At 44.0% G+C, this 138,300-nt stretch overlaps 6 protein-coding genes and 1 long non-coding RNA gene across 8 annotated transcripts in view; 1 reads left to right on the top strand and 6 right to left on the bottom strand.

Annotated features, from left to right (window-relative positions):
- LOC144247226 (myosin heavy chain, skeletal muscle, adult-like) overlaps window positions 1-13,221 on the bottom strand; it is a 15,170-nt gene extending 1,949 nt beyond the window's left edge. Inside the window, exons 1-33 of the mRNA XM_077787329.1 lie at window positions 13,018-13,221; window positions 12,789-12,932; window positions 12,541-12,697; window positions 12,204-12,231; window positions 11,991-12,105; window positions 11,805-11,897; window positions 10,886-10,949; window positions 10,624-10,722; window positions 10,418-10,521; window positions 10,204-10,342; window positions 9,473-9,591; window positions 9,224-9,373; window positions 8,343-8,513; window positions 7,328-7,637; window positions 7,125-7,207; window positions 6,566-6,653; window positions 6,355-6,472; window positions 6,076-6,199; window positions 5,857-5,993; window positions 5,498-5,753; window positions 4,571-4,813; window positions 4,288-4,464; window positions 4,061-4,206; window positions 3,883-3,973; window positions 3,405-3,794; window positions 3,040-3,166; window positions 2,822-2,940; window positions 2,351-2,547; window positions 1,809-1,992; window positions 1,568-1,733; window positions 1,284-1,408; window positions 825-1,133; window positions 1-108 (exon numbers count right to left, since the gene is read on the bottom strand). The exon at window positions 1-108 is cut by the window's left edge and continues 96 nt beyond it. Coding sequence (XP_077643455.1) covers window positions 1-108; window positions 825-1,133; window positions 1,284-1,408; window positions 1,568-1,733; window positions 1,809-1,992; window positions 2,351-2,547; window positions 2,822-2,940; window positions 3,040-3,166; window positions 3,405-3,794; window positions 3,883-3,973; window positions 4,061-4,206; window positions 4,288-4,464; window positions 4,571-4,813; window positions 5,498-5,753; window positions 5,857-5,993; window positions 6,076-6,199; window positions 6,355-6,472; window positions 6,566-6,653; window positions 7,125-7,207; window positions 7,328-7,637; window positions 8,343-8,513; window positions 9,224-9,373; window positions 9,473-9,591; window positions 10,204-10,342; window positions 10,418-10,521; window positions 10,624-10,722; window positions 10,886-10,949; window positions 11,805-11,897; window positions 11,991-12,105; window positions 12,204-12,231; window positions 12,541-12,697; window positions 12,789-12,932; window positions 13,018-13,221 — 5,085 coding nt within the window. The remainder of the gene's footprint in view (window positions 109-824; window positions 1,134-1,283; window positions 1,409-1,567; window positions 1,734-1,808; window positions 1,993-2,350; window positions 2,548-2,821; window positions 2,941-3,039; window positions 3,167-3,404; window positions 3,795-3,882; window positions 3,974-4,060; window positions 4,207-4,287; window positions 4,465-4,570; window positions 4,814-5,497; window positions 5,754-5,856; window positions 5,994-6,075; window positions 6,200-6,354; window positions 6,473-6,565; window positions 6,654-7,124; window positions 7,208-7,327; window positions 7,638-8,342; window positions 8,514-9,223; window positions 9,374-9,472; window positions 9,592-10,203; window positions 10,343-10,417; window positions 10,522-10,623; window positions 10,723-10,885; window positions 10,950-11,804; window positions 11,898-11,990; window positions 12,106-12,203; window positions 12,232-12,540; window positions 12,698-12,788; window positions 12,933-13,017) is intronic.
- A 19,800-nt stretch (window positions 13,222-33,021) lies between these two features.
- Window positions 33,022-50,034, bottom strand: LOC144247223 (myosin heavy chain, skeletal muscle, adult). The gene is made up of 39 exons (XM_077787323.1): window positions 49,963-50,034; window positions 48,974-49,225; window positions 48,745-48,888; window positions 48,497-48,653; window positions 46,804-46,831; window positions 46,591-46,705; window positions 46,413-46,505; window positions 46,221-46,284; window positions 46,026-46,124; window positions 45,819-45,922; window positions 45,581-45,719; window positions 44,842-44,960; window positions 44,594-44,743; window positions 43,870-44,040; window positions 43,020-43,329; window positions 42,793-42,866; window positions 41,851-41,938; window positions 41,639-41,756; window positions 41,205-41,328; window positions 40,664-40,800; window positions 40,306-40,561; window positions 39,222-39,464; window positions 38,939-39,115; window positions 38,712-38,857; window positions 38,534-38,624; window positions 38,056-38,445; window positions 37,774-37,900; window positions 37,478-37,596; window positions 36,817-37,013; window positions 36,267-36,450; window positions 36,015-36,180; window positions 35,725-35,849; window positions 35,268-35,576; window positions 34,963-35,166; window positions 34,571-34,696; window positions 34,306-34,476; window positions 34,114-34,218; window positions 33,879-33,974; window positions 33,022-33,308 (listed from the first exon to the last, which is right to left on the bottom strand). The coding sequence occupies exons 2-39, from the start codon at window positions 49,178-49,180 to the stop codon at window positions 33,153-33,155; spliced, it is 5,829 nt and encodes a 1,942-aa protein (XP_077643449.1). The 5' UTR covers window positions 49,181-49,225; window positions 49,963-50,034; the 3' UTR covers window positions 33,022-33,152.
- Window positions 50,035-53,777: 3,743 nt separating this feature from the next.
- Window positions 53,778-69,167, bottom strand: LOC110474897 (myosin heavy chain, skeletal muscle, adult). The gene is made up of 38 exons (XM_077787324.1): window positions 68,961-69,167; window positions 68,728-68,871; window positions 68,480-68,636; window positions 66,544-66,571; window positions 66,331-66,445; window positions 66,153-66,245; window positions 65,960-66,023; window positions 65,765-65,863; window positions 65,555-65,658; window positions 65,317-65,455; window positions 64,577-64,695; window positions 64,329-64,478; window positions 63,606-63,776; window positions 62,761-63,070; window positions 62,574-62,653; window positions 62,234-62,321; window positions 62,022-62,139; window positions 61,582-61,705; window positions 61,359-61,495; window positions 60,999-61,254; window positions 59,963-60,205; window positions 59,680-59,856; window positions 59,453-59,598; window positions 59,275-59,365; window positions 58,797-59,186; window positions 58,515-58,641; window positions 58,218-58,336; window positions 57,561-57,757; window positions 57,012-57,195; window positions 56,760-56,925; window positions 56,470-56,594; window positions 56,014-56,322; window positions 55,709-55,912; window positions 55,328-55,453; window positions 55,063-55,233; window positions 54,871-54,975; window positions 54,637-54,732; window positions 53,778-54,066 (listed from the first exon to the last, which is right to left on the bottom strand). The coding sequence occupies exons 1-38, from the start codon at window positions 69,165-69,167 to the stop codon at window positions 53,911-53,913; spliced, it is 5,835 nt and encodes a 1,944-aa protein (XP_077643450.1). The 3' UTR covers window positions 53,778-53,910.
- Window positions 69,168-74,604: 5,437 nt separating this feature from the next.
- LOC110474916 (uncharacterized) lies at window positions 74,605-77,076 on the top strand. Of its 2 annotated transcripts, XR_002466185.1 has the most exons (4): window positions 74,605-74,737; window positions 75,543-75,741; window positions 76,426-76,536; window positions 77,008-77,076. It is a non-coding gene; the product is annotated as an uncharacterized LOC110474916 (long non-coding RNA). The 2 variants fall into 2 exon arrangements; XR_002466184.2 differs by lacking the exon at window positions 77,008-77,076 and having other exon boundaries at window positions 76,426-76,736.
- A 2,828-nt stretch (window positions 77,077-79,904) lies between these two features.
- LOC110474898 (myosin heavy chain, skeletal muscle, adult) lies at window positions 79,905-94,785 on the bottom strand. Its single transcript, XM_077787327.1, has 38 exons — window positions 94,579-94,785; window positions 94,347-94,490; window positions 94,099-94,255; window positions 92,775-92,802; window positions 92,562-92,676; window positions 92,385-92,477; window positions 92,223-92,286; window positions 92,047-92,145; window positions 91,829-91,932; window positions 91,618-91,756; window positions 90,792-90,910; window positions 90,545-90,694; window positions 90,032-90,202; window positions 89,240-89,549; window positions 89,055-89,125; window positions 88,295-88,382; window positions 88,084-88,201; window positions 87,805-87,928; window positions 87,586-87,722; window positions 87,227-87,482; window positions 86,492-86,734; window positions 86,215-86,391; window positions 85,988-86,133; window positions 85,810-85,900; window positions 85,332-85,721; window positions 85,037-85,163; window positions 84,744-84,862; window positions 83,998-84,194; window positions 83,518-83,701; window positions 83,266-83,431; window positions 82,976-83,100; window positions 82,488-82,796; window positions 82,187-82,390; window positions 81,776-81,901; window positions 81,511-81,681; window positions 81,319-81,423; window positions 81,084-81,179; window positions 79,905-80,198 (listed from the first exon to the last, which is right to left on the bottom strand). Exons 1-38 carry the CDS (start codon window positions 94,783-94,785, stop codon window positions 80,046-80,048), a joined length of 5,823 nt encoding a protein of 1,940 aa, XP_077643453.1. The 3' UTR covers window positions 79,905-80,045.
- A 7,905-nt stretch (window positions 94,786-102,690) lies between these two features.
- LOC110474910 (myosin heavy chain, skeletal muscle, adult-like) lies at window positions 102,691-117,088 on the bottom strand. The gene is made up of 38 exons (XM_077787432.1): window positions 116,882-117,088; window positions 116,651-116,794; window positions 116,403-116,559; window positions 115,811-115,838; window positions 115,598-115,712; window positions 115,420-115,512; window positions 115,227-115,290; window positions 115,032-115,130; window positions 114,827-114,930; window positions 114,602-114,740; window positions 113,498-113,616; window positions 113,246-113,395; window positions 112,561-112,731; window positions 111,715-112,028; window positions 111,518-111,587; window positions 110,769-110,856; window positions 110,553-110,670; window positions 110,164-110,287; window positions 109,570-109,706; window positions 109,224-109,479; window positions 108,433-108,675; window positions 108,161-108,337; window positions 107,934-108,079; window positions 107,756-107,846; window positions 107,278-107,667; window positions 106,914-107,040; window positions 106,701-106,819; window positions 106,250-106,446; window positions 105,707-105,890; window positions 105,455-105,620; window positions 105,165-105,289; window positions 104,677-104,985; window positions 104,369-104,572; window positions 103,960-104,085; window positions 103,695-103,865; window positions 103,503-103,607; window positions 103,269-103,364; window positions 102,691-102,981 (listed from the first exon to the last, which is right to left on the bottom strand). Exons 1-38 carry the CDS (start codon window positions 117,086-117,088, stop codon window positions 102,829-102,831), a joined length of 5,826 nt encoding a protein of 1,941 aa, XP_077643558.1. The 3' UTR covers window positions 102,691-102,828.
- Window positions 117,089-128,212: 11,124 nt separating this feature from the next.
- The window catches only part of LOC110474913 (myosin-3), a 20,777-nt gene continuing 10,689 nt past the window's right edge, over window positions 128,213-138,300 (bottom strand). Inside the window, exons 21-40 of the mRNA XM_077787325.1 lie at window positions 138,178-138,300; window positions 137,764-138,006; window positions 137,223-137,399; window positions 136,998-137,143; window positions 136,822-136,912; window positions 136,024-136,413; window positions 135,796-135,922; window positions 134,891-135,009; window positions 134,234-134,430; window positions 133,872-134,055; window positions 133,057-133,222; window positions 132,323-132,447; window positions 131,819-132,127; window positions 131,530-131,733; window positions 131,285-131,410; window positions 129,415-129,585; window positions 129,218-129,322; window positions 129,049-129,144; window positions 128,791-128,928; window positions 128,213-128,373 (exon numbers count right to left, since the gene is read on the bottom strand). The exon at window positions 138,178-138,300 is cut by the window's right edge and continues 133 nt beyond it. Coding sequence (XP_077643451.1) covers window positions 128,350-128,373; window positions 128,791-128,928; window positions 129,049-129,144; window positions 129,218-129,322; window positions 129,415-129,585; window positions 131,285-131,410; window positions 131,530-131,733; window positions 131,819-132,127; window positions 132,323-132,447; window positions 133,057-133,222; window positions 133,872-134,055; window positions 134,234-134,430; window positions 134,891-135,009; window positions 135,796-135,922; window positions 136,024-136,413; window positions 136,822-136,912; window positions 136,998-137,143; window positions 137,223-137,399; window positions 137,764-138,006; window positions 138,178-138,300 — 3,261 coding nt within the window. The 3' untranslated portion in view covers window positions 128,213-128,349. The remainder of the gene's footprint in view (window positions 128,374-128,790; window positions 128,929-129,048; window positions 129,145-129,217; window positions 129,323-129,414; window positions 129,586-131,284; window positions 131,411-131,529; window positions 131,734-131,818; window positions 132,128-132,322; window positions 132,448-133,056; window positions 133,223-133,871; window positions 134,056-134,233; window positions 134,431-134,890; window positions 135,010-135,795; window positions 135,923-136,023; window positions 136,414-136,821; window positions 136,913-136,997; window positions 137,144-137,222; window positions 137,400-137,763; window positions 138,007-138,177) is intronic.

The raw sequence follows: 138,300 nt of genomic DNA, 5'->3' as shown, positions 1-138,300 counted from the left end.
CTCCTCAATTTCAGCCTGCAGCAGGTTTGCTCTGCGCTCCACCATGGCCACCTGCTCCTTCAGGTCCTCTTGTGTCCTGAGAGCATCATCCAGATGGATCTGGGTGTCCTTTAGAGAATAAAGAGAAATTATAAGGCAAAGAATCAAGAGAAATTATAAGACGATACAGCACTGTTGCATACTGGCAATTGCCACCAGTCCCATAATTATTATGGTAGTATAATATATATCATTATAGGAATACATTTATATTTGGACTTATTGTTCATCTATGCACAGCATCTTAGAAAAGTCAGTTGGAGGTTGATTCATGAGAATCTGAGACAGCTGAAGAGTAAGGTCAAGTCCCTGAATTTTAGGAGAGTCATTTGTATTTTTCAAGGAATTCCTGGATGGAACTCCCTTGAGAAACTCCTCTCAAGAATAAAGATGCAAAAAAAAAAAATATATAAGAATGTTTTTCATGGAGTGCAGAAGCTCTCAGTTCACATATGTAAGTAGTCAGGCAGGCAAGGCAGGAGATAGCATGGCTGGCAAGGACTTTCAGGTCAAACTGAAGTGTAAAAAGGAAATGCATAGCTGGTAGAACAAGCAACAAATGTCTTCAGAAGAATACAGAGATGCTGCCAGGGTATGTGGGGATAGGATTATGAAAGCCAAGGCAGAGCTGGAGCTGAATTCCTGTTTTGTCTGGCCTCACATTGAGTATTGCATCCAATTCTGGGCTCTTCAATAAAGAAGAGTTATTTAGGAACTAGAGGACTGCAGCAAAGCCAGTATTGGACAAAGAAAAAAACAAAGTGCACATTCTTAGTGTAACATACCTTGAGCACAGCCTGAGTGTTCCTCAGGTTCTTCTGTGCCTCTGCAGCCACACGGTTGGCATGGCTCAGCTGGATCTCCATTTCATTCAGGTCTCCCTCCATCTTCTTCTTCAGCCTCAGGGCTTCATTCCTGCTCCTGATCTCAGCATCCAGGGTGCTCTGCATGGAGTCCACAATTCTGAGGTGGTTCCTCTTCATCTGATCAATCTCTTCATCCTTCTCTGCTATCTTCCTGTCAATCTCAGACTTCACTTGGTTGAGCTCCAACTGCAGGCGCAGGATCTTCCCCTCCTCATGTTCCAGGGAGGCCTGGAGAAGTGGTCATAAATATTGATAAAATAAAAAATATTTTCAGAAAGCTCAGCTGCATTCCCCAGCCAGAGCAGAGGGGAACCAAGGCCTTTTCAGCACTATTTCCTCATTTATTTACTGCAGATACCAGTGGTTGGGGTCACGTACCTCAGCTTCCTCAAGTGCAGCCTGTATTTCAGATTTCTCTTGCTCAATCTGCTTCTTGACTTTCTCCAGCTCATGAATTGCCTTTCCTCCCTCCGCAATCTGCTCCGTGAGGTCGGAAATCTCCTCTGCAAGGAAGGGTGGAAAGCACCATGGTCATGCAGAGAGCTGAATGGAGAAAGGCTCTGGTGCATCAAGGTGACAGGCAAGATTTTAACCCTGCAGGGCCAGAGAGTGGAAGATAGACAAGCTTGTGAGAAAGGCCAGGAAGGAGCAGAGGGACTTACGCTGCAAGTTCTTGTTCTCCCGCTTCATTGTTTCCAGGTGGTCCAAGGACTCCTCATAGGCATTCTTCATCTTGAACAGCTCCGTGCTGAGAGAGCGCGACTCCTTCTGCGAGGCCTCCAGCTCAGCCTGCGTTTCCTCATACTTCTGCTTCCATTCTGCCAGGATCTGAAGAGAAACGGGGTGTGAGTAGGGCTGTGGGCATCACGGGGCCAGGAATGCTGGTGCTGGAAGCCAGAAGACCTTGTCAAAGTTCTTCTGCTTCTTATCCAGAGCAGCACAGGCAGCATTGGATCTCTCCACATCAATCATCAGATCCTCCACTTCATTCTGCAGCCTCTGCTTTGTCTTTTCCAGGGAGGCACATTTGGCATTGACAGCCTCAACATGTTCCTCTGCATCCTGCAGGCGCTGGGCCAGTTTCTTCCTGGGAGGAGAGAAGCAGAGTTGCACGTTAGAGCTTGGAATGGCGTCAGTTCTATTCTGTCATGAGAGGGTAGTTGATGACTTTAAGGGTTTTGAACTGAGCACTATTCACAGCTATATAAGGATTTATACTTTGCTGTGTCCTGTCACCTATTCGGCCTGTCTTAGCACTTCTAGTCCTAAAGCCTATATTTTCCCTTTTTCTCTACACTTTTTCTCTGCCTCCCTCTCTCTCCTTTTTTACAAATCTCTATCCTTGCCTTCATCCCATTCTTGTCTAAGCCCACTCTCAGAGATTCCAAATTTGTTGACCATCCTCCATTTTCTCCAGTCATTTGCCATCCTGCTTCCCCACGTACTTGGCCTCCTCGAGCTCCTCCGTGCGCTGAATCGCGTCCGTCTCGTATTTGGTTCTCCACTGGGCCACTTCACTGTTGGCCTTGGACAGGGCTCGCTGCAGCTCCCCCTTGGCCTCCTGCTCCTCCTCATATTGTTCCCGGAGCAAGTCACAGTCGTGGCGAGAGGACTGCAGGGCGTGGGCCAGGGCGTTCTTGGCCTAGATAGAGAGTGTGGTTGTGTCAAGGAGTGGTAATATCCCAGGAAATCTCTTCCAATGAATTAATTTCACACTACAAACATGACTGCTGGAGGAGTGTTTGCAATGAAGGACAGATGTAAGCCTGGAGGTCAAAATCCATTTATCAAACTTATTGCAGAAACAAAAGCCATCCCCCAGGATGGCTTGTGCTAAGCAGCACAAGCCTGTCCCTACTAGACAGTGTGAAACTACAAGTGTTGTCAGTGGCCAGTGGTAAGAAATTAGGAATAACCTTAATTTCTTCCTCTAGATGCCTCTTGAGTTCCTCAATCTGTTGGGTGAAAGCTTGTTTGCCTCTTGACAGTTGAGAAATCAGAGCATCTTTCTCATCGACCTGGCGTGAAAATTCACCTGGGAAAGCCCACAAATAAGAAGATATTCTAATTGTCATTTATGACCCAAACAAGCTGCTTTAGTAGTCATGCTAAAACATATTCGAGTCTCTCTAACCTGCTTCTGTCTGAAGACGAGCTCTTTGAGCATTGAGGTCATTGATCATGCGCTGATGCTCTTCTTCCTTGGTCTTAATCTCACTCAGCTGATCTTCCAGTGTGCGGCACATCTTCTCCAGGTTGGCCTGTGGAGTTCACAGAGAATGAAAGAGGATTAGTATCTAGATTCCTTCTTGTTATGAGCAGCAGAATTCCAACCAGAAAAAAGTGAACAGATGTGCAAATTATAGACTGTTCCTTGGAGTTAGACGTTTAGAAAAAAACTTCCATGCAGAGATAGGAGCCAGATGGTAATCTGGCCATAATTTAAAAGGATACACTTCCACATTATTTATTTTCATGTATTTTCATATTTTTCCATACCTTGGCTTTGGAGACAGACTCCATGTTGCTGGCCAAGTCGTCAATCTCCATCTTCAGCTCACTCTTCTCCTTCTCCAGCTTCTGCTTCACGCGTTGCAGGTTGTCGATCTGCTCGCCCAGCTCAGCTGTGCTGTCCGCGTGCTTCTTGCGCAGGGCGGAAGCCGTGGCTTCGTGCTGCAGCGTGGCCTCTTCCAGGTCACGGCGCATCTTCTGGAATTCTGCCTCACGCTTCTTGTTCATCTCCACCTGAGCTGCTGTGGCCCCTCCAGCTTCTTCCAGGCGCTCGCTGATCTCCTCCAGCTCCCTGGACAGGTCAGCGCGATGCTTCTCTGCTTTGGCACGAGAGGTTCGCTCTGCCTCAATTTCCTCCTCCAGCTCCTCAATACGGGCCTGCAGAACACCAGGGACCCTTCACACCCGTGCCCTCCTCCTGCCTGAGCTGAGCCTGAGCAAGGCAGGGGAAGGAACAGAGACTTGCCTGCAGCTCCTTGATCTTCTTCTGAAATTGCATGCCCAGGGCTTGTTCATCCTCAATCTTGCTTTGGATCTGGCTGATTTCAAAGTCTTTCCTTTGGGCCAAGTGAACCATGTTAGATCTCAAAGCAAAGAGACAAGTGCTCCAGCCCAGCACTCAGGTGCCCCAGAGCTACACTTACTTCTTCAGTTTCTCATCCAGCTGCTGCTTATCATTCTCCAAATCCATGATGCTGTCCTGGGCCAGCTTCAGGTCTCCTTCCAGCTTCCTCTTAGCTCTCTCCAGGTCCATGCGCAGTTTCTTCTCTTGCTCCAGAGACCCTTCCAGCTAAACACAACAAGACCATCAGGGCTCTGCCAGCCAGGTCAGGCTCCATACCTGTCCTGTTCCTGCTCTGTGTGTGCTTACATCATCCACTTGCTGTTCCAGCTTGGTCTTGGCTTTGGTCAGAGTATTGACTTTGTCTTCCTCTGCCTGCAGGTCATCCAGGGTCTGCTGATGGGCCTCTTGGAGGGCTTTCTTCTCTTTTGTCAGCTTGGCAATGGTCTCGTCCAAGGCTGCCATCTCCTCAGTCAGGTTTTTCACCTTTGAGAACAAGGGAGCAAATGTAAATAAAGGGAGTATCTATAGAAGTCCTGTCATAGCACACAGCCCATTTTCTGGAATGCAACTGACTGGTTCTACCTCATACCTTGTTTTCGGTGGCATGTTTTTCCTTCTCCACCTTGGCCAGTGTTAGCTCAAGGTCATCAATATCTTTCTTCAGCTCGGAACATTCATCCTCCAGCTTCCTCTTCTTGGCTGTCAGCTCAGCATTAATTTCCTCTTCATCCTCAGCCCTTTCAGTCACCTCCTTGACTTTGGCTTCCAGCTGGATTTTTGTTTTGATGAGCTGGTCACACCTTTCCTCAGCATCAGCCAAAGCATCAGCTTCCTGGTGGGAAAGTGCAGGAAATATTATTTAGTGCTGAAGGAACCTAAGTGAATTGGCAAGATTTTCAGAATTACTTTTGGGGAAAAAACACACTGTGCAGTTACATTGCAAACTAAAAATCTAAAAAAAGTTTTTGTTAGTTTTCTTGTTGATCCTTTTACATCTTTAATTCAGCTCTGTTTAGCTACATTTCATTTCACTCTATATTTTTTGGGTATATTGGAAAGTCAGTTAGATTTTTTTTATATTTTCCTTTTCTCCTTTCGAATATGATTTTGTCTTATTATGTACTAAATTCAAATTTATGTGGAAGTGTTTAGAAATGTAAATATTCATGTTGACAACTGATTTACAGAGTAGTAGGTCAGTCAAGCTACTGTCTCTGCTCCACTAGATACACTACAGTGACTGCAATAAGGCTTTTTGTTTCACAGAATGCCTTTCTTATTGCTTTATGAAGTCACACGGACACGTGTAGGTATGAAGTCTAAAAATTCGCACTTTTTAAACTCCAGCTCACAATAGTAATAATGAGGGGAGAATTTGACCTTTATTTTACCTTTAGTAACATGGCATTAGGCTTAAAGTATTTTAGAAAGCTAAGTATGTAATTTCAGAGTCTTGTATTAGGAAAGAAGAGTTAGATCTTATTTACTTATAAAACTATAGAAAAATGTTACTTACAGCCTGCACTTGGAGTTGCAGGTCATTTTTCTCTTTCATTAGAGATGCCATTTTCTCCTCAAGCTCCTTCCGCTTTGCCTCAGACTTTGCAAGCTCTTCCTTGGTTTTCTCAAATTCTTCCTTCATGTTGGCCATCTCCTTCTCAGACTCTGCACTCTTCAGCAAGGGCTTGATCTTGAAGAACAGCTTCATCCATGGCCAGTGTTTGACATTCATGAAAGCACGAATGTTGTACTGGATGCAGAAGATGGATTCCCTGAGGCGTAATTAAAAAGTACAATGAATATTCTCAGTCTGACAAGTGTCTTCACTTTCCCATGAGCAAAATGAGTCTGTAACAGAAGAAGAGGAAGGTGTACCTCCGCTCCACCATTCTCTGGTACTCCACCCTCATCAGGAAGCCTCTGCACCTGGCCTGGGTGCGGGTGATGAGCTGTGCCAGCTTCTCATCCCTCATCTCCTCCAGGATCCCTATCAGCCCAGCTTTGAAGAACACCTTGAGAGAGGCAATGTTGCAGCACATCACTGTCAGGTAGAGAGAGCAAAGCCCAGGCAGGCAGTGAATGGGGGGTTTGTACCTTGGTGTGTCCAAATTTGTACTGGGTGTGGTCCACATCGATTGACCCAAGGAGCTTCTCAGAAGCCTTCTTGCTATCGATGAACTGTCCCTCAGGGATGGCACTGGCATTAAGCACCTTGTATCTGTAGAATCAGAAGAAGATGAGGCTAATTTTTTCCAACCAACACACAGTAGCCACTAAGCCCCATCAACTGTTTTTGAAAACAGAGCAGTCTAAATGGAGCCATGAATGAACCAACATTGCTTCCAATGATGCTGACAAGCGCAGAGCTCTCACCTCTGTTTGAAGTCAGCATAGAGGACTCTGCTGGGGAACCCTTTCCTGCAAATCCTGATCCCTTCCAGCACGCCGTTACAGCGCAGCTGGTGCAGCACCAGCTCGTGCTCCATGGCACCTGGCAATGCAGAGCACAAATGAGTGGCCCAGAGTGCAGTGCAGAGGGGAATGGATGTATCAGAGCAAGGATCTTTCTGCTTGGGGCTCTTACCAGGTGTTTTAGTCTCATTGGGGATGATACAGCGCACAAAATGGGGGTGAGTGCTCCGCAGATTGGTCATCAGCTTGTTGAGATTCTCCTGTGGGATCATGCAGAGTAGTTTAGAAAGAAATTTAATTTTGCATATTTTGTACCTATATGTCAAGGAAATAATACAATAAATATTAGAAGAAGCTTTCAAATTCAAAATTTATTTTTAATGAAAACTTCTGTATACTTTTTTATTGAAAAGTATTCTACACCTTTTTTCAGAGGAAGTAAAACATTATAAATATTTTAACAAATGCCTTTTTGGGATAAATATTTATATTTATATTACGAAAGATTCTGAAAAATATTTTTTAAAAAAATAGGAATGAATTTTATAAGAAATTCAGAGAGCCAAATGAAGATCAAATCCTGAATTTGAACAGAAAATCAATATGAAATGCACTTCATACTTAGTATCGCTTCTTTTGAAAATCAGTGCCAGAATACAAACCTTAGTGTATTTAGCTCAGTTTTCACATTATGTTCATGTCACTTTATAGAAACAAAATCCATACATTACCCTGAAAAGAGCTGAGACTGTCTGGAAAGAAGAACCCTTCTTCTTGCCTCCCTTCTTGCCACCACCACCACCACCACTAGCCTCTTAAAATAAAATTAAAAAAAAAAAAAAAAAAAAGAAGTTTTTCAATATAAACATATAACCTTTTTTTGTTTTATCTTTACATATCCCAAATGTTCAAAAAGAAAATTTAGAAAAATAACCTGCTTCTGCTCCGCCATAAGAAGCAAAAAGTAAAGCGAGGGTCTTCACAGATGATTTCTGGTACAGCCCAATGACAGTTTCATTCAGAGGGTCCTTGTTCTTCTCCAGCCACCCAGTGATGTTGTAGTCCACTGTGCCAGCATAGTGCACCAGGGAGAAGTGAGCCTCAGCCTTGCCTTTGGCAGGCTTGGGCTTCTGGAAGTTGTTGGACTTGCCCAGGTGCTGGTCATAGAGCTTGTTCTTGAAAGAGGTGTCAGTTGCCTTGGGGAACATGCACTCCTCTTCCAGGATGGAGAAGATGCCCATGGGCTGGAAGATAGTTCAATAAACAAGAGAGAATGCATGTAGAATATATTAGTATGGCTTGATCTCAAAGGGAATGTGGTAAAAGACTGGAAGATGAAATACAATGCCATGTAGAAAATTTATTTCTAAAAAGTGAGTTTAAGAGATTCACCACCTTGATTTACACTTTGACATTGTGATTCAGGAATGTTTTCAATGCCAAAGACCATGCTAAAGTTCATGAGGAGAAAGAATACATTTTAAAGTATTTTTCACAAATTTGTCCTTTGCATCTTTACTTGATTATAAAGAGCTACAAGAAATCTGTTTCTTCCTCTCAAAGGTCAGGCACTGTATTTGCTTTGCTGTAAACCATACAGAACCATTACAGATAACTGTATGGATAACCATATGGTTATCCATTTCCAGATAATGTTATTCCAGAACTCTAGGAAGATGTTTTCATTTTACTTTAGGAACTGCCCTGTGTTTTTGAAGATAATATCCTTTAGCCAAGCAAATGGAGATACCTTCCATGCAGAAAACATGTGAAAATTACTTCTATAACTTTTGGTGGACTTTGTAATATCTATAATCCATAATTCGCAATAGTACAGGTCAAGAAATATTTAATACACTTGTATTAAAACCGACTACAAGAATCCAACCATTGGAAATTTAAAACAATGGGTTTTTGAAAATGGAAGACATCTTGAATCACAAACATACCTTCTCAATAAGCTCAATGCAGGCAGCCAGGTCCATCCCAAAATCAATGAATGTCCATTCAATTCCCTCCTTCTTGTACTCCTCCTGCTCCAGCACGAACATGTGGTGATTGAAGAACTGTTGCAGTTTCTCATTGGTGAAGTTGATGCACAGCTGCTCCAGGCTGTTGAACTGCTCAGTGGAAAAAAACCACAACAACCAGCTCTCATCAATATTCCCAGTTCTTCATCATTCTCCTCCACCTTTTATAAATTTCCCCAGTTAGAACACAACTGTATTATCAGGACCACACCATAAGAGAACCTTTATGCAGCTCCAGAAAAAAAAACCTACATAATGAATATGAGGGATTTTTTCCAGAGGAGATGTTTTTAATGAATCTCCTAAAATTATTAAAATACTTTGGCATTTTCTTATTCTGCAAACAAGATGAGTACATGCTCTTGTCTCCAAATTGAAAACCCTTAATACTTCTGATCATACATATAATTATTAATTTCTTGGTTCTTTAAACATTTTAAACATCTTTAACTCACTATATATTTCCTAATGCATCTCCTAGCTCTGCTCCAGATGCTCTTTTATAAATTTGTTGGACATATTTTGGGTTATTTAATATGTAACATTAAGATCAAACAGTTGTAATATTGCAACATATAAAATTCTATTTGCTGCTTCTGGACAAACAACACAACTCTATGCTTCTACTGATGGAGCTTTTGAAAAAATTGTTTTCTGATAGAAAAGAAAATTACTAGCTATTTTTCTGCATAAAATCGCAAATGACTAGCATGTTAAACCTGCAGAGGAATATTACTTGCAAGTCCTCTGATACAACAATCCTTCCCTTCAAGAGCAGCCCTCAAACCTGATATCCTTACATCAAAGATCTCGAAGCCAGCAATGTCCAGGACACCAATGAAGTACTGCCTGGGCTGCTTCGTGTCCAGCTGCTCGTTGATGCGAACAACCATCCACAGGAACATCTTCTCATAGACAGCCTTTGCCAGGGCACCCACTGAATTGTACACCTAAACCAAAGGAGAATGGATCAGAAAAAATGCAATGTCCAGAGCAGATAGTAAGGGATTCAAGTGAGAGGTTCCCAGTCACCAAGTTGTTGTTGTTACCTGCTGCACAGTTTGGCCTTTGGTCACGTATTCATTCCCCACCTTGACACGGGGGTAGCAGAGGGCCTTGAGCAGGTCTGCTGAGTTCAGACCCATCAGGTAGGCAGCCTTGTCAGCAACTAAGGACAAGGAGATAGAAAAATTAGGGCTACCAAGACATGCAGCACTTTGAGTGACGAACCGTTCCCAAAACAGATGGAATATTTAATGTTCTTGTGATCAGATATTGCTTTCTGGCTCTCAGAAGAACCATGATATAATTATTTAATTGAAATTATCTTTGCATTGAATGTTTTACAGAGCAGTACATCTAAAGGCTATATGTGTCTTTAAAAATCTTCAGAGAAACATCTAGAAAAAATGTATTTATTAAAAATTATTCCTGGAATCTATAAGTAATTTTGCCCTAAATAGTGATTTATGAAGTAGGAGTCCTATAATTGAATATAATGCCTTTAATTTCTTTTAAGTATCAAGCAGAAACAAATTTTTTAAAAACATCTTTTCTTTCTCATTTGGTCTAAGCACACTGAGAAAGTTATGCTGATTCAGAATGGTAGCTCAGGAGAGGTTTTTAGACATATATGCACTTGGTAGTGCAGATAATGATGAGCAGTAATTGAAGAAAGATTGCATTTTGGTTGGCAGTTTCATATCATCTCACCTAAACACATTTCTACTCCATCTTCCAAATACTGAGTTATTACTACCACTTCTATTTTTTCTGATACCTTCGGTGCCATCAGGCTCTGCCTGCTCCTCTCGTTGTTTCTGCTTGAACTTCAGGTTCCCGTAGTGCATGACAGCTCCTGTCAGCTTGTAGATGGCTGTTTTCTCATCAGCACTGAAGCCCAGGATGTCAATGGCACTCTGCAATATGAACAGCAAAGTAAAAGCTTTGCCTGGGAGATTCCAACAGTTACAATAATCTGAATTGCTACTTACATCTGTGGCCATCAGCTCCTCCTGGTCATTAATGCTGGCGACGGTGATCTCGCCTTGACTCACAAATTGGTAGTCATATGGGTTGGTGGTGATGAGGAGCATGTCTGAAAATAAGAAGATGGGTAATGTAGGCTTAGTTTAGTCAAGCAAGTAATATTGTGAGCAGATATTCAGCTATCTTCCTCCAAGTTAGTAATTCTTCCTACCAATTAGCTCTGGCTTCTTGTTGGACATGATCTGATAAAAGATGTGGTAGCTCCTTTCCGCCTTGAGCTGGAAAGTGACTCTGGACTTCTCCAGCAGATCTGGAGGGAAAATTTAATTAGAAACAAGAAGAAACAGCAAAAGAAAAAAGAAAATACATGATGAGAGGAAAACAGGGCGGGCAGTATAGATGGTGGGGTGAAAATGTGTTGTATGGATAGATAGAGGAATGGATGGATTGTGAACTGCTGTGAAGTGTCTTACATGTTTCAATATCCGCAGAAGCCAGTTTGCCTGTGGCACCAAAATGGATTCTGATGAATTTGCCCTTTAAAGGAATAAAAGTGTTTTAAGATTTACAAGATAGAAAGTATATCCGAACTTAAGAAGTTGGCGCAAGTTTTCTACTTAGAGACGTTTTCTTAAAATCTCTGTATTTGTACCACTAACATAAAGTTATCTTCTTCATTTTTGACCATGAAAATAATCAGCAGTGGCAAAACTGTATTTTAAATATGGTGAGTGTACAAATGAGAAGGAATATGTGAAATTCATTCCATAAATTATGCTAACTATATCCTGCACACAGAGAGCAGTTACCTTAATGATACAGAATCAATTTAAGTAGTAGTTAAGCAGTTAAGAATCAATTTAAGAGCTGCTTAAATCTGAATTGTGACCTAACTTCAGTTCTTATTAACTTAATCTGAAATACAGCAAATATATTATTCAATTAGAAAATATATCTTTCTTTTCTCTTCTCTTTCTTTCTTTCTTTCTTTCTTTCTTTTTCTTTCTTTCTTTCTTTCTTTCTTTCTTTCTTTCTTTCTTTCTTTCTTTCTTTCTTTCTTTCCCATCTCTCCTAACCTCATTCCCTTTTTTCCTGCAATTCTGTCTGTCTATTAGAAAATTAATGAAAATAAACAGAGCTATTTTTTAACATTACAATATGTTCTAGGAGAAACACCACATGACATAGTATTTTTACTTGAATTTTAATGTAAAACAGAATTAATTTTTTGTGTTGTGAAATCTGGAGAATGATCTTTAGGATAAGTGGCAAAGCCATGATAAGAAAATACAGTTTTACTCTTAAAAACATGATGGCTGAACAACAGAAAAGAATGACTGACATAAATTCCTGTTTACTATGTTACAGGAATTATTTTGTTAAGCAACTCACAAAGCGTGAGGAGTTGTCATTCCTCACGGTCTTGGCGTTTCCAAAGGCCTCCAGCAGTGGGTTGGCGCTGATGATTTGATCCTCAAGCGTTCCCTGCAGGGTGATAATTATTGCTAGTTATCCTTTCCAAAAATCATGTCAAGAACCAAGGAAAGCATTGATCCCAACATGTATCTACTAATTTACCTGCATTTTGCCTGATGTCTGTTCTTCCTTCTTCTTCTCTCCACTGGCTGCAATTGTTGCAAAGTACTGGATGACACGCTTGGTGTTCACAGTCTTCCCGGCCCCGGATTCTCCGCTGCCCAAGCCAAGAGAGAAGCAGAGGGTGCGTGGTGAGGCAGGAGGGGCCCTGGCACCGGGCAGCCCCGCAGGGACCCGCGCAGGGGGTGTACATACGTGATCAGGATGGACTGGTTCTCCCGATCTGTGAACAAGGCAGAAACACGGTACTTAAAATTCATGAGCAACAGAGAAAGAATGAAACATACATAATTTAATGTTTTGCATGATGTCAGCTTGACTTGAACAAGCAAACCTTTCCAAAGCACATCACTTAATGTAGAGGTGTCTTTAATTTAACACAGTGGAAAAAATGCTATGAAGATAGCAAACTCCAACAGATGTGTGTGTCAGAGACAAGAAAGGAATGAAAAAGTCTTCACTTTGCTGAGACAGAGTATCCCTTCAGAGAATTTCATGGTCCAATGCCCCTGAGGCAGACAGAGCCACTCACCAGTGAGCATGAACTGATAGGCGTTGTCAGAGATGGAGAAGATGTGTGGAGGGGCCTCCTGGCGCTTCTTGCCTCGGTAGGCCAACACCACCTCGGGGTTGTACACCGGCAGCCACTTGTAGGGGTTGACGGTGACGCAGAAGAGACCCGAGTAGGTCTGTGAGGAAGGGACACAGCACTCAGGCTTCCCCTGAGCCTGGCCCAGCAGCTCCTGAGGCTGCCCAGAGGAAGCTGCTGCTGCCACTTACGTAGATCATCCAGGCTGCGTAACGCTCTTTGAGGTTGTACAGCACGGCGGGTTCGTGGAGGTGGGTCATCATGGCCATGTCCTCGATTTTGTCATACTTGGGAGGGTTCATGGAGAAGATCTGATCATCCTTTACAGTCAGGGTCTGTCAGAGAAAGAAGGATACACGTGTCAGCTAAGAATCCAGAGTGGGGATCAAATGTTTTCCTTCAGCCTTGTTTTTGACTCACCTCTCCACCTTCAGTCTTGACAGTGACTTTGCCCGATTCCCTGCTCGTGATTGTCCCTTTCACAAAGGATTCCTTTGCATGTACCACGAAGACAGATGACTTGGCATCGAAAGGTTTGTTCTGGGCCTCAATTCTCTCCTTCTCTGACTTTCGGAGGTAAGGAGCAGCCTCCCCAAAAATGGCCATCTCAGCGTCCGAAGACATGGCTGCACTTTGTGGAGAGGCTTGTCAGCAGACAGCACTGTGGAAGGGAAGATATGTTGTTCAAATTTGCCAAAAAATAAGGTCTTGTTAGGAGAAGAAATGAGAAGTTGTAGAGAATGAAGAGATTATATTAATACTGCTTGTAGCCTTTTGGAAGGAATTGCAAATTTTTGCATCAGTGCAATTCTGTATTTAAGTAAAAAGTCAAAATTATATTTTGAGAGTGTATTTGGTTTATACTGAAATCAGATTTAAATAAGCTATAGACACTTAGAATTTAACTATCCGGGCACTGTACTGTGGAACTAAGAACCTCAAAAATCCTTCCAACTGATTAAGCACTCTTAAAATTCATTTGGAATTATTATAATACTCTTTTCTCACATTGATAGTTTTTCACAAAGATCAGAATGCTCATACTCCGCTGTCTGAACTGCATACTGAAAATTCTAGCTTCTTAATGACTCAGTTTCAGTATTTAGAATTTTTTTATAATTGTATTAATAATATAATTTTCTCTAATTTTAACTCCTTGAATCTAGGCAAAAATTGCAATATGACTGTTAAAAGAAGATTAAAGCTGTTCAAAACGCACTGAGATAGCTCCTTTTCCAGTACTTTCTTTTGCTTTTTAAAAATTAGCGGAATTTTAGAGAAAAACAAAGTCCAAAGATTTAAAGCTCTAATGAAGTATTTAAAAATAAGGAATTTTAAAGCCTGAATTAATTTATCTGAAATATATTTTTCTTCCTCCTGCCATGAGGAAAAAAAAGCCAAAACAGTGAGCAGCTTGGGAAAACATTTGAATATCTCTTTCTGTATAGAGTTAGGTATCTGATATTTACACAACATTTAATCTTGTGTTTATTGTACTAAAATGAGAAAACATAACATGGTATTTCTTTGTTTGTCTTTGGAGGAATAGGTAGTGGATTCCAGAGGAGGGGGGCTTTATCTTCCATTTCTTGTGAGGTAAAGAACAAGCACAGCAGGGAACAAAGGGCAGCATTGCCTTTTACAGAGGTGACAATCAGAGCTTGGTTTCTTATATTACAGCTCTTACTGCTTCAATGATTCCATGGCAAACTTCAGACAAAATATCACACTACATATTCTACGACAAAATGCTGAATTTTGCAGTTTTCCTGCTGTGTCCCTAGTTACACAGCAACAACAGCAGTGATGGGAAGGTGGTACACTCACTCCCTGTTAGGTGAGTTAAGCAGAAGTGAAGAATGTCCCCATGGGGATTTTCTGGCCTGCCATGAGGAGTCAGAGACTTCAAACACAGCTCCTTAAAGAGTGCACCGATGATCTTATGAGACCCCTTACAACCTGCACTGTTTTATGATTCAATAATTCACTTGAAAACCTTACCAACCTTCAGCACCTCACCACCTTATACTGTGACTACAGTGGATTTAAGAATATACAGTGAAACAGTGACCATTCTACAGTGAAACAGTGACCATTCACTCAGCCATACACACACCCCACCCAAAAGGATCTGTCTCTGCCCCTAAGAATTAGTAAATCAGCTTCTTACCTCCTGTGACACCAGATGTGTGGCTTCTGGGCTGGCAGCTGGTCAGTGCTGTAAAACACAAATGGCAATTCCCAAATTGCTGCTGCACAAAAATCAAGAGTGAAAACAGGCAGGTGCTTTGAAAACAGATCCGTAATGGAGTCCCCTCCTGCACAGGAGCACTGGAGGCAGCAGCAATGTGGTGGCACATTAGGCTGCCATCCCCTTCCTGGCAGCCTGCAGACCCCATCTCTTACCTTGGAGCTTTCTGTGGAGCCAGGGCAGACGTGTTGCAGGGACATTTTATACGATCTCGCCTGCAGATGCTACAGATGCCTACTCTTTCTTCGGTCAAAAATATTTTGGCAAACCCTCTCTGGCTAAGCATTGTCTGGCAAACTGAACTAAGGGCATAATTGTCATTTGACATGACTAGATATAATTAGAAAATTTTGATGTCCTAGTGGCTATATGAATACATCTCCTATAAATAATGTGACAGGGGTGTTAAGGAGGGAATGTGGACTAGTCAAAGCACTTAAAGAACTTGGATTCAGGACTTATGGATTCTATTGCTGGCTTTCCCAGCGACTCGCTGCACGACCTGGGATGGATTGCTTGGTATGTCTGTGCTGCAGCCATCGCAGCTGTACAATGGGAATGTCAGCTTTTATCTTGCCCTTGTGATGGTGTGAATCTTGTAAGAAATGCCTAAGAGGAAAACATTAGGCAAGACACTAAGGGGGAAGTAAGTATTACAAAAAGCATTTGGCGGATGTGGTGGTAAGATTCTGAAAGCAGAGGAGCAATCTCTGTGATAGTGTGATAGTGCTGGTACCTGAGAGTCATAGACAGGGCAAGATAGTATAAGGGACAAAGATTTTGTCACAGAAATAAGAGTCTGGGTGTAGCTGAACTATTGGAATAGGTCTCAGAGAGAAATGTGAGGTCACTTCTGATACATGAAGAGGACCATACCTACATTAGTGCAGATTTACCAATTTGTACACTTGCAAAAGAAGTGGGAGATTCTCCAAGAAAGAATAATGAGCACATGGATTTGTGCTAAGGAGAGTATAATAAGATGTGCTGTGATTTATGCTTAAAAATAGATGTTTCTTTCTTTTCTTGATGATGTTTTAATTAATCAGAAAATACCAATATACAGGACATGACTCAGTTGTTTCTTAGGTCTTGCTGGCTAACAAAGAGACAAAAACACCTTTGAGTACCTCAGCTTTCTCTTGATCCCAGGTAATGAGGTGACCTGATTTCTTCCAGAGAGAGCCCAAATTCTCCTATCTTCTTTTGATCACCAACATTCCTACAGAAGCTTTTCTTGTTGCTTTTGATGTCCCTGGCCAAATTTGATTTTATCACAGCCTTAGCTTTCCTCTGCTCCTTGTCTGCTTGGACAATTTCTCTAAATTCTTCCCAAGCTACCTGTTTCTGCTCCCACCCTCTGTAGGTTTTCTTTTGAGTTCATCCAGGAGCTCCTTGCTCATCCATGCACATGTCCTGGCATTTTTGACTGACTTCCTCTTTGCTGAGATGCATCACTCCTGAGTTATCCTTCAAAAGCCCAAAGTCTGGAGTCCACGGCAGTGAGCTTGTTGTGTCCTCTCCTCCTGCCCCAAGGATCTCTAACTCCACCATTTCATGGTCTCTGCATTCAAAGCTGACCTTGGGCTTCACATTCCCCATCAGCTCCTCCTTGTTGGTCATAACAAGATCCAACACAACCCTCCTCCATATTGGCTCCTCTATCACTTGAAAAAGAACTTACCATCACAAGAAAGTCCTGGACCAGTTAGAGTGGTTCCAAAGGAGGGCTAAGAACTGGAACACCCCTCCTATGAAACAAACCTGATGATGTTTATATACACTCATGCATAATGACAAATTCAGGTAATTTTCAGTGTACAGAGAAGAATAGAATTATCTGTGCTCTACCAGGGAAGCTGGGGAAAATGCATATGCACTGAGTTTCTCTAAAATATGATAAAATATATGTCATAAAAGAAACTGTCCTGCTGCCTTTTCCATAAGACACACATCTAGTGCAGCACTGACCCATCTTCTCCATGTGACCTTCAAGGGAGCCTTTCAGGGCCCTTTTAAGTTTAGAGCAACAGCTGAGAAAAGAAGTCGCTGATTCCCATTGCTGCCAGGAAACTTAATGGAAACTCAGCAGGGGATGGCTGAAGAAATTAATTTCTTCTTGTGTGTTCTTTCTGATATTAATGTCTGCTGCTCCTTGCCCACCTTTTGCAGGGTGATATATACCTGAACCCTTTTCCTTGTCCCTCTCAAGTCTCTTTCCATGTACAAGCACAGAGGGAAATAAGATCATGCTGAGCTAGCACAGCAAAAGTTTGCAATGCTGCAGTATTTGGTTCACAAGATCTAGGATCAAGGTAGTGGATATGATCTCAAAAGATGCGTTAATAAAGCTTATATTCTTCAGTATATTTATTCCTGGTCTAGCTCTGGTTCTACTCAACAGCAGGTAACTTTTGACAAGCATAGTTGGGGCAGTACTACATTTATTGAAGAATGTAGTCTTACATTTGAGTTAATTCAGAAAACTCAGAGTTCAGTGGAGAATTAGAAGTATCTTAATGGTGTTCTGGCATGCTCTGTCCACCTGAGTAGCAAGGAAAGTCATGGCTCCCAAAGACGTATCATATGACAGAAGCCGTGCCGTCTCAGTGGCCGTGCTGTAAACATGCTCCTGCAATGCCAACATCTCGCCAGGAATGGGAAGTTCTATTTCTTTCAAAAGCAGGTGATAATTTAGAGACAGCTTAACTAATAGCTTGGGAGGACTTCAGCCTTGTGTCTTGTAGGAAATATTCAATATCTGATGAACTCAAGGACCAATTAAACTTGAACAACCTATAACTAGATTTATTTCAGTATGGAATGAGATTTAAATAATTATGGTTTCAATATCAGGACAAAGTAACAGCATAATTAAATAGCTGGAATGAAAAGCTGAATTAATGTATCCAGATTCATCTTGTTTGACACTGTGTGACTGAGAGATGCTAAAGTCATCATCAATTCCCTATAAGCTTCAACAGAGCAGGAAGACAAAAGGTATGGGCAGGCAGCATAAATATCTGTTCACTCTAAGCATGATAGAGGGAAATGGCATTACTCTGAGTGTTTCTAACTACTACATAATTGCATTGCAAACTACTAGAAAAACTTTCAATATAAAAAGACATTTCAGCGTCTTAGTTGTTTTAGTGAACTATCATTAGTCTTCACAAATCTGGTTATCTTGGTCTAACAAATCCCAGCTGACAATGCCTGGTGACATCTCAGAGCATGTTTTCTGTTCCAGAAGAAGTCCCTTGCTTACATTAAATGTGGTATGCTGTAAACATAAAAATGAATATTTAAAAATATTTATTTCTTTAAAAATTTCACTCTTGTCTTCTACCTTCACTTAAATAAGAATATACAAAAGGGACAATTCTTTTGTTGATATTTTAGTACACTGCTGTAAAACACCTTGTTCATTGGAAGAGAGAGCTACAGGCCAACTGAAAAATGTTGACAGCTTTTGACATTTTGACTAAAAAAATCAACAAGTATTAAGAAAAAGAATTTATATGAAAAATGTAGGTGATTTACACATCTTGCTTGAAAATGCATTGATAAAATCATTCCAAAATAGCATGGTGCCATGAATGACTTGGATACATGTCAGAAGTTTGGCAGATTATACAACCAATGATATTAGCACAGATTTGCACAAGTCTTCCAAGAGAAGATTTATATATTAGCAAAGGCTTTGCAGGGACTTAATCAATATTGCCAGTAGTGCTTTGAACTAGGAAAACACACAAAGACAAAGGAAGCACACGTAATAAATACTGAAGAGGAATTTAGCTTAAAAAGTTAAACTAAAACATGTGGAAACAATAAGCTGAAAACCTCTTAAGTAATATTTGAGAGAATACTGGTGTGTTTGTTTTGGGTTTTTTTCCATCTTGGCTCCTTGTTCACAGGCTAGGAATTTCAGAAGTAACCTCAATTAATAATATCAAGGCACATAAACTAAACATTACATTGAAGTTTCAAGGCAAAGTGGGAAAGAAAAAGTAATTTGGACTATGTCTATAGAGGTCAAAGATGGAGATAAATGTGAGAAGAACATCACAGAAAATCAGTGGATATCCAAAGTTTTTCTGTCATTGAAACTACCACTACTGATAGCACTTATTTAATTTCCTGCAGTGAAATTAGAGAATCAATTCTAAAATGGATTCATTTGGAAAGAGCCTGAAAGAGCCATGGGACAACTTCTACTATCCCAGGCTGCTCCAAGCCTCCTCCAGCCTAGCCTGGGACACTTCCAGGGATCCAGGGGCAGCCACAACTTCTCTGAGCAACATGTGCCAGGGCCTGCCCACCCTCATAGGGAAGAATTTCTCTCTAATGTCTAATATATAACTATTTTTCAATTCAAAACTGTTACCCCTTGTCCTACTGGAGAAAAGTCCATTTCATGCTGCCTTTCCTAGAACGCTGCCTCATGCCAGGGAACGTTTGCAGACAGGGGCAGCCAATCACTTATACTGATAAATCATTACCACATTTCTTGTCAAGCTTTTGACCTGTGCCAACAACACATCTCCGAAACAGATTTAAAGTCATAAGTGGACAGCTGGCATTTTCTGGGACCCTTCCCAATACAGTCTGCATCCAGCCTCTCCATGCTTGATACGGAAATAATTTACTTCTATAAGCACAAACAGTTCCATGCCAATTGGCCTAAGTTCCTGGACATGCTGAATTTCCTAGTGGAGCTGCAGTGTTACTCTGGGAAGGTTTGGAGGAGCAACAGCAGTATCTATCCTTGGGAAAGGAAGAACCTGCTGGAAGAAGCAACAACATCTTGATGAAAAAAGGGAATTAAGATTGATTGTGACTCTATTAACTTTCTGCCAATGCTTCCATCTCTGCAGGGCTGGGCTCCACTACCGCTGAATGCAAACACAGGGGAGTCCAAAGAGAAGAGGCAGACTGAGGGTAGACTCCAGCTACAAGCTGGAGTTCAGACTCCAGCTACTGCACAGTAGTGAGGAGAGGACAAGGATCTGCAGTGCTGACATTCCCATGGAAGAGGGAGGATTTTATTGTGCTGAAAATAGATCCTTCTTGAGATGAAGATGGGGCAGCTGCCTCACCCTTTGCCAACTCTTAATCATGACTTCTCCTGCCCCTGTGTTCTGTGACTGGCTGTGAATTCAGGAGCATGGATTACAGCAAGGCAGCAGAATCAAGTGGGAAAGTGGAGACACCTCAACATTACTAGTCTGTGTCCCTTTAGGACATTATCCTGAGCCCCCATCCATGTTTTTATCATGGTACCATTCAGCTCACAAACTAGAAACTTGACTTTAGTGTGTGCATGAGGAGATAGAGGTGGAAATAACACATTATATGAAATACCTTGCATAAGGTATTGAAACCCCTGAGGCTGTGTAAAGTGTTTTCACAGTGTATCTTGCAGGCATCTCATTTGGAAGCTGAGGATGCCCTGGACAAATGGGTGGTTGTAACCTTTGAAAAAATTGTCTGAACTGTCTCAGCTGTTCAATCAGCAGCTAATTAGTAGCTGGCTGGCAGTTGTTAATGAGAGCAATACCTCTGTGGCTCACAGGAGTCTTATCTTTCAAAATCTCCATCAAAGCCCTTGGAGTGAGTCACAGGTTGCACCTTTGCAAATTTGCCAATAAGGTTAAGGGATTGGAGTGACAGAGATTTAATCTGCCTGCAACTTTGAATGAATAGGGCTGGTCAGATAAAGCTTATTGCAGTTAACTGAGTTTTTCTCCTTCCTAAGGCCAGTTTTAGAGATTCAGATGCATTCAGACTCTTCCCAGCTATTGCAAATGCAATCTTTTGTGCACATCCAGGGATGTGTAACTCCTAGTTCATTCACATCTCCTTTTTGTTGCCCTTGCATTCAGATTTCTTCTGCTTGTAGTTGTGGTAGCAACCCTCTGCCTCAGTGAACATGGAGAGTCCTGGTGTTCAACATGCCAGTGACACTCTTACCTATCTAATGGAAGTTGGAGCCAGGAGATAAGAACACAAACTCCATGGATAGCCATGCCCAATACTGTTCTTGAGCTACTGTAGTCCCAGCTAGACAAGGCAGGGATTATTCGTGGTGGCAAGCAAGCTCAAAGTCTTTCCCAGTTGGGAATTCAAGCTCTAACAAGTAGAGAGCAAAAACCTGTCTTTACATATGTCACTATTTCCTATAAGTATTAATAAAATGAAGCCTTTAAAGAGAGGCACAGTATGAAAACAGATGTTTCACAGACAAGAAATCTCTCAGCTGTGCTCCTGTATCCTGTAGCCAAAAAAATGGGATAGGAGATACTGCGAATATTTAGGGAAAATTGTCTCAGCATAAGGGAATCATGCACCTCCATCATCCAGAGGGCATTAAAAAGCTAAGTAATAGATGCATTTTGGCTTGAAAATGAGGGCCTGCTGGAGCCTTTCCTGTCAGCTGCTGGCTGCTTGTTACCTTAAGCAAATGAAAATCACACTCGGAAGGATAGAGTTTGTGATGAAGCCATCAGTAGGGCAGGTGGATTGCAGGCCAGAGCTACAAACCACAGACTTACCTCATGGGGATGGCAGGAAAAGGTCAGCAGGGATGTCAGGACCCAAGAAGAAGCACATTTTTCCCCACGTCATGGGCTGACCCTCTCTTCACATCCATGAGCACGGGGCTTCCATAACCACCAGAGTTATCAGGGTGCTGACCTTACCCAGCTGCTGCTCACCCGAGGGAGACAAGTCACTTTGAGGAAGGGCAGGCAGAGTTTGCAAACTCTCTGCAGGTGGATAAAGGGTCCCTGAGGGATGCCCCAGCACGTGGGTGTGAGTGGCACTGCTGCCCATCGCTGGCTCAGCTGCTTGTCTGGATTATAGGTGGTGAAGGTTTGTTGTAGGTGTAGTCCTGTCCTGCTGAGAAAATTTCAGGTCACGATATCTTTCCTGATCTGCAATGTAGGAGGATTTAAAAGGCAATGGGGAGGGAGAATAAAAGATAATTCCTGTGCTTTTTACTGGAATAGCAATTTGCCAGTTCTTAAAACATATATTGGGCATCAGCATCAGTCAGCTCAAGGCTAGCAAAAAGTTCTAATTAAAGAAACTAATAGGAAATCCCAGGGTGAAAGAGCAACAGGAGATATGATGTCACTTTTTTAATTAGCAGAGTTCTTCCAATACCTCTTCTGAGAAATAGGGAACACCACAAGCCTTGTGGGAGAAGCCTGTACTACTCATTAAATCCCTTTTATCTAAACCCAGTCACAAGTGTACCAAGTTAGCTGTGACTGCTGGAAAATCTGCATTATAACATGAAAATCTGGATTGCTTGTTGCTGTCTTGACAACTGAGATGGCAACAATATTTGATCCACTGCTGTGTAACACTGCAGTAAATAAAACAATCCCCCATTAGTTCAGAGGTAAGATGAGAGCACAGCAGCAAAGAGTGACTGAAAATAAGAGCTGAGAACATTAGCAAAAATCACGTGTTCTGTGGGTTTCCCAAATAGGCACAGTGATGTGGAGTGTACCAGTGTGGCACTTTGGGAACTGTTAGGGTTGCTCTGTATAAAGTTCTGGTGGCACCTCTGCTGAAATATTCTGTGCTATCCCAGCATTACACATTCAGAAATTACTGACTCAAGGGGAAAAGGGGAGTTTGTGAGGACAAAGAAATTCCCTTGAGGGAAAAGCTTGGAAGAGTTCAACTTAAAGCTCTTTGTCCTTGGCCAGGACCCAAGGGGCACTAGTGAGCCACCCATTTTGCTTTCAGGTGCTTCAGATCCTTACAAATCCATCCTACATCACCTTGCCTCCCCACATTTGTTCTCAGGCACTTTGCAAACTTGACTTGCCAGGTTTGAAACCCACATCAGCCTGGAGACAGAATCACCTGGCTCAGGCACATCCCAGTCCTGCTGCCTTTGTTCTGTGCGGGATCAGGAGTCTGCACCTGGTTTTCCTCTCATGGATTTGTCTGGCAGATTTTTGAATGAATGGAAACCTTCTGTAGTGGTGATGAGCTGTGCAGATTAATTACAGGTGTTTTGAGGGGAATATGTGACACTAAATGGTCTCCAAAGGATGGTTCTTCTCATAGGGGAGACACTCTTTGGGCCATGAACGTTCTCTCTATTTTCTGCCACACATGAACCGTAACCTTTCCAGATTTATGATGTGGACATCTGTACTGTCTTGGCCTGAACAATTCTGTCAGCAATTCATCCCTAAGGATCCCAGACCAGTTATTTTTATGGATGGTAGTATCATTGCTCCTTGGGGTTGGGTTTCAGAAACAGGGAGATTGTTTTTCACTGACATCTTAAAATTTGAGGGGGAGATTAGAATTCTCCAGGGAGTAAGTGTGGCATTTGTCTCTGTCAGCTGCACAGAGTATATGATCTGTTCCTATAAATAGAACACCAAGATTTATACAATTCAGGACACCATAAATTATGCCAAAATGTAGGAGTCTTCCTAATTCAGGAAACTGAAAAGTAAATTAATGGAAAAATGAAAGTACACTCACATTTGCCTGCACACTGTTTACATTACTCTCATATTTTCTTTTTGTGTCAGTCCCGCAGTGACTGTGCAGAGCTTGAACTCTTCTTGAGAAGAAATTTCTGCATGAAAGCACAGAAAGGGTGAAAACCTTTGTAGGCTGTTTTACTGAAAAAATTCCTGGAAAACAGATTTTTCCAATGATGATTTTCCATGTAGGTGGGGAGGACACCTTTTCTTTTTTGGCAGGAGGAAAGAGGTGATAGAAATGTTCCTCTTGTCTGGTTTACCTGGACAGATATCACCTGTGTGGCATCAGGGCTCCTTAGGGAGCCCCCCAACTGCCCCCATTCCCATCTTCAGTATCAAAAATTGCAGTAGGCACTAATGCAGCAAAATTGTCAGGGAATTTCCTGAATTTCCAGAAGTTCTGGGAGTAGGGGTTAGTGAGTGGGGGTGCTGTCATCCTCTTCTGCTGTCATCCCAGACCCACTGAACAGGGAGGAGTGGGAGAGCCTGGAACCTGTCTACCACAGTCAGCATGGCTCAGTCAGCCCTGGGTCAGAACAGCATCACCATCTCCTGAGGGACAGGATAGATGGAAGGGAAAACTGGGCCAGAGAGGAGTCTTAGAAGTCAGTGCAGTGTAGCTGAAGTAACTCACCCTCTCCAAGCTATGAAAGAATAACTGACCATGTGTCAATATGACAGTTTTCTCCCTCATAAAAAATTTCTGGCATGACAGAGCAACGACCTGGTGTGGGTCTCCTCAAAGCTGTAGGGAGCAGGGCTGTTGATGATGTCTTGCATTTAGCTCAGAGGAAGGTGCTGGGCTTCATGCAGTTCTTGCCAGAGCAGCAGCTCCCTTGTGTCCTGAGCTGAGATGTCCATGTGGCAGTCCTGACAGAGCAGTCCTGGAAAAAGACTTGTTAACATGCTCAGGAAACAATCCACACATGCAATGGCTTCTTGGATTGTTTGCGAAGAGCCCATGGCATGGCATCTAGTAGACAGTGGATTATCTGCATAACAAGGAAGTTTGGATTTTGTTTTATGCAGAGCATTCAGGGCTCTTCTGGTGCAGGCCAACAAAGTGGCATGTGCAGGAAGAATGTGACTCCCCTGCTAGTGTCAGGAGTACAATGTGGCATGAATGAACCCTTTCCTAGCATGGTATTGTATAACCTCCAGTGAGCAGCTCATCCAGAAGAGAGGGCAGGTGCATGCCAGAGAGCATGGAGAAATAATCTCCTGCTAATAACATAGACAAAGAGAAGCAAAGAAAAAAAAAAAAAAAAAAGTGATGTAATATAATGATTTCCAGTAACTCTGGAAAGAAGCCATCCCATCAGTCATTTTAGAAGAACAGATATAGAGTCACAACAGTCATTGCAAAATTCCCAGCCCTTGTTATAAATTCAGTATTTACAAGGCGCATGGTTCTCCCCCAGACAATTCTCTCCCTAATGGTGAGAAATGTTTGGCATGTTGTGAAGGCTTTTGTTAAATGATTTTTGTGATTTGCAGATTGTTATTCATGAGTGGGCATTTTGTTATATCATTTGTCTATCTAACACTATAGTTTGTGTTTACATATCTGTCTGGCTAGAGAAGCTTGATAAATATCCCTGTCATTCATTTGCTATCCATGACAAAGCCAAAACTTCTTGAGCAGAAGAACAATGGAACTCCTGGAAGTCTGGAACAAAAAAAGAAGATTGAGCCTTACATTAAAAGCAAGACTGCTAATGTCATTTGGAAACGAGAAGGATAGAAACAGAGAAACAACCACCTCCCCAGTCTGCCTGTAATAATCAACCTAATTTACAGTCAATTCTGTAATCTCATCAGGTCAGAAATTATTGCCAAGTTATAGTGAAAACCAAAAGTGGGATGGAGAAAAATTTCTGATCCGGTGCTCACCACTGCAATGACCAGCATTTTATGGCATCTTCCAGATCTTAATCTTTATAAAATTTGTTTACCGCTAAAGTTCTCAAAATATGGATATATAAGTGTTTTAGATCAGAAACATACCTCTAATTTTCAAAATGAATTAGTGAATAGATGCTTTGCATTCATTTATTTGTTCCTAATATTTTCCTTCAGCCTTTTTTTCTCCTTGTTTTTTTTTTCTCCTCAGTGGAGTTATATAAATAAATCCATCTTGTTTCAGTTTCATCTCCGTGGACTATCTTTTCAATCACTCAGCAAGTGTGACCCATCATCATTCAAGCCAATCTTTTCAAGTCTCTCATCATGAAGGAGTTCATCCATTCTCATGAATATTTTAATAATTCTGATGGGGTGGAACAAGAGATACAGGGAGAGAGAGACATGCAGTATGGACCCGGAGGCAGGAGAAAACAAAAAGCAGTGGAGAGGTGAGTAAAGGGAAAGCTGTTTTCAAGCAGTGGGAGAAAACTGCTCAGAACTAATTCTAATGACCACCTTGTTCAGAAAGAAATATTTCTTTCTTCTCAAATGAATCCTTTCAGTAACTTGACAGTAACTGACTGGAAGTGTTTTCCAAGACCCAAAACTCAGAGTGTTTCTGCACAGGATTTGCCACTTCAGGGGTTAGGCTGACCACACGAGAAGGAAGGACCATGATCTCACTGCTCTATGCTTCGCAGTTGCTTGCATGAAGGTCACGAAATCTGTATTTACAAGAGTCACCTGCTTGTAAAACAGCTCAGCCTGCAGTGCCCAGCGAGCACGTACTCTCTCAGGAGTGTCCTAAATACTTTCTGTCCTCCCAGTCACCACCAGTACCTCTTCTTCCAATTCCTTTGAAGTTTTCAGCTGTTTCTTTGGGCGTTCCTGCTCACAAGCACTCATGGTGTGTGAAGGCACCAGACACAACCTGCCTGCCCCTCTTGCAATGCCAGGAAAAAGCAGAGATTTGGAAAATTAATCTGTTTCCCATGGCACCCATGGCCCAAAGAGACAGTCATTGAGGTACTGGGCAATGGGCATGAAATTGGGTGGAAAAACACAGAATATATCCAAAGCTGGTAAACCTTTTCTTCAGACATTTCCCAGAGAGTCATCTTTGCTCTTTCTTTTGAAATTATACATTTGCCTTTAAAGATTGCAAACCTCTGCTTATCACTGCTTAAATAATATTTATTCATAATTCCTCTTTATTTTGAAAGAGCCCTGCAGCATGTGCAAATGGTGGACATTCAGCAAAATGAAAAAAATTGCCAGTATCAAGCCTTAAATTACATGTCACAGATCAGATACTGGGGTTTTTTTTGGGCATTACATTATTCAGGGGAAAGCACTTTCTCTAGTTAGTCTTAAGAAAATAAAGTCACTCAAGAAAAATAGATTCTATGGAACAGGGATGTTCTCATCCTCCTCTGATGGGAGGAAAGGGGATGGAGCTCTTATGCTCTAAGAAATACCTGTCACTCTTTCACATCACGATCATTATGGACTTGGAAGTCTCTGCAATAAAAACAAGGTATCAGATGCATCTATTTTAAGCTTTCTCTCAGAGGTGTATATTTATGCCTATTATGGATCCATGTTTTTCCCAAGATCAGTTACCTTTACATCAGCACTTACCAGCTGACAGGCAGCCTGACTCCAGGAATAGTGTGTCACTGCAAAATGATGCCTGTCCTCCATGTATGGCAACAAATCACAAAGTGAGGAGAAATTAATTTTCCATTTCACCTCTATTAATATTCCATTTTGATCCCGATAATCCTCTGTAAGTTACAGGGTGTGCAGTGAGGTTCAGCACGGTGCAATGTGTGGGAATTTTGTGTTACCCAAATGTACCATTTATAACAGAAAAGCCAATTGGTATTTTGAATTTTTAAAATTTTCAGATTTTTTCTATTAAAAAAATCCACATTATCATTAGTTTGTGCAAAGCATTGTAAGATAATAATTTATTATGAAAGAAATAAAAACATTTGATTTAAAACATGCTGTGATTGTTTTAAAATAAATATATGTCAACCATTCCATACCTTTTGTGACATAATTCTAAGCAAAGAGAAAGGACAATGGCTAGTTACAAAGTCTATTTGCCCTTCAGCAAATAGACATAGACTTCAAATTTTTCTACACTTTAAATGCATTTTTTTAGGGAAGTCACAAGAGCAGCATGTAACTTAAAGTATTGACATTCTGTCCTTTTTTTTACAGTGTTATGAAAGACTGTAGGATGGCTCCAATCACTTTAAGTCCCTCTGGTGGACACCAGACTGGTATCCAGGTACCAAATTATTATCACTAGTGTCCAATAACCCTTTACTGGCTTGAACTTGTTTCTATAATCTTATGCAAAGCCTCAGATGCTGCTGCACTTGTGTCTACCAGGTCTTTTTGTGCTTTCCAGCCAGTCATCCCCAAACCTGTGCTGGTACATGGGGCTATTGCTCCCCAGGTATGGAACTGTCCATTTTCATGTACTGAACTTATGTTAAGCTGTTTCTCTAACTTGTCAAGGTCCCTCTGAATAACAGCACAGCTATGTGGTGTATCAGCCACACTTCCCAGTTCTGTATCATCAGCATATTTGCTGTGTGTGCACTCTGTTCCAGCATCTAGAATGCTAATGAAGATGTTAAAAGAATGTGGGCATTTCTTTTGATCACTGAAACACAACACTGTTTTTCTGTTAAACTTTTTTTTCCAACAAGAAAGTCGAAACATGAAGAAAATCAAGGCAAATCACCTGTGAGAGACCACAAAAGTGCAGCAAACTGTTTCAGAAATTTTAAGCTGTCAGATGCTGAGTTCAGGAAAGCAAAATGTCATGTTAGCTTTTGCTCTTATGTCAGGGACTGCATACCCTTGCACAATTCATGGTTTTCCTGCAGAAAGACTAATATAAACAATTAAAACTGGAGTTTTATCTGAAGGGGTTAAAGCTCAATCTGACACCTTGGGAAGGCATTCTAGGTTGCAGGAAGGACAGCCTCCTCACTCCTTATTAGACAACCACTGAGATCCTTACAGAACTCTGTCCTCAAGAGAGGGTGCTTGATGACCAATCCCAGGCTCACACAAGCTGTATCCCTTTTCTTTCAGCTACAATTATAAATTGCTGGCTATCATGACTGGCAAGATATTCAAGAATAGCACTGCATTTCAGGGTAGGGACCCCAGCCCTGGAAGCAGACCAGCATATTCAAATCACAGCCCTTCACTCTCTGTCTGTGTAAGTATTTAAACTGTTCTTCAAACTTCCACGGGGCCAGATCATTTCAGCATTGTAACAGAAATATCTTTTTATGATTTGTTGTTGTTGTTGTTTTTGATCCTAGCATGGTAAAAATAATTCTGTAATGATCAATACACTAAAAGAATAACCATGAACAGGCTGGTTTCCTAGCACAGTAGTTCTTACCCCTGTGCAAGGTCCCACATTGATGGGGAACAAACCTTTATCCATTTTGTGGCAATGGAAATTGTAAATCTCAGCAACAATCCACAGGAAAATATCAAGTCCCTACCATGTTTTCCTGTACACAGTTCCTCATTTGGCCATGAGATTCTCTGCCACAGCTAAGGTTCCCAGCCTGTTCCCTTGCACACACAGGGTGACATTATAGAGTGTAGCAGTGTACCCCTAAATATTTTTCTATTTTTTGCATAATCATAAAAGATAAGAAATAAAATTATCCATCTAGATTGAATAGTTAGGAAATGGAAGAACAGAAAAAGACCTTGGAAAGAAGGAATAATGCAATCTGATACATTTAAAGTATATGCATCAGAGTGCACTGGAGAAGGACTTCCTGCAAACACTGGTTGTTAACAACACAGTTCATGCTCTGTAGCAGGAGTACATGCTGGATCAGCAGCAGTCCATTAGTCATGACATGTTAGTAAATCACAAAAGAAATTCAACACCATTTTTGACAGGAGCAGGTGCATCACACGAATGTCTCTAGACTTTGGCAGATCTTCAGGAGTGTGTAATTTCATTCCCCAAGAAGCAAAACAAAGCTGAGCATTTTCAGATTGTCCAGTAGCTTAGTTCTTCTTTAACAAGTTTCTTTTAACAAATTTATGTCTATAGTCACACAATTAACCACACTAATAGTTTCAGGGTTGGATTGTGAAAATAACCAATGGAACAAAGCAGCTGGCAAAGTACCAAAGCTATCATCATCTGACAATCCTTCTTCATTTCAATCTTGAACACAAAAGTGAGACATGAATTATGTAATGTGTTCTCATGCCAAAAAGGTACACATCCAATCAAGAAGATGCTGGGAACCAAAAGATTTTGGGCACAAGATGACACACTTACCAAGGAAAGATTATTCTCTGTCATCACCAGATTCTTACGCAGCACAGAACGCTGATTTATGAAGGTCATATAAACAAAATCTGGGGAAGGACAAAACAGAAAGAGTTGGGAACAATCATGGCAAGTTCAGCAGGAACAAACCATTCAGACCTCTAAAAAAATCTCCTGTAAAAGAGCAGGTGTGCATGGAGAAAAGCCAAAGGGCTGTCTGCAGTGTGACAGTGGAGTCAGAGCTCTCAGAGAACGAGCATCTATAGAGGACAGCCTGCAGGAACACTTTTCTAATGTGGAATTTAATCCTAATATTACCTCCCTCTTCTCCTGGGCTGGACCTAACTGGTTTCAGTTTAGCCTTGTTTTGGAGCAGTAAATGGCTGAGCCATTCAGAAATGTGCCCTTTCCAGAGTATGCCAGATTGCTGAGGATGTCAGGAAGCAGCTGGACACCACAGGAGCTCAAACAGGAGTATTTACACCTACCTTAAACTCTGTGCATCAGAGAGAAGGTAACTGGCCTTCAATTTCCCTGTTGATTTAGCTCCATGGATAGAATCTCTCGTGCTAGACATTCCCTCAGATAGGCAGACACTGACCCATTTGGCTTATATTAATAAGACAAGTCATCTGAGAGTGAACAGTAATACTCTAGTGAAAATAAATATACACTGTCCTTCCTGGTCCCTCAAACCCCTCTGATGGGAATTTTAATATGCATTATAGTTATATTATATTATCAAGCTTTCCACTTCTGACTCTTTGAGGAGGTATGACAAAATGTTTTAGAATGTCTAGAACAAGACAAAGAGCTTGAGTATTTAATTAAGCATTTGTTCTGGGGTTGTTTCTGTAACTCTGATTTAATGTTAAATAGAAAAGGGCTCTCCTGGACTACATTTGTATCTTTTACAAGCCAAATGCTATTTAGATGTCTTTTCCATCTGCACTGATACCTTTGGGAATGGTGTCTAAACATGACTGAATTTGGCTTAGTAACTCAGATTTTATTCAACAAAACTTAAAAGTAGGATGCCTTGCCTTCCAGAATCCTATTTATTTTGAAAGATTCTTTTTGTTTCTTCTTTGACTGATGTACTTTCCAACAAGCTTCCTACCTGTCAACACTGACTGGTCCATTAGGGGGTTTAAAGCAGATGAGAAATGGTAGCATTTGTGGCTTACAAGCCAGGCAGAGTGTGGAGCTTTCCAAACATGCTTGTCATTCACTAAGTACCTGAGACACTGCCAAAATATCTTCAGTAGTTGTTATTGCATGTCTTCCAGTCCAGCTAAGACCAGATCAAAGGTTAGCTTTATAATAAGAAAACAAACCTAGAAGAGCAGCATAGGAACACTGAACCAGCAAGTCTTGCCCTCTTTTATAAGGCTCAACCTTGCAAAAAGAGGGAAGCGTCAACCAGAAAGGAAGAAAAGCACTTATTTTCTAGTAAATTCAACCCTGAGAGCAGGCACTCTCCTTGGGCTGCTCCAGGGTGTGCAGTGGAGGTGGCAGGGCCACTGACACTGTGTCTTGTCCTTTTGTTAGCCACACACACCCAAGCACCTCCGTGGTTCCCTTTCTGGGCAGAGTGCCCAGTGCAGATGAAGCCCTGTGCCCTGAGCAGTGCCTGCTTCAGTCAGCTCAAGGTCTTTTCTTCCAGCATTGCTGACCCAAACATTTCCAGCTGTTCTTTGGCCCATCCCACCTGTTCTTTGATGTGTTTCAGTGGGGAACACACGAAACTGGCTGGCCCACTTGGGTGGATTTTAACCCCTCTGCTGTGATTTGCTCCTAACAGGTCGGCCAGGTGGTTTCAGCAGGTTTGAAGCACCCAGGTTTCAATGAGATGGGCCAGGCAGTTTTGAAGCACCCAGGTTTCGATGAGATGGGCCAGGCAGTTTCAGCAGTTGTAAACCCCCAGGTTTCGATGAGATGGGCCAGGCAGTTTCAGCAGGTTTGAAGCCCCCAGGTTTCAATGAGATGGGCCAGGCAGTTTCAGCAGGTTTGAAGCCCCCAGGTTTCAATGAGACCTCGTTGCTGGTGTGCAGAGGAGCAGGGCCCGGAGCAGGTGCCCTGGATGGCTCCAGGCTGCCATCCCCTGGCCCTGGGGCCTGGAGCAGAGGGCCGGCTCAGCTGCTGCCCCGGGAGCTCCCTGAGACTGACAGGAGCCTGATGGGGCCTGAAGCTGAGAACAAATATGATGGAACTTAGCCCTGATATCAGCAGCCTAAATGGTGAGGCAAAAAGCATGGCCACAGCCCGACTGATGTCTTTGTGCCCTGCAGCAGCACCCACCCTGGGGCACTGCCACATCTCTGTGCTTTCTTCACATCACCAATGGACAGAGGTAAGTGTGGGACAGTGGGCCACTGCCCCATTGCACCCATGGTCTGTGAAGGCTCTCTCCACCTGTGGGGGAGAGGACAGGCAATTTCCTTGCCATCCCTGCCAGTGCTTACCCCTCATCTTGACTTCCACAAAGCTGGTGGGGGGCTCACCTTCCTGCCCAGTACCCAACACTGCCTTGGGCCTCCAGTCTGAACCTGATCCATCTGATGGGATTTATTGGTACTATTTCATACACCTCCATGTATATATCCCAAGATTTCAGGTCCACACGAAGGTTTCAAACCTGTATGGCTATCTCCTGAGATAGGGAAGGCATTTGATGCACATTTCCAATAAATGTTCCATCTTCTTACAGAAATGCAGTTTGCCTTCTATACAAGGTTACCGTAGAAAACTTATCTTCCTAAGTCTCTGGGTGCAATTGGTCTCCTTGTTGGCCTTGTTTCTTCTAATTTTCTCTGCTACCACTGCTGAGAAATGAGCTGGTATTTTCACACAGTTATGCATAACATGTGGCAGAACTCCCTCCTGACAGAGGATTCTCAGTCCAGAGTCCATTTCTTCACAAATGACAGTGCATTTTGTTTCCTTGTCTGTACAATTTTGTGATTTAACAGTATCGAATTTGGTGAATTATTTAATGGTGCTGTTGGCTGAGTGTCATGGAAACCTTCTAATGTATATTTTTAATGTATAATTCCTTGGCCTTAATGCCTGAAATAACTAACATAATTTCATTGAAAATATGTTCTTCCTGTTCAACACCACTCTGACTTACTCAACAGCAGTTTGATCAACAGAGGCAACAGCACAAATAATATTTCTCCTTTACTCTGCATCTTTCAGGATTACTTATGTGAGTATGAAGTTGTTTTGCTCATTGGCTAAAATATTATAGAAGGGATAATCATTTGGAAACTAGATGATGAAAAGCTGGACCACCACAAAGCTACACAAAGGTTTTGTAAGGCAAAACTGCGTCCAAAGACTGATGGTTTTACAGACCTCACTCATAAAAACCAAAAACAAATCATAACTACTACTCATGATTTGGATGCAAATGAATCTACTCTTTATTCCCTATATATTGAGAAGGTTGCAAACATCAAATCTGGAAGATAGTGACAGAGGGTACACATTTTGTGCAGCCCTCAGGTCACTTTGATGCCTCAGGACATCCTCACTCTTCCTCTTCTATCTTCTTGCCATGAATGTCCCGGCTCTTCACTCGGAGCTTGTTGACCTGTGACTCTGCAATGTCAGCCCGCTCCTCGGCTTCCTCCAGCTCGTGCTGGATCTTGCGGAACTTGGAGAGGTTGACATTGGACAGCTCCTCCTGTGAGAGAAGAAGAAATCAGGGCTCAGGAGCACAGGGCAGAGGTTTCATTCCTGCTGCAAGTCAGCCTTGTGGGGCTGCAAATCTCCATCCCCCTCCCACCACTGCTCACACAGAGCTCCTCATCCTCCCCTTTTCAGGAGCTTGCCCTTACTGGGACAAGCTTCACCAGGACTGTGTCACAAGTGAGGAGCAATTTCACCCCTTCAATTTATCATTTCTATATCTATCCTCTCACTACCTTGTGCCCAATTATCAGTGCAACTTACTGGGTTGGGAAGATCATGAAACCTTCTGCTGCTGATAATTAGCAGAGATTCAGGAACCTGTCAGTTAGCGGGTGTGGCCTCTGGGTTTGTTTACTCTGGCCTCCTGTATGAATGAGGCTGTAGAACTTCACTTAATGAATGTCCCTGACTGCAGGGTGCCCAGAGCTCCCCAAGGTCCCAACCCAGCATGGTTCTGTCTCAGGAGTTTCTTCCATACCCCTCTCCTGGTATTCAGCCTCACTCAATGTGTGTCCTGCCCCAATGGAATGTGGCCTTTGCCTTTTCTCCAAGCAATACTCACAGCCTCCTCAGCTTGTCTCTTGTAGGATTTCACTTTCATTTGCAGCTTGTCCACCAGATCCTGCAGCCTGAGGACATTCTTCCTGTCTTCCTCAGACTAGAGTGTTTCACAAACAGGAAAGAGAGTCAGTTCTTGGTTCTGCATCACATGACGTTAACAATTCCCCTTGGGGACGGTGTGTACAAGATGTGACTCACTGTGGGAAAGCCCTGTGAGAGCAGAGTTCCTGCCTTACCTGGTAGGTGAGTTCCTTCACCCTCCGCTCGTACTTGCGCACGCCCTTCACGGCTTCAGCGCTGCGCTTCTGCTCAGCATCAACCTCCCCTTCCAGCTCCCGCACCTGCAAGGACAAGCCCATCCCTGCAGCTTCCCTGGCAATGTCTCTCCAAGGACACGCTCACTCAGGCACAGCCCCAGCCCTACACACCCTGGCCTCCAGCTTCTGAAGTTGTTTCTTCCCTCCCTTCAGTGCCAGCTGCTCAGCCTCTTCCAGACGGTGCTGCAGGTCCTTCACCGTCTGGTCCAGGTTCTTCTTCATCCTCTCCAGGTGGGCACTGGTGTCCTGCTCCTTCTTCAGCTCTTCTGCCATCATGGCCGCCTGATCAGAGCAAAAGGTCAAAGCCATTTTAGGACTGGAGATATTTTGGGGAGAGTACATTCATTGTCAGCAATGCCAGGAGTGTCCAACTCACATCAGTGATGGCCTTCTTGGCCTTTTCCTCAGCATTGCGGGCTTCCTGGATGGTATCCTCCATTTCACTCTGGATCTGGGAAATGTCTGTTTCCAGCTTCTTCTTGGTGTTGATCAGGCTGGTGTTCTGTGCAAAAGGAAAGACAGGATTCCTACTGTCAGACCAAACGCCTCCACATCATGGCCTGAAAATGCAGGTAGAGCTTAGCAAAGTCTTTAGTGCTAGAGACTTCTTTAGCACCAGAGCAGTAAACCAGATATTGAGAGCTAGGTGGAGGGGACATTCTCCAGCACAGTTATTCAAATACTTACACAGTAATCACTTAAAGATGAATAACAATTTAAGTTTTAATTATAATTTCTGAAAGGCAATAATTTCCAGCCGAGCCTGACCTGGGTGTGGAGGAGCTGTGCACGTTCAGTGGCATCCAGAAGCTCCTGCTCAGCCAATTTCCTCGACCGCTCCGTCTGCTCCAGGGCTGCCCGGAGCTCCTCAACTTCAGCCTGCAGCAGGTTTGCTCTGCGCTCCACCATGGCCACCTGCTCCTTCAGGTCATCCTGTGTCCTGAGAGCATCATCCAAGTGCAGCTGAGTGTCCTGGAAAGAGAGATAAGGGAAATTATAAGGCATCAGTGGGTGCTTGAGTGGCAGAAATGTCAGGGATAACATTTTTCTTTCTGTAGTTCAGGTGAACAGACCTTGAGCACAGCCTGCGTGTTTCTCAGGTTCTTCTGTGCCTCTGCAGCCTGGCGGTTGGCGTGGCTCAGCTGGATCTCCATTTCATTCAGGTCACCCTCCATCTTCTTCTTCAGCCTCAGGGCTTCATTCCTGCTCCTGATCTCAGCATCCAGGGTGCTCTGCATGGAGTCCACGACTCGCAGGTGGTTTCTCTTCAGCTGGTCAATCTCCTCATCTTTCTCTGCTATCTTCCTGTCAATCTCAGACTTCACTTGGTTGAGCTCAAGCTGCAGGCGCAGGATCTTCCCCTCCTCATGTTCCAGGGAGGCCTGCACAATTCAACACAAAGAGTATCTTAAATTCTAAGTAATCTTTTATGCAGGTCCATGTTAGAAGTAAATTTTCTTTCCTATTCTCTCTCCAAATGACTAAACCCATACTCTTGGTGGGAACATCATTCCTTAGCAATGTCTGTACCTCAGCTTCCTCCAGGGAGGCTTGCAGTTCAGATTTCTCCTGCTCAACCTGCTTCTTGACTTTCTCCAGCTCATGAATTGCCTTTCCTCCCTCCGCAATCTGCTCTGTGAGGTCGGAAATCTCCTCTGTGGGAACAAAGGTCAATGGCATGGTCAGGCTCTGAGCAGAATGGGAAGGGCCCTGTCCCACCAAGGTGACAGGCAGCTCTGCAGACCTGCAAGCACAGACCCATGGCCAATGGAGGTGATGGCTGATAGTGAGAAAGGCCAGGGAGGAGCAGAGGGACTTACGCTGCAAGTTCTTGTTCTCCCGCTTCATTGTTTCCAGGTGGTCCAAGGACTCCTCATAGGCATTCTTCATCTTGAACAGCTCCGTGCTGAGAGAGCGCGACTCCTTCTGCGAGGCCTCCAGCTCAGCCTGCGTTTCCTCATACTTCTGCTTCCATTCTGCCAGGATCTGAAGAGAAATGGGGTGTGAGTAGGGCTGTGGCTATCACAGGGCCACGCTCTGGCCAGGAATGCTGGTGCTGGAGGCCAAAAGACCTTGTCAAAGTTCTTCTGCTTCTTATCCAGAGCAGCACAAGCAGCATTGGATCTCTCCACGTCAATCATCAGGTCTTCCACTTCATTCTGCAGCCTCTGCTTTGTCTTTTCCAGGGAGGCACATTTGGCATTGACAGCCTCAACATGTTCCTCTGCATCCTGCAGGCGCTGGGCCAGTTTCTTCCTGGGAGGAGAGAAGGACAATTGTACATTTGCGTTTGGAAGGGCATCAGTTCTACAATGTCATAAGAGGGCAGTTTGTCACTTTGGCAGTTTTGAGCCAAGCACTTTTCACAGATATATAAGGATTGATCTTTTGCTGTGTCTTACCACCTGTGGAGGATCAGGTGACTCTTAGCACTTCTACAACCTACATTTTCTCTTCCAATCTACACTTTTTCTCTTCCTCCTGCTCTCTCCTTTTTTTTTCCAAATACATTATATTCTTGCCTTTTTCCCACCCTTTTCTTAACCCCCTCTCAGAGGTTCCAATTTCCCTTGACCAGTTTCGGTCTGCTCCAGTCATTTGCCATCCTGCTTCCCCACGTACTTGGCCTCCTCGAGCTCCTCCGTGCGCTGAATCGCGTCCGTCTCGTATTTGGTTCTCCACTGGGCCACTTCACCATTGGCCTTGGACAGGGCTCGCTGCAGCTCCCCCTTGGCCTCCTGCTCCTCCTCATATTGTTCCCGGAGCAAGTCACAGTCGTGGCGAGCGGACTGCAGGGCGTGGGCCAGGGCGTTCTTGGCCTGTGCGGATATTGGGTTTGGTTAACTTGAATACTTGCCTTTAAATGCCTCTTGAGTGTGAATATGAAAGTGAAATTGGAATGAAACTCTAATTGGGCAAATGTAGACCTTGGAGATGGTGAAGCCCTTATTAACATATTCTGGAACATCAGGATACATTAGTGACTCTTGGAATAATAGTCTGCTGTTTGTATATATCTTCTGATATGTCTGGCTGATTCCTGCCTTAGAGGGGATTATCAAAATCTCAGGGAAGGACCTCATGTGGATGACTTCCTCCAGCACCTAAAGCATCCTGCTTCCTTCCCTCTCTAGTGGAAGTGTGAGGGGTTGTGCATTAGTGCTGCTCCCTCCAGTCCTATGTGTGTTTAGGGAAGGAATACAGAAGCAGTCTAACATCCGTCATGATTCCGCAGAGGCTTTTGCAGGTAATGTTGGCTGTGGACAGTAGGGTAATTCCAGACCTTGATTTCTTCCTCTAGATGTCTCTTGAGTTCCTCAATCTGTTGGGTAAATCCTTGCTTGCCCCTAGACAGCTGAGAAATCAGAGCATCTTTCTCCTCCACCTGGCGGGAATATTCACCTGGAAAAGGAAAGGGAAAAAAGGAAGTTGATAGTTCCTCCTATGACAACTTCTGCCTGTAATGCCACATAACCTGGAACGGCCTGGAGAGCTTATACCAGCTGCCACCTTGTACTCTCTGGCTCACTCAGGCCATGCAGGTCCTGCCATTGAACTTTTGGGATGAGGATGTCTCACCTGACTCTGTCTGCAGACGAGCTCTTTGCGTATTGAGGTCGTTGATCATACGCTGATTCTGCTCCTCCTTTGTTTTAAGCTCACTCAGCTGATCTTCCAGTGTGCGGCACATCTTCTCCAGGTTGGCCTAGAGAGGAAACATGGGAAAGGAAAAGAGATGAGGGTCTGCACTCTGCCTTATTGTGGTCACAGTGGGGAATTTGTTTCTGGGAATGCGTGTTAAAGAGGCAGCTTTTGTGCCACACGTTGTTCCTGCAAGCATTTTTTCCTGCAAATCCTTACCTTGGCTTTGGAGACAGACTCCATGTTGCTGGCCAAGTCGTCAATCTCCATCTTCAGCTCACTCTTCTCCTTCTCCAGCTTCTGCTTCACGCGTTGCAGGTTGTCGATCTGCTCGCCCAGCTCAGCTGTGCTGTCCGCGTGCTTCTTGCGCAGGGCGGAAGCCGTGGCTTCGTGCTGCAGCGTGGCCTCTTCCAGGTCACGGCGCATCTTCTGGAATTCTGCCTCACGCTTCTTGTTCATCTCAATCTGAGCTGCTGTGGCCCCTCCAGCTTCTTCCAGGCGCTCGCTGATCTCCTCCAGCTCCCTGGACAGGTCAGCGCGATGCTTCTCTGCTTTAGCACGAGAGGTTCGCTCTGCCTCAATTTCCTCCTCCAGCTCCTCAATACGGGCCTGCAGAACACCAGGGACCCTTCACACCCGTGCCCTCCTCCTGCCTGAGCTGAGCCTGAGCAAGGCAGGGGAAGGAACAGAGACTTGCCTGCAGCTCCTTGATCTTCTTCTGAAATTGCATGCCCAGGGCTTGTTCATCCTCAATCTTGCTTTGGATCTGGCTGATTTCAAAGTCTTTCCTTTGGGCCAAGTGAACCATGTTAGATCTCAAAGCAAAGAGACAAGTGCTGCAGCCCAGCACTCAGGTGCCCCAGAGCCACACTTACTTCTTCAGTTTCTCATCCAGCTGCTGCTTATCATTCTCCAAATCCATGATGCTGTCCTGGGCCAGCTTCAGGTCTCCTTCCAGCTTCCTCTTAGCTCTCTCCAGGTCCATGCGCAGTTTCTTCTCTTGCTCCAGGGACCCTTCCAGCTAAACACAACAAGACCATCAGGGCTCTGCCAGCCAGGTCTGGCTCCATACCTGTCCTGTTCCTGCTCTGTGTGTGCTTACATCATCCACTTGCTGTTCCAGCTTGGTCTTGGCTTTGGTCAGAGTATTGACTTTGTCTTCCTCTACCTGCAGGTCATCCAGGGTCTGCTGATGGGCCTCTTGGAGGGCTTTCTTCTCTTTTGTCAGCTTGGCAATGGTCTCGTCCAAGGCTGCCATCTCCTCAGTCAGGTTTTTCACCTTTAGGAAGAAGGGAGCAAATGTAAATAAAGGAAGTAGCTATAGAAGTCCTGTCATAGCACACAGCCCATTTTCTGGAGTGCCATTGACTTGTTCTACCTCATACCTTGTTTTCAGTGGCGTGTTTTTCCTTCTCCACCTTGGCCAGTGTTAGCTCAAGGTCATCAATATCTTTCTTCAGCTCTGAACACTCATCCTCCAGCTTCCTCTTCTTGGCTGTCAGCTCAGCATTAATTTCCTCTTCATCCTCAGCCCTTTCTGTCAACTCCTTAATTTTGGCTTCCAGCTGGATTTTGTTTTTGATGAGCTGGTCACACCTTTCCTCAGCGTCAGCCAAGCTATCTGCTTCCTGGTGGGTAGACAGAATTTTTTGGGTTCTGGTGTTTCGAATTTGCTCTGCTCTGCCTTTTTTTAACTACAGAGTAGGTAGGTTTAATAGTAGAAGCTGAACCTGACCTTCAACTCCAGCAACAACAGGATTTTGAGTAGTGTCTTCTGGTTAGCCTTCTCATTTATAAATAATATTTATTCCAAATTTTTTTTTCGCATGGAAATTGTATCTACTTGCTTTTTTTTTTGTTATCTCTATAAAGCCTTAAAATTAGAGGCTTTTTCTGAGAACACTTTGTTTTAGAAAGAAATGCATCACTTTTCTACAGACTACATGGCAAATACAGTTCTGGCCTATCAGCTACCTCTGTGGCTATTTTCCTTGCGAAGTCTAGGATATTTTGTGGTAACTAGCTGATTATTTCATTGGGTGTTAAGAAACTCCCTTGTCCTTTTGTATTTGAAGGGGAAGTATCCATGTTTCTGAGAACAATCAAGGCTTTATTGTAGCTGTATGTAGAGAATGTAGGTCTTTCTCAGGTTTACTTCTACTGTGCTAGAAACACAGCTTTGAAAGTTATTTCTCTCCCAGCTCCAAGGTCTCTGCTGTTCAATGCACATTGGCTGGTGTTACATGGCTCTTTCCTCAGACAATAGCAATGGTAAGTGCCATATGAGTCTGCCAGGACTCTCAGTATGCCCCTGCCAGTTCCTGTTTATGCAACATTAGAGTGCCTCAGAGTGCGTGCTTTAGACTGTTCTCTTCCACCCATTAATTCCTGTGATTCTCTTTGCAGGACAAGAAGCATTCTGACAGCATATCATTGTTTTTCCAGGGAAAAATGAACAGTGATACTCACAGCCTGCACTTGGAGCTGCAGGTCATTTTTCTCCTGCACCAAGGCCACCATTTTCTCCTCAAGCTCCTTCCGCTTTGCCTCAGACTTTGCAAGCTCTTCCTTGGTTTTCTCAAATTCTTCCTTCATGCTGGCCATTTCCTTCTCAGACTCTGCACTCTTCAGCAGGGGCTTGATCTTGAAGAACAGCTTCATCCATGGCCAGTGTTTGACATTCATGAATGAGCGAACATTGTACTGGATGCAGAAGATGGATTCTCTGAAATTAGATTCACACAGTTATTACATGGCTTTGGTGTGATTTATTTAAATTTCATCAATAAAGTTCCATGAAGCTTAACTAATTATGACAAATATCTACCTCCGTTCCACCATTTTCTTATACTCCACTCTCATCAGGAAGCCTCTGCACCTGGCTTGTGTGCGAGTGATGATTTCTGCCAACTTGTCATCTCTCATCTCCTCCAGGAGTCCCAGCAACCCAGCTTTGAAGAACACCTTGAGAAAGTAAGTGTTGCACCATGTCATTGTGATGTAGGATAGAACAGAAGCACAGTCATTCAGATTGCTGAAAGACTTAAATGGCCATGATCAGTATCACCTTGGGCCCTCTCCCAAATCCTCTGTCCAAGGGCTTAGGACTTCCCATCATCTCAGCCACTCCTATGCCTGGTCATGGACACCGGTGAGCTCTACAATGTCCTATTAATTCCTGACTTGATATTAGACCAATCTCACTGTGGTGTATATATCCAAGAATTAATGACTAGGGCCTTGCCTTTTTAGCTTTCTTATGTCTGACCCTGACAAATCTTGAAAAACAAGGTTTTATGGCTTCAACCTAGACCATTCTTATTGTAACAAACTTGACCGATGGTGTGGAACACAGGTCTGGTTTTTACCTTGGTGTGACCAAATTTGTACTGGGTATGGTCAACATCAATGGACCCAAGGAGCTTCTCTGAAGCCTTCTTGTTGTCCATGAACTGTCCCTCTGGGATAGCACTGGCATTAAGTACTCTGTATCTACAAGAAACAAAATATGAAGAAATCACAATCATTGAAACCACTACCAGAGCATTTCAAACTGCACTACTGAACCAATCTCATGCCTAGAGACAGTTCACCCTCTCAGGAAAGGACATGGGAAACGTTTTTAATAGTAATTCTAAGTGCAAAACAATTCTGATCTCAGCACTGCCACATTATCATGAATTGATGGTGAAACATCTATATTCATGATAAGCACCAATTTAAAATAAAAAGTTCAGAGTATATTATAATCATCAGGCTCTTTGGCTTGGTCTGAATTGGCAGAAAGGTGCAGAGCTCTTACCTCTGTTTGAAGTCAGCATAGAGGACTCTGCTGGGGAACCCTTTCCTGCAAATCCTGATCCCTTCCAGCACGCCGTTACAGCGCAGCTGGTGCAGCACCAGCTCGTGCTCCATGGCACCTGACAAATACCACCATTAGTGACTATCCTGCTGTTTTACACGCAGGAGAAAAGCTTCTGCTGCTCAAGCTTTCCTGCCCTTGGCTTGACTTACCAGGTGTTTTAGTTTCATTTGGGATGATGCACCGTACAAAATGGGGGTGAGTGCTTCTCAAGTTAGCCATCAGCTTGTTTAAATTCTCCTGTGAGATCATGAAATGAAGTTTACATTATTAAGTGTAAGCACTGGAATCTTAAGAGTGGATGCATCAAACTGGTGTTTCAGGATGCAGACCTGCCTTCTTTAAAACAACTTCCAGAACAGAAAAGGAATATTGGAAGCTGAAGTGTCCCGAATTTTGGTTTTGAAATTCTTTTATAGAATAATGATTAGCATTACTTTTCATTGACATCCTCATCCAAATACAGGGCTATCATCTCAGTTTTCCTTTGAGCTGGCAATTTTTATGGTATAATGCTGGGGATATTAAATAAATTATGTGCTCTTGATCAAGAATGATTTGTCAGTGAAGTAAGTTGTTTCTAAACGGAGAGGATAGTTTTATAGTCCATATAAATAGTAATCCAGTCTCAAACTTTGAAGACATAATTGAAAACTGATCTTCTGAATCATTAATTTGAATAAATTAACCTTCATTCTTTTTCAACATTGAAATTCAGTCATTGTCTTAAAATCCTATAATCTTGGGGCAATTTCTTTTGTTTTATGTTTGATTTTCAAATTTTACTGCTAGTAAGCACTGAAAATCTGCCTAGAGACATAAAACAAGTCTAGAAATATATCTGAAAGCTACGGAGAGGATTTTAAATAAGTCAGCTGATACGTCACTCACTCCCACCTAAGTAGGTGCTCTTAACCCTTCAGATATTTTTGTGGAATTCAAAGATGGCATTATAAAAGGAACATTAAGTAAGTTCAAAGGATAGAAAGAGAAGGGTTTTAAAGGATGACAAGAGTTATATCCAAAATGGAAGCAGACCTTTCAGATTCAGAATAAAAATGCTTTCCATCTTTAAGGAGATAATAAATAATTACCCTGAAAAGAGCAGAGACAGTCTGGAAGGAAGAACCCTTCTTCTTGCCTCCCTTCTTGCCACCACCACCAGCATCTGAAAATCAAAGACAAGAAAAAAAGTTTAATAATATGAACAATATATATTGGAAAATATAGACACAAAGCCACTTTATATTTCTAGTGTTTGCAGCTTTAATTCTGAGAAAACTTTGTCCCATATTAAAAATACAATTTCCACAAAACTGACCTGCATCTGCTCCACCATAGTTGGCAAAGAGTAAAGCCAGGGTCTTCACAGATGATTTCTGGTACAGCCCAATGACAGTTTCATTCAGAGGGTCCTTGTTCTTCTCCAGCCACCCAGTGATGTTGTAGTCCACTGTGCCAGCGTAGTGCACCAGGGAGAAGTGAGCCTCAGCCTTGCCTTTGGCAGGCTTGGGCTTCTGGAAGTTGTTGGACTTGCCCAGGTGCTGGTCATAGAGCTTGTTCTTGAAAGAGGTGTCAGTTGCCTTGGGGAACATGCACTCCTCTTCCAGGATGGAGAAGATGCCCATGGGCTGGGAGAAATCACAAGAAGTGACAGGAAAGATTATAATGGAAATGTTCACTATCACTTTGGTTGGGATGTTCACCTGCCTGGTCTAGTGGAAGGAGTCCCCCACCATGGTAAGGGATTGGAACAAAATGTTCTTTATTGCCCCTTCCAACCCAAACCATTCTGTGACTCTATGACAATGACAAGAAGCATGTGTTATGAACATCAAAGTCTGGTTGACAGCACCTCAGCCTGGATGAAAGCCTGGGTTTACCAGGAATTGTTCTCAGTCAAGGAGTTTATTTCTGCTCTCCCTTTCCTCCCTGCACTTTATCGTCATTGAACTGTCCATCTAGTTCAAATGAGAATCGATTCTAGAATTGGGGGAGCAATGATAAAGAGAAATACACAGGGAAAACAGTTACCAGGTGCCCTGTAACCTGGGGAGGTCCATTGGAATGATATTTATTTCTCAGATTTTTCTGTGGACTTTGGATCTGACTGTACCTCAGAAACATCACAGAATTCCATCAGCCGTCATATGTATGCAAGGGAAATGTACCTTCTCAATGAGCTCAATGCAGGCAGCCAGGTCCATGCCAAAGTCAATGAACTCCCATTCAATTCCCTCCTTCTTGTACTCCTCCTGCTCCAGCACGAACATGTGGTGGTTGAAGAACTGTTGCAGTTTCTCATTGGTGAAGTTGATGCACAGCTGCTCAAAGCTGTTGAACTGCCCAAAGCAAGGAAAAGTGCACAGGTTCTCAAGGTGTGCCAGAACACACAGGCCTTTGCTGCCATTCTCCTAAGGCTGTTTGAAGTTGAAACACCAGTCCCAACCCTACTAGACCAGTATGTATTTTTACTCTAACACCCACTGTCCTTGAAGGACATTTTCATTATTCACAAATCAAGCAAAAAGTGACAATTCAAAAGGTACAATTCTATGCCACTCAGCTGCAAGTCTTTGGTAAGCTAAGTAGCTCCATGTTGTCAGTTCTCTGAATGATGGATAGTAGAAACCTCCTCAGTGTCCCACCCAAGAATTTACCTGGCCTCAGAACAATAATCTGGGGGGTTTTGTGCTCTGACACAGAAGTCCTTGCATCATCACTGCATTCACAGAACAGGAAACATGCTGTGAACTTGCCCAGACCACTTCCTTAAAAAGAACCTCCAACCCATGGGCCATAGCTGTGTGAGCTTTAGTCCTCTATGTGTTTCTGAGTCCTCCTGACCCCTCCTTGTCCATTGCTTGACTGTGGTGGCAAACCCTTGCTCCTTACATCAAAGATCTCAAAGCCAGCAATGTCCAGGACACCAATGAAGTACTGCCTGGGCTGCTTCGTGTCCAGCTGCTGGTTGATGCGAACAACCATCCACAGGAACATCTTCTCAAACACTGCCTTTGCAAGGGCACCCACTGAATTGTTCACCTAGAGCAGAGGAGAAGGGATTCAAATTACCTCCTAGGGGCAAAGAAAAATGTGCACATACTCCTTCAAGCTATTGATTTTCACCTGTCAGATGTTACCTGTGTCACGTTTTGACCTTTGGTCACGTATTCATTCCCAACCTTGACTCGGGGGTAGCACAAGGCCTTGAGAAATTCAGCTGAGTTTAGGCCCATTAAGTAGGCAGCCTTGTCAGCCACTAGATGTAGGGAGAGAGAGAATGAAAAAACCTTTTGTATACATTCAGTCTATAGTGTTCAGGTGTTATGAACAATACTGCTGTTCATGTTCTAGGAATGGAAAAACATTTATCTCATCCCATACAGAAGGCCTGTGAAGGAATGCAAATTCTGGATACTACTGCTGGTCATCTTTGAAACCAAGAACAAGTATGGCTACGATAGGAAGAGCTTGGTCCTGGAATTTTCCAGAACAACGAAACCCTCTAGCAGGACATAAGGCAAGGTACATTCTCTTTCTGTGGGAAGGGGATTTCTGGGTAGCACAGCTTGCAGGACTTATTTCATCAAAAACACAACTGCACCACAGGGTGTCTTAGTGCTTGGAAGTTTTCAAGAGAGAAAGAGAGATATCCTGTGTTGAAACTGAAGTTCCTGCTTTCAGGCAGCATGATTTTGGGGAGGCACTATTGGATAGTATAATGGAACTTCTCATGACTAGGAAAGCACCTCTGCACTTAGATGGACCAACGGCAAAAAAGGAATTATCAGTGTTTTCTGTGGAGACTAGGGCAACTGCAGTGTGCCTGCAGAGGCAGAGAAGGGCATAGCACAAATCAGCCCCTGAACTTGCTGCTACCTTCTGTGCCATCAGGCTCTGCCTGCTCCTCTCGTTGTTTCTGCTTGAACTTCAGGTTCCCGTAGTGCATGACAGCTCCTGTCAGCTTGTAGATGGCTGTTTTCTCATCTGCAGTGAAGCCCAGGATGTCAATGGCACTCTGCAGTCAAAATAATGAATTCAAAAACATGTCCTTACTGGGTCAGAGAAGTTACCCTCAGGACATGCCCAGTAGGGATTTTGTTGCTGTGTTACTTACGTCTGTGGCCATGAGCTCCTCCTGGTCATCAATGCTGGGGACAGTGACCTCCCCTTGACTCACATAGTGGAAATCATAGGGGTTGGTGGTAATGAGGAGCATGTCTGCAAACAGGAGTCAAAGCATAGATTTACTTTTCCAGTCAGGTGAGAGGGGGAACTGTTCCTCAGTGCTCAACCCCAAAAAGCCAAAAATGCTCCTTCCTACCAATTAGCTCTGGCTTCTTGTTGGACATGATCTGATAAAAGATGTGGTAGCTCCTTTCCGCCTTGAGCTGGAAAGTGACTCTGGACTTCTCCAGTAGATCTGGCAAGGATGGTAGAAAGAATTAGATCCTTGTGAGAATGTACCTGGATGTGGGAATTTGGGAAGTGGTGAGAACAGTCTAGGAGAATGTCTTACACGTTTCAATGTCAGCAGAAGCCAGTTTGCCTGTGGCACCAAAGTGGATTCTGATGAATTTGCCCTGTTAAGCAGAAGCAGCAGCAGGTCAGCCTGGATGTGTTCTGCTGACGTCTCCTTTGCAGGAAGACGTGCTCAGGCGTCATGTGTGCTGCCATGACTGGGGAAATCTTATGCAAAGCAAGAACTTACAAAGCGTGAGGAGTTGTCGTTCCTCACGGTCTTGGCGTTTCCAAAGGCCTCCAGCAGTGGGTTGGCGCTGATGATTTGATCCTCAAGCGTTCCCTGCAGGGACATCATTATTCAGTGTCTGTGTTTGGTTGACAGGGCAATGGCAGGCCAAGCATTCTGTCTGTCCTTTCTGACTCACCTGCATTTTGCCCGATGACTGCTCCTCCTTTTTCTTGTCCCCACTGGCTGCAATTGTTGCAAAGTACTGGATGACACGCTTGGTGTTCACAGTCTTCCCGGCCCCGGATTCTCCGCTGCCCAAGCCAAGAGAGAAGCAGAGGGTGCGTGGTGAGGCAGGAGGGGCCCTGGCACCGGGCAGCCCCGCAGGGACCCGCGCAGGGGGTGTACGTACGTGATCAGGATGGACTGGTTCTCCCGATCTGTGAACAAGGCAGAAAAGAATAGATTATTATTATGTGTCATGAAAATCATTGATAAAATTATTCCTGTGACTTTTAGAAGGTACATTTGCTTTAGGCATCTATTATCATTAATTAACCTGTCTACCTTCACCCTTACTTCCTATTCAATATTAATGTTCCTAGATCCATCTGGGAAGATGATGACTTTACCCTGTGCTGTTGCCAGGTATGGCATACATGCAGTTCTTTTTCTGGCTATTCCCTTCATGTCATACTGTTCCTTCTGTTTATAAAATCATTCCAAATAATGATTGATTTTTCAGAGTTACTGATTAAATTCTCTATCAATAAGCTGAATTGAAGTGGATCATGTGCTTCTCATAAACTTTATTACATGGGAGCAACCATTCCCGATCAATCAAAAAACCTCCAAAATGTTTTTTATGTTGTTGTCTAATTGATTATTTCCTAAAGAAAATGAGAGTAACTTCAATATGTTGTAACCTTTACCAAATTAGTCCTCTATGCTCTAGAATATTCAAATTTTGGTACTTCCATACTGGATTCAATATTTCTCTGTGCTATATCTTGTGCTGAGTTTGCTTTCCATAATTTTGTCTGGTTGCTTTTTTAACCTATGCTCCCACTGTGACTTTCATTGACAAAATTTTTGCACTATAAAAACTGAAAAGTTTCCAGGAAGTCTGAAGACACTAAACAATTAAGGAACTAACTTTTAGTGGAGGGGTCTGGGTTTTCACTCACAGAGTTTCTGCATATCTTATGAAGGTGTCAGCAAGGGTAAATATATGACACTTACATGAATGCAACCCTGGTAAGACACACTACTCAAACATCAATTTAATATTGTTTGTTTTCATTGCATTCTCTTTCAATTAACTTTCTTAATGCTCTGAATGCTACTGATTTAAATATGGTAATTGGGGACAAAAGAGGGAAGAAGATTTCTTTTAACAAATTAAAATGCATGTTATTTTATTGTTATCTGTATTTCTGACCAATCTGCTCTAGCCTAAAATTCTGGATATTTTAGACTGTGCTAGAAACTGTCACTACTGTGACCACTCCACCACTCCTCCACTACTGTCACTGTCACTACGCTTTTTTGGTATTTCCTTTATAATAATGAATGGAAAAGAAGACATTTATTCTGAGACAGAAGAAGGGAGTTACCAATTTGCCAAGCAGGTTTCACTGCAATTTCTGACTGAGACTGCTTCCTGCTTCCAGAGGTTTTTTTTTAGCTACCATAAGGAAGCATTGGTTCCAATGTTGAATGTACTTTCCATTTGCACAAAGTGTTATTTGCAGAAATTCACCCTAGTGATTTTCAGTAATGCATAGCAAATCATTCAAAGAACAATCCTTTCATCTGAGAAAAAGCAGAGCTTTAAAGTATATCCAAATTTCTTGAATGGAATATCTGACAATATATTCAGTGTTAAATCGTATCATCCCAAATACACTGGACATGAAAATTTTACATTGATTTCTATAACCTTTATCTAAATGATGATGTTCAGTAAAAGATCTATTTACAGCAATGACAGAACATCCACATTCACAGCAACATTAAACTGAACTACTGTGCAGTGAAAAGACCTTTTTTCTCCTTTTAAGTGTTTACAGCCAAGTGATTTTAAAGAAAATCATGAAACTCACCAGTCAGCATGAACTGATAGGCGTTGTCAGAGATGGAGAAGATGTGTGGAGGGGCCTCCTGGCGCTTCTTGCCTCGGTAGGCCAACACCACCTCGGGGTTGTACACCGGCAGCCACTTGTAGGGGTTGACGGTGACGCAGAAGAGACCCGAGTAGGTCTGTGAGGAAGGGACACAGCACTCAGGCTTCCCCTGAGCCTGGCCCAGCAGCTCCTGAGGCTGCCCAGAGGAAGCTGCTGCTGCCACTTACGTAGATCATCCAGGCTGCGTAACGCTCTTTGAGGTTGTACAGCACGGCGGGTTCGTGGAGGTGGGTCATCATGGCCATGTCCTCGATTTTGTCATACTTGGGAGGGTTCATGGAGAAGATTTGATCTTCCTTCACGGTCAGGGTCTGCCACAGAATAGAGATATGCATGTATATCAGCTAAGAATCCAGTGGGAATTAAATTTTATTTGTACATTTTACATTTATTCACCTCTCCACCTTCAGTCTTGACAGTGACCTTCCCTGCATCCTTACTCTCAATCTTCCCTTTCACATAGGACTCCTTTGCATGTACCACGAAGACGGATGTCTTGGCATCAAAAGGTTTGTTCTGGGCCTCAATTCTCTCCTTCTCTGACTTTCGAAGGTATGGGGCCGCCTCGCCAAAGGCGGCCATGTCAGCGTCTGGAGTTGACATTGCTGCACTTCTTCAGGAGCCACAGTCAGCAGGGTCCTCTGAAGGCTACAAGATATGTTGAGCTAGTGAATGAACATCTTTATGTGAAAGAATGGACATCTCTTGCACTTTGATATTTTCAGATATTAAAGTAGGTATAAAAAAGTCAAAAGTTGGATTTAAACTTCCCAGTCTTGGCTGAAAATACTTACATAGGTCTCTAAAATTAATCCTTAGACATCCAGCTAAGAGACTGTATACAGAATAGAGTTATGTATGTACAGTGTGTTGTGAAGGTTATCAGTATTATTTCAACTTTGTGAACTCTAGCCAATTTGGCTGTTCCCATAAGAGAATCTCTGTTGATTTTTTTTTAATGCTACTGAAAGACTCTGAAATAGTGATTTTTTCTGATAGCAAGTAGTGGCTTTCTAAAAATTACTTGCTATTGATAATTCATCTTGCATTATGACAGATATAAATGTTACTATTGCCTATTATCACTTCCACAAATCTTAAAATCTTGGATTTCATCCTGTTCCTTAAAAGTTGCTAAATTTTGTTATTGATTTTGGTGGCAGAAACCACTGTTGCTTGAAAATTTAAGAACTCATTTTGTGTTGCACAGGTATTCAGGTCTAATATATAAATTGAAGGAAAGCGTGCTGCCTTCAAACCTGCAATAAAGTTATTGCTCCTAGAGTCAGTCCATAACAGAAGTGGATATCCAGGTCTTATAGGAAGTTAAATGGAATAAAAAGGTATATGTTTAGCCCAGCAGTTCACAGGAGCCAAACACTTACCTTGAAATTTTCTGTCAAGACAGGGCACAGCACTCCAAAGAGACTTTTATAGACTCTGGTATGCAGATGCTTTGGAGGTTTCCTTTTCCTTCTGTCAAAATATATTTTGGCAAACCATCTTTGGCAAAATACTTTCTGGCAAACTTAACTAATGGCATAATTGTCATTTGACCTGATATATTTAGAAATGTTTTGCATCTTACCATCCCTGTGGATACATTTCCTATAAATAGTCTGACAGGGCTATTAATATTGGAATCTGGACTAGTCAAGGCACTTAAAGAACTTGGATGTATGATTTATTGGTTCTTCTATGATCTTTACAGGTAACTTAATCTTTGATCCAGATGGGATTCTTTGACATTTCTGTACTATTGCAGATGTAAAAGGGAAATAATGTAATGTATCTTGTACATGTGTTCCTATGAACTTAGAGCTTGCTTTTACATCATTAAAAAAGGCAGTTCTATAAAAGACAAATTATTATTAAAACTCTTTCAGTGACTCATTATATATTATAATAAAAAGGGGAAAACCAGACGTATTGTGGGCCAGGAATATCAGATAGAGAAGAATCCAACTGACAGCAAGGTCAAATACGGTTTCAAGTTTGGACACGCAGTGCCTTCAGTGTGAAATGTGACTCCTTAGCTATAAAAGAAATTGAGTATGCATGTGAATAAATTGCACTTTGTATTTTGAAAAAAATCAAAAAATTCAAAATGTGCATACTAGAGGAATGTTCACTATTGCAATAGTCAGTCATAAGTGATGTAACAGAAAATTCTTCATCATTTCAAACAAACAAATTATTCATAATATCTCACAACTGAAAAAAAAATTTACAGAGTTTTTTGCAAGTAATTTCAGGTAGTGAAAACTCTTACATCTCTTACAGAGATGATACAGAAGAAATGTTTAACAAGCACATTTATTAAAAGGAAGATTATTAATATTAATTTTTTTTTCTGTTTTTCAAAATTTATTAGAGGTCTTCTAAGGGTTAAGAGAACTTAAGAGGCAAAGTAACCTAGATCAGAAAATACTTTTAACCCCCAGTAGACATACAGTCCATAAATATACAGTGATACTTCCTGTTTCATCTCACACAACCATAAAGTACTAACACGCCTTAAAGTGCTCAGGCCCATGTTGCTAATATTTATGTGCTTATTGTCAAAATATACCAAGCAATGCTCTCAACCAAGTCAGGCCTTCACTACCTACAACTCAAAAAAAAAAACCTCAACCCAAACTCTACCCACATCCACACACACAGCATTGCTCTGGGATCCTCTTCACTCAGACACATCCTCAGTCCAGCACTCCCAAATCACAACTATCTTGTATATTCATACAGCTCCGGCAACAAGAGCTCTCAACACAGTGCTGCCTGTTTTGGAGAAGCATTGCTGCAGGCAATATGCTGAGAAAGGGGGAATTGGCCAGTAGTTCTGGAGAATGAATGGTCAAGTTCTAGGAAAAAGGGCACTAAGCTGATTTAAACAGTGTCAGTTCTGAGCATGCTCTTCTCCTGGTCATTGCCATTCTGATTACTAAAAGAGCTCAGTGGGTAAAGCTCAATGAAGAGCACAGGGGCAAGGTCTGTAAATGTGATCCAAGGGCATATCCAACAGCAAGCACTGGCGTGGGCACAAAAAGCTTGTTCCAAGGATGAGCATGCAACTCTCTGGAGCTCAAAGCCACAGCTCAGCCCTGGGCTCCCTGGGCAGAGCAGAGGGAAGCTGGTGGAAACACCCTCTGCCCTGAACCGGAGGAGCTCAGAAACAACCTGTGTAAAACAGTGAGTGCAGGGGGGCATCAGAAGTCCTGTGTCTGCACAATCTCTGACTTTCACAGATATACAGAACTCAGAGGACAAATCAGAGAATGGTTTGGGTTGGAAGAAACCTTAAAAGAATCATCTAGTGCAGCACCACTGCTGTGGGTAGGAATTTTGACTAGATCAGGTTGCTCAAATCCCCATTCAACCTGAGATGCACACTTCACTGGTGGGACATTCCTGTATTCTGGGGCCTGTCTGTTCCTGTGTCTCACTGCCCTCTTCTTAAAAAATGTCTATTTATATCCAACCAGAATCTACCCTTTATAATTTAAAACTTTTCCCCTTATCCTATGGCCACAGGCCTAAGTAAAAAGTCTCCCCCTCTCTTATGAGCTGCCTTTATATATTGAAAACCTGCAGTATGGTCTTCTCAGAGCATTCTCATCTCTACGCTGAGCAGGCACAACTAGGTAAGCCTTTCTTCATAGCAGAGGCATTCCAGGACTTGGATATTTTTTTTGGTGGCTCTGCTCTGCATCTGCTCCACCTGGTCCATTGTCTGTTTTGAAGGTCCCAGAGCTGAATCCAGCACTACAGATGGGGTCTCATGACATCTCTTTAACTGGATGATATTCCTTCCCATTGGTGTATCAGCTGGAACATCCAGCTTGGTGTTGTCTGCTTTATCAGTAAATTGAACAACACAGGCCCCAGCACTCGTAACTCTTTCATTCTGTCTCCATCTAAGCAAGACACTTCGGGCTATCCCATGGCTTCCTCACTTCTATAAAAGCCTTTGTTGGCTTTCATAACCTTGCTGAAAGGTTTTGGAAATCCCAGTTAATTATATCCACTGTATCTCTTTGTCCACATGCTCATCTATCATCTCAAAGTTTTGTGTTTTTTCATATGTAAGGCTGACTGGAATTTAACAGACTGCTCCTTTTGGAAGGACATAAACTACCTGTCCTCAGTTCCCCATACCAGTTCTTTCCCTGGAGGTGTTACATACGCTTGGTTCAACGCTCTCTGGGAATTCAGTGTACTCTGCCCTAGGAGTCAGGGCCTGGGATTGAACATGGTAACTTTCTCCATCTGCACTCAAGTCTTCATTGTCAGTTTATGTGGATCTCTACTCAGGCTCAGAATCTGCCATTTAATTGCCCAACTTTGCACATTGAATGGAAAATCATTCATCCAAACAGCTACTAATGAAATTAAAGCTTCTAATGAAGTGTTATTCTTTCACTGCTGGACTACTACAAGCTGTCTCTTCCCCACTGTCTTCTCTGACCTCTCTTGCCATAGGGTAGTGAGAGAAGCTCCTGGTGTGGGTTTTGAGTTTCTACAACACCATTAGGGAAAACACCACATCAAACAACTGATCTTCTCATCATGAAAGAAAAATTCCCCAAGAGAGGGCAGTGTTTAAGAAAGTAGTGTGGCAGAAACTCAGCTTTTGTAGACACTGATCCAATTTATAGAAACTAAAGGAATTCTCACAGAACTGTCGCCAACTTTCTCCAGTTTTAATTCAAGGGGATAAGATACTCTTCATGGTCTTCTAATTACATTCAAGAAGAAAAAATAGTGGAGACGAAAGACTACTTTCTGTCAGCTTCACAAAAAAACATAAACTCTTTGGGTTATTACCAGTCTAGAAATCACTCTCAGAGGCCAGCAAAAGGAGCATCTCACACCTGACAACTGCAAGCTGGAAAGTGCTCAGGTGCCATAAGGGTAAATATAAGATATTGTCTGGGGTATACCAGTAGGAAGAACTTGCAGGAGTCACAATCAGCAATTATTGTCCTTGATTTCTCTTCATGTGATGTTATTTTTCTAATCACAACTCAGTCACTAAGGAAAAAAAAAGGGATAAGTAGTCAGGAACTAGATGACAAAAAGTCTGCATTGTGACATAGGTACACAGAGATTTTAAGACAAAACTCTGCAAAAAATTACCAAAAATGGTAATAAAGGTCTAGCCAATAAAACCAGAAATAAATGAAAAGTACTGCTCATGGTATGCACACAAAAGAAACTATTATTTATTCTCTAAACACTAAAATGGTTAAAAACAAAAACTGCAGAAAGAAGGAAGTGACAAAGGGTTCACATTTTGTGCAGCCCTCAGGTCACTCTGATGCCTCAGGACATGCTCACTCTTCCTCTTCTATCTTCTTGCCGTGCATGTCCCGGCTCTTGGCTCGGAGCTTGTTGACCTGTGACTCTGCAATGTCAGCCCGCTCCTCGGCTTCCTCCAGCTCGTGCTGGATCTTGCGGAACTTGGAGAGGTTGACATTGGACAGCTCCTCCTATGAGAGGAGAGGGAATCAGGGCTCAGGAGCACAGGGCAGGGGTTTCATTCCTGCTGCAAGTCAGCCTTGTGGGGCTGCAAATCTCCCTCCCCCTCCCACCACTGCTCACACAGAGCTCCTCATCCTCCCCTTTTCAGGACCCTACTGGGACAAGCTTCACCAGGAATGTATCACAAATGAGGAGCAATTTCACCCCTTCAATGTATCATTTCTATATTTACACTTGCACTACTTTTCTATATGAGTTACTGGGTTAAGACCCTGAAGCCTTCTGCTGCTCATTACCTGCAGAGATTCAGGAACTTGTCAGCCAGTGGTTGTGGCCCCTGGGTTTATTTATGCTGTCTGCTGTGTGAAAAAGTCTGAAGAAATTCCCTTAATGAAGGTCCCTGACTGCAGGGTGCCCAGAGCTCAACAAGGCCTCCTGACACAATAGGAAAGCAGTGTGGCAAAGATGGTTCTGTCTCAGGAGCTTTTTCATACACCTCTCCTGGTATTCAGCCCCATTCAATGTGCATCCTGCCTCAGTGGAATGTGGCCTTTGCCCCTTCTCCAAGCAATACTCACAGCCTCCTCAGCTTGTCTCTTGTAGGATTTCACTTTCATTTGCAGCTTGTCCACCAGATCCTGCAGCCTGAGGACATTCTTCCTGTCTTCCTCAGACTAGAGTGTTTGACAAACAGGAAAGAGAGTCAGTTCTTGGTTCTGCATCACATGACGTTAACAATTCCCTTGAGGACAGTGTGTGCAAGATGTGACTCACTGTGGGAAAGCCCTGTGAGAGCAGAGTTCCTGCCTTACCTGGTAGGTGAGTTCCTTCACCCTCCGCTCGTACTTGCGCACGCCCTTCACGGCTTCAGCGCTGCGCTTCTGCTCAGCATCAACCTCCCCTTCCAGCTCCCGCACCTGCAAGGACAAGCCCATCCCTGCAGCTTCCCTGGCAATGTCTCTCCAAGGACACGCTCACTCAGGCACAGCCCCAGCCCTACACACCCTGGCCTCCAGCTTCTGGATCTGCTTCTTCCCTCCCTTCAGTGCCAACTGCTCAGCCTCCTCCAGACGGTGCTGCAGGTCCTTCACCGTCTGGTCCAGGTTCTTCTTCATCCTCTCCAGGTGGGCACTGGTGTCCTGCTCCTTCTTCAGCTCTTCTGCCATCATGGCCGCCTGATCAGAGCAAAAGGTCAAAGCCATTTTAGGAATGGAGATATTTTGGGGAGAGTACATTCATCGACAGCAATGCCAGGAGTGTCCAACTCACATCAGTGATGGCCTTCTTGGCCTTCTCCTCAGCATTGCGGGCTTCCTGGATGGTATCCTCCATTTCACCCTGGATCTGGGCAATGTCCGTTTCCAGCTTCTTCTTGGTGTTGATCAGGCTGGTGTTCTGTGCAACAGGAAAGACAGGATTCCTACTGTCAGACCAAATGCCTCCACATCAAGGCCTGAAAATGCAGGTAGAGCTTAGCAAGGATTTTCGTGCTAGAGACCAGAGCAGTAAACCAGATATTGAGAGCTGGCTGGAGGGGACATGTTGCAGCACAGTTCTTCAAAGGTTTACACAGTAATCATTTAAAGATGAATAATAATTTGAGTCTTTGTTATCACTTGTGAATGGCAATAATTTCTAGCCGAGCCTGACCTGGGTGTGGAGGAGCTGTGCACGTTCAGTGGCATCCAGGAGCTCCTGCTCAGCCAATTTCCTCGACCGCTCCGTCTGCTCCAGGGCTGCCCGGAGCTCCTCAACTTCAGCCTGCAGCAGGTTTGCTCTGCGCTCCACCATGGCCACCTGCTCCTTCAGGTCATCCTGTGTCCTGAGAGCATCATCCAAGTGCAGCTGAGTGTCCTGGAAGGAGAGATAAGGGAAATTATAAGGCATCAGTGGGTGCTTGAGTGGCAGAAATGTCAGGGATAACATTTTTCTTTCTGTAGTTCAGGTGAACAGACCTTGAGCACAGACTGGACGTTTCTCAGGTTCTTCTGTGCCTCTGCAGCCTGGCGGTTGGCGTGGCTCAGCTGGATCTCCATTTCATTCAGGTCACCCTCCATCTTCTTCTTCAGCCTCAGGGCTTCATTCCTGCTCCTGATCTCAGCATCCAGGGTGCTCTGCATGGATTCTACAATTCTGAGGTGGTTCCTCTTCAGCTGGTCAATCTCCTCATCCTTCTCTGCTATCTTCCTGTCAATCTCAGACTTCACTTGGTTGAGCTCAAGCTGCAGGCGCAGGATCTTCCCTTCCTCATGTTCCAGAGAGGCCTGCAGAATTCAACACAAAGAGTGTTTTACTTTCTAAGTAATTTTTTATGCAGGTCCACATTATGGGAAGTTTGCTTTCCTATTCTCTCTCCAAATGACTACACCCATACTCCTGGTGGGAACATCATTTCTTAGCAATGTCTGTACCTCAGCTTCCTCCAGGGAGGCTTGCAGTTCAGATTTCTCCTGCTCAACCTGCTTCTTGACTTTCTCCAGCTCATGAATTGCCTTTCCTCCCTCCGCAATCTGCTCCGTGAGGTCGGAAATCTCCTCTGTGGGAACAAAGATCAATGGCATGGTCAGGCTCTGAGCAGAATGGGAAGGACCTTGTCCCACCAAGGTGACAGACATCTCTGCAGACCTGCAAGCACAGACCCATGGCCAATGGAGGTGATGGCTGATAGTGAGAAAGGCCAGGGAGGAGCAGAGGGACTTACGCTGCAAGTTCTTGTTCTCCCGCTTCATTGTTTCCAGGTGGTCCAAGGACTCCTCATAGGCATTCTTCATCTTGAACAGCTCCGTGCTGAGAGAGCGCGACTCCTTCTGCGAGGCCTCCAGCTCAGCCTGCGTTTCCTCATACTTCTGCTTCCATTCTGCCAGGATCTGAAGAGAAACGGGGTGTGAGTAGGGCTGTGGCTATCACAGGGCCATGCTCTGGCCAGGAATGCTGGTGCTGGAAGCCAAAAGACCTTGTCAAAGTTCTTCTGCTTCTTATCCAGAGCAGCACAGGCAGCATTGGATCTCTCCACATCAATCATCAGGTCTTCCACTTCATTCTGCAGCCTCTGCTTTGTCTTTTCCAGGGAGGCACATTTGGCATTGACAGCCTCAACATGTTCCTCTGCATCCTGCAGGCGCTGGGCCAGTTTCTTCCTGGGAGGAGAGAAGGACAATTGTACATTTGCGTTTGGAAGGGCATCAGTTCTACAATGTCATAAGAGGGCAGTTTGTCACTTTGGCAGTTTTGAGCCAAGCACTTTTCACAGATATATAAGGATTGATCTTTTGCTGTGTCTTACCACCTGTGGAGGATCAGGTGACTCTTAGCACTTCTAAAACCTATAATTTCTCTTCCAAGTTATACTTTTTCTCTTCCTCCTGCTCTCTCCTTTTTTTTCCAAATACATTATATTCTTGCCTTTTTCCCACCCTTTTCTTAACCCCCTCTCAGAGGTTCCAATTTCCCTTGACCAGTTTCGGTCTGCTCCAGTCATTTGCCATCCTGCTTCCCCACGTACTTGGCCTCCTCGAGCTCCTCCGTGCGCTGAATCGCGTCCGTCTCGTATTTGGTTCTCCACTGGGCCACTTCACCATTGGCCTTGGACAGGGCTCGCTGCAGCTCCCCCTTGGCCTCCTGCTCCTCCTCATATTGTTCCCGGAGCAAGTCACAGTCGTGGCGAGCAGACTGCAGGGCGTGGGCCAGGGCGTTCTTGGCCTGTGGGTATATTGGGTTTGGTTAACTTGAATACTTGTCTTAAGATGCCTCTTGACTGTGAACATGAAAATGAAATTGGAATGAAACTCTAATTGGGCAAATGTAGAGCTTGGAACAGGTGAAGCCCTCGTTTACATGTTCTGGAGTTTCAGGAAATATTTGTTACAGCTCCTCTGGAGACAGTAACCTGCTCTTTTTTTAAATGAGGGGCAGAATCCTATCTCACAGAAGATTATCAGAATCTCATGGAAGAATCTCATGTGGATGACTTCCTCCAGCACCTAAAGCATCCTGCTTCCTTCCCTCTCTAGTGGAAGTGTGAGGGGTTGTGCATTAGTGCTGCTCCCTCCAGTCCTATGTGTGTTTAGGGAAGGAATACAGAAGCAGTCTAGCATCAAATAGGATTCTGCAGATACTTTTCGGCGTAATGTTGGCTGTGGACAGTAGGGTAATTCCAGACCTTGATTTCTTCCTCTAGATGTCTCTTGAGTTCCTCAATCTGTTGGGTAAATCCTTGCTTGCCCCTAGACAGCTGAGAAATCAGAGCATCTTTCTCCTCCACCTGGCGGGAATATTCACCTGGAAAAGGAAAGGGAAAAAAGGAAGTTGATTGTTCTTCCTATGACAACTTCTGCCTGTAATGCCACATAACCTGGAACGGCCTGGAGAGCTTATACCAGCTGCCACCTTGTACTCTCTGGCTCACTCCAGGCCATGCAGGTCCTGCCATTGAACTTTTGGGATGAGGATGTCTCACCTGACTCTGTCTGCAGACGAGCTCTTTGCGTATTGAGGTCGTTGATCATACGCTGATTCTGCTCCTCCTTTGTTTTAAGCTCACTCAGCTGATCTTCCAGTGTGCGGCACATCTTCTCCAGGTTGGCCTAGAGAGGAAACATGGGAAAGGAAAAGAGATGAGGGTCTGCACTCTGCCTTATTGTGGTCACAGTGGGGAATTTGTTTCTGGGAATGCGTGTTAAAGAGGCAGCTTTTGTGCCACACGTTGTTCCTGCAAGCATTTTTTCCTGAAAATCCTTACCTTGGCTTTGGAGACAGACTCCATGTTGCTAGCCAAGTCGTCAATCTCCATCTTCAGCTCACTCTTCTCCTTCTCCAGCTTCTGCTTCACGCGTTGCAGGTTGTCGATCTGCTCGCCCAGCTCAGCTGTGCTGTCCGCGTGCTTCTTGCGCAGGGCGGAAGCCGTGGCTTCGTGCTGCAGCGTGGCCTCTTCCAGGTCACGGCGCATCTTCTGGAATTCTGCCTCTCGCTTCTTGTTCATCTCCACCTGAGCTGCTGTGGCCCCTCCTGCTTCTTCCAGGCGCTCGCTGATCTCCTCCAGCTCCCTGGACAGGTCAGCGCGATGCTTCTCTGCTTTGGCACGAGAGGTTCGCTCTGCCTCAATTTCCTCCTCCAGCTCCTCAATACGGGCCTGCAGAACACCAGGGACCCTTCACACCCGTGCCCTCCTCCTGCCTGAGCTGAGCCTGAGCAAGGCAGGGGAAGGAACAGAGACTTGCCTGCAGCTCCTTGATCTTCTTCTGAAATTGCATGCCCAGGGCTTGTTCATCCTCAATCTTGCTCTGGATCTGGCTGATTTCAAAGTCTTTCCTTTGGGCCAAGTGAACCATGTTAGAGCTCAAAGCAAAGAGACAAGTGCTGCAGCCCAGCACTCAGGTGCCCCAGAGCCACACTTACTTCTTCAGTTTCTCATCCAGCTGCTGCTTATCATTCTCCAAATCCATGATGCTGTCCTGGGCCAGCTTCAGGTCTCCTTCCAGCTTCCTCTTAGCTCTCTCCAGGTCCATGCGCAGTTTCTTCTCTTGCTCCAGGGACCCTTCCAGCTAAACACAACAAGATGATCAGGGCTCTGCCAGCCAGGTCAGGCTCCATACCTGTCCTGTTCCTGCTCTGTGTGTGCTTACATCATCCACTTGCTGTTCCAGCTTGGTCTTGGCTTTGGTCAGAGTATTGACTTTGTCTTCCTCTACCTGCAGGTCATCCAGGGTCTGCTGATGGGCCTCTTGGAGGGCTTTCTTCTCTTTTGTCAGCTTGGCAATGGTCTCGTCCAAGGCTGCCATCTCCTCAGTCAGGTTTTTCACCTTTAGGAAGAAGGGAGCAAATGTAAATAAAGGAAGTAGCTATAGAAGTCCTGTCATAGCACACAGCCCATTTTCTGAAGTGCCATTGACTGGTTCTACCTCATACCTTGTTTTCAGTGGCGTGTTTTTCCTTCTCCACCTTGGCCAGTGTTAGCTCAAGGTCATCAATATCTTTCTTCAGCTCGGAACACTCATCCTCCAGCTTCCTCTTCTTGGCTGTCAGCTCAGCATTAATTTCCTCTTCATCCTCAACCCTTTCCGTCAACTCCTTAATTTTGGCTTCCAGCTGGATTTTGTTTTTGATGAGCTGGTCACACCTTTCCTCAGCATCAGCCAAGCTATCTGCTTCCTGGTAGGTAGACAGAATTTTGTAGATTTTAATGTTTTTAAACTCTCTTTACTCTGACTGTTTTATGACAGAGTAGCATCTGAACCTAAACTTCAACTCCAGCAACAGAAGGATCTTGAGTGGTGTCTACTGGAAAACCTTTTCATTTGGAATTAATATTTATTCCAAAGTTTTTGTGCCTTTTAAATATGTCTCTCAGGGTTACTATCTATGAGATTTCCTCATACCACCCACAAACAGAATGGAATAGGAGTTACTTCAGTTTCTATTTTCAGCAGGAACAATAGCTTGGAGTATTTTTCTTATGGAAAAAATATGCAATACCTTCTTCCATTTAATTGACTATTAAACTTCATAGTATTTGAGCAATAGAAGCTTTATGAGAATACTTCAGTGGAGAAAGATTTGTTTTCTTTGGTCAAATTGTGTTTTTCTAATTGAGTTTGGAGGAAAAGTATGTCTTTCCCAGGTTTGCTTTTACGGTATTAAACAGAAACACAGCTTTGAAAATTATTTCTCTCCCAGCTCCAAGGTCTCTGCTGTTCAATGCACATTGGCTGGTGTTACATGGCTCTTTCCTCAGACAATAGCAATGGTAAGTGCCATATGAGTCTGCCAGGACTCTCAGTATGCCCCTGCCAGTTCCTGTTTATGCAACATTAGAGTGCCTCAGAGTGCGTGCTTTAGACTGTTCTCTTCCACCCATTAGTTCCTGCGATTCTCTTTGCAGGACAAGAAGCATTCTGACAGCATATCATTCTTTTTCCAGGGAAAAATGAACAGTGATACTCACAGCCTGCACTTGGAGCTGCAGGTCATTTTTCTCCTGCACCAAAGCCACCATTTTCTCCTCAAGCTCCTTCCGCTTTGCCTCAGACTTTGCAAGCTCTTCCTTGGTTTTCTCAAACTCCTGTTTCATGTTGGCCATCTCCTTCTCAGACTCTGCACTCTTCAGCAAGGGCTTGATCTTGAAGAACAGCTTCATCCATGGCCAGTGTTTGACATTCATGAATGAGCGAACGTTGTACTGGATGCAGAAGATGGACTCCCTGAAAACAAATCCATATGGTTATTGAATATCCTGTGTTTGGTCAATTTTGACTCAATTAGCCAGCTACCATTAGAAAATAATGAACAACTGAAAAATATCTACCTCCGCTCGACCATTCTCTGGTACTCCACTCTCATAAGGAAGCCTCTGCACCTGGCTTGTATCATGGTCATAATCTCTGCCAGTTTCTCATCTCTCATCTCCTCTAGCACACCTATCAGTCCAGCTTTGAAGAATACCTTGAGAAAGGCAAGATTGTAGAACATCAGTGTTGGGATGTGCATTACTGGGGCACGCTGTATTTAAATACAGAACTTCATTCTACCTTGGTGTGACCAAATCTGTACTGGGTATGGTCAACATCAATGGACCCAAGAAGCTTCTCTGAAGCCTTCTTGTTGTCCATGAACTGTCCCTCTGGGATAGCACTGGCATTAAGTACTCTGTATCTGTAGGAGAAAGCAGAACATTAAGAAATCAACAGTTCTGAAACCATCACTGTGATTGAACCTCACAGCCTACTCAGCAACAGCTGAATGTATTAGAGAGTACATTCTTTGAAGACAGTGCAAGACTTGAAAGACACTGCAAGAGAGTGCAAGAACTATTCATACCATTAACTCAGAGTCAAACTGAATCCTCACAATCAGCATAACATAAGTCATAAATTCACGACAAAACATGACAATGTAAAATGTAAAGATTGTTAAGATGATCAGGCTCTTTGGCTTAGTCTGAATTGGCAGAAAGGTGCAGAGCTCTTACCTCTGTTTGAAGTCAGCATAGAGGACTCTGCTGGGGAACCCTTTCCTGCAAATCCTGATCCCTTCCAGCACGCCGTTACAGCGCAGCTGGTGCAGCACCAGCTCGTGCTCCATGGCACCTGGCAAATACCACCATTAGTGACTATCCTGCTGTTTTACACGCAGGAGAAAAGCTTCTGCTGCTCAAGCTTTCCTGCCCTTGGCTTGACTTACCAGGTGTTTTAGTTTCATTTGGGATGATGCACCGTACAAAATGGGGGTGAGTGCTTCTCAAGTTAGCCATCAGCTTGTTTAAATTCTCCTGTGAGATTACAAGGAAAAGTTTATGTTTAATCTAGTAAGAATCACATGCCTATCTATGATGTGCATAAAAAAAACATGAGTCCTTCTGGGTCTTGAACTGTATGAAATACATTATTATGTTGGTGTCAAAATTGTATGATTATGAATCAGTGTCTTAGTGAATGATAGGTCTGTCTTCTCATGGCAATTTTATTGAACTCCTATTTTATTTCATTAGATATTTAAATGAGGAAATGAATTCTGCTCTTACCCTGAAGAGAGCTGAGACAGTCTGGAAGGAAGAGCCCTTCTTCTTGCCTCCCTTCTTGCCACCACCACCACTCGCCTCGGCTAAATTGAAAATAAAACAGATTTTAGATTTTTTTTTCTTTTTTGCCATTTTTAGTTCCTTTCTGTAGGCTGTACATCAGTGAAAACATAGAATTCAAAGAACCAACCTGCATCTGCTCCACCATAGTTGGCAAAGAGTAAAGCCAGGGTCTTCACAGATGATTTCTGGTACAGCCCAATGACAGTTTCATTCAGAGGGTCCTTGTTCTTCTCCAGCCACCCAGTGATGTTGTAGTCCACTGTGCCAGCATAGTGCACCAGGGAGAAGTGGGCCTCAGCCTTGCCTTTGGCAGGTTTGGGCTTCTGGAAGTTGTTGGACTTGCCCAGGTGCTGGTCATAGAGCTTGTTCTTGAAAGAGGTGTCAGTTGCCTTGGGGAACATGCACTCCTCTTCCAGGATGGAGAAGATGCCCATGGGCTGGGAGAAATCACAAGAAGTGACAGGAAAGGTTATAATGGAAATGTTCACTATCACTTTGGTTGGGATGTTCACCTGCCTGGTCTAGTGGAAGGAGTCCCCCACCATGGTAAGGGATTGGAACAAAATGTTCTTTATCACCCTTCCGACCAAACCATTCTGTGACTCTATGACAATGACAAGAAGCATGTTTTATGAACATAAAAGTCTGGTTGACAGCACCTCAGCCTGGATGAAAGCCTGGGTTTACCAGGAATTGTTCTCAGTCAAGGAATTTATTTCTGCCCTCCATTGCCTCCCTGCACTTTATCTTCATTGAACAGGTAGGAATGTCTGTTCAGTTCACATGAGAATTGGGGGAGCAATGATAAAGAGAAATTCACGGGGAAAACATATACCAGGGGCTCTGTAATTTGGGGAGGTCCATTGGAATGATATTTATTTCTCAGATTTTTCTGTGGACTTTGGATCTGACTGTACCTCAGAAACATCACAGAATTCCATCAGCCGTCATATGTATGCAAGGGAAATGTACCTTCTCAATGAGCTCAATGCAGGCAGCCAGGTCCATGCCAAAATCAATGAACTCCCATTCAATTCCCTCCTTCTTGTACTCCTCCTGCTCCAGCACGAACATGTGGTGGTTGAAGAACTGTTGCAGTTTCTCATTGGTGAAGTTGATGCACAGCTGCTCAAAGCTGTTGAACTGCCCAAAGCAAGGAAAAGTGCACAGGTTCTCAAGGTGTGCCAGAACACACAGGCCTTTGCTGCCATTCTCCTAAGGCTGTTTGAAGTTGAAACACCAGTCCCAACCCTACTAGACCAATATGTGTTTCTACTCTAACACCCACTGTCCTTGAAGGACATTTTCATTATTACTTCACAAGTCAAGAAAACACTTATAAATCTTTTTCACTGTGCTACTCGACTGCAAGTCTTTGGTAAGCTCAGTAGCTCCATGTTGCCAGCTCTCTGAACTGCTGGATGGTAGAAACCTCCTCAGTGTCCCACCCAAGAATTTCCCTGGCCTCAGAACAATAATCTGGGGGTTTTTGTGCTCTGGCACAGAAGTCCTTGCATCATCACTGCATTCACAGAACAGGAAACATGCTGTGAACTTGGCCAGACCACTTCCTTAAAAAGAACCTCCAACCCATGGGCCATAGCTGTGTGAGCTTTAGTCCTCTATGTGTTTCTGAGTCCTCCTGACCCCTCCTTGTCCATTGCTTGACTGTGGTGGCAAACCCTTGCTCCTTACATCAAAGATCTCGAAGCCAGCAATGTCCAGGACACCAATGAAGTACTGCCTGGGCTGCTTTGTGTCCAGCTGCTGGTTGATGCGAACAACCATCCACAGGAACATTTTCTCAAACATGGCCTTTGCCAGGGCACCCACTGAATTGTTCACCTAACACAGAGGAGACAGGATTGTAATTACCTCCTAGGGGCAAATAAAAATGTGCACATACTCCTTTAAGCTGTGCGTTTTTAACTGTCAGATGTTACCTGTGTCACGTTTTGACCTTTGGTCACGTATTCATTCCCAACCTTGACTCGGGGGTAGCACAAGGCCTTGAGAAATTCAGCTGAGTTTAGGCCTGTTAGATAGGCAGCCTTGTCAGCCACTAGATAGAAGGAGAGAGAGAAAATAATTTGTTTATGGACAATCTCTACTATTCAGGTGTTGTGAAAAATTCTGCTGTTCATGTTCAAGGAATGGAAGAACATTTATCTCATCCCATACAGGAGGCCTGTGAAGGAATGCAAATTCTGGATACTACTGCTGGTCGTCTTTGAAACCAAGAACAAGTATGGCTACGATAGGAAGAGCTTGAACCTGGAATTCCCCAGAAGAACAACAAAAGTCTCTAGCAGGACATAAGGCAAGGTACATTCTCATTCTGTGAGAACGGGATTTCTGGGTAGCACAGCTTGCAGGACTTATTTCATCAGAAACGCAATTACCCCTCAAGGTGTCTTAGTGTTTGTAGGTTTCAGAGAGAGAGAGAGAGAAAGAGAGATATCCTGTGTTGAAACTGAAGTTCCTGCTTTCAGGCAGCATGATTTTGGGGAGACACTACTGGATAGTATAATGGAACTTCTCATGACTAGGAAAGCACCTCTGCACTTGGAGCAAGGGTGAAAAAGGAATTCTCAGTGTTTTCTGTGGAGACTAGGGCAACTGCAGTGTGCCTGCAGAGGCAGAGAAGGGCATAGCACAAATCAGCCCCTGAACTTGCTGCTACCTTCTGTGCCATCAGGCTCTGCCTGCTCCTCTCGTTGTTTCTGCTTGAACTTCAGGTTCCCGTAGTGCATGACAGCTCCTGTCAGCTTGTAGATGGCTGTTTTCTCATCTGCAGTGAAGCCCAGGATGTCAATGGCACTCTGCAGTCAAAATAATGAATTCAAAAACATGTCCTTACTGGGTCAGAGAAGTTACCCTCAGGACATGCCCAGTAGGGATTTTGTTGCTGTGTTACTTACGTCTGTGGCCATGAGCTCCTCCTGGTCATCAATGCTGGGGACAGTGACCTCCCCTTGACTCACATAGTGGAAATCATAGGGGTTGGTGGTAATGAGGAGCATGTCTGCAAACAGGAAGAGTCAAAGCATAGATTTACTTTTCCAATCAGGTGAGAGGGGGAACTGTTCCTCAGTGCTCAACCCCAAAAAGCCAAAAATGCTCCTTCCTACCAATTAGCTCTGGCTTCTTGTTGGACATGATCTGATAAAAGATGTGGTAGCTCCTTTCCGCCTTGAGCTGGAAAGTGACTCTGGACTTCTCCAGTAGATCTGGCAAGGATGGTAGAAAGAATTAGATCCTTGTGAGAATGTACCTGGATGTGGGAATTTGGGAAGTGGTGAGAACAGTCTAGGAGAATGTCTTACACGTTTCAATGTCAGCAGAAGCCAGTTTGCCTGTGGCACCAAAGTGGATTCTGATGAATTTGCCCTGTTAAGCAGAAGCAGCAGCAGGTCAGCCTGGATGTGTTCTGCTGACATCTCCTTTGCAGGAAGACGTGCTCAGGCATCATGTGTGCTGCCATGACTGGGGGAGATCTTATGCAAAGCAAGAACTCACAAAGCGTGAGGAGTTGTCGTTCCTCACGGTCTTGGCGTTTCCAAAGGCCTCCAGCAGTGGGTTGGCGCTGATGATTTGATCCTCAAGCGTTCCCTGCAGGGACATCATTATTCAGTGTCTGTGTTTGGTTGACAGGGCAATGGCAGGCCAAGCATTCTGTCTGTCCTTTCTGACTCACCTGCATTTTGCCTGATGACTTATCCTCCTTTTTCTTGTCCCCACTGGCTGCAATTGTTGCAAAGTACTGGATGACACGCTTGGTGTTCACAGTCTTCCCGGCCCCGGATTCTCCGCTGCCCAAGCCAAGAGAGAAGCAGAGGGTGCGTGGTGAGGCAGGAGGGGCCCTGGCACCGGGCAGCCCCGCAGGGACCCGCGCAGGGGGTGTACGTACGTGATCAGGATGGACTGGTTCTCCCGATCTGTGAACAAGGCAGAAAAGAATAGATTATTATTATGCACTTGCAATAGGTATCTGATATCTTTCAGAATCCCTTATGCTTTCACCTGTTTTGAATACTTTCATATTCCCAGCTGCTGGTGGGAAGCTGACTTCTCAACCCTCTGATGGTGTCTGGTGTAGCACACATTCAGTTGTGTTTCTGGTAGTCCCTTCATGTCATACTGTTCATTTTGTTTATGAAAATAGTTCCAACTAAGGATCAATTTTGTAGAGTTACTGATTAAATTGTCTATCGGTAAACTGTATTGAACCGGAGCATGTGCTTCTCATAAACTTTATTACATAGGAACAACCACTCCAAGCAGTCCACAAGACCCTCTAAATGGTTTTTATGTTGGTTTCCAGTTGGTTGTTGGTGAAATAAAATTACAGGAACATCATAAACATCTAGGAACCTTTATCAACATAATCTTCTCTATAGTATTGAAATTTTGGTACTTCCAGAGGTAGAATTAATGTATCCTCTTTTCAATAGCTTGAGCTGAGTTTATTTTCCACAATTTCATCTGTTTGCTTTCTTAATCCATGCTCACTTATTTTTGTGTTCCATTGCTATGCTCCATTTTTGAATCACTCAGTGACAAAGGAAAAAAATATGTTCCTGGTGTTGAGCTTGTTTCATAATGTACTCTGTCTTTTCTATTCATATTATCTTTGCCATGCATAATTTTATAAAGTAATAAAAATCTTTCTAGAGTTACCAGCACAGCCTGTCCTATGTTTGGGAAACCTTTTCATCTTCCTCTTGACCTGTTCCACTTTACAACATCTTTTTTGTGAAGAAGGAAGCCTGAAATGCATATAACATGCCAGGGGCAGATACCCCTGCATATAGTAATGCTTTCTGTTTTGGTCTTTATTTCTTGCTCAGTGGTCTTCAGGTCTCAGCTTTTTATTTTTTACATTTATGATCCTTGAGACAAAATTTTGAAGCAGTATTAGAAGACACTTATAAAAGTTGTTAGCAATGAGGGTTTTTCCCTAGTGGCATTTGTTTCACACTCCTGTTCACAAAAATTTCTTGCAAATTCACTGAATAAGAACTTAATATAATAAATTCCCCCTGTAATTCTTCATTATTAGACTTCATTTTTGCTGACCTTAATAACTTAATCAAATCAGAAATATTTTCATCACTTCCATATTATTTCAAAAAATGTTGAACAGTTGAAGGTCCAGAACAAGCCCTTTGAGACCTGCCATTCAGACCAATTTTCAATCCAGTTCACCATCCACTTGTCCAGCCCTCACTCCCTCAGTTTGCCTATGAGCATATGAGAAACAGCATCAAAACCCTCGCTGAAATCCAAGTAGACAATATCCAGTGCTCTCTCCTTATGTCTTGATGCAGTTCTCCCATTGTAGAAAGAAATCAAGTTGGTTAAGCATAATTTCCCTTTGGTGAAACAATGCTGACTACTCCAGATCAACTTCTTGTATTCTGCATTCTTAGAAATAGCCTCCAGGATTAGCCATTCCAACACTCAGGTGAGGCTGTCAGGCTTGTAGTTCCTTGGATCTTCCTTTTGCCCTGTTTGAGGACATGTGACATTTCTTTTCCTGCAGTCCTTACACACATCTCCTGACTGCGTTGACCATTCCAAGGTGGATGAGAGAGGACAAGATATGATGTCCTCCAGTTCCCTCAGCACTTGCAGGTTCATCCCATTTGAATGAATTTGTGGATGTCAGGTTTGACAAAATTATCTCTAACCAGATTCTCTTCAACCAAAGGAAAGTCTTCATCATTTCCAATGACAAGAGCATGCACCCTCACAACACTATTAACTATTTTGCAATTAAGAGACTTTTTCGCCTTTGTGAGTGTTTACAGCCAAGTGATTTTAAAGAAAATCATGAAACTCACCAGTCAGCATGAACTGATAGGCGTTGTCAGAGATGGAGAAGATGTGTGGAGGGGCCTCCTGGCGCTTCTTGCCTCGGTAGGCCAACACCACCTCGGGGTTGTACACCGGCAGCCACTTGTAGGGGTTGACGGTGACGCAGAAGAGACCCGAGTAGGTCTGTGAGGAAGGGACACAGCACTCAGGCTTCCCCTGAGCCTGGCCCAGCAGCTCCTGAGGCTGCCCAGAGGAAGCTGCTGCTGCCACTTACGTAGATCATCCAGGCTGCGTAACGCTCTTTGAGGTTGTACAGCACGGCGGGTTCGTGGAGGTGGGTCATCATGGCCATGTCCTCGATTTTGTCATACTTGGGAGGGTTCATGGAGAAGATTTGATCTTCTTTCACAGTCAGGGTCTGCCAAGAAAACAGAAAGATCCACATGTATCATGTAAAAGCTCAAAGTGGGGATCGAATGTTCCCCTTGAGCCTTGTTTTTGACTCACCTCTCCCCCTTCAGTCTTGACAGTGACTTTTCCAGATTCCCTGCTCTCAATTTTGCCTTTCACAAAGGATTCTTTGGGATGAACCACAAATACAGATGTCTTGGCATCGAAAGGTTTGTTCTGGGCCTCAATTCTCTCCTTTTCCGATTTTCGGAGGTAAGGAGCCGCCTCCCCAAAACACGCTAACTCAGCATCTGCAGAGCTCATGTCTGCACTTTACTGAAGGCACATCAGCAGCAAAGAACCCTGTAGAAGAAAAGAAATGTAACATGAATGGATCATTAATGTACCTTGCTTGCAAGGACAGCTTTTCTAATGCTTTAAAACTGGGCACTTATTAGAATTGCTAAAACTACCAAAAGTTGCCTTCCTTGTGTTTAATAATTTAAACCCAGAAGAGAAAAATATTGTTTCATCCTTAAATAATATTTAATAACATTGTAAAAATTTATTGTGTGTCTTATGGAACTGTACAGATTTTACTTTGGCTGTATGGATTCTTGTGTCATATTTGAGATTATGAAATATATTAAAGGAACCTTTTTATTCTAGTATAAAATAATTGAAATATAGATAGAATAAATACTATAGCCTTAAAAGCAGATGGAAAAACTTAGTTGAAAACCAGTTTTAAAAGAAAAATATATATGCATAATATGCAATAATGGAAATACCTAATAGCTAGATTCAGTGCACTTACCTTGAAACTTTTTGAGAAGACAGGGCAGAGCACTGCAAAGACTCTTTTATAGAGTCTGGTTGGCAGGTGCTCTGGATTCTTCCCCTTTCTTCGGTCAAAACATTTTTTGGCAAACATTCTTTGGCAAAGCATTGTCTGGCAAACTGAACTAAGGGCATAGTCATTTGATTTAATATGATATATTTAGAAATGTTTTGTATCTTACCAATGCTATGAATGTATTCACTATAAATAATTTGTCTAGAGACATAAGGACAGTTCAGTTAGTCTAGGCATTTGGAAAATTTGGATGTAGGACCAGTGAAATATACTGCTGCATTTCCACTGGTCCATGTACTCAAGGCAGATTTTTATTGCATGACTGTGGTGTTACTCTGATACATCCTCAGTCCAGCATTTCCCTTGCATCACAAATATCACTGTCACTGAAGCTCATTTAAACAAGCTCTTCTTCTGGTCATTGCCATTCTGATTACTAAAAGAGCTCAGTGGGTAAAGCTCAATGAAGAGCACAGGGGCAAGGTCTGTAAATGTGATCCAAGGACATATCAACATCAAGCACAGGCATGGGCACAAAAAGCTTGTTCCAAGGATGAGCATGCAACTCTCTGGAGCTCAAAGCCACAGCTCAGCCCTGGGCTCCCTGGGCAGAGCAGGGGGAAACTGGTGGAAACACCCTCTGCCCTGAACCGGAGGAGCTCAGAAACAACCTGTGTAAAACAGTGAGTGCAGGGGGGCATCAGAAGTCCTGTGTCTGCACAATCTATGACTTTCACAGACATACAGAACTCAGAGGACAAATCAGAGAATGGTTTGGGTTGGAAGAAACCTTAAAAGAATCACCTAGTGCAGCACCGCTGCTGTGGATAGGAATTTTGAATAGAAGAGGTTGCTCAAATCCCCATTCAGCCTGAGCTTGCACACTTCCAATGATTCCAGGGGCATTCCCTTATTCTGGGGCCTGTGTCTCACTGGCGTCTTCATATAAAATGTCACTTTTATATCCAACCAGAATCTATCTTCCCTTCAATGCATCGACTGCGGCACGTGGTTTGTTGTTATCAGCAAACTTGCTGACTGTGCCCTCAATCCCACTGTGCATGCTCTTGAAAAATGTGTTAAATAATGCTGATTTCAAAAAAACATGCCGGGGACACAATTTGTTACTGGTCTCCACCTGAATTTCAAGCCATTGACGACAACTCTTGGTGTGTGATCATCCAGCCCATGTACTGCATATTTTCCAGAAGGATCTGCTCCATGATCTTGCCCCACAGAGAGGTGAAACAGACCAGCCTGTAGTTCCCTGGGTCTTTCTTTTGCCCCTTTTTAAAAATGGGGATTTTTCTGTCAATGGAACTTCATCAGACAGCCACAATTTGTCAGGTATGATGGATAGTGGCTTAGCCAGTTCCCTCAGAATCTGGGGATTCATCCCACCAGGGAAACTCTCTCATCTCTCCTTCCTTGACTCTCCCTTCCAAATATTTTATGACTGTTAGTCACAGCACATGTCAGTCATGCAATCCATCCCAACAAGTTTGTGTGCTAGCAATCAGGCCATAGTGCCTGTCTGGGCAGTGGCTAGCAGCTCCTTCTGTCTGCAGCCCACAGGGCTGCACTGATAGAGAGACACTTCATCTGGGCTACCAGCCACATCTCCTTGTTAGAGGAGTTTGCCCTAATTCCCATAAGATAATCCAATGGTTTGGTCACTAATTCATTCCTAGCTTTGACTCAAGGACAGCACAGGGTCAAAGCAGGTCTGCTGAGCACAGAACCATCATGTGGCTGCCTTGTCAGCAACTGAAACACAAGAGACACAAACAAAAAATTGATCACTGGACAAGTATTGGAATTTGATGTGTGTTTATGTATATGTGTGTGTGTGAATTACCATTAATGACCAAAATTCTTGACTGAAAATCTTTTAATCCAGTGTCACAACAATTGAATACAGAAAAGCTACAAAAGCCCATATTGGTATTTTTCTGAACATAGTTATCAGTAAGAAAACTTTCCTTGGATATTTTAACTAAATTTATAAAACAAATTACTTATTTTAATAACTTCTCTTTAAAAATTCATTAATATTATAACTCAACTTCTTCTCTAGAGTTGGCTCTGTGATATATAGACTTCTCTTAATGGCAGTACAGACCATGGCCTTTGGAATATAAGAGTTTTCTTAGATCATGACTATATATGAAACTAGAGAGACTTTGTCTTCTAAAAACCTTGTCAAAACCCTGCATATCAAAATGTAAAATGCATGAAAGTATCCCAATGAAAAAAACAAACTGAAGGAGTACCATTTAGTAATGGAGGCCAGGGGTCAGACAATCAGTTTCATATATACTAAAGGAAATATTGTTTTCACATTATGAACTCATATCTTTTGTCCTGTCTGAAAAAAAAAGTATTCCCCAAAACTGATTTCTTTATTAACAGGTTAGGTGCTAAGGATTTTCTGTGCCAACTGGCAAAAACCTGCAATCCATTGTAACTAAATCCAAGGTGATTTTACAGAAAATGGAAAAGCAGAAACCTGTTGTAGCTCATATATAGACAATATATCGACTCTTGAAATTCAGCTCATGTATAGAACTAAGATGAATTCCAGAATCACTTGAGGTGATTTCCAGAATCATGAGATACATACCAATATATAAAAATATATTATAATTATAAATATGAAGGAATATTATATTTAAAAGATATTAAATTAACTTGCCCTGAAAGATAAGATATAAAAGACATTCTGCATGTCACTAAAAATGAATCATTAGTGCAAATTATTGTGTTTTTTACTTGTACCATATAAGATTTTAACAGCTAAAAATCACAGCATCCCCAGATCTGTAAAAATAAGGAAGTGCTTTGCTTTGAGCAAAAAGATTAAATTTATGATTTATAGAATTCAGACAGAGGAAGTATGTAACAACCCTTACTTGAGACAATGAGAGAAGAATGAGGGATATCTGATGCTTCTCCTAGGGTGACAGCTGGGGGTTCTCTCCCCTCACATTTGGAACTGAAAATCTTTGCTTTCCCAGTGGCAAATGACAAAGACAGTCGACTCAGCAGAGCACTTCTGGGGCTTTTTTTCTATTGTGTTGTGCAGGATGTGGACCCAGCCTTGCAACAGGCAAGAGTGAGGCACGTGGCCAGGGAGCTGTTGGGCTGCTAGTCCTTAGGAAAGGGTGTGCTGAAAGCAGCAGCGATGTCTTAACACTAAAAGAAAAATTAAATAGATCCTGCCCACCACTGTCTCCCAGTTCTGCTACTGTCACTGCAGGGCTGGACTCTGATCCAGCTGAGAGCAAAGCATGGCACACTCAAAAAAAGGAGAGGGAGAGTGAGCACAGACCCTGGACACAGAATATCCTGCTCAGCAATGTGGGGTGGGCAAAGCATGACAGTGCTGACATTTCCCATGAAGAAGAGACTGAAGCATGCTGAAAATAGAACCATCTTGAGAAAGACATCAAGCAGCTGACTCGCTGTCTGCCAGTCCTTAGGATATGACTTCTTCTATCTCAGACTCTGTGTTAGCAGGCAGAGAGAGAGAATACTTAGCAACAAGTACAAGTATGTACATACACAGATTTCCAGCCTATGGTCTGACAGAATCTCACAGTTTTTAGATTTGCATCGTTAACTGGAGACTAGAATTTATAGCATTCCATTGTGGGATACTTTACATAGCCTGGAAGAGTGATATTTTCTTCATTACTTTTATCCATGATTCAATAGTTTCATTAATTATTTTCTTCAGTGGAAGAAGCCCCATGGTTCTTGTTCTGGTGTCAGAACCTATTGCCAAAAACAAACCTAGGAAAAGAGTAATCAGTTCTTCATATAATTTTCATCCATTCTGTTATGCAGCTTGAGAAAAATGATTGAAAATGAGCACTACTGACTTCTTGCATTTGGCAAGGAAGGCCTTTACATCCTGTCTAGGTTGAATCTTATTAAAAATAGATTACCCTGTGGCAGTCAGCAGAGTCCACTGTAGCAGAAAATTGTGAGGTCTCATTTCTCCTTTCACTATGGTGCAGCAGTGAAATTATGTTCAATTTATAAATTTTATCTGCTCATCAACTGTCTCTTGCAGCCTCATTAGTTTCTACTTTTTCACTAGTTTCTCAGTACAATCTGAAATTTTAGACATGTCTTCAGGATGTTTGTTTATCCAGTAGGACATCCACTCAGTGGGCAATAGATGAAGAAGTGCTCATTTATAGATTAATAAAGAAATTTTCACATGTTAGGTAGCATCATGCCTCACTGAGATTGTGACTGGGAAGTGTTGAGTCCAGAAACTTTTCCAGAAGATTGGCAGCTATGACATTTATTTCTGACTGACTATATGTTTGGGGATAATTCATTCAATAAGCATCGGTAGATTTCCAGTGTAACACTGATTATGTTTCTATGATGGACATGTCCTCTGATCTAGGCCTTGTGAAGTTTTACTGCTTACAGAATGGCATGGCATGGGAAAGATGCAGTAGAGATTCAGGGGGATAACAAGATGCATTGCAGAGTGAAACTGGGTCTTGATAAGTAATCACTACCACCACCAGATGAAGATTAAAACCATGACTCCAAGTGACTTATTTCCCTAACAACATGAAACTCACAGGATAAAGCAAACCACTCCCTGCTGGCAAGCCCTGAGAGGCTGGACAGAGCTCAGAGATGCTCAGCTTAGGCTCCAGTAGGAAACCTCCTGCTGTGGGTCAAGGACCTGAAGAGCAGGCTCAGGTGCCCTACACAAACAGCAGTGTCTCCTTGTGCCTGGGGACAGGACACTGCAGCTCCTCCTCAGGTAACTGGAGTCCCTGATGCCCTGACCAGGAACTGGGAGGTGCTCAGGGCCATGGGAGGGACCAGGGATGAGCAGGATCTGCATGGATGTGCTGTTTCTCTGGAAGACCATGGCCCATGTAAACTAAGCCCAGACACAGCTGGGAGAGCAGAGGAGCAGTGTGTGAGCCTGTCCCACCCTGTGCCTGGGCAGGGGCTCGTGCACACCGCAAGGGACACACCTCCAAGGACATGCTGAGGTCAGGTGGGTGAGGGTGAGAAGAATGGGAGCACTCATCAGTGGGGAAACTGAGAAGGGGTAATGCAGGACAGAGGATGCAAAAAGACGAGGGACAGGCAGTGGAGAGAGAAGATGCAGTAATGTGGGTGCATCGTAAATGAGAAGTTGATGCAGCAGAAATTTTGCTGGAATAGAAAGGGCTTGAGCTCTGCTGTCACTCCTGTAGGAATCCAAGAGACAAACTCACTACAACATCATTCATTTTAGAATGTGCTAACAATTTTCAGCATTTCTTTTTCAGTCTCAAAAAGCAAAAATCTCAAGAGGAGCTTCATACTTTGGAAATGGAAATCAAGAATTGTGATGAAATCCTTTTAATTCATTGTCTCCCTTGTCGTTTTAGAAATCACTTAGTTTCAGTAGGCTGAACCAAGAAAACAAAATTAATCCAAATGCTACATCTGGAATACATATACATACTTATTGTTGCCAAAAAAAAAGGTTAATATCACATAAATTTGGAAAATACACAAAGTTACTAGAATAGTTTATCTTCTAATGAGAAACCTTTAGCTGTAGGAATGAAATTATCAACATGCAAGAAAAGATGTTGTCTCATATACTGACTTGATCCAAAATGCAAAGATAAGCACCCAGGTTTCTTGTTAAAAAATTGAAGATGTTCAGCATTTTTTACTGCTTCATGTTAGTTTTACATTAATCTAGAAGGAAAATTTCCAATGGGAATTGCAGGTTGCAAATGCAATGGGATTTGCAGCTTGCAAATGCTATACTCAGCTATGCTGTTAATATTTATAAAACATTCCAGGAGGGACCTTTTTGCCTGCAGATCCTTAATGACTGATAAGGAATGTGTAGCCTCATACTGAAGATCCCTGGGTAAAATAAGACCTCTCAGGAATGCTGGCATGAAACAAGGAGAAATGCCAGAACATTAATTCTCTGGTGCAAGCTTCTCACTGTGACACTTCTGCTAAGATGTGACTGAACACTGGACCCTGGAGATGGTAAGAATGAATTCACATTGAATTTCTATTGAAATATGGGTACTGTGTTGAATTAAATTAAATATGTTGAATACTTTCTCTGGTTTTGGCATATTTAATCTGGGTAAAATGAGTCCATCAGAGACTTGAGCTATCATTCCAGATGAGCAATGCTAAAATGGATAGATAGAAAAACAGATGGGGATTATGTCTTGCAAAAAAACAGTGATGAGCCTAACAAAGAAGAGATTAACTAACCTGGTGAGGTACTTTGGGCCAGTTACTGGCTTGGCCTTTGCAAGAACAGAACATGAGAGAGCTGGCCTTTGTGCCTGCACTGCTTAGAACAGCCTTGTATCTCAGGGGAGCTGTGAATGGACTGAGATGGCTTTGTGCTCTTCTGATCTGCCCCTTCCTTTGGAGACTAATTTCTGCAGTGTTTGATACAGTTATTAGTTGATCTCACAGCAGGGAAAACATACTGGATTTCTGAAGTTTCAACGGTACATTTTAAACCTAAGAATGTCTTTATTTTGCTTGGTGAGACCTAAGTCCCCACTGAGGAAGTCTTGCAAAGAAAAGCGAAGAGCGAGGGCAAAACCAGCTAGAGATTAGAGACAGTTGACTCACAGAATTTTTAGACTTAAACTGCTTTCTGTGTGCGTGAGATTTCTATGGTTACCCAAATTCCTCTCATCTTCACAGCATATGTCAGAGAAAGAAACATGAGCAGCAGGTTCTGGATGAAGAGGCGACATTCAGGATGCCCTTTCCATCACATGCCAGAGTAGCTGAAAATCTTCAGTTACCAAACAGGTGAGTGAGGTGGACAGGCTCTGATGGCAATGGAAAGAGAAGGAAAAGGACCTGGACAATGTCATGGAAAGAGAAGAAATGAGCACAGCAAAATGAAATAAAATTAGCTTGACTAATTCGCTTGTTTCTCTGTTGACTGCACTAGAAGAGAAGCAGAGAGAGGCTACACTATGGAAATAAATTTGCTTAGATTTGCACAACTAGCCTTTTCTTTCCTCTAAGTGAATGTTGTAATAATGTAAAAAAATGCTTACCACTTTTCTTCATAAAACAAGAAGGACATCAGAACATTAAACCCGAATTGTACAAGGCATTTTCCAGTGCAGAAAAAGTCTGCAGTATTGATAACAGATGTTTTGTATTGGTAATTCCCATATTCATTATTTACATTGGAAGAAGAGGGTTCTCCAAATTTGCTTTCAGTTTTGAGAGGCTACACATTAAGAATAGTAAAACTTTGGTTTCCCTTAGGTGTTCTACATGTGCCCTAATCATGTAATATGGATCTTCAATAAAGCTGTGCTGCAATTCCCAGGAGAACATGTAGAACTAGAACCATCTATCGAAAGACGGCTTTAGGAGGAGCACACATTGTTTGAAATTATTAGTTTAGACTGAAAATTATGGCGAGTTGTAAGAATCCTAAAAAATCCCTGCAAAACAAACAAACAAACACACAAATAAAACAACACCCTGAAGCCCCCAGGTTTCAATGAGATGGGCCAGGCAGTTTCAGCAGGTTTGAAGCCCCCAGGTTTCAATGAGACCTCGTTGCTGGTGTGCAGAGGAGCAGGGCCCGGAGCAGGTGCCCTGGATGGCTCCAGGCTGCCATCCCCTGGCCCTGGGGCCTGGAGCAGAGGGCCGGCTCAGCTGCTGCCCCGGGAGCTCCCTGAGACTGACAGGAGCCTGATGGGGCCGTGGAGCGGCACCCCCAGCTCCCCTCACCAGGAATAATGCTGTGGGCTTCCTGCCAAGGATCCTAAAGGAACTTGGTCTCAGGTGACAAAGCCCAAGCTGAGGAGAAAGCTGATGCCACCTGTGCTGTCAGAGCAACAGCCTGAGGGGGAAGGCACAGCCACCATCCCGCTGATGTCCTGGGCTCAGTGTCCTTTGCCTGAGGCCCCACAGTGACTGTACCTGCCTGGGACACGGCTTTCCTGAGCTCTCCAGAGGGCCAGGGGGGTCAAGGTGCAGGCAGGGCTGGGTCTCCACAACCATCATGTCAGAGCCACCAGCCCTGTCAGGGCTTCTCCTGCAGCTCTGACACTCCTGGGGCTCCTGAGGGACCTCTGCTGTACAGCCCTAGAGCCTTCCCTAAATGAGGGATGGGAAAGCACAGCCTGAGCAAAGGGACATGGATGGCCCCGGCAGCACTGCTGGACCTCAGAACAAACCCTGCCTCTGCCTTCATCCTCACCAGACAGGGACTCCAGGATGGCAACTCCACTTCCAGAGTTACACCCCTTCCTCTCTTTTCCATTTGCTGGTTAAAATGAGAGGGCCCCACACACCCCAAGGAGCCCTGACTGACTGCTGGAAGTACCTGGGCAGCTGCTGTGTTGCCCACAGGACAGCACATCCCAGCAGGGAATGGCCATGGCACTGGGCTGGCACAGGGCCATTGCAGGGGCTCCAAAGGGGAGCACTCTGGATTCAGGCTCTGGGCAGGGAGAGCACACTCGGGCCCCATTCTGACATTTAACCTTTCAGCTGGCCGTGGAGCTGGGCTGCAGTGAGTCTCTCTGGGGTAAGAATAGCAGCTGCTGCCTTGGGCCACAGCACACGTGTCCAGCTCCTCCAGGGCAGCACGTTGCCCTGCCACCCAGAAGGCAGCCTACCCGCCCAGGAATGTCTTCAGGCGCTATTAGTGGAAGCAGATCATCCCCACAAACAGGCACGACCCCACACAGGAGTCTCAGGAGAGTGGGGCTATTTTGGGCTTTTGACATTGAGCACGAAAGGAGACACGTGAGGGGCTGATCCTCCTGCCATGGGCCTCCTCCAAAGCTCCTTTCAGCCTTGTCCCCTCCTCCAGCCATGGCTCTTGTGGAGGCTGAGGGGCAGTTTGGTGTGGCCTTGGAGCACAGGAGAGGACAGAGGGAGCTGTGAGTTTGCTGGGGTGCAGGGCCAGCCCTCAGTGCCATCAGCAGTGCCCAGCAGTGCCCCGGGCAGGTCCTGCCTGAGGGTGTGTAGCTGTCCCTGAGATCAGGGCACGGGGCCTCCTGCTTTTTTCTCAGCCACACCCATGAGTGTGAGATGGCTACCAGAGGGTGTATGCAAGAGAAACAGCAGAAAGCTGGAGGAAGAAGCAGACATTTTTACAAAAAATCTAAAGTAGGCTATAGTACGTCAGAGCAGACACAGTCACACCCACAATGAGTGAGGTGCTTCTTCAGTGACATGCAAGTAATTCCCCATTGGTATCCTTTGGGACAGTGCATTTGGACAAATTATCAAAGAAACTCTCCTGGTGTCTCATGTGATAGTAGGGCTCATTGACTTCTCACTGGTCTGCATCAAGGAATTCTGCAAAATGTGACAGCTTCAGAAAGGGACATAGCTACAATGGTGGGAGCAATTTCATGCGCTGATATTGCTGAAAGGATTTCCAAATTAACTTCATAGCCCTCAGCTACCCCTAACCTGTTTGATTCAGTGGGTACACAGAGCCCCATGGCCTTTGAGGTTTCTGGGAAAATCCTCCAAAGCTGAGTGCTCTCTCTTTCAATGTGGTGAGGAGGTGTGTTGGAGCCATGTGGTGAGCAAGAGCTGGGCACAAAGGGACAATCCTGATAGTCCTTCCAGTATGTGGCCACAGGCAGGCTTAGCTGTTTGCCCACTCAAGAGAAACTGGCAGCAGCTGAGGAAATCTAGGGTGAGGGAAATGGCACAAGGGAGGGACACTATGGGTGTCTTGTAACTGTGCTCTTTGTGGCTGGAATCGTCTCTGTCAAGGAACTGTCAGTCCTCCACACTGCAGTGCACTGCAGCTTCTGATGACTCTCTCAGGGATTGATGTTTATGGTTTTGAGGGCCAACAATGCAAACAAGAGTAAGAAAAGGAAAAAGCAAAAGGACTCTCTCTTGACTCTCCCATGGGAAAAAGGCTGTGCTGAAACAACAATGGGAGAAGCATCAGGAGGATGTGAAGGCAGGAGCTGGACAAAGAGCTGCTGGAGACAGGAGAGAGCACAGGCTGGATTTTCAGGAGCCTCCACAGCAATGGCCAGCCTGTGAGATTGCAGATCCTCAATCCAGCACTGGCACCAGTTTCTCCCTTGTCACAGAGAGAAAAAGTAAGGAAACTTCTTCTGCAATGCAATTTCTAGAGGAAAACAAAACCCCAAGAAGAACAAAACCACTGGCCATAGTGTGTATGCAGAGGAATCTACTACAGTCTTTATTCACTAGACACTGAGGTGGGTACAAAGGCTCATGGCAGAAGGAAAGTGACCTAGAGGTTCACATTTTGTGCAGCCCTCAGGTCACTTTTGTGCCTTGTGACATTCTCACTCTTCCTCTTCTATCCTCCCATGGAACTCCCGGCTCTTGGCTCGGAGCTTGTTGACCTGTGACTCTGCAATGTCAGCCCGCTCCTCGGCTTCCTCCAGCTCGTGCTGGATCTTGCGGAACTTGGAGAGGTTGACATTGGACAGCTCCTCCTGTGTGGAGAAAGGGAGTCAGTGGTGAGGAGCCCAGGGCAGGGTCTTCGTTCCTCTTGCACCTTGGCTTTGCTCAGCCGAAGCTTTTCCCTTGGGGAAAATCACCATCTCATTTATTCCACTGCTCAAATGTTACCCTCACACGTAACTCCTCATCCTTGCCTGTGAGGAAGATTCATTGTAGAAGGAACATAATGTGATTTAGACATAATTCTGCCTTGGAATGTGGGAAGGAAGCAATATAGACAACTTGAAATTTAATTTTTTTTTTTTAGTGCAGAATCAAACAATCAATTTCATCTGCAGATCCTTAAGTGGGGTTAGGAATTTATGAGAGACAACAATTACAAGAGGGCTCCTCTCATAAATTGCCTTAACAGAACCAGAAGCCCTACTCTGTGCTGGACTGTTGCCACAATGAAGAAGCCATACTCAGACAATCATAAATTCAGGGGCTGTAGGACTTCCCTCAGGACATCTCTGACTGCTGCAAGCCTAGAAACAGGCAAAGGTTCCTTGTACAATTATAAAAGCATAAAACAAAGCGGTTTGGGAGGGCAATTCCAACACCTTCCATATCTGCTATCAACACTCTAAAACTAAGTTTTTTTTCAAAAACTTTTAACACATTGTATTACTGATATCAGTTATAAGACTCCTTACAGGTTGCTTTGTGTTTCTAATGCAAAAAATGCTAGGTGCTTTTCCCCTCCTCAATAATCTTCTTAAAGGCTCGTTGGCACATCTAATCTATGATCCTTTCAAAGAATTTGAAGAACTACACTACTGATGAGTGGCATCTTCAGACTTTCTTCTATCTGTATCCCCAATGGCCAAAATGCACTCTCCAGGAAAGGGGTTCTTGCAAAGCACTCAGATACTCACAGCCTCCTCAGATTGTCTCTTGTAGGATTTCACTTTCATTTGCAGCTTGTCCACCAGATCCTGCAGCCTGAGGACATTCTTCCTGTCTTCCTCAGACTAGAGTGTTTCACAAACAGGAAAGAGATTCAGTTCCTGGTTCTGCATCACATGACATTAACAATTCCCCTTGGGGACAGTGTGTGCAAGATGTGACTCACTGTGGGAAAGCCCTGTGAGAGCAGAGTTCCTGCCTTACCTGGTAGGTGAGTTCCTTCACCCTCCGCTCGTACTTGCGCACGCCCTTCACGGCTTCAGCGCTGCGCTTCTGCTCAGCATCAACCTCCCCTTCCAGCTCCCGCACCTGCAAGGACAAGCCCATCCCTGCAGCTTCCCTGGCAATGTCTCTCCAAGGACACGCTCACTCAGGCACAGCCCCAGCCCTACACACCCTGGCCTCCAGCTTCTGGATCTGTTTCTTCCCTCCCTTCAGTGCCAACTGCTCAGCCTCATCCAGACGGTGCTGCAGGTCCTTCACCGTCTGGTCCAGGTTCTTCTTCATCCTCTCCAGGTGGGCACTGGTGTCCTGCTCCTTCTTCAGCTCTTCTGCCATCATGGCCGCCTGATCAGAGCAAAGGGTCAAAGCCATTTTAGGAATGGAGATATTTTGGGGAGAGTACATTCATTGTCAGCAATGCCAGGAGTGTCCAACTCACATCAGTGATGGCCTTCTTGGCCTTCTCCTCAGCATTGCGGGCTTCCTGGATGGTATCCTCCATTTCACCCTGGATCTGGGCAATGTCCGTTTCCAGCTTCTTCTTGGTATTGATCAGGCTGGTGTTCTGTGCAATGGGAAGGACATGGCAAGAGTTGAATTCTACAACCCGCCATAAGAACCCTCTACCAGAACAAAGACATTCCCCTTCCAGCTTCCAATTCTTACACTGAATAATTTTTACAATGGTTGTTTACAAAATGTCAGGCGTAGGCTTGGGAAACGGATGCAAAGCACGCCTTTCCTTGGGGACAGCAGCAGAGAGACCTTTCTAGTGCTGCTGGTTCTCTGGTAAATTCCAGCCCTCTGTGTTTGCTCAGTGTCAACACAGGTCCTTGCTCCCTGCCCTGACCTGGCTATGGAGGAGCTGGACACGCTCACTGGCATCCAGGAGCTCCTGCTCAGCCACTTTCCTCGACCGCTCCGTCTGCTCCAGGGCTGCCCGGAGCTCCTCAATTTCAGCCTGCAGCAGGTTTGCTCTACGCTCCACCATGGCCACCTGCTCCTTCAGGTCATCCTTTGATCTGAGAGCATCATCCAGATGGATCTGTGTGTCCTGCAAAGATAGAGAAAAGAAATTAGTAGGTGTCGGTCGCTTGAGTAGGATGTCAGTGATCTTATTTTTCTCTTTTCTGTTGCTTTGCTGAATGGACCTTGAGCACAGCCTGCGTGTTTCTCAGGTTCTTCTGTGCCTCTGCAGCCACACGGTTGGCATGGCTCAGCTGGATCTCCATTTCATTCAGGTCTCCCTCCATCTTCTTCTTCAGCCTCAGGGCTTCATTCCTGCTCCTGATCTCAGCATCCAAGCTGCTCTGCAAGGACTCCACAACTCGGATGTGGTTCCTCTTCATCTGGTCAATCTCCTCATCTTTCTCTGCTATCTTCCTGTCAATCTCAGCCTTCACCTGGTTGAGCTCAAGCTGCAGGCGCAGGATCTTCCCCTCCTCATGTTCCAGGGAGGCCTGGAGAAGTGGACACACACATTGATAACACCAATAAAACTACTGCTTCCTTTTACAGAATTGCAAAATATTTTGTGATATCTCAGCCATCTGCACACCCCAGCCAGAAGAGAGGACAACCCAGGCCTTTTCAGCACTATTTCCTCATATCTTTACTGCAGACACCAGTGGTCATGTACCTCAGCTTCCTCCAGAGCAGCCTGAATTTCAGATTTCTCCTGCTCTATCTGCTTCTTGACTTTCTCCAGCTCATGAATTGCCTTTCCTCCCTCCGCAATCTGCTCCGTGAGGTCGGAAATCTCCTCTGTGGGAACAAAGGTCAATGGCATGGTCAGGCTCTGAGCAGAATGGGAAGGGCCCTGTCCCACCAAGGTGACAGACATCTCTGCAGACCTGCAAGCACAGACCCATGGCCAATGGAGGTGATGGCTGATAGTGAGAAAGGCCAGGGAGGAGCAGAGGGACTTACGCTGCAAGTTCTTGTTCTCCCGCTTCATTGTTTCCAGGTGGTCCAAGGACTCCTCATAGGCATTCTTCATCTTGAACAGCTCCGTGCTGAGAGAGCGCGACTCCTTCTGCGAGGCCTCCAGCTCAGCCTGCGTTTCCTCATACTTCTGCTTCCATTCTGCCAGGATCTGAAGAGAAACAGGGTGTGAGTAGGGCTGTGGCCATCACGGGTTCATGCTCTGGCCAGGAATGCTGGTGCTGGAAGCCAAAAGACCTTGTCAAAGTTCTTCTGCTTCTTATCCAGAGCAGCACAGGCAGCATTGGATTTCTCCACATCAATCATCAGATCCTCCACTTCATTCTGCAGCCTCTGCTTTGTCTTTTCCAGGGAGGCACATTTGGCATTGACAGCCTCAACCTGTTCCTCTGCATCCTGCAGGCGCTGTGCGAGCTTCTTTCTGGAAGGCAAGGTCATCTCGCATGTTTACTGGGTATCAATGTGTGCTTTTTACTATATTGTGCCTAATCATTTTGCAGTTTGCAGTCACACAGTGTTAAGGGCTAGATTTATGCTGTACTTAGGATTTGCCTTTACTATAGCAGTAAATATATTATAGGATAAAATTTCTCACTTTGTATTTCTCTTCCCGAAATCATATCCATGACTTATTCCTCATAATACTGTGATGTCTTCCTTGCAATATCACCTTTGAATTTTAAGTCTTATTTTTCTGTATTTTCTATCACCACGTACTTGGCCTCCTCGAGCTCCTCCGTGCGCTGAATCGCGTCCGTCTCGTATTTGGTTCTCCACTGGGCCACTTCGCTGTTGGCCTTGGACAGGGCTCGCTGCAGCTCCCCCTTGGCCTCCTGCTCCTCCTCATATTGTTCCCGGAGCAAGTCACAGTCGTGGCGAGCGGACTGCAGGGCGTGGGCCAGGGCGTTCTTGGCCTGGGGGGGCAATTGGGTTGGGACAATTAATTTCCTGTGAGACAGTAAAATGTTAACTTGATGAAAATTGTTGAAAATTCTTTGATTGTGACATTTAAAGTCAGACTGAGAAAAAATTACATACTCATTCCATGTTTCGAGAATCTAGAATGCCTTCTCAGGTGAGATGATGGGTAAATTCTAAATGACAGCTATACTCTGCAAATCATTGAATCTTTTAAAATATGTTTTAAAGTTTCAGCTGCCACTGTGAAATAATAGAGTAAGATGTGCGGTTTCTTTTTAGATATATCTCAATCATTTTTCATATGTCATCATAAATTGATTAAAGACCTAAATTGTTTTCCATGTCTCAGTATCACACTTGGGGAGATGTCTTCCTCAGCTTTTCACACCAGAGAGGGAGGAGGTAAAATTTCTCACCTTGCTTGATAGCTCAAAAATTAAAATGATATATCTAACATTCTGATTTTATGTGAGAATAGGAAATATCTATAAAGAAAAAAGATTCCAAATCCAAAATCAACTCCCTACAGGAAATAACTTTACCTTTATTTCTTCCTCTAAATGTCTCTTTAGTTCCTCAATCTGTTGAGTGAATGCCTGTTTGCTTCTGGATAACTGGGATATCAAACCATCTTTTTCTTCCACCTGACGTGAATATTCACCTAAGAAAGTTTCCGGAGAGTTTGCCATTTTAAATCAATATTAAGTCAGTATTTCTTTTAAGCACAGTATACCAGCTAACAGAGAATAGATCAATTTAAATAAAGTATCAATCTTTTTTCCCATTATCACTGACTACAGGTTGTTCCATTCCAGAGGGGTATAGGGTGTATTACCTGACTCTGTCTGCAGACGAGCTCTTTGAGCATTGAGGTCATTGATCATGCGCTGATGCTCCTCATCCTTGCTCTTAATCTCACTCAGTTGATCTTCCAGTGTGCGGCACATCTTCTCCAGGTTTGCCTGTGCATCAAAGTCATATAAGAAAAGAGGACTACCACTAAGTTCTAGCATTCTGTCCTCAAGGTGAAAACAAAAATGCAACAGGATGTGGTAGCATAATACAATCAGAATCAAAATCATGTATTAGGGCATGTATAATAGGACAGTAACGTGACAGAAAAGCTGCACCTTGGCTTTGGAGACGGACTCCATGTTGCTAGCCAAGTCGTCAATCTCCATCTTCAGCTCACTCTTCTCCTTCTCCAGCTTCTGCTTCACGCGTTGCAGGTTGTCGATCTGCTCGCCCAGCTCAGCTGTGCTGTCCGCGTGCTTCTTGCGCAGGGCGGCAGCCGTGGCTTCGTGCTGCAGCGTGGCCTCTTCCAGGTCACGGCGCATCTTCTGGAATTCTGCCTCACGCTTCTTGTTCATCTCCACCTGAGCTGCTGTGGCCCCTCCAGCTTCTTCCAGGCGCTCGCTGATCTCCTCCAGCTCCCTGGACAGGTCAGCGCGATGCTTCTCTGCTTTGGCACGAGAGGTTCGCTCTGCCTCAATTTCCTCCTCCAGCTCCTCAATACGGGCCTGCAGAACACCAGGGACCCTTCACACCCGTGCCCTCCTCCTGCCTGAGCTGAGCCTGAGCAAGGCAGGGGAAGGAACAGAGACTTGCCTGCAGCTCCTTGATCTTCTTCTGAAGTTGCACACCCAGGGCTTGTTCATCCTCAATGTTGCTCTGGATCTGGCTGATTTCAAAGTCTTTCCTTTGGGCCAAGTGAACCATGTTAGAGCTCAAAGCAAAGAGACAAGTGCTCCAGCCCAGCACTCAGGTGCCCCAGAGCCACACTTACTTCTTCAGTTTCTCATCCAGCTGCTGCTTATCATTCTCCAAATCCATGATGCTGTCCTGGGCCAGCTTCAGGTCTCCTTCCAGCTTCCTCTTAGCTCTCTCCAGGTCCACACGCAATTTCTTCTCTTGCTCCAGAGACCCTTCCAGCTAAACACAACAAGACCATCAGGGCTCTGCCAGCCAGGTCAGGCTCCATACCTGTCCTGTTCCTGCTCTGTGTGTGCTTACATCATCCACTTGCTGTTCCAGCTTGGTCTTGGCCTTGCTCAGAGTATTGACTTTGTCTTCCTCTGCCTGCAGGTCATCCAGGGTCTGCTGATGGGCCTCTTGGAGGGCTTTCTTCTCTTTTGTCAGCTTGGCAATGGTCTCGTCCAAGGCTGCCATCTCCTCAGTCAGGTTTTTCACCTTTGAGAAGAAAGAAGCAAGTCCAGACAGACAATGGTGCTTAAAACTTTCTAACAAGACAAGTCTTTCCAGAGTGTGAGTGACAGGTTCTACCTCATACCTTGTTTTCGGTGGCGTGTTTTTCCTTCTCCACCTTGGCCAGTGTTAGCTCAAGGTCATCAATATCTTTCTTCAGCTCTGAACACTCATCCTCCAGCTTCCTCTTCTTGGCTGTCAGCTCAGCATTAATTTCTTCTTCATCCTCAGCCCTTTCCGTCAACTCCTTAATTTTGGCTTCCAGCTGGATTTTGTTTTTGATGAGCTGGTCACACCTTTCCTCAGCATCAGCCAAGCTATCTGCTTCCTGGTGGGTAGACAGAAATTAGTAGATTCTAATGTGTTTAACTTTCTCTGTTCTGACTGTTTTATGACTGAGTAGCATCTGAACCTGACCTCCAACTCCAGCAACAGAAAGTTCTTAACTGCTAATTACCAAGAAAAGAGTGGATAGCTTTTCCTGCACCTGCATTTGCAAATATCGCTTTCTAGTGTTGTTTGCATTTTACCACAAAAAATAATTAATTATTCTACCTAGTGTCAAGGATCTACATATGACTCCATCCACTGAAGACGGGAGCACTGGCTCGCAATTGAAACTCTCTGTATCTTTGCACTGTCTGTCAGACTGCCTACCACATCTCTTCCAGAAATTTTTTCCTCACCTTCATGTACATATGATGGATAATTTCCTAAATTAATGACTTTTGGGCTTCTATAGTCTGATCTTCTGTTCATAAAGAACAGCCCAAATGTATATACTTATTCTCTGATTGATAAATTAAGGTGATAAACTCACAGCCTGCACTTGGAGCTGCAGGTCATTTTTTTCCTGCACCAGTTTCACCATTTTCTCCTCAAGCTCTTTCCGCTTTGCTTCAGACTTTGCAAGCTCCTCCTTGGTTTTCTCAAACTCCTGTTTCATATTGGCCATCTCCTTCTCAGACTCTGCACTCTTCAGCAAGGGCTTGATCTTGAAGAACAGCTTCATCCATGGCCAGTGTTTGACATTCATGAATGCACGAATGTTGTACTGGATGCAGAAGATGGATTCCCTGAGGCGTAATTAAAAAGTACAATGAATATTCTCAGTCTGTTGAGTGTCTTCACTTTCCCATGAGAAAAATGAGTCTGTAACAGAAGAAGAGGAAGGTGTACCTCCGCTCCACCATTCTCTGGTACTCCACCCTCATCAAGAAGCCTCTGCACCTGGCCTGGGTGCGGGTGATGAGCTGTGCCAACTTCTCATCCCTCATCTCCTCCAGGAGTCCCAGCAGCCCAGCTTTGAAGAACACCTTGAGAGAGGCAATGTTGCAGCACATCACTATCAAGTAGAGAGAGCAAAGCCCAGGCAGGCAGTGAATGGGGGGTTTGTACCTTGGTGTGTCCAAATTTGTACTGGGTGTGGTCCACATCGATTGACCCAAGGAGCTTCTCAGAAGCCTTCTTGCTATCGATGAACTGTCCCTCAGGGATGGCACTGGCATTAAGCACCTTGTATCTGTGGAATCAGAAGAAGATGAGGCTAATTTTTTCCAACCAACACACAGTAGCCACTAAGCCCCATCAACTGTTTTTGAAAACAGAGCAGTCTAAATGGAGCCATGAATGAACCAACATTGCTTCCAATGATGCTGACAAGCGCAGAGCTCTCACCTCTGTTTGAAGTCAGCATAGAGGACTCTGCTGGGGAACCCTTTCCTGCAAATCCTGATCCCTTCCAGCACGCCGTTACAGCGCAGCTGGTGCAGCACCAGCTCGTGCTCCATGGCACCTGGCAATGCAGAGCACAAATGAGTGGCCCAGAGTGCAGTGCAGAGGGGAATGGATGTATCAGAGCAAGGATCTTTCTGCTTGGGGCTCTTACCAGGTGTTTTAGTCTCATTGGGGATGATACAGCGCACAAAATGGGGGTGAGTGCTCCGCAGATTGGTCATCAGCTTGTTGAGATTCTCCTAGAGGAACCAGTTACGAGTGTGAGTTTCCTTGTATCGAGTGTTTGATGCACCAAGGCCAGGTAATGATTTTTCAACTTCTCAAGCTGGGTTTTGCAGCATTTATATAAAGCCACAGAAATCAAAACATTTTTTCTATTTGAAGATACTGAGCAACAGACTGAAATACTACAGTGCTGCTATTGGTTCAGTTAAAACTTATATAAAATTTCACACATTCTCAAAAAATAAATTACCTAGTTTTTTCACATTCTGCCTTCAGAAGTCAACCTACCTTAATTTTTAAAAAATATGGATATATTGCAATGAGATATATATCACCCTAGAAATTATTTTCAAGCTCCCCATAGAAATGAAGGAATACTAATATTACCATTCTAATATATGTCTGACCTAAAGACATAAAAAATATGAAGATCTGAATGATATCTGCTAATTAAAAAAAAAAAAGAAAATAAAGAAAACCACCACAAATTAAATTTCCATGATTTTTGAAGACTAAATGCTTATTTTTGGACATATTTGCCATGTTAAAATTGATGCTGGAAAACCTGATGTGGAATTTCCAAAGAAATTTACCCCCTTTACAGTAATATACAATAGCTCTTTCAAATTGAATATTAGCTCATCCCCTTTCTTCAAATTTCAGAGATAACAGAGACAGTACTATACCCGGAAAAGAGCTGAGACAGTCTGGAAGGAAGAACCCTTCTTCTTTCCTCCCTTCTTGCCACCACCAGTCTCTGTGAATGGAATAAAGGAAAAAAAAAATTAAATTAACACAAAACAACTTTAAATGTTTTGTGTTTATGGCTTTAATTCTGTTACAATCATCCCACACTTTTCTTAAAACTGACCTGCATCTGCTCCACCATAGTTGGCAAAGAGTAAAGCCAAGGTCTTCACAGATGATTTCTGGTACAGCCCAATGACAGTTTCATTCAGAGGGTCCTTGTTCTTCTCCAGCCAGCCAGAGATGTTGTAGTCCACTGTGCCAGCGTAGTGCACCAGGGAAAAGTGAGCCTCAGCCTTGCCTTTGGCAGGTTTGGGCTTCTGGAAGTTGTTGGACTTGCCCAGGTGCTGGTCATAGAGCTTGTTCTTGAAAGAGGTGTCAGTTGCCTTGGGGAACATGCACTCCTCTTCCAGGATGGAGAAAATGCCCATGGGCTGGGAGAGATTATAACAGACAAGAGGGAGAAACAGGTTAGAAAGGAGACATCTCTTGGTTGGAAAGTTGCTGAAGTCAGAAAAGGAAGCTGTTCACATAGGGACTTTAAGACAGAGAAAATCAACTAAGGCTCAACTTTTTTCAGTGCTGTTGTTTCATTCAAAATTATGAAAATGCCTTTGCTGATGAAATTATGATAGATATGACAATGTAAAATACTGTTCTCTCCATAAAACCTGTTTACTGATAAGTACTTAGATAACATGACCACCTTTTTCACTTCATTTTGTAATTTGGCAATGAATTCTCTCACCAAAAGTCCTGGTATCTGAGTAATGATCTCCAAAAACTCTAATACCCTGTTTCCACTTTCATAAAGCATATATTTGAAGAGGCCAAAATATTCTCATATACTTCTTAGCTGTTTCTCTTGCCAAGCATCAAACACCCAATTTATATTCAACTTGAACAGGAAGGATACCTTCTCAATGAGCTCAATGCAGGCAGCCAGGTCCATCCCAAAATCAATGAATGTCCATTCAATTCCCTCCTTCTTGTACTCCTCCTGCTCCAGCACGAACATGTGGTGGTTGAAGAACTGTTGCAGTTTCTCATTGGTGAAGTTGATGCACAGCTGCTCAAAGCTGTTGTACTGCAAGACATAAAAAGACATACAATGCTTTCAAGGATCAGCACTATACAAGGGTGTTTTCTTGTACAATCCTAATTCACCATGTTTTATACTTTAAGTACAAGTCCCCTGTATTGTTTTCCTTTGCTATCTCTCTAGGATAGGCTTTGTATTTAGACAAGAGAGGTTTCTAATTTAGAATAATTAGAAAATTATCTTTCTATTCTATTGTTTTTTCAGGATTAAAAACATGATTCCAAAAGCCGTATGATGAAGTTTAAGGAGACAGTCACTTCTATGAAATATATTTCAAATTTCTTAATTATAGTTCTATAAAAATGTTAGGAAAACTGTGCTACTTACATCAAAGATCTCAAAGCCAGCAATGTCCAGGACACCAATGAAGTACTGCCTGGGCTGCTTTGTGTCCAGCTGCTGGTTGATGCGAACAACCATCCACAGGAACATCTTCTCATAGACAGCCTTTGCCAGGGCACCCACTGAATTGTTCACCTAAAGCATAGAGAAAGCTTTGGAGATTACTATACATGGCAGAGGAGAATCTATGGAAACCATCACAGCATGCTCCACATGACCATATTTTTTCTACCTGCTGCACAGTTTGGCCCTTGGTCACGTATTCATTCCCCACTTTGACGCGGGGGTAGCAGAGGGCCTTGAGCAGGTCTGCTGAGTTCAGACCCATCAGGTAGGCAGCCTTGTCAGCAACTATCACCAGAAAAGACAGAAGAGTAGATATTTAAAATTCCTAAAAGTCAGTGCTTGACTGTCCCAATTGTGTTGTCCACAAGGTTGCACAGCAGTATCTGTCAAAGCTAAAAAGCTAGTTTCTCTTTTTGTGTTCAGAACTCAGAGTCCATAACTCTTTCTGAGCTTCAATTTCTGCAAACATTCTTCAAGAGAGCTCATTGTCTTTATCGTCTTTCAGATGACAGTATGGAACTTCAAACTTTCTAGTCATATAGGAGGAGGATTTTTCACTCAGAAAGATGGAGGTATGGACTGTCCGTCCAGCTGTGCAATGATTAATGAAGTACACATCTCATGTCAGCGTTCTCTCCAGTAGGTGAGTGTGAAGAGGAGCACAGCCTTCTGTCTTGTTAGGCCTGAGCCATTTCACTGCTCCATACTACAGCAGAGCTTGCAAGGTGTATTTCAGCTTAAGTATGATTAGCAATGTTACAGCAATTGACACGAAAGTCTCCTGGCTTCCTGTTGGTGTACATTGGACCTCTTATATAGTAGTTACAGAGGAAAAAGTACAGATATCATTGAATGAGACAAATGCCTCAACTGGCATCTAGTCATGGAGTAACTACTGTTATTCTTAGTTTATACATTTAAAGCCTGAAATCTGTGTAAGTCCTTATGTAATAAAGACTATCTCCTTTGGAAAGCTTGTTCTCTGCTGATACCTTCTGTGCCATCAGGCTCTGCCTGCTCCTCTCGTTGTTTCTGCTTGAACTTCAAGTTCCCATAGTGCATGACAGCCCCTGTCAGCTTGTAGATGGCTGTTTTCTCATCAGCACTGAAGCCCAGGATGTCAATGGCACTCTGGGAAAAGAAACACAATGTATATATACCAGGCTCAAGTCTACCAGATGGCAATTTGGTAAAGTTACTCACATCTGTGGCCATCAGCTCCTCCTGGTCATCAATGCTGGGAACTGTGATCTCACCTTGACTCACAAAGTGGAAATCATAAGGGTTGGTAGTAATGAGGAGCATGTCTGAAAGCAGCAGAAGGAGAAAAACAAGCTTAATTTAGTTTCCAGATAGCACAATAACACAGATAACTATTGCTCAGTGATCTTCCTTCAAAAAAAGTTGGTGATCTTTCCTACCAATTAGCTCTGGCTTCTTGTTGGACATGATCTGATAAAAGATGTGGTAGCTCCTTTCCGCCTTGAGCTGGAAAGTGACTCTGGACTTCTCCAGCAGATCTGGAAAGTAGGACACAGTCAAGCACAAGAAGTGGGGAAGGCAGGAGGGAAGGGAGATCGAGCCAGAAGGGTCTTACATGTTTCAATGTCAGCAGAAGCCAGTTTGCCTGTGGCACCAAAATGGATTCTGATGAATTTACCCTGAAAGCAGCAGGAAAGTCAATTGAGACTTATTTTATCAACCTGGATAGCAAGAATATTCAAATTGGTGTTGACAGTTGTCCCAAGCAACAACTCACAAAGCGTGAGGAGTTGTCGTTCCTCACGGTCTTGGCGTTTCCAAAGGCCTCCAGCAGTGGGTTGGCGCTGATGATTTGATCCTCAAGCGTTCCCTGCAGGGTGATAATTATTGCTAGTTATCCTTTCCAAAAATCATGTCAAGAATAATGGAAAGCAACATGTATCTACTAATTTACCTGCATTTTGCCTGATGCATGTTCCTCCTTCTTCTTCTCTCCACTGGCTGCAATTGTTGCAAAGTACTGGATGACACGCTTGGTGTTCACAGTCTTCCCGGCCCCGGATTCTCCGCTGCCCAAGCCAAGAGAGAAGCAGAGGGTGCGTGGTGAGGCAGGAGGGGCCCTGGCACCGGGCAGCCCCGCAGGGACCCGCGCAGGGGGTGTACGTACGTGATCAGGATGGACTGGTTCTCCCGATCTGTGAAGAGACAGAGGTAAGAAACAGAGATAAGAAATTCAAGAACTAGGAGAAAAATAAGAAGTGAAGCTTCCAGAGGAGTGAGGAACAGAAAATAGAAAAAAGTGCCCAAGGAATTCTAGTAGGTACTTTTGATTCTGGTCAGTGGTACTGCAGCTCTTAGCAACTGGTTCTATAAAGGAATCACTGCAGAGAAACTTCAGTAATCTTATGCCTGTCCTGACATTGTCTTTCCATCAAGCTATTTATTTTTCTTTTAATCGGCAAGTACAGCTTATGAAAATATTGAGGTTATAATTGTTTTGTATGTAAATTCTTCTGAAGCTAAAAGTCTCTAAAATAATCTTATCAAAATTTGGAGGCCTCACTAATTACAGAAACATCTGACCAACATCTTTCATCCTTTTTCACCTCTATTTTTTTAATCCCTTTATATACAGAAATTATGCCTTCTTTAGATTATATATCAACAAGACTCATTTTTTATTTTTCTATTCTGAATGTATTTCCCAGAGTCTAAGAAAAGAACAGGAGGACAAGTTCTAAAATTCTGCACACCTTTAATTTCAATGCATATATAAGGAAGAGAAAATGAAGGGCGAAAAGAAGAGGGAAAAGTAGAAAGAAATTTTTTGAAGTCACTCAATTTCAATCCCAAAAGCTTTATTTTTTCTTTGATATTGTTTTATGAAGCTTACTTTTCACTATACAATGCAATTGATTTATACATGCAGCTACAGATCAGTGCACAAGCTCCAGAGATCATTAAAAGCTGCATGTAATTTAGATCACATGGCCATCCTCTATGTAATAAAATTCATTTGCATATTAAATGCCCCAGGTGAGGTTTACATACCTCTTTAAGGTAAAGCATTCTGTTTTATTTGTCAGCACTGATGCTTGAAAATTTAAATCGATATTATGCACATCATTTATAGGGTATGTATCATTTAACTGTAACCTGTACTCTCTGTCTGACACTAATTTAGTGATTAAGATGGATAAGTCCATCCATAAATATAAATTCCATTATAGTCATAAGGTCTAACCCACAAAATAGGTTATTTCTTTCCAGTGGATTCGCACCCACTAGGTTATGTCCAGGTCTTTAGAGATTCTAATGAGAACACTGACACTCAGCTCTCACAGACCATTGGAGTTAAGTGAATTAATCCTCTATTAATTTCACACACACAAATTTTTTTGAGCATGGCATGGTATTTCCAGAGAATACCCTGAATTTCCCTCTACAGATAGACAATTTCAAGAGCAGCTCAAAGAAAACCAGGTACTCACCAGTCAGCATGGACTGATAGGCGTTGTCAGAGATGGAGAAGATGTGTGGAGGGGCCTCCTGGCGCTTCTTGCCTCGGTAGGCCAACACCACCTCGGGGTTATACACCGGCAGCCACTTGTAGGGGTTGACGGTGACGCAGAAGAGACCCGAGTAGGTCTGTGAGGAAGGGACACAGCACTCAGGCTTCCCCTGAGCCTGGCCCAGCAGCTCCTGAGGCTGCCCAGAGGAAGCTGCTGCTGCCACTTACGTAGATCATCCAGGCTGCGTAACGCTCTTTGAGGTTGTACAGCACGGCGGGTTCGTGGAGGTGGGTCATCATGGCCATGTCCTCGATTTTGTCATACTTGGGAGGGTTCATGGAGAAGACTTGGTCTTCCTTCACAGTCAGGGTCTGCCAAGGAAACAAAAGATCCACATGTATCACCTAAAAGCTCAAAGTGGGAATCAAATATTGTCTTTCATCTTTGTTTTTGACTCACCTCTCCCCCTTCAGTCTTGACAGTGACTTTGCCCAGTTCCCTGCTCTGGATTGTCCCTTTCACAAAGGATTCTTTGGGATGAGCCACAAAGACTGATGACTTGGCATCAAAAGGTTTGTTCTGAGCTGCAATTCTCTCCTTTTCTGATTTTCGGAGATAAGGAGCCGCCTCCCCAAAAACAGCCATCTCAGCGTCTCCAGAGGCCATGTCTGTCCTCTAATGAAAGCTTGTCAGCAGATGTATCTTGTGAAGAATAAAATGTTACTGGTCATCAAGAAGAATAATACAATTAATACCAATAAGAAAGCTCTTTGATGTTTAGCAAATAAATTCCTAGTTAGTCTCCAAAATTAACTCTTAGGAAGAAACCATTTAAATCCACTTCGATTTGAAGATAAAAATATCCTTTTCTCTTACCCAGGAGTAAGCCTTAGACTTCTACAACATGTAGATCTTGTAACAGTAAATAGAACTTCTTAATATTGAGTACAATTTGGTAAGTCACCCTGAATTCTGACAAGGTTTGAGTTTTTCACATAAAATAATCTACAGTCATAGAAAAATCACTCTCTGTTCTGGTTCTTAATTATGAGCAATGAGTCTTCAAGAGAGTACTTTCTTGCTGAAAGGATTACCTTTTCTGTTAAAAATGTAAAATTACTTCATTTTTTAGATCCTCCCTATTTCCAACTATCTAGCCTAAGCAAGTTCAGCTGGAATATAAAAGGATTTATGAAGAGAAATTGTGCAGCTCTTTAAAGGTCCTATCCTAGAAAATAGATTAGGAATGGATTATTCAGTGTATTACCTTTGGGTAACAGCTTGTATCCTGGAATATGGCCAGCCCTGTAAAATAGGAATGGCAGTTGTTTCTTATTGCTGAACACAATTCCATAAAATACTGTAGATTGAAAATACAGGCATGCATCAAAATTACACTGAAAACTTTTGTTCACATGGGCACTCCCTCATGGAAATAGTTGCTAGAGACAGAAGAAATGAAACAGGATATCGCAAGGACATTTTTCTCTTTCTTCAGGCTCATGAAATGCATGCACTTACCTGGAAGCCTTCTGCGGAGACAGGGTAGACTTGTCTCTGGCAGATTTTATAGTGTCTCGTCTGAAGATGATGCAGATGGTCCCCCTTTCTTCGGTCAAAACATTTCTGGCAAACCTTTTTTGGAGAAGCATTGTCTGTCAAACTAAGGGCATAATTGTCACTTGATTTGAATGATATTATTAGAACATTTTTATATCTTACTGACTACGTGAATACATCTATAAATAATTTGTCAAGAGTGTTAAGGAGAGAATCTAGACTACTCAAGGCACTTAGAGAACTTGCATGGTTCTATTGCTGCCTTTCTCAGTGATGTGCTCCTTGACCCATGGTAGTTTCCTTGGTATGTTTATACCACAACTTTTCAGCCATGTAATGGTGATGACAACGCCTATGATGCTTTAAGAACATATGCATTGGGAGGAACAGCGAAAATATGTCAAAAACTAGAAAATAATGTTGGGAGGCAGTTTTCAGTGGTATTTTCTAAAAAGCAGGAAGTAAAATTCTTTTATAGTTGAGTTTTCTGTATATGACACTCTCAATAGCTGAAATTATTTTACATAAAGTGAGCTGGGAGCCTGATCCCAAGTAATGGGAGACTCTACTTTGATATGGAGCTCTTGAATAGATTCCTGAGCTGACTGTTGAGGAATCAAATGTTGCAAATGAGTTAAGGTTGCTTGAAGTATCACCATGAAAGGCATTAGTGAAAGAGGGTTCAGTATAAATTTGCAAAAGCACAATAAAGTTTGATGTTAAGGTTTGCTTTATTACTTGCTACAAAGATCAAGAAGAATCTACTAAGAATTCCTTTAGAATGATTTGCATAACAACTGGGGATGCAAAGGGTAAGGGTAAAAAGCATAAGAAAAATCATCCTGTTGAGTTATGAGGTTCACAGAGGGCCCCTTGACTTCCAAACTCCTGACAGAGTCTAGGTGCAGTTGGATCTAATCATAATACGAGACCTGGTCAAAGTTTGTGTGTAAGGGTTTTAGCAGGACTTAATCATTGGATAATTTGACATTCAAAAAGTGATTCAAATGGATTTACTATAATTGCAACAGTGACTTAATTATAGATCCCAAATAGCAACATTAACACTATACTTGCCTCAGAGTGCTTAAATGAATTCACACATGCACAAACGCAGACACAAGAGTGTGTGTATAAATGTTCAAGGGTTACACCTGTTAAAAGTTCCTTCTGAGTTCAGTGAAGTTTTCACTTCAAATGCCTTGGAATTTCTCAGTGGGCAAGAGCTGAGCCTCAGGGACTGGAGGATATTGCTCTGTGAATCAGCTTTTGGGGAATTTTTTGAAAACCAGCCTTCAATTTTTCACAAACTTGAGAGTTCATGAGTTTTGAGAGGCACCTCACTTAGAGGGAGGTATTGGTTGCTGCCAGTATGAGTAATTCAGTTCTGAGGAACGTATACTGACCATAGCACTGTTTGCCTTTTTTGGTTGAACAGCAGACTCATACTGAACAGACAGCACTCAGGAAAGATGAAAACTGGGAAGCTGAGTTCTTTCTAGCTCTTGCCATGTCCAGCACTGAAGTCCTGTGTTAAAATTTCTCCATGTCCATGCTGTTCAGAGAATTCGGGTTCCTCAAATTTCTTGCTTCAGGCCCTTCACCAAGTATCTCCTCATTTCTCAGCAGCTGTCCTTTCAGGACAGAAATACCAACTGCAAATAAAGAAGGGGCTAAGACTGCTCAAGCAATTCATGTAACACCCAAAGGAGACTACAGCTGTTCCATACAGTATGGGCAGATGTTATTTTGGGTTCTAGTACTCACTGCCAGTGAGTGGTTGTAGAAATCACTAATTAGGAATGAGCTACTATCTGGGTAAGACACCAGGACTTTCACTATGTTCTTCCTCCTTGTAAAACTTAATTTCATTCCCTCCATTAGCAAGATTATTAAAACATTCTCAATTTCATTTTATTTGGGATGATTGTTTATTTTCTCTTGTAACTTAAACAATTCTGTTGCAGAGTGAAATATAATTACTGTGGTGTTTCCTTCCTGATAAAAGAATTCTCTTTACAACTGGGCAGAGCTTAGGGTGCAGTGGAGAGGGCAGGTGGTTGGCTTTGCTGAGTTCTCCTCCAGGGAGTGAAGTGATATCATGTTTAGGGAAGTCCACCTCCTTCTTCTCTGAAAGGGTTGTCAAGCCCTGGAACAGGCTGCCCAGAGTGGGAGTGGACTGTCCATCCCTGGAGAGATTTAAAAGATGTGTGGGGATATGGTTTAGTGGTAGACTTGGCAGTGCTGGGGTAATGGTGAAACATAATGATTTTAGAGATCTTTTCCAACCCAAATGGAGTCCTCATGACACTATCACATTGTGGAGAGTACAGGGCAGCAGGAGGAGCAATTGTTCTGATTTCTTTTCCTGTTTTTATTTCTGCAGTCACGTTAGGATACTTAACACACCACCTTCATCTCTTTTATTTTCCCTGTGTCTGCTAAACTGTTTGGCATTGTGTCAAGAATACTGAATGGCAGTCATTGCCAAGTCCTCCCCTTAGTTATCAGCTAGGATTTGCAGGAATCTTTCAAAAAAAAAAGGATATAATTTCAATATAGATTTCCTGAATTCACTTCTATTGGGAAATGAGTATTTAGTACCAGTGTCCTTATAGTCTACTAAGAGAGGGGAAAAAATAGTATTTTGTTCAGTGCCTTGATTCTACATTAAAAAACATTTATGGCAATGTGAGACCTAGCTGTTAGAATATCACTTTCTGGTCTAATGTTTTTTTCTTGACAGACTCTGTAATTCTTACATAGTGGGATACTATGCCTCCAAAATAAGTGGCAACGTTTGAATTCTAGAATCAGGGCATTTACATACAGCACTTTTGAGGTAAAAAATGCATCACCATCTCCTCAAAACAGCAGAGACTGAGATAGTGACAGTGGCAGATACAAAAGTCATGTACTTTAGAACTATACTTACAAGTCTTCTAGAAAGAACAACGGTGTAGGAAGGAGTCTGAATTACTTGCTCATTATTTTCCCCCACTGCTAAAAAAAGAAAAAAAGGGGATCTTAAATCCTTGCAGGATTTTGGGTTTGCAAGTGCTGCTGTCTGCCCTGCTATCATTAAAGTAGGGCCTGCCTAAGAGAAGTCAGTTTTCTCTGCAGCATGTCATGGTCAGTCTGACAGGGAATGCTCAGCCCCTGCTGCAGCAGCTTTTCTGCTGCTCTCTGTGTAAGATGAGAGCTCCCAGGAATGTTAGCAGAAGGCAAGCAGAAATGTCAGAGCACTGCTCTGCAGCAGCACCGCTCACCCCTGTACTTCTGCTCAGATATGACTGGACACTGAGCCCTGGACAGGGTAAGAGCACATTTTCCATATTAAAAGGTTGGTTTTCAATTCAGTGTTGCTCCATCAATGTTCATGCTTTCAATGTTGAAGCATGCTCAGTGTTATGAGCAGAACATGTTCAGTCTGTAATTTTGATGTGACATCTGGTTAGGAAATTTGCCATTGAACAAATTTATTATTTCTAATAAATATGGCTGAAGGAATAGGCTGAAGGAGTTGCTAGAAGCAATACATGATTTCCGAGGAAAAACTACTGAGGACCATAACTGGTAAGACTTAAAAGCTGCAGGTAAAGAATAGGCCACCCATTCTTTACCGTGGCAAGTGTGAAGAAATTTTCCTAATTTCTGTGTCTAAGTGTGAGAACCTGTGAAGATAAGATGAGTGTCACATACTGGCCATAGAGGGGCTGTGGTGGCCTTGCTGTCCCTTCTGCTCTGGTCAGAAATTAATTTCTGTAGATCTTAATGTGATTTATCTCCACTGTATGTCAACTAAAGTCAATGCACCTGTCCTAGGAGGAACTTTAATTATAAATTTGTTTCCAAGTAGGTTCCCACAGAGCGGTATTCTTGGAAGTCTTGGAGTGAGTTTAAGCTGAACATGAGAGGCAAATGAACTGAATAACTGAACATGAGAGGCAAGTAAATCCATAATCTGGGATTAGAGGATGGGTAGTTTCAAGAGCAGGCCACTCATGTGCTGCAATTCACACTCCTTCTGTTTCCACAGACACATCAATGGAAGAGGTCTGGGCAGTAGATCCCATCCAAGGAGGTGATGCTTGGGATGCCCTTTCCATCCCCTGCCAAGCAGCTGAGGAGCTCTTATTACAGAGCAGGTGAGTGGGTTGGGCAACCTGGCAGACAGGAAGAGGTAATTGAAGCAGCAAGTAACTATGAGAGCAGGAAGGAAGGGGAAGGAAAAGGAAATAATGAAGGAGCATGGTATTAACCCCTGTAGGAAACTCTATCATAACCCAAAATAAAATGTCCTTGCGAGATCAAAGGTTCGTGTACCCAACTTCCTGTCTTTGAAAGTGATGCTCAGGAAGGATCATCAGCATAGAATAGCACTACTACACAGCTCTCCTACCTCCAGTAATTTGTATTTATGGAATCCCTAAGCAGAATGCAGTGTCTAAGTGCTTTACAGCTCATGAAGGAATTTTAACTGACGAATTTCCCAAAGCCTTTTTGAACTCATAAACTGTTCCCTCAGCATAGGTCACGTTACTGTGATCCTTTACAGACCAAGGCCAGCCCAGAGAAGGGAGATCACCTTGCTGGTGTGCAGAGGAGCAGGGCCCGGAGCAGGTGCCCTGGATGGCTCCAGGCTGCCATCCCCTGGCCCTGGGGCCTGGAGCAGAGGGCCGGCTCAGCTGCTGCCCCGGGAGCTCCCTGAGACTGACAGGAGCCTGATGGGGCCGTGGAGCGGCACCCCCAGCTCCCCTCACCAGGAATAATGCTGTGGGCTTCCTGCCAAGGATCCTAAAGGAACTTGGTCTCAGGTGACAAGGCCAAGCTGAGGAGAAAGCTGATGCCACCTGTGCTGTCAGAGCAACAGCCTGAGGGGGAAGGCACAGCCACCATCCCGCTGATGTCCTGGGCTCAGTGTCCTTTGCCTGAGGCCCCACAGTGACTGTACCTGCCTGGGACACGGCTTTCCTGAGCTCTGCAGAGGGCCGGGGGAGTCAAGGTGCAGGCAGGGCTGGGTCTTCACACCATCATGTCAGAGCCACCAGCCCTGTCAGGGCTTCTCCTGCAGCTCTGACACTCCTGGGGCTCCTGAGGGACCTCTGCTGTACAGCCCTAGAGCCTTCCCTAAATGAGGGATGGGAAAGCACAGCCTGAGCAAAGGGACATGGATGGCCCCTGCAGCACTGCTGGACCTCAGAACAAACCCTGCCTCTGCCTTCATCCTCACCAGACAGGGACTCCAGGATGGCAACTCCACTTCCAGAGTTAGACCCCTTCCTCTCTTTTCCATTTGCTGGTTAAAATGAGAGGGCCCCACACACCCCAAGGAGCCCTGAGTGAGTGCTGGAAGTACCTGGGCAGCTGCTGTGTTGCCCACGGGACAGCACATCCCAGCAGGGAATGGCCATGGCACTGGGCTGGCACAGGGCCATTGCAGGGGCTCCAAAGGGGAGCACTCTGGATTCAGGCTCTGGGCAGGGAGAGCACACTCGGGCCCCATTCTGACATTTAACCTTTCAGCTGGCCGTGGAGCTGGGCTGCAGTGAGTCTCTCTGGGGTAAGAATAGCAGCTGCTGCCTTGGGCCACAGCACACGTGTCCAACTCCTCCAGGGCAGCACGTTGCCCTGCCACCCAGAAGGCAGCCTACCCGCCCAGGAATGTCTTCAGGCGCTATTAGTGGAAGCAGATCATCCCCACAAACAGGCACGACCCCACACAGGAGTCTCAGGAGAGTGGGGCTATTTTGGGCTTTTGACATTGAGCACGAAATGAGACACGTGAGGGGCTGATCCTCCTGCCATGGGCCTCCTCCAAAGCTCCTTTCAGCCTTGTCCCCTCCTCCAGCCATGGCTCTTGTGGAGGCTGAGGGGCAGTTTGGTGTGGCCTTGGAGCACAGGAGAGGACAGAGGGAGCTGTGAGCTTGCTGGGGGGCAGGGCCAGCCCTCAGTGCCATCAGCAGTGCCCAGCTGTGCCCCGGGCAGGTCCTGCCTGAGGGTGTGCACCCATCCCTGTGTCTGTGAAGTTAATGCTTTTACCAGGCATTGCAGCCAACAGGGATACTCACAGATTTTTTGTGCCATCTGGACTCTACCCAGACCCACTTGAAGCTTTGGAGATATGCCCAGGTGGGACTGCTCCCAAGAGGAGCAGCTGGCTTCTAGGTGGGCTTGGGCAGGCAAAGGTTCATGCCATGAGGCCCTGGCTGTAGTGACAGAACAATGCACACGGTGAGGCAAGGAGAAAGACTGCAGGGAATGAGGAGGGAAGAAGAAGGTTGGGAGTCTGCTACGTAGCCCTTGGGAAAAGTTGTGCAGTATCTTGAGAAGGGAGTACTAGTCTGACATCTCTGCAAGGCCTTGGGTGGCTTTCTGAAGGTCTGGGATCGAAAGCTGAGGTCTACTCCTAAAGAACCATCTCCCATTTCTCTCCACAGACAACACCAACAGATTCTGCTCATCACTGCTGGTCAGTGACACTGGAATCAGGCTGGACTTCCAGCAAAAGCTGGTGTGCTGGTGAGGCTGCACTTGGGAGCCAGGTAAGGTGAGAGCCCTTGGGATATTGCTGTTATGAGTGTAAAAAACAAATAGCAGAGTGGTCAGTTTCAACCTACCTTCAGTGTTGAGACTGTTGACAGAACCATAAATGGTGTTTCGGGTTTGTGAGAATCAGCATCACAAACAAGAGTAGGAAAAGGAAAAAGCAAAAGGACTCTCTCTTGACTCTCCCATGGGAAAAAGGCTGTGCTGAAACAACAATGGGAGAAGCATCAGGAGGATGTGAAGGCAGGAGCTGGACAAAGAGCTGCTGGAGACAGGAGAGAGCACAGGCTGGATTTTCAGGAGCCTCCACAGCAATGGCCAGCCTCTGAGATTGCAGATCCTCAATCCAGCACTGGCACCAGTTTCTCCCTTGTCACAGAGAGAAAAAGTAAGGAAACTTCTTGTGCAATGCAATTTCTAGATGAAAACAAACCCCAAGAAGAACAAAACCACTGGCCATAGTGTGTATGCAGAGGAATCTACTACAGTCTTTATTCACTAGACACTGAGGTGGGTACAAAGGCTCATGGCAGAAGGAAAGTGACCTAGAGATTCACATTTTGTGCAGCCCTCAGGTCACTTTTGTGCCTTGTGACATTCTCACTCTTCCTCTTCTATCCTCCTATGAAACTCCCGGCTCTTGGCTCGGAGCTTGTTGACCTGTGACTCTGCAATGTCAGCCCGCTCCTCGGCTTCCTCCAGCTCGTGCTGGATCTTGCGGAACTTGGAGAGGTTGACATTGGACAGCTGCTCCTGGGAGGGAGAAAGAGTCAGTAGGGAGAAGTTTGGGGTTTTCATTCCTCCTGGGCCTTGGCGTGGGCAAAGTCACAAACCTCCAAACTCCACCCACCACTGCTTGTACGAAGTCTCACAGTGGGATTGATGAGATCTTGGGGTCATTCTCATGTATCCCCTTGAAAGACTTTGAAATTGGTGAGCATCTCCATTGGCATCTACTAAATTTCGGATATCTGTCTCCTCAGTGGCCAAACTACTCTCTGGGACAGGGGTTCTTACCAAGTACTCAGAGAGATACTTACGGCCTCCTCAGATTGTCTCTTGTAGGATTTCACTTTCATTTGCAGCTTGTCCACCAGATCCTGCAGCCTGAGAATATTCTTCCTGTCTTCCTCTGACTAGAGTGTTTGACAAACAGGAAAGAGATTCAGTTCTTGGTTCTGCATCACATGACATTAACAATTCCCTTGGGGACGGTGTGTACAAGATGTGACTCACTGTGGGAAAGCCCTGTGAGAGCAGAGTTCCTGCCTTACCTGGTAGGTGAGTTCCTTCACCCTCCGCTCGTACTTGCGCACGCCCTTCACGGCTTCAGCGCTGCGCTTCTGCTCAGCATCAACCTCCCCTTCCAGCTCCCGCACCTGCAAGGACAAGCCCATCCCTGCAGCTTCCCTGGCAATGTCTCTCCAAGGACACGCTCACTCAGGCACAGCCCCAGCCCTACACACCCTGGCCTCCAGCTTCTGGATCTGCTTCTTCCCTCCCTTCAGTGCCAACTGCTCAGCCTCATCCAGACGAAGCTGCAGGTCCTTCACCGTCTGGTCCAGGTTCTTCTTCATCCTCTCCAGGTGGGCACTGGTGTCCTGCTCCTTCTTCAGCTCTTCTGCCATCATGGCCGCCTGATCAGAGCAAAAGGTCAAAGCCATTTTAGGACTGGAGATATTTTGGGGAGAGTACATTCACCGTCAGCAATGCCAGGAGTGTCCAACTCACATCTGTGATGGCCTTCTTGGCCTTCTCCTCAGCATTGCGGGCTTCCTGGATGGTATCCTCCATTTCACCCTGGATCTGGGCAATGTCCGTTTCCAGCTTCTTCTTGGTATTGATCAGGCTGGTGTTCTGTGCAATGGGAAGGACATGGCAAGAGTTGAATTCTACAACCCGCCATAAGAACCCTCTACCAGAACAAAGACATTCCCCTTCCAGCTTCCAAATCTTACACTGAATAATTTTTACAATGGTTGTTTACAAAATGTCAGGCATGGGCTTGGGGAACGGATGCAAAGCACACCTTTCCTTGGGGACAGCAGCAGAGACCTTTCTAGTGCTGCTGGTTCTCTGGTAAATTCCAGCCCTCTGTGTTTGCTCAGTGTCAACACAGCTCCTTGCTCCCTGCCCTGACCTGGGTGTGGAGGAGCTGTACACGTTCAGTGGCATCCAGAAGCTCCTGCTCAGCCAATTTCCTCGACCGCTCTGTCTGCTCCAGGGCTGCCCGGAGCTCCTCAATTTCAGCCTGCAGCAGGTTTGCTCTGCGCTCCACCATGGCCACCTGCTCCTTCAGGTCATCCTGTGTCCTGAGAGCATCATCCAGATGGATCTGTGTGTCCTGCAAAGATAGAGAAAAGAAATCGCCAAGAGTAAGTGTGCACTTGAGTGACAAAAATGTCAGTGATATAATTTTTCTCTTTTCTGTTGCTTTGCTGAGCAGACCTTGAGCACTCCCTGAGTATTTCTCAGGTTCTTCTGTGCCTCTGCAGCCACACGGTTGGCATGGCTCAGCTGGATCTCCATTTCATTCAGGTCTCCCTCCATCTTCTTCTTCAGCCTCAGGGCTTCATTCCTGCTCCTGATCTCAGCATCCAAGCTGCTCTGCAATGACTCCACGACTCGCAGGTGGTTTCTCTTCATCTGGTCAATCTCCTCATCTTTCTCTGCTATCTTCCTGTCAATCTCAGCCTTCACCTGGTTGAGCTCAAGCTGCAGGCGCAGGATCTTCCCCTCCTCATGTTCCAGGGAGGCCTGGAGAAGTGGACACACACATTGATAACACCAATAAAACTACTGCTTCCTTTTACAGAATTGCAAAATATTTTGTGATATCTCAGCCGTCTGCACACCCCAGCCAGAAGAGAGGACAACCCAGGCCTTTTCAGCACTATTTCATCATATCTTTACTGCAGACACCAGTGGTCATGTACCTCAGCTTCCTCCAGAGCAGCCTGAATTTCAGATTTCTCCTGCTCTATCTGCTTCTTGACTTTCTCCAGCTCATGAATTGCTTTTCCTTGCTCAGCTATCTGCTCCGTGAGGTCGGAAATCTCCTCTGTGGGAACAAAGATCAATGGCATGTTCAGGCACGGAGAAGAATGGGAAGGACCCTGTCCCACCAAGGTGACAGGCAGCTCTGCAGACCTGCGGGCACAGACCCATGGCCAATGGAGGTGATGGCTGATAGTGAGAAAGACCAGGGAGGAGCAGAGGGACTTACGCTGCAAGTTCTTGTTCTCCCGCTTCATTGTTTCCAGGTGGTCCAAGGACTCCTCATAGGCATTCTTCATCTTGAACAGCTCCGTGCTGAGAGAGCGCGACTCCTTCTGCGAGGCCTCCAGCTCAGCCTGCGTTTCCTCATACTTCTGCTTCCATTCTGCCAGGATCTGAAGAGAAATGGGGTGTGAGTAGGGCTGTGGCCATCACGGGGCCATGCTCTGGCCAGGAGTGCTGGTGCTGGAGGCCAAAAGACCTTGTCAAAGTTCTTCTGCTTCTTATCCAGAGCAGCACAAGCAGCATTGGATCTCTCCACATCTATCATAAGATCCTCCACTTCATTCTGCAGCCTCTGCTTTGTCTTTTCCAGGGAGGCACATTTGGCATTAACAGCCTCAACATGTTCCTCTGCATCCTGCAGGCGCTGGGCCAGTTTCTTCCTGGGAGGAGAGAAGCAGAGTTGCACGTTAGAGCTTGGAATGGCGTCAGGTCTATTCTGTCATGAGAGGTTAGCTGATCACTTTAAGGGTTTTCAACTGAGCACTATTCACAGCTATATAAAGATTTATATTTTGCTGTGTCCTATCACCTATTAGGCCTCTCTTAGCACTTCTAGTCCTAAAGCCTATATTTTCACTTCCTATCTACACTTTTTCTCTGCCTTCCTCTCTCTCCTTTTTTACAAACCTGTATCCTTGCCTTCATCCCATTCTTGTCTTAGCCCACTCTCAGACATTCTAATTTCTGTGGACTATCCTCCATTTTCTCCAGTCATTTGCCATCCTGCTTCCCCACGTACTTGGCCTCCTCAAGCTCCTCCGTGCGCTGAATCGCGTCCGTCTCGTATTTGGTTCTCCACTGGGCCACTTCGCTGTTGGCCTTGGACAGGGCTCGCTGCAGCTCCCCCTTGGCCTCCTGCTCCTCCTCATATTGTTCCCGGAGCAAGTCACAGTCGTGGCGAGCGGACTGCAGGGCGTGGGCCAGGGCGTTCTTGGCCTGGGGGCAAAAATATGGCAATAAGAAGTATATGTTTCCTGGGAAGTTTCTGTTACTGGAACATATACACTGATATACATCCCAAAGTTGATCGTAGTTAACTGACTGCCTCATAAAAACATGGGAGTCCTGCACTGCAAGGGTCTAGGGTATGGTTTCAACTTTTAATTGGATCACCTTTCGAAGCCTTGAAGACTTCACAAAAACCAATAATATGTCAAATATTTATTTCATATGTACGTGAGTATCTTCACCTTTATCTCTTCTTCTAGCTGCCGCTTCAGTTCTTCAATCTGCTGGGTGAAAGCCTGTTTCCCTCTAGACAGCTGAGAAATTAAAGCATCTTTTTCTTCCACCTGGCGTCCAAATTCACCTGAAAAAGTTTATAATTGAGACGACATTTTAATATCCAAGAGAGCAATTTATAGATTCCTCCCATTTCCAAATTACAGATGGAAGGGTTGTACCAGATTCTGTCTGCAGACGAGCTCTTTGAGCACTAAGATCACTAATCATGCGCTGATTCTGCTCCTCCTTTGTTTTATATTCACTCAGCTGATCTTCCAGTGTGCGGCACATCTTCTCCAGATTTGCCTAGATATCAATTGCACATTAAAAAAAATTAGTAAATGCCTTGATCCTGCCTTCTTTTAGCAGTAAAATATGTCCTGAAGATGCAGTTGACATCTTGGGACTGCACATGTGCCTACAATTTTACACATGAGATTTGGAGAAATCATTTATAATACAACCTGATAAAAATTAAATCATATAAGTTTGAAGAAAAAATACCATATTGCTATCAAATTCCTAATAAAAATAATTGTGTACCTTGGCTTTAGACACAGACTCTATGTTACTGGCCAAGTCATCAATCTCCATCTTCATCTCACTCTTCTCCTTCTCCAGCTTCTGCTTCACGCGTTGCAGGTTGTCGATCTGCTCGCCCAGCTCAGCTGTGCTGTCCGCGTGCTTCTTGCGCAGGGCGGCAGCCGTGGCTTCGTGCTGCAGCGTGGCCTCTTCCAGGTCACGGCGCATCTTCTGGAATTCTGCCTCTCGCTTCTTGTTCATCTCCACCTGAGCTGCTGTGGCCCCTCCTGCTTCTTCCAGGCGCTCGCTGATCTCCTCCAGCTCCCTGGACAGGTCAGCGCGATGCTTCTCTGCTTTAGCACGAGAGGTTCGCTCTGCCTCAATTTCCTCCTCCAGCTCCTCAATACGGGCCTGCAGAACACCAGGGACCCTTCACACCCGTGCCCTCCTCCTGCCTGAGCTGAGCCTGAACAAGGCAGGGGAAGGAACAGAGACTTGCCTGCAGCTCCTTGATCTTCTTCTGAAATTGCATGCCTAGAAGTTGTTCATCCTCAATCTTGCTCTGGATCTGGCTGATTTCAAAGTCTTTCCTTTGGGCCAAGTGAACCATGTTAGAGCTCAAAGCAAAGAGACAAGTGCTCCAGCCCAGCACTCAGGTGCCCCAGAGCCACACTTACTTCTTCAGTTTCTCATCCAGCTGCTGCTTATCATTCTCCAAATCCATGATGCTGTCCTGGGCCAGCTTCAGGTCTCCTTCCAGCTTCCTCTTAGCTCTCTCCAGGTCCATGCGCAGTTTCTTCTCTTGCTCCAGGGACCCTTCCAGCTAAACACAACAAGACCATCAGGGCTCTGCCAGCCAGGTCTAGCTCCATACCTGTCCTGTTCCTGCTCTGTGTGTGCTTACATCATCCACTTGCTGTTCCAGCTTGATCTTCGCCTTGGTCAGAGTATTGACTTTGTCTTCCTCTGCCTGCAGGTCATCCAGGGTCTGCTGATGGGCCTCTTGGAGGGCTTTCTTCTCTTTTGTCAGCTTCACAATGGTCTCGTCCAAAGCTGCCATCTCCTCAGTCAGGTTTTTCACCTTTGAGAAGAAAGAAGCAAGTCCAGACAGAAAATGGTGCTTAAAACTTTCTAACAAATCTTTCCAGAGTGTGAGTGACAGGTTCTACCTCATACCTTGTTTTCGGTGGCGTGTTTTTCCTTCTCCACCTTGGCCAGTGTTAGCTCAAGGTCATCAATATCTTTCTTCAGCTCTGAACATTCATCCTCCAGCTTCCTCTTCTTGGCTGTCAGCTCAGCATTAATTTCTTCTTCATCCTCAGCCCTTTCAGTCACCTCCTTGACTTTGGCTTCCAGCTGGATTTTGGTTTTGATGAGCTGGTCACACCTTTCCTCAGCATCAGCCAAAGCATCAGCTTCCTGATAGAGAGATGCCATTTTTAGGGATATGCTTTTTCAGGGAATACTGAGATACTTAATCTTCATATTGCAGTGCCTTGGATAGCAGTTTTCTAGTTTAAAATTTGATTCATGTTCCAACAGAAGGACATATTATATTGAATTGATTTTATGTTATTGATTTTGAAACAGCCAGATTTAAAAGCTAAAACCAAGTAAATTCCTTTTTAATCTACTTGAAAAGGAGATTGAGTATATGCATAATGAGTATTTATGTATTTGTGCAGGGCATATAATCCAATATTATCTTGTAATATTAAACATTGGATCAAAGTGCATGATAAGAAGGATATCTCAGTGTACACTGTAGAAAAGTGTCATCCGTGTAGTATTTTGACTACAGATTTCTTACAGTCCTTATAGAAGCAAGCTATACCTTTGAGAGCACCACTTAAAGAATTACAACTCACCTGAACTAAATCAAAGATTCTATGTGGTTTGAAAACATGCTTGTAAATAGCAACTGTAGTCACAGTATAATGAGGATAATGTTGACTGGTGGTACTCACAGATTGAACCTGGAGCTGCAGGTCATTTTTCTCCTGCACCAGTTTCACCATTTTCTCCTCAAGTTCCTTCCGCTTTGCCTCAGACTTCGCAAGCTCTTCCTTGGTTTTCTCAAACTCCTGTTTCATGTTTGCCATCTCCTTCTCAGACTCTGCACTCTTCAGCAAGGGCTTGATCTTGAAGAACAGCTTCATCCATGGCCAGTGTTTGACATTCATGAATGCACGAATGTTGTACTGGATGCAGAAGATGGACTCCCTAAAAGGTAAGTCGAAGTAATATTCAGTATTTACACCATGATGACACAATAAGCCAAGTAGAGTGAACCTGATTTGAAGAAAAGTTTACCTTCTCTCCACCATTTTCTGGTACTCCACCCTCATCAGGTAGCCCCTGCACCTGGCCTGGGTGCGGGTGATGAGCTGTGCCAGCTTCTCATCCCTCATCTCTTCCAAAAGGCCCACCAGCCCAGCTTTGAAGAACACCTTAGGTGAGAATAAGGAAACAGGTGCAGTATCTGTACTTGTTTAACATAACCTGATAACCCATGACATACACTATGGAAGTTAATAGCAAAACCACAAAGAATATAGGTAGTGGCAGACACTCTTTTATAAAAAACTCCAAGCTTCTTGTTACTTGCAGTTGAGGAACTTACTTAAACAGCCAGACATTTTTCTTTTATTTTTATTCACACTTGACTCTTTTATTCTAAAACTTTGTCTTAAATTAGGAACTTGATTAACGCTTAATTAAATCATCCTAGGACCATGAATTTCAATTTATTCAAGTGGTGAGTAATTTCAGAATCTGGTTGATTTATTTTACAGTCTTTCTTATACCATATTGGATCATTTCATGTGCTATCTGGAATATCTGAGTGTCAGTATCAAGCCATGCAAACCAAAACCATGTAACTCTTGAAGCATACAGATCTTTTACCTTAGTGTGACCAAATTTGTATTGAGTATGGTCTATATCAATTGATCCAAGAAGTTTCTCACAAGCCTTCTTGCTGTCAATGAACTGTCCCTCTGGGATAGCACTGGCATTTAATACTTTGTATCTGAGGAGAAAATGGAAGGACTTGCTTTGAACTGCAGAATGTTAAGGGTCTTTTCCAGCCTAAGTGATTCTATGAATATGAAGAAGTCTGTTGTTGAGACCAGTTGGTGCATACATAGCAAGAAAGAGTCTTAAGAACTGTTGAGAACAAACGGCACTTGTTAAACTGAAACTTTAGAGAAGGCTTTAGGCTCAGGAGGGGAAGGTTAGATTTCAAAAGCTATTTAAGATGGACAAGGTGATCCAGTAAGAGGATGAAGTCTGACCTCTGTTTAAAATCTGCATACAGGACTCTGTTGGGAAATCCTTTCCTGCAAATCCTGATCCCTTCCAGCACGCCGTTACAGCGCAGCTGGTGCAGCACCAGCTCGTGCTCCATGGCACCTGGCAATGCAGAGCAGAAATACATGCCATGTTCTGTAATACAGTGGGGAAGAGCTGCACCACACTGAAAACCTTCAATATACATGTAAGTCTCTTACCAGGTGTTTTAGTTTCATTTGGAATGATGCACCGTACAAAATGGGGGTGGGTGCTTCTCAGGTTGGTCATCAGCTTGTTTAAATTCTCCTGGGAGAGTCATTAAGAAAAGCTGATATTAGCAAATTTTATTTCTGCTGTAGGCATCAAGTCCTCTGAAATGAGATACTATGCAAAAACTAGCAGAACCCTGCACTCAAGCTCTCTGCATCAGTTTTTCTGACTTTCCACAGATCTTTGCAATAATTAACTTAGCAATCTGAGCAACATTTAGGAAAGACTGTACTCTTAAATATATAATTTTAATAAATTTCACTGTCTCTAGTGGAACGCCTTCATTTGAAAGGATATCCATCTTCCATTGGATGTACCCAGAGAGATAAAGCAGTACCCCTAGAAGGTGGTGTGAAGCATTCTGCAGTAGGCATTTAGGTTGGGTCATATGGAGCAGACTACATAAAACCCTTGTGTTTTCCCTACTGAATGCAAAAGAGAAAAAACAACAAGCAGAGTTCTAAGTGTCTAGATTATACATTTATCTTGTAGGGTATGGTGAGATGAATCCTAGCCTTAAACAAATGGAAAAACTGTGCATTTATTGAAATGAAGTATGAGTAGAATAACTGGATTTATTCGTAGCATAATGTGGCCCAAGAATCTTTTACAAGATCAAATCCAAAACAAGACTGGCAATAGTAATTAGTGGGTTTACACCTCATCTTAGGAAGAAATAGTGAACTCTCTACTGTACCCGAAATAGAGCTGAGACTGTCTGGAAGGAAGAACCCTTCTTCTTGCCTCCCTTCTTGCCACCACCACCACTCGCCTCGGCTAAATTGAAAATAAAACAGATTTTAGATTTTTTTTTTTTTTTTTTTTTTTACATTTTTAGTTCCTTTTTGTAGGCTGTACATCAGTGAAAACATAGAATCATAGAATTCAAAGAACCAACCTGCATCTGCTCCACCATAGTTGGCAAAGAGTAAAGCCAGGGTCTTCACAGATGATTTCTGGTACAGCCCAATGACAGTTTCATTCAGAGGGTCCTTGTTCTTCTCCAGCCACCCAGTGATGTTGTAGTCCACTGTGCCAGCGTAGTGCACCAGGGAGAAGTGAGCCTCAACCTTGCCTTTGGTAGGTTTTGGCTTCTGGAAGTTGCTGGACTTGCCCAGGTGCTGGTCATAGAGCTTGTTCTTGAAAGAGGTGTCAGTTGCCTTGGGGAACATGCACTCCTCTTCCAGGATGGAGAAGATGCCCATGGGCTGGGAGAGAAACCACAAGAAGAAACCAATTGTAATTTATCTTTCAAGGCAATAATGATCTTCACCTAGGCACAGTAATGGAACATAGACTGAGATACACATCAGGAGATATTTTTATTTGATTCCATTTTATTCTAGAAAGTGGGATTGATCACACTGATACTTACATTTTTGAACACAAAATTACTCATAAAAGAAATAGAAATTAATTTTGTTTGTGTTGACAATGTACTCTGTAAAATCAGAGCACTACCTTCTTATTCAGTGGAACTCAGGGCACACACAGGCCATGTTGAACATGAGCCATTGCTGCAAAGCCACCAACTCATCCTTGGCTACACTGTGCTCTTAACATCTCAAGGGAGTTAATCCTTTCCTTCTACTCAGCTCTGAGAAGAAACCTCTGGAGTGCTGTTCCAGCTCCTGGCTACCCAGCACAAGGGAAATATGAACATAGAAGATCCCTTTGGAAAATGAGACCAATTGATTACAGAGATTCCATGCATGTAACTGATTTGAACAGGATGGATACCTTCTCAATGAGCTCAATGCAGGCAGCCAGGTCCATCCCAAAATCAATGAATGTCCATTCAATCCCCTCCTTCTTGTACTCCTCCTGCTCCAGCACAAACATGTGGTGGTTGAAGAACTGTTGCAGTTTCTCATTGGTGAAGTTGATGCACAGCTGCTCAAAGCTGTTGAACTGAAAATAAAATAAGAAAGATGCATATTTGAAGATGCAGTAATAATTGCAAGACCTCATCTTTTAAAAATAAGGAATGCAGTTAACTTGACTTCCCATGCATTTCTTCATGTCTGCTTTATGGTATTATGAAAAAGAGAAAAAGATCAAATTAACTGTCCACAAGAAACTTTTTTCATTGAAAAAAATTAAAGATAAATTATACATCCTGTTTAAAATGAGACCTAATTACAGGGAGAAAAAACCCAAACTTATGCATATCATGATCACATGTTTTTATACTGTCTTGGGCCTGATCATATAAACAATGAACTTTTTTGATTGGACAGTTTTGTACCTTTGATTTTGCACATCTTGAAATAGCACAAGTCCTTTGAAGGGTCCTTTTTTTTACTTAAAAAAGACAAATATCAATAATCAAGTGATAATATTATGTTCTTTTTAAAAATGTCTCTCAAATTGATCATAACTTTCGGTTATCATTTCCAAATAGGTCTTACCAAATCTTACTTACATCAAAGATCTCGAAGCCAGCAATGTCCAGGACACCAATGAAGTACTGCCTGGGCTGCTTCGTGTCCAGCTGCTCGTTGATGCGAACAACCATCCACAGGAACATTCTCTCATAAAGCGCCTTTGCCAGGGCACCCACTGCATTGTGCACCTACAGGAAAAACAAAAATACCCGGAGTTACAATACGAGGCAGAGGAGAATCAAGAGGATATTCGTTCTACACAGGGTTACAGGTTACAATATGTTTCTTACCTGCTGCGCTGTTTGGCCTTTGGTCACGTATTCATTCCCCACCTTGACTCTGGGGTAGCAGAGGGCCTTGAGCATGTCAGCTGAGTTCAAACCCATCAGGTAGGCAGCCTTGTCAGCAACTAAAAAGCCAGAGGAAAAAGGAAGAACTTTATGTCCAATAGGCTTTGAATCCTGGAGCATTCCCTAAAGGCTGAAGGGTTCCAATTTCTCTTCTTTGAAAACTTTTGATAGACTCTCATAGAGGAAATCTTTGTAACATCACACTTGCCATTATGCAAATTGAGCTTTTCCAAAAAAAAAAAATCTGATTGGAATTCTTCACTGCAGCACACAGAAAGTAATGAAGTTTTCAAAAATCTCCTGGCACAAAACTGAAAACTGAAACTTGCTAGTCTGAATGTGTGCACTACACACACAGCTCAGGAGCTGTGGTGACAACAGTCAGGTACTGATCCTCATTCAAGTGATCAAAACAACAAAATAGTTAAGAGTGGAACACAGAGACAATATCTCTGTTCTCTTTCAGATCCACAGCCTACAGCCTTTTCTGAGTTTTTGTTTCTGACATTCAGTAAAATTTGGCTTCATCCTGTTACCAGTGGTGTTCCCCACCTGCCTTGTCCTTTAACAAGAGGAGACATTGCTCACAGAACTGAAGACAGGGTTTGTAGGCCCTGTGCCAACAAAGTAAAGGAATGAAATAATACCTCTCACAGCTGACTTCCCTGAGCATCTGACAGGTGGAGGTGCATGGGAACTATGTTCTGGGAACTATGTTCTGTGGGAACTGTGTATCATGTTAGAACTGAATCACTGGGCTGTTTCACTATTACAAGCCATATTCCAGCAAAGATATGACTAAAGGAACATGCATAACTCCTTACTTCTTGAAATACTATGAAGGCCAGTTTAAAGTATTAATTGTTCATAGCATAAGATATGTAAATCCGGAAATCAGGGAGTTTGATGTACTAAGGACAAGGGACAGCTGTTTTACTTGGACAATAGTTTTCTTTGGGATATAAAGCCCAACAGTGAACAACTTTTACTGTCTTCCACATATGTAGTGGCTTACAGAAGGTTAATTATTGAGTTTGATAATACCTTCTGTGCCTTCAGGCTCCGCTTGCTCTTCTCTTGGTTTCTGCTTGAATTTCAGGTTCCCGTAGTGCATGACAGCCCCTGTCAGCTTGTAGATGGCTGTTTTCTCATCAGCAGTGAAACCCAGGATGTCAATGGCACTCTGGTAATACAATGAACAAAGTGAAACATTTGCATGTTATCTGATGTATGATCTGTGCCTGCTGACCTGTTCTGTACGTTACTTACATCTGTTGCCATCAACTCCTCCTTGTCATCAATGCTGGGGACAGTGATCTCACCTTGACTCACAAAAGGGAAGTCAAATGGGTTGGTGGTGATGAGGAGCATTTCTGAAAACAAATGTGTTCATGGGTTAAATTAAATTAATCTTGTTATACAGTTGAATGTTGCTCAGAGATTTTCCTCTCAAAAGCTCAGAGATGTCTCCTACCAATTAGCTCTGGCTTCTTGTTGGACATGATCTGATAAAAGATGTGGTAGCTCCTTTCCGCCTTGAGCTGGAAAGTGACTCTGGATTTCTCCAGCAGATCTGGCAAGGATGGTAGAAAGAGTTAGATCCTTGTGAGAATGTACCTGGATGTGGGAATTTGGGAAGGGATGGGAGCAATCCAGGAGAATGTCTTACAAGTTTCAATGTCAGCAGAAGCCAGTTTGCCTGTGGCACCAAAGTGGATTCTGATGAATTTGCCCTGTTAAGCAGAAGCAGCAGCAGGTCAGCCTGGATGTGTTCTGCTGACGTCTCCTTTGCAGGAAGACGTGCTCAGGCATCATGTGTGCTGCCATGATTGGGGGAGATCTTATGCAAAGCAAGAACTCACAAAGCGTGAGGAGTTGTCGTTCCTCACGGTCTTGGCGTTTCCAAAGGCCTCCAGCAGTGGGTTGGCGCTGATGATTTGATCCTCAAGCGTTCCCTGCAGGGACATCATTATTCAGTGTCTGTGTTTGGTTGACAGGGCAATGGCAGGCCAAGCATTCTGTCTGTCCTTTCTGACTCACCTGCATTTTGCCTGATGACTTATCCTCCTTTTTCTTGTCCCCACTGGCTGCAATTGTTGCAAAGTACTGGATGACACGCTTGGTGTTCACAGTCTTCCCGGCCCCGGATTCTCCGCTGCCCAAGCCAAGAGAGAAGCAGAGGGTGCGTGGTGAGGCAGGAGGGGCCCTGGCACCGGGCAGCCCCGCAGGGACCCGCGCAGGGGGTGTACGTACGTGATCAGGATGGACTGGTTCTCCCGATCTGTGAAAGCAGAACAATGAGAGATGTGTTCGCAGCTGATCTGGGTAATGCTAAGCTGAATGAGAAGTAAAACTGCAAACTGAAGTTGGAGAGTCTTCAAAAAGTCCAAGACTACCCAATTCCCTTCAATATCTGAGTAGTATTAAACATAAGTTCAAATGGATATATTGAACAGTTAGAGATATCTGGACCTGAGACAAGCTGTGTATTACTTGCCCGTCACATAATTTTTCCTCAAGAAATGAAACCAAAATATCTACCCAAGTTCAAAACACAAGAAAAAACAACTTTTTCTTTCTTATCAGTGAAAAAATATAAAAAACTCAGTCAAGTACTATTTCTGCAGTAGGAGAGTGTAGAATTTTGTACAATAAAGTACAAATAATTCACCATGATAAGTTCATGAATGCTCCTAGGTCAGTTTAACATGAAATTGTTTGGTACATAATTCCAACCAAGTTCACAGTCATGCTTCTTGGTGACTCCAACTGGCTTGTCACATGCTCCAGTGAGATCAGCAGGGCTTTTTTGATTAGATTACTGTGAGGGAGGTCAAACACTCACCAGTCAGCATGAACTGATAGGCGTTGTCAGAGATGGAGAAGATGTGTGGAGGGGCCTCCTGGCGCTTCTTGCCTCGGTAGGCCAACACCACCTCGGGGTTGTACACCGGCAGCCACTTGTAGGGGTTGACGGTGACGCAGAAGAGACCCGAGTAGGTCTGTGAGGAAGGGACACAGCACTCAGGCTTCCCCTGAGCCTGGCCCAGCAGCTCCTGAGGCTGCCCAGAGGAAGCTGCTGCTGCCACTTACGTAGATCATCCAGGCTGCGTAACGCTCTTTGAGGTTGTACAGCACGGCGGGTTCGTGGAGGTGGGTCATCATGGCCATGTCCTCGATTTTGTCATACTTGGGAGGGTTCATGGAGAAGATTTGGTCATCCTTCACAGTCAGGGTCTGCCAAGGAAAAAAAGATCCTCATATGTCAGCTAAGAACCCAGTGAGGGAAGAAAATGTTCTTCTTGAGCCTTGTTTTTGACTCACCTCTCCCCCTTCAGTCTTGACAGTGACTTTGCCCGATTCCCTGCTTGTGATTGTCCCTTTCACAAAGGATTCTTTGGGATGAACCACAAAGACAGATGACTTGGCATCAAAAGGTTTGTTCTGAGCTGCAATTCTCTCCTTCTCTGATTTTCGGAGGTAAGGAGCTGCCTCCCCAAAAACAGCCATCTCAGCGTCTCCAGAGGCCATGTCTGCACTTTACTGAGGATATGTAAGCAGATGACTCTGAGGAGAAAAAATATGGTACTGATTATTTATTCTGTAAGATTTGGGAAAATTTTATCCTGTGTCTATGTGTCTCTTCATACTCAGGGTGTTTTAACATGAGGTTATTAGAAATCTAATTTTATGTCAAAATAAGAGGCTTTCATGAATGCAGTTTAGGTCTTCAAACGTTCATTGATGACCTTTACAGAACTGTGGATTTGGTGCTTTAAGGATGCTCTGCCTGTAAGACAAGAGTGAATATGTTGATCAAGTTTCAGTAAGACAGCACTATTAGGAATGGAAATAGAAGAAACTGTTAAAAGGATGAACTGTGAAATAAAATTACTGAAAAACTGTAGTGTAGGTGAACTACAGTCTTGGAAAACAATGAATCTGTGGGATATTTACCTTTTAATGATAATGGAAAGGTAGGGGGTAGTTACACAAATTTTGCTAATGAAGTTCTCTACTGGAAAAAAAAAAGCAGGCTTTGTGACCTCTTAATATTCTGCCACAATTAATTTGCTCTATACATTTGTCACATTTCACTACAATACTTAAATAATTTCAGCCCTAAAGTTCTGACTTAGGTAAAATAAAATTCAGTCATTGAAACTGGAATTTCCAAGACTTTGGTAAGATCTCAAATAAATACTTACTGAAAAAATCCAGAAACACATGAATTCTCAAAAGTTTTTTTTTAAGTATTTCTTCTTCAAGTGATTTATTAAACATCTAGGGTACCTAAATTTAGCCAACTTCACTTGAAAATCCTCTAGCTACTTTAGTAAAATTTATTCCCTCTTTTTTCAGGCAATAAATACATTTTTTGTCTGGAGTAAGAAAATGGGTATCTAAGAAAGCTGAGAATTCTGGCACTCTACAAAGGTGATTAGAAGGTCTGTATGTTCAGATGATTTAATAAATAATATATTCTTAAGCAGAATACAGGTTTTTGCATTTTTCCCTGCTGTGCTTATCTGGTCCCATTCTCCTCCTGCCATAGCAAAGATGAGAAGGCAGCACCCCTTGATTTTTGTAAGGTCAGTTAAGCAGCAGTGAAGAATGTCCCCATGGGGATTTTCTGTTCTGTCATCAGTACTCAGAGGCTTCAAACACAGCCTTGGGCACCCTCACCACTTTCTACTGCAATCCCACCAGGTTTGCTTATAGGATGAACCAGTGAACCTTCCTGACACCCCACCCAAAAGGATCTGTCTCTGCCCCTAAGGATCAGTAAATCAGCTTCTTACCTCCTGTGACACCAGATGTGTGGCTTCTGGGCTGGCAGCTGGTCAGTGCTGTAAAACACAAATGGCAATTCCCAAATTGCTGCTGCACAAAAATCAAGAGTGAAAACAGGCAGGTGCTTTGAAAACAGATCCGTAATGGAGTCCCCTCCTGCACAGGAGCACCGGAGGCAGCAGCAATGTGGTGGCACATTAGGCTGCCATCCCCTTCCTGGCAGCCTGCAGACCCCATCTCTTACCTTGGAGCTTTCTGTGGAGCCAGGGCAGACGTGTTGCAGGGACATTTTATACGATCTCGCCTGCAGATGCTACAGATGCCTACTCTTTCTTCGGTCAAAAATATTTTGGCAAACCCTCTTTGGTAAAGCATTGTCTGGCAAACTGAACTAAGGGCATAATTGTCATTTGACATGACTAGATATAATTAGAAATTTTTGATGTCTTAGTGGTTATATGAATACATCTTCTATAAACAATCTTCCAAGGGTGTTAAGGAGGGAATCTGGACTAGTCAAAGCACTTTAAGAACTTGGATTCAGGACTTATGGATTTTATTGCTGGCTTTCCCACCGACTCACTGCACGATCTGGGATGGATTGCTTGGTATGTCTCTGCTGCAGCTATCCCAGTAGTACAATAGATAAAACAGGGTGTTAAAGGATAAATTAGCATTATTAAAACCTTTTGGCAGTTCTGTTGGTTTAACCCTGAAAGCAGAAGTGCAGATGTAGAAGAGGTGAGGAGGGTGACAGGCACAGCAGGGTGGTCAGCCAGACGCTGCAGCAGGGGGAGGCTGGTCCAGGTTCTACCTGGACTTTTTAAGTTGATGGCTCTGACAGATGTGAGGCAGCTTTAGGGGTATCAGGAAGAGTGGGCACACACACACACACGGAGTCACGTGCCTGTGTGCCTCTTTGCAGACAGTTCAAATTGCAAATAAGTGGGAGTCTCTAAAAACTCTTCTTGTGAAACCTGGCATGGGTTATACCTGCTGAAACTCCTGATCAGCAGGTTAGTGCCAGTGAGGAAGATGCTCCCTGCTTTTGCTGGCAACTTATCTTTCACCAATGCCTGCAACCCTAGGAAGAATAAGTGATTTGAAAGCCTTCCAAGTGAAACCAGCACACCTACTTACAAATGGTAGAAAAATCCTCTTTTCAGTAACACCTGTGCAAATAATTGGATGGATGTACAAACACATCATGTCAGCATGCAGTCCCAGATGCTCTTTACCTGATACATCCTCAGTCCAGCACTTCTGTTTCATTACAAATACCTTGCACACTTAATCCAAAACACCATGGGTATACCAGAGCACTGGGGGTGGCAGACGTGCCTGGACAATGCTGGTGAAGAGAGGGGAAGGGGATTTACTGATGGTGCTGGAGAGAGACTAGTCTTGGTTTAGGAATAGAGCACAGCCATGTGAGCTGATTTATATCCTGTCAGATTTAGGCTGAGGTACTTAAACAGCTTCTTTGCCTCAGTCATGAACAGAAGGAGTGGTTATCCTCAGGGCAACCAGCCCCTTAAGCTGTTAGTCAGAGGAGCAGAATGGACTCACTGCAGTCCAAGAGTTAATCAGCAATCTGCTGATTTTAGACACTCACAAGTCTGTGAGGCCAGACAGGATTCACCTGAAGCCACTGAGAAACTGTGAGAAGAATTTGCCCAGCCACCTTCCATCATTTATCATCAGCCCTGGCTAACCAGGACTTTCCTGTAACCAGGTGTGAGAGACTGGAAAGACTGATGTCCTGAGACATTCTAGGATGCATGAGGATATGTCAGCAGATGACTCTGAAAAGAAAAAATATGAGAAAAATAAAAATGGGAAAAATATGGGGAAAATATGCCTCTGGTGAGGCAGAGCACTTCCCCACACCCCACCCCACCTTGAGCCATGATTCTATGATCCTATAGCTGAGAGTAGTGGGCTAGATCACCTGACTTTGGGGACGTTGCCTTTCCAGTGGCCAACAATGAAGCCCTTCTACTCAGAGAGCTCTTCTGGGTGTTTGCTGTTGTGCTGTGCAGGATGTGGACCCAGCTGTGCAAGAGGCAGGAGTGAGGCACACAGCCAGGTAGCTCTGGGCAGGCAGCCAAGGGAAGGTCTGGTTTGAATGGGAAGCAGTCAATGAGTTGAGATGTCTCCAGGTATTGACACTCACCAGTGATTTGGGGATTGAATTTAGTGTCAGTAGGTCCCCATAGTCCAGTGACAGAACATAAAAACTTTTTTGAAAATGGTCCAAATCTCAGAAGAGGGTTGTGAAGTAGAACAGAACAATGAAAGAGATTCTTTCATCCAGATGGCTTTTGAATGTCCCAAGCAATTTCACAATAGCTCTGGGAAACTTGTGCCAGTGCTCAGTCACCCTTACAGGAAAAAAAGTATTCCCAGATTTTTCACAGGGGAAATTATATGTCAGATTGTGCCCATTGCCTCTTGTCTTGTCCCTGAGCAACAATAAAAAGGGCCTGGTTTCATCCTCTGTGCACCTCCAGGTATTTATACCCATGGATATGATTCACCTGATCATTCTCTTCAGGCTGAACAGCCTCTGCTCTTTCATCCTTCTCTTATGAGAGAGATGCTCCAGTCTCTTATTCATTCTACTGGCCTTTTTCTGGACCCTCTCCAGTAGCGCTGTATCTCTCTTACACTGGTGAGCTCAGCACTGGATATGTGGCCTCAGTGCTGAATTAAGGGCAAAGATCACCTCCCTTTACCTGCTGCAACACTCCTCGTGCAGATACCATTCACCTTCCTCACAGAAAGAACACACTGTTGGCTCATGTTCAACTTGCTGCCCCCCAGAACTCCCAGGTTCTTTGTTTTGCAAAGCTATTTTTCACCTGGTCAGCACCCAGAATTTACTGATGGGCTTGTTCCTCTCCAGGTTCAGGGCTTTGCCCTTGTTTTGTGTTATTGGGTCCCAGATTCACCTCAGGGTTTTGCCTCACCAGTGCTCAGCTGCACACTGTCCTTAACACAGAAAACATTTAATGTTAATGGCAATTGTAGAATCACAGAGACTCGAATCTTACTGCCATGTTTATCTGTATTGCTGATTAAGTTACAAAAAGAAAATAAAATGTTAAAACATCAACTACTTTTACACGAAAGTTCTAAATTCATACTCATTTCATTTTTTCCTCTTTTGCATTAACAAAATAAGAACACAGAAAACAAGAACTTCTCTTTCAGTGTTTGGAGTTGTTGTTTTCAAATATCTTTTTGAAGGAAATTAGAGCTTTAGCCCTAGCAATGGTAGCTGTAAGAGCATGCATTGTGAATACAGGTAGTATATGAACTCTCAGTCAATGTCTACAGGGGAAGGACACTACATTTGTGGAAGCTGGAAGAGGAGACAGGAGCAAGTGCAAAAAAAAGGTTGGGCAAATAACCCAGGATTCTGTGGTGTAGTATGTGACACAAAGCTCATGGAAAGTGAAGCGTTTGGTCAGCTGTCATAAGCATCTCTGAAAAGCAGTCTAAGCTACTGAGCATCTGCTTTGGATTTAGTTTAATTTATACAGCTCTTCTCTTTCACCAAGGTACCATTTATATGACGCTGGTATAGTGATTTCTTACAAAGAAGTAGTCTCCAATCTGAAATGGATGATTCAGATTTCACTGTAGTTTCACTCTCTAGATCCCAAAAAATTTGCCATATGTCCTCTATCCAGGTACATCAAGGAGAAATCTGTCTGGGAAGGAATCTTTTGAAAGAAGCGCAAGCTCCTCAAAGCAAAGGAAAAAAAAAAAAAAGAGAATGCAATGTTTCCTGGGAACCATTAATATTCTGTCCATTCTATTTCCATCTCTTCAGGGTGAACTTCACTGAACTTCACAGAAGCAAATCACAGCAGAGATAAATGGCAGGAGGCAGGCTGGAAACCATCTCTGGATACAGACTATGCTGCACAGCAATGCAGTGTTGTCAAGGTGCACATTCCCCATGGAGGAGAAAGGATTCAGTCGTGCTGAAAATAGATCCTTCTTGAGACAGTGATCAGACAGCTGCTCCCCTTCTGCCAGGGCCCAAGATGTGGATTTTGTTCCCCCTGTCCCAGCAGTTAACTGAGAGATAAGGAGTGAGAAGGCACTTTTTAGCCATGCTGGGGAGGGCAAGGGGAAGTTCCTGTGTGTTGGCCACTGGGAACCTCCCCCTCCCGCCTATTCAGTCTCATCAAGCTCATGAACTGGAAACACAAGAATAACCTGTATTTTGCAGCAGGAAAAAGAATGGTTTTTTGTAGTCTTTGCCCCTGAAAGCTACTCAGGCTATATGCTCTGTGATTCCCTAAGACAGACAGCCCTCCAAGGTGGTCCCTCTGGCTGGGGAAGTCTCCAGGTGTTCCCTCGGGCTATGGACATGTCCAGGTGGCCACTCCCATGCAGCTGAAGCCATGGCTATCAGTGAGATCTTTGATTTCACTTCATTCAATTAACACACAGCCAATTCCATGCCACTTGCCAAAGCATATCCCTCCCGAACACCAAATCCATAAAACTGCTTCTCATGAATGTCAGCTGAAATGTCCTCAGCAGAAGCAGCAGGCTTTGGTTGCTTTCAGTCCTTGAAGAGTGGAGTGACCTGCAGGCAGAGTCAGAGATCTGTGGAACTCATTGGGGAAGCAAAATGCATCACATCACATCAGGAAGGAGCTCCACCAGGTGAGGAGCAGCAGGGCAGGCAGAGTACAGGAGATTATTCTCATTACCACAGGCTAGACATATTCTCAATGGTAACTGCATGCTGGTAAGCATTTCTCCATATCCATAACAGGAATCTGGGGGTGTGGTTCAAATATTTTTTTTTTTTCATTATGAGTTGCCAGGCATGATTTTTCAGAAATATGTGTATGATACAGCACTAGCATCACTTCTGTGAGTTATTTGTGACGATATCATAACACTGAAGGAAATAAGATTTCATGATGTCCTTACCCATGTTAGAGAGATTGGATTAGGTGAGATTTAAAGGTCTCTTCAACCCAAACCCTTTGGTGATGTGTGTGGCTCTCTGAATGGCTGTACCGGGTGAGTGCAAAGGAATAGGCAGACCCTCACGCCCAAGACATTTGTCATCATCCCATTCTCCCCAGACACCCAGCCTCTGCATGACATCCCACTCAGGTGGTGAAGCCTTCTAGAGAACAAACCACCTCAAAGTGGTGAAAAACGTCATGTCAGTGGAGAAAAAACAACTTACACTTGGGAAACTGTACTGAAAATTATAATGTGTCCTGTGTCCCTGTCAGTAATATGAGACAAGCACAAGCACATTCCTGCTATCTCTATATGAAGCCTAAGAAGCCTTTGGCCTTCTCAGGTCTCAGTGACCTATTTGTATCCCCACGTGGAGCCTGTAATGGTCATGGGATAGAGCAGATATCCTCTTCAACAGAGATCCCCTTGCACACCCTGTTAGTGAGCCCTGGGAGGCTGGAGGGAGTTCAGAGCTGCTCAGCTTCTGCTTCAGCAGGAAACCTCCAGCCTGGAGAGCAGACTCAAGTGCCTTACACAGACAGAGGTGTCTCCTTGTGTGTGGGGACACGTCACTGCAGCTCCTCCTCAGGTGGTCAGGGTCTCTGATGCCCGACAGGGAATTGAGATGTGCTCAGGGCCATGGGGGGCACCAGGAGCGAGCAGGATCTGTATGGACGTGCCGCAGTTGAGATGGTCACAATCCAAAGTAACACTCCATTTTCAGAAGGCTTCAAACTGGCTTTATTACAGTATGCATGCTTTTTATACACTCCTACAAAATTTGTAAGTTTACGCTTTACTCACTGGTCAGGAAAGACAAACAAAGTGCCCATTGCAATAGACAGTTGTAGGTTTCTCTTATTTATCCTTCTTTCTTTCTTGGTTTCTATGTCAATGACCTTGGTAGAAAATTCTTTCAGGCGTAAACATGTATCCTCTTCTCAAACATCTCTCTGGCTCACAGAAGTCGCTGTAAAACCTCTTCCACATGGATGTGCTGCTCCTCTGAACACACAATAAAGCTAAGGTGGAAGGAAGGCAGTCCTGTATGTGGTGGGTCACTGCTGGTGATTTCTCTGCCCTACTTCAACCAAATCAGCTTGCTGGGTGACTGGTGCCCAGACCCTGATGAACCGTGGTAGATATTCCATAAGATACAACCTACGTGCATTTCTTCATTGTTTACATACACGTTTGATGTGTTATCAGCTCTCTTACTGCCATGTCACACAGGGAACAGACTTGGTGACAAGCAGCTGAGCTTGGGCATGCTTCTCAAGTTGTGTTCCTCTCAATGACAGTGGGTGAGACTCAAGAGTGGCACAGCCCAGCTCACAGAGCAGTGGGGAGACAGGTAAAGCAGCAAACTTTCCTTTGGGGGTGAGAACTCTCCATTCAGTATCAGGGTTGTGCTGTTATCAGACTCCTCATGTTCCCAGCAAACACCGGCGGAAGAGCTGGCCCAGGAGGTGACATTCAGGATGTCCTTTCTGTCACCCACCACAGCAGCTGAGGAGCTCCTGTTACAGAGCAGGGGAGTGGGGTGGGCAGGCTAAGACGCCTCCGGGTAAGACAAAGTCAAAAGAAGGCAAGTGGCAAAAGGGGGAGGGAAGGAGAACTAGGATTAGGTGCATAATATTAGCACAAGCAGCAACTGTAGCCTAAAAAAGACAGCAATGAGGTGGTGTCTTCCTTGGTTGGCACTCACTTGGGACAGATGCACAAATCCTACTTCTGGGCAGATTTCAGTGCTGTAAATGGAAATAAACTGATATGGACTTTCTATAAATCTGCTCACTTTAAAAATTAGGCTTTCAAGACTAAGACAACCCAGTGGATTTTCACAGAATTTTTCTGAGTGACACTCACTATAGAGAAGTTGCCAACACGATACACAGCAGAATTTTCTAGTGACATTTCTGAACTTGTTCTTGCAGAAAAGTTCCTTTTGCATCCTTAGGAAAATTATTAAGGGTTTCATTATTTTATATTGGAAGACAGATTTCCTTGTGAGTCAGGCTAATAATTTCTTTATTTGCTTTCTGCTTTCATGTCATGTGCCAAGGTAAGAACACAATTTGCTGCTCCTGAAGCTCAAATCAGTTGTGCAAAGCAGAACAGCTCCAGGTTTTTTTTTTGGGGGGGGGTTTTTTGGGGGTTTTTTTGGGTTTTTTTTGTTTTTTTTTCTTGTATGATCCTACATAAAACATGCCACAGGGTGAGCTCCAAAAGAGTGACAAGCCAGGTCTCTGTGGGGTGGGCCACAGCAGCAGCTCAAAACGTGGACCACTCTGCACCACCACCTTTTGCCAGAGAGAAAAACAGCTCCTGAGGCTGCTGGACCCCAACCTGAGCTATCTGCTCTGCCTGGGGAGCTGAGGGGAGATCTGGTGATGCTGGGGGCTTCCAGGCTCCACCTGCAAGTAGTCCCTGAATTCTTCAGGCCTCTAGGAAGGTCTGGATTTTCACTCTGCCCTCCCAGTACAGCTTGTGTTCCCAGGTTTGGGAAATGCTGCTGAGGACTGGTACTCTGCAGTGCAGAGAGCTCTGCTCAGCACTGCCTGGCCATGAGTGACGAGCCTTGTACCTCCTTAGCAGTAATGAAACAACAAAATAAATACAGAAAATTATTTCTTCAAAATTAAAATTGGGCTTTAAAAATAATTGTAGAGGTGGGGCATGAATTAGTCATTTGCAGATTATCATTGTAGAGTTTCCCAGCAGTTCCCCTCACATTTCCCCTGACCTTTCATCCCCAAACCTGTTCTTAGTTGTCATTTCATCCACCCCCACATCCTTTGCTGTCTTATTACTTATTTCTTTTCCTTGCACATATCCATCTTGCTTTCCTCCTGCCAGACCCTTTCTGAAATCCCCAGCACTGTTTCAACCCCACCTCAGTTCTGTGGTTACTCTTCCTCACTCTCTCTTAGCAATTTTTTTCTGCAACAAGAGTCACAATCTATGAAGTTCAGCTAGTCACACTTCGTGCATTTGATCTGAACATGTTCAGCTCTATTTGATCTGAGCATGTTCAACAGGCTGCTCCTGGACAAGATTTTCTGCAAGGCTGCTGTTCCTGGAGCCTCTGCTTTCCTCACCAGGGAAGGGATTCATGAACTGGGGCCTCTTGCTGATCTGCAAAGCAGAAATATGATCTTCTGGGTCCACAGCCATTGCATTTTTGTTGGTTTACAAGAGAGGGGAAAAGCCCTATCCACCCCCAGGAGCCCTGAGTGAGTGCTGGAAGTACCTTGGCAGCTGCTGTGTTGCCCACGGGACAGCACATCCCAGCAGGGAATGGCCATGGCACTGGGCTGGCACAGGGCCATTGCAGGGGCTCCAAAGGGGAGCACTCTGGATTCAGGCTCTGAGCAGGGAGAGCACACTCGGGCCCCATTCTGACATTTAACCTTTCAGCTGGCCGTGGAGCTGGGCTGCAGTGAGTCTCTCTGGGGTAAGAATAGCAGCTGCTGCCTTGGGCCACAGCACACGTGTCCAGCTCCTCCAGGGCAGCACGTTGCCCTGCCACCCAGAAGGCAGCCTACCCGCCCAGGAATGTCTTCAGGCGCTATTAGTGGAAGCAGATCATCCCCACAAACAGGCACGACCCCACACAGGAGTCTCAGGAGAGTGGGGCTATTTTGGGCTTTTGACATTGAGCACGAAAGGAGACACGTGAGGGGCTGATCCTCCTGCCATGGGCCTCCTCCAAAGCTCCTTTCAGCCTTGTCCCCTCCTCCAGCCATGGCTCTTGTGGAGGCTGAGGGGCAGTTTGGTGTGGCCTTGGAGCACAGGAGAGGACAGAGGGAGCTGTGAGTTTGCTGGGGGGCAGGGCCAGCCCTCAGTGCCATCAGCAGTGCCCAGCTGTGCCCCGGGCAGGTCCTGCCCGAGGGTGTGCACCCATCCCCTGGGTGAGCTCAGGGTAGGGGGCTCCTGCTTTATTCTCAACCACACCCATGAATGTGAGAGGGCTACCAGGGACTATTGTGCATTGACACACTAATCCTGTGCATCCACGAGGGTATTCACTTCTTTCCACCTGAAGCTCTCCATTTCTGAGTGGTTCTTCAGCACCACAAATATCTGAGTTCTGTTTTCCTATTCCAAGCCATCACAAATTCCCACTCCAGCTTACTCACATCCTCTTTCTGGTGTGGATTTCTTTCATTCCACATTTTTATGTTTCATTTATTTCTGTTTAATTTTCCTAGCTTTGTGAAAATTTCAGTGATTTGCCAGCACTGAACCCACCACACTCATTGGTGCATTGACTGGGAAATCTAAATTAGCAAACCAAAACCACTACACTGGGCGAGAACAAACAGCAAACTTTGTCCCAAAAGCAGGCAAGAGGGCTGGGAGGATTACATGACAATACCATGTTGATGCCGGGATACTCTGGAATGAATAATGACAGGCTGGTAAGGGTTGCCAGACTTGCCTAGCAGTTAGTAATTTTCTGTTGGTTTCGCACAGCCACTCCTAAACAAGTTACGAGTGTTTTTCTGCAGGTTCATGAAGCAGACTGTTGCACTGAGTAACATGGTGGGCTGGGAGAACGGCAGGACTTTGGGCTTCATCCTGAAGCACAGCACTGTGTCATGAGCTGCTGAGAACAAGGTGCTCTCCTGAGAATGTGCTGCTTCCAGGCTACAGGAGCTGGAACAGAATTCTTCCTTCAGAAAAGCAAAAAGCCTGTCAAACCTCTAGGTTTTAAATTCAGGATAAAATTGGTCAATGTGAAATAGACTCAGAACAGAAAGAGTAGTAGTAAGACTCAAACCCACACTTTTGACTATAATTAACTTAGTGACAAAATGAAACTCTCATTTAAACATTCACATTTAGAGCATCTGAAGTTGCAGATATCTATTTTATTGACACTGGTACAGCAGCAGCATCAGAAAATGTTTGTGTTCATAAACAAAGGGAAAATTACTTCCACAGCTGAAGAGGTACTTTGTGGAAGTTCTAGTTATCCCAGAAGAAGCTCATTTTTCAGTTCCTAACACCACCTAGAAAGGAGAGGCTTTGTTTAGTCTACACATGCCAAAATGAGTCTTTTGATCCCTAAGATCATCCATCTCAGAGCGCCATCCAGCTAGGATGTGCAAGTGGAGCCTGAGCCAATGCAAGCGTGTGTGGAACCCTTAAAACCACTGTGTGACTTGAATACATGCAGGTAACACCAAGATGGCCACCATCCACAGCTGAAGCACGAAGAAAAGATTAATTCCATTCTTTCACTGGCAAAAAGGACACATACACTGCTAAGCTTATTCCATCTTAACAACCCCAACCCACTCAGTTCATCTTTTAAAGCCCCTTCCTTCTAGAGCTGTCCTTTGCAAATGATGCCTGTAGCACTGGCAAGGCACAAACCTGCTGCTAGACTGACTTGAGCAAAGAGCACACGTGCAGTAAAGCCTTACCTTGGCAGCAGAGCCTTCTCGGGCCTTAGCTCTGAGTTTATTTACTTGGCTCTCAGCAATATTTGCCCTTTCCAGGGCCTCACCTATCTTATGCAGTGCATTTCTCAGTTTGGAGAGATCAGTATTGGCTTGTTCACCCTGAAATTGCAAAACAAAAATTTAAAACCATCTGGTAACATGCTGGGGCACAGAGCCAACTTTTAAACTGGCAGTCCTATGAACTGGGAAATAAGTGTTTGCTTCTCTTTAGTGACTCACAGCTTCCTCAGCTTGTTTCCTGTAGGATTTGATTTTCGTCTGCAGTTGATCTACCAGATCTTGTAACCTAATCATGTTTTTCTTTTGTTCTTCACACTGTGGAAAGAGAATGTGCAATTTTATGTCCTTGGGAGACAAAACATCAGAATTGCTTTCTATTTTTTCCCACCTGAAAAGTGAGCTCTTTGAAACGCCGTTCATATTTGCAGATGTTTTTCGCAGCCTCTGAGGATTTTTTATGTTCTTCTTCCAGTTCAGCTTCTAATTCTCTGATCTGGTGAATTAATCAACAATTGGCTTAAGGCCTCACACAGGGCTTGGAGAAGAAAGATGTTTCTGGTGCCGATGTTCAGTGCTGGTACCCACCCTGGCCTCCAGCTTCTGGATCTGCTTCTTCCCTCCCTTCAGTGCCAACTGCTCAGCCTCATCCAGACGGTGCTGCAGGTCCTTCACCGTCTGGTCCAGGTTCTTCTTCATCCTCTCCAGGTGGGCACTGGTGTCCTGCTCCTTCTTCAGCTCTTCTGCCATCCTGGCTGCCTTGGAAGGGAGATGACACAAGAAACTGGAAGAATGTGAAAGAACAGCACATACTGTGCACCAGCACAAGATTAACTCCTGTGTCCTGCTGACCATTCCTGCTGCCCCACTCCCTATTTGGGGTTTTCTCCATCACATGATACTGGCAAAAACATGACAGGAAATAGTAGGGAAAAGGATAGGAAACGTGCCTTACTGCACACAGAGCTGGAGTGGCAGAAAGGGAAAATTCTATGTCCCACTGTGACCACACTAACAGCTGGGTGCCAGGGGAAAACAGCCAGAGCAACAGCAGAGTCTGGGAACAGGACATGGCACAGATGAAAGACTCCAGTGCCCTGCGGCATTCACATTCTCTGGACAGAGAGACATAATTCTGTCTCTCAGGAGAAGCACAGAGAGAAGAAGAGAAAACAATCTTTATCTCTGCTCCTTTGTTTTCCCCATGTGGAATTTGGTATGGAGATTGTCTACCTGCAGTGATGGCTGGGTTGGATTCTGGTAAAGGTTTTTGGGTTCAATAACCAATTAGATCCATCTGTGTCTCAGACTCTCAGCAGGCAGTCACGAGTTTGGTAATTAGTTGATAGGTAAGTAAGATGTATATAGAATAAGATAGTCTCTCTTTCAATAGTATATTAATGTAATATAGTGTAGTTTTAATAAAGCAATCCTTCAGCCTTACGATCTGGAGCCAGATCATTTCTTCCCCATCAGGGTTGTATTTTTTACTATAGTGCTCAACACATCTGGGATGTGCTGAATCCTGTGCTTTAGTGTGTGTCCTGCTATTGCCCCAGCCTCCTGGAGGGTAGTGCCACAAAGGCAAAAAATAGTTTAAAATCATCTATGTTATTTAAGACAAACTAAGATTTATTTTACTCTCAAGTGTTGGATTCCTACACAATAAATTAAGCATTTCAGTGAAATATTAAGTGACATTATAATAAATGTTATAATTATATCATTCTAATTAATGTAGAATTCAAAAAATGTCTCTGGAGACATTCCAAACCCACCTGGACACATTCCTGTGTCACCTACTGCAGGTGACCCTTCCTGGACAGAGGGGCTGGAGTAGATAATCTCCAGAGGTCCCTTCCAATCCTAATGATTCTGAGATACTAATTTTTTTTCCCTTTTAATGAGCAAGTTGAAAAGTTTTCTATTTAAATCCCACATAATGTCTCTAAGTGTTAAGATTTTGGTTTAATCCTCTGCATCAAAAATCATTAGCAGATTGAGTCCCATGACACACCAGTCCTATTGCCTGGCTGAGCTTCACATGTCTTGCATGCGAGGATTTAGCACCAATTTTGAATGGAAATTTACAATTCTCATTTAAAAATTTGATAAATAGGGTTTTGCAAAGATAACTATTCAGACACCTTAGCCATTTTACTGGTTTCAATACTGCAGGATTTCTTTGTAGATTACGTTTTCATGCAGCACTGAATAAAGTTATTTTGTTTTAGACTGAGTAAATGTAGGTTTAGTTCTTTAAGATGGCAACAGCCCCATCTGTCAGCAGGACATGTTCCCTGTTGCTCTAATCCTCCTCTGACACAAAGCCTTTTCAACCACGCTCACAGACTGGTTCGTTTTCCAACATATGACAAGAATATTTACATTAACTCCCAGCAGCAATGCTGCTGGAAACCTTGAAAATTCAAAGTGAAAACCACAGTAACATCCTCACATCTGTCATTGCCTTCTTAGCTTTTTCTTCAGCACTTTTTGCTTCATTAGTAAAATCCTCTATCTCCGTTTGGAGTTGTGCCATATCAGTTTCAAGCTTCTTCTTTGTATTAAAAAGGCTGGTGTTCTACAAAGGAGAAAAAAAGAGGCTTTGAGTGTCTACACATAGAAATCAATGCATCAATTCATTCTTCTTCTATCAATCTCTGGACCCCAAAATACATCAGTGTTAGCAAAGCAAACTACCTGAGTGTGGAGGAGCTGAACTCTCTCACTGGCATCCAGGAGCTCCTGCTCAGCCAATTTCCTTGACCGCTCCGTCTGCTCCAGGGCTGCCCGGAGCTCCTCAACTTCAGCCTGCAGCAGGTTTGCTCTGCGCTCCACCATGGCCACCTGCTCCTTCAGGTCATCCTGTGTCCTGAGAGCATCATCCAGATGGATCTGGGTGTCCTGTAATTAAAGAGCCAGATTTGTCCTAATTAATTTCTTGAATACTGTGCTTCAAAAACAAATCGACCAGGAGGTAAAGCAAGACCTTAAGAGCTCCCTGGATGCTGTGCAGGTGTTTCTGTGTCTCTGCAGCCACACGGTTGGCATGGCTCAGCTGGATCTCCATTTCATTCAGGTCTCCCTCCATCTTCTTCTTCAGCCTCAGGGCTTCATTCCTGCTCCTGATCTCAGCATCCAAAACACCCTGCATCGTCTCCACAATCCTTTCGTGGTTCTTTTTTAGCTGGTTGAGTTCCTCATCCTTGTCAGCAACCTTTCTGCTGATTTCTGACTTTATCTGAGTCAATTCTTGGTTGACACCAAGGATTTTGGCTTCTTCATGCTCAAGAGCTGCCTTTAAAAGAAAAAAGGGAAAAGCGAAGATGAAGGTAACATTTCAGAGAATGATTATTGAGGTGGTACTCAGTGATTTCACAGAACTTCCTAAAGTTTGTGGCAATCAACCTTACACACAGCTACTGCCAGAAAAGGGAACAGAAAGCTACTCAGCATGCTCTTTATTATCTAAGTAATATTTAAACTAACTCACCTCTGCCTCCTCCAGAGCTATTCGCAGATCATTCTTTTCTATTTCAGCTTGCTTTTTGGCTTTCTCAAGGTCTCTGATCATTTTGCCATTTGCAGTAATTTGCTCTGTGAGATCAGCTGCTTCCTCTGTGAGAGAAGAATGGCATCAACCAGAGGAGCTGAACTCTATGCTTTGTTGGTGCATTCAGCACCCCTTTTGCACACATAAGTATATATACATAAATGTGCATGTGTACACAACAGTACACGTGTCTGTAAATATGTACAGATAAAACCCGACACAACCAACTCATGCAGGGCAAGTGGGGCATTGGTGTGGCTTCACAGCCCTCCTTACAGAGAGCCTAGAAAAGCCCTGCACATGTTACATCTACAGATAGGCCATCAGGGTCTAAAACTCCAGATCCTGTCATTGTGTTCAGTGGATCTGTAAAACTCACTCTCATGAGCTGCTCAGCCTCCCACAGTCACTACCTCTGCCTGGGAATGGCACCTCAGTGTCTGCAGCAGATGAAAGAGCCAGGATAATACTGATTTGCTTTATTGGCTTAATCACTTTACAAACATGCTTGACAGCTTTGGAAGGACACTGATATTCTGCATTAAGATGGAGAGCACAGGAAGGACAGAGTGCTGTCACTTGGTGCCCTGCAGCAGGCATGGGTGTGCTCGTGGAGCACACGTGGCTGTGGCTGGTCTGTGAGAGCTGATGGGAAAGCAGAGCCCAACACGTACGCTGGAGAGCGGCGTTCTCCCGCTTGATTGTTTCGAGCTGATCTAAGGTTTCTTCATAGGCATTTTTCATTTTGAAAAGCTCTGTGTTCAGCGAGTCTGCTTCTTTAGAGAGAGCTTCCCGCTCCAGCTGGCTCTCCTCATACTTCCCCTTCCATTCTGCCACGACCTGGAAGACATCATAGGGTTGGAAGACTCTGGGTTGGAAGGGACATCAAAGATCACCTAGTTCCAAATCTCCTGCCATGGGCAGGGACACCTCCCACTATCCCACGTTACTCCAAGCCCCATCCAACCTCACCTTGGGACACTTCCAGGGGTCCAGGGGCAGCCACAGCTTCTCTGGGCAGCCTGTACCTGGGTCTCCCTACCCTTACAGGGAAGAATTTCATCCTAATATCCAATTTAAACCTACTCTCTGTCAGTGTGAAGCCATTCCCCCTTGTTCTGTCACTCCAGGCCCTTGTAAACAGTTTCTCTCCATCTTTCTTGTAGCTCCCCTCAGGCACCGGAAGGCCACAATTAGGTCACCCTGAAATTTCTCTTCTCTAAGCTGAACAATCCCAATTCTCCCAGCTTTTCCTCATAGGACACGCTGTTAGGTTTCATTTCCTGCTTGTTCTGAAAATGTCATTTTATCCGTGACTATATTTTGTGCTAGATAAATAATGCAGCCTCTTAAACCAGGACAAATTCCTACTGCCATGCCCTAGTGGCTCTAGTTAGATTCACCTTGACTTCAGCACTGACTGATGTACAGAGTGTTAGCTTGGCTTTCTGGAAGGCTACACTTGAAAGATACCATTCTCATTTATGACCTTATCAAAATTCTGCTGTTTCCTGTCAAGGGCAGCTGCTGATGTGTTTGCTCTCTCTATGTCCAGTGTCAGATCCTCCACTTCCCCCTGCAGCTTAAACTTCATCTTCTCCAAGGAGGCACACTTGGAATTCAGCATGTCTGCCTGCTGCCCTGCTTCCTGGAGACGCTGAGAGAGCTTTTTCCTTAAGGCACACAAATAAAACAAGCATATGATTTAAAAAAAAATCATTGCATTATGTGTCTCATTTTAATTAAGACTATATGCAAAGCCCCAAAAATTAATTTAGGTCAGGCTGCTAAAAGGGAGGTCTATGTTCTGCCCAATATACATCTGGACAGCTCAGCTCATCTGTTCTGTACTTGGCCTCCTCGAGCTCCTCCGTGCGCTGAATCGCGTCCGTCTCGTATTTGGTTCTCCACTGGGCCACTTCGCTGTTGGCCTTGGACAGGGCTCGCTGCAGCTCCCCCTTGGCATCCTGCTCCTCCTCATATTGTTCCCGGAGCAAGTCACAGTCGTGGCGAGCGGACTGCAGGGCGTGGGCCAGGGCGTTCTTGGCCTAAAAATGACCCACAGTGTCACATATTTCTGTTAGCTGTGACCAGCAGGAGACCTCATGATTTTGCACATCTGGAATATGATCACTGCAGCCTGGGCAGAAGACAAAGGGCTAGGGCTTTGTAAGTGTTCAGGAAGTTGCCTTTACCTGTCACCAACTCTACCACTAGAAAAGACCAAAAGTGATGCTTTCACCTTGGCATATGTTGTAACTTGTCTTCCCTGTGGCTACAGAAGATAAAGAAATTTCATAGACCATGGCTTTAAAATTTAAAAACATGAAAAAATCCACCAAGTTACATCAACTTTCAGCATGCCCAAGTTATCCTTTGCAAAGAACTTACTGCACACAGTGCTTACTGTACCCATCCTTCCCCAGACTAATTTTAAAGTCTTTTTCAAATGAAATGAGACCCTGATATATTTTGAAGCTTTATCAGGTGCTCAGTAGTTTGCACTACCTTGATCTCTTCCTCCAGCTGCCTCTTGAGTTCTTCCATCTGCTGTGTAAGTGCCTGCTTACTTCTGGACAGCTGCAACCTTATGGTTTCTTTCTCTTTGAGTTGATGGCTTAGTTCACCTGAGACAAGAGAGGGCAAGATCTCAATACTCTCCAGATTAAACATCCTGAGAACAATAATAATAATAATAATAATAATAATAATAATAATCACACAACACTCTTTACCTTATCAGTTGCTTCCATTATGTACATATATCTACCATTGCACAATATATTTTAACACTTCAAAATTCTTTTGCTGTTGAATCAAAATTCACCTGATTCCCTAATTCTAATGGTATCCCTTATTACAGTTCTGATCCACTAGATACTATTTTTTTTCCTGAAGAAAAATGCTTTTTTCTTTTAAAGCCCAATTTTCATTTTGAACTAGTAGGATTTTATGCTGTCACACTGGCTGAACTGACACAAAGTGCTGTAGCAGTTTCCCATAATTGTCCTTGTGATGCAAGAGATAAAACCTAAAGATTCATTTCATAAGATTCACAGTAACTGGAAAATATTTATTCCATATCACCCTCTGTCCTGGGGGCTGAAGTATATCTCTTCCCTTTCTTGAAGAGGTGCCTACAGCTTATGCCATCATCTCTAGAATCCTCAGTACTTCTTGTAGCCCTTCAATATTGTCTTCTTCAGATTTTTCCTGAGCCATTTTACAATTTTTTTCAAATTTTCAGTTTTGTTTGAAGATTCCCCTTGAACACTATGCTCAATGACCTTACAACAAACTGGTCAGAGAATGGAGAATTCTGAGAGAATTCTCAGAATGAGAGAATCTGTTTGCTACTGAATGGAAAAAAAATATCCTCTCATCACATCTTTGTGTATGTGAGCCTTCCTTACCAGATTCTGTCTGGAGCTGGGTTTTTTGCATCACCACCTCATTCACATTCCTCTGGTGCTCCTCAAGTCTGGCTTTCATCTCACTCATCTCATCTTCCAGTGCGCGGTACCTTTTTTCCAGAATAGCCTGAAAGAGAATCAGAAAGCAGAATTGGTGTAGGTGTGTTTGTAAAGTTCCCATCAGACAGAAATATTGGTGATTCAAGGATTTAAGTTATAAAGAAACACCTTGGACTTGGTAATGGCCTCTGTGCGACCGGCCAAGTCGTCGATCTCCATCTTCAGCTCACTCTTCTCCTTCTCCAGCTTCTGCTTCACGCGTTGCAGGTTGTCGATCTGCTCGCCCAGCTCAGCTGTGCTGTCCGCGTGCTTCTTGCGCAGGGCGGCAGCCGTGGCTTCGTGCTGCAGCGTGGCCTCTTCCAGGTCACGGCGCATCTTCTGGAATTCTGCCTCGCGCTTCTTGCTGAGCTCTGTGTGGGCGGTGCTGGCTCCTCCGGCCTCTTCAAGGCTCCCACGGGTTTCCTCAAGCTCCCGAGCCAGCTCAGCACAACGCTTCTCTGCTTTTGTCCGTGTTGCTTTCTCACTCGTGGTCTCCTCTTCCAGCTCTGCAGCGCGGGCCTGGACAACGAGGGAATAGCACATCAGGAATTAAATTGGGAATGGGTCATTCAGTGCTTAGGTTGCTGCGTAATTGTCACAGTAGAACACCAAGAACTTTGTTTTGGAGACTGTAAGCAAAACAAACTTCCTTCAAATTTCATTGTTTTGGCATTGTAGGTAAAGACTTACTGACAGGAAAGGACCTATGGATCAACTCATTCTAGCCTTAGATCACAGCTTCCTGTTGTTGTATTGGGTTTGCAAGGCCAGATTTTGGTAGTGGGGGACACAGGGGTGGCTTCCATGAGAAGCTGCGGGAAGCTTCCCCTGTGTCTGACAGAGCCAATGCCAAACTGTGGACAAGCATTATTCATGGTACTACAGTTTAAAACAAGCAAACAGTAATGATGAAATAAAGATTCTTGCCTGCAATTCTCTGATCTTCTTCTGCAAATGAGTACCTGAATTTTTCTGTTCCGCAATTTTATTTTGCATCTGGTTAAAATCAAAGTCTTTCCTGTGAAGGAGATGTTATTTTATTAAAAGAAAAAATGCACAGTTAAAGCCAAATAATAAATTTTCTACTAATTTGTTTCTCATACTTCCTTAATTTTTCATCTAAATGTTGCTTATCATTCTCCAGATCTGCTATGGCTTCCTGTGCAAGTTTCAAGTCTCCCTCAAGCTTTCTCTTTGCTCGTTCAAGGTCCACACATGCTTTTCTTTCAAGTTCTAAAGATCCTTCAACCTGCAACATACACATATGGTACATGACTGATGGAACAACTGCAGAATCTGCTCCTTCTGCTTGTGTTGAACATGCTCACATGGTTCACTTGCTGCTCCAGCTTGATCCTAGCTTTGGTGAGGGTATTAACCTTGTCCTCCTCCATTTGCAGGTCATCCAGTGCCTGTTGCTGGGCTTCTTGCAGGGACTTCTTCTCCTTCACTAACTTTGCAACAGTCTCATCCAAACCTCTCACTACTTCAGTCAGATTTTTGACCTATTGTAAGGCAAAACACTTCAAGGTCACAAATAATTTTGGCCATCACATAGGCCATGAACACAGACAATGAACTTGCTGTTAGACTCCCGAAGAGACTTTGACCATTGTATGGTCACACTCTACAGTCTCTCTGCTTATATATCAACCCTTCAGAAGTCACAAAACAATGCTGAACTTTAATTTTAATGCATTTTTGCATGCTTACGGGTTGGTTTTCCTGCATAACAGAGGTGCCCAGTTTCAATACCATGCCCATAGATCTCCTTACACAGCAGCATGTAAACATTCAAGCTTTCTTAATTTTTACAGCCTATACATCAACAGAGCAACTGTTATTAAACATTGTAGAAATAAAAAGCACCTTGTTTTCAGTGGCATGCTTTTCCTTTTCAGCCTTGACCAATGTTAGCTCAAGGTCATCCATGTCTTTCTTCAGCTCAGAGCATTCATCCTCCAGTTTCCTCTTTCTGGCTGCCAGATCAGCATTCATCTCTTCATCATCTTCCAGCTTTTCCATTATCTCCTTTATTCTTGCTTCCAACTGGAATTTTTGTTTGATCAGCTGGTCGCATCTTTCTTCAGCATCAGCCAAATTTTCATTTTCCTTTTTACAGAGAACAGAAATGTGTTTCATTATCACACATTGGCACTGACACTTGCAGAAATCACCTGCTTGTTAAGTAGCTTGTTAACAGAATTTCCTTTCGGCCCTTTACTGAACAATCAAACAAAACTGATGTAATCTGAAGAGCCAAAAACTATTTAATTTACTTACAGTTTGTACTTGCAATTGTAGGTCCTTCTTCTCTTGCACCAGAGCCACCATTTTTTCTTCCAGTTTGTTCCTTGTGGCTTCTGATTTAGCCAGTTCTTCTTTTGTTCTCTCAAACTCTTCTTT

The sequence above is a fragment of the Lonchura striata genome, chromosome 19 (genome assembly GCF_046129695.1).
Source record: "Lonchura striata isolate bLonStr1 chromosome 19, bLonStr1.mat, whole genome shotgun sequence".
Lineage (NCBI taxonomy): Eukaryota > Metazoa > Chordata > Aves > Passeriformes > Estrildidae > Lonchura > Lonchura striata.
The sequence above is the reverse complement of the archived record's forward strand: the minus strand, read 5'-3'. Positions and strand labels throughout refer to the sequence as shown.

Excerpts from the sequence above, each read along its gene's own strand:
- LOC110474898 (XM_077787327.1), bottom strand. The coding sequence starts at position 94,785 with ATGGCCTCTGGAGACGCTGAGATGGCTGTTTTTGGGGAGGCGGCTCCT. Across the intron at positions 92,146-92,222 it reads TTCTGCTGACATTGAAACAT|ATCTGCTGGAGAAGTCCAGA; the intron begins GTAAGACCCTTC and ends CCTACTTTCCAG. Across the intron at positions 82,391-82,487 it reads ACACGCAGGCTGTGCTCAAG|GACACACAGATCCATCTGGA; the intron begins GTCCATTCAGCA and ends CTATCTTTGCAG.
- LOC110474897 (XM_077787324.1), bottom strand. The coding sequence starts at position 69,167 with ATGAGCTCTGCAGATGCTGAGTTAGCGTGTTTTGGGGAGGCGGCTCCT. Across the intron at positions 62,654-62,760 it reads CTATGGTGGAGCAGATGCAG|CCGAGGCGAGTGGTGGTGGT; the intron begins GTTGGTTCTTTG and ends TTTTCAATTTAG. Across the intron at positions 58,337-58,514 it reads TCGTCTGCAGACAGAGTCAG|GTGAATATTCCCGCCAGGTG; the intron begins GTGAGACATCCT and ends TTCCTTTTCCAG.
- LOC110474910 (XM_077787432.1), bottom strand. The coding sequence starts at position 117,088 with ATGGCCTCTGGAGACGCTGAGATGGCTGTTTTTGGGGAGGCAGCTCCT. Across the intron at positions 112,732-113,245 it reads CTGGCTTCGAGATCTTTGAT|TTCAACAGCTTTGAGCAGCT; the intron begins GTAAGTAAGATT and ends TTTTATTTTCAG. Across the intron at positions 105,621-105,706 it reads AGCAGAAGAACTTTGACAAG|ATCCTGGCAGAATGGAAGCA; the intron begins GTCTTTTGGCCT and ends ATTTCTCTTCAG.
- LOC144247223 (XM_077787323.1), bottom strand. The coding sequence starts at position 49,180 with ATGTCAACTCCAGACGCTGACATGGCCGCCTTTGGCGAGGCGGCCCCA. Across the intron at positions 39,116-39,221 it reads AACACGCCACTGAAAACAAG|GTGAAAAACCTGACTGAGGA; the intron begins GTATGAGGTAGA and ends TTCTTCCTAAAG. Across the intron at positions 37,901-38,055 it reads AGTCTGTCTCCAAAGCCAAG|GCCAACCTGGAGAAGATGTG; the intron begins GTAAGGATTTGC and ends TTTCCTCTCTAG.